The 104,752-nt window shown below is 48.8% G+C and overlaps 2 protein-coding genes across 2 annotated transcripts in view; both read left to right on the forward strand.

Moving 5' to 3' along the window:
• Positions 1–980, forward strand: part of LOC144173288 (bone morphogenetic protein 1-like) — a 93,446-nt gene extending 92,466 nt beyond the window's left edge. Inside the window, exon 12 of the mRNA XM_077701802.1 lies at positions 955–980. Coding sequence (XP_077557928.1) covers positions 955–980 — 26 coding nt within the window. The remainder of the gene's footprint in view (positions 1–954) is intronic.
• A 5,581-nt stretch (positions 981–6,561) lies between these two features.
• LOC144176516 (tolloid-like protein 2) lies at positions 6,562–79,077 on the forward strand. The gene is made up of 8 exons (XM_077705216.1): positions 6,562–6,695; positions 7,860–8,179; positions 14,783–14,915; positions 16,495–16,626; positions 22,349–22,487; positions 25,474–25,598; positions 33,431–33,550; positions 78,636–79,077. The coding sequence occupies exons 1-8, from the start codon at positions 6,563–6,565 to the stop codon at positions 78,968–78,970; spliced, it is 1,437 nt and encodes a 478-aa protein (XP_077561342.1). The 5' UTR covers position 6,562; the 3' UTR covers positions 78,971–79,077.
• The last annotated feature ends 25,675 nt before the right edge of the window (positions 79,078–104,752 follow it).

The raw sequence follows: 104,752 nt of genomic DNA on the forward strand, positions 1-104,752 counted from the left end.
TGCGGTGGACAAACCAATGATGAGTGAAAACGACCCTCTCGCACATCGCCCCTTGAATATACGAAATCGTCGTAAACACGAGACGTCGCTGGGGCACTGGCTCAAGTCACGGGTTTTCAGGGGCGCAGTCATTCTGTTCTTTCCACCATCCTACTGCTTCGCTGAACTGACATTATTTACAGACCCGGTCCTATCACAACTTGCGAACTCTTACAGCTAGCGTCTTCGATCTTGCACGAGAAGTGGCGTACAGCCAGTACAGCTACATTTCACACTCTCTTATTCATGAAATCCCGAAACACAGGCCAATATCACAAGTTTGCTCACATCGTCGGCCCTTTGCCGCGAGTTAAGAAGGCCCAAGACACTTCATTACCTCTTCCTCGTCGCCCATAACCATAAGCTCACACCCCGTCATACGAGAAACACTACCACGGCTGCAAATAAAACTTCCTGAGGACACAGATAACTCACCGCTTAACATAATTCACTTGGGAACCAGTGGTGCGAGGTTATCAGTTGCAGGGACATTGAGCACGAGTAAGTAGAAACACGAACAAGTATTGATGCGTTTCTGCAGCGTTGTGAGCTCTGACAAAGTTGTGGTGCGAGAAAGTACGAGTGAGCGCGGATTAAGTGCAAATGCACGTCACTGCGAGCCTGAGGGAGTTAAGTACAGACGAGCATTTGCACAATGAATTTGTGTGGGTGCAGTGCAAGCGGAACAAGATCAATTCATTCCGAATATTTTCCCACATCTTTTTCCTAGGTCTGCACGTAAGTACGAAGACTGCCTCAGAATATCCTTGCAACCAAAGGCCGCAAAGGTCTTGCTTCCGATTTCGAGTGTGGAAACTCTCACTTCTGATCAACTGACCAGGACTAATTATATAATACAGAAACATATGATGCTCGAAGCCGCTGGATCTGTGTCTCGTGACGTGAATCCTGCAGGCCTGGGCATTGAGTCAGCGTACTGAAGATGGGGATGCATGAAGCACTCTCCCCATTCTCAGCGTATTGAGGATGGGAAGAGCGCTGGTGCGCGGACATTAGAGCGGAAGTTCCCCATGTGCAGAAGGATGACGTCGCGTGGCGCGACAATTGTTTGTCCCCGTGTTAACGTGTTTGACGAAGGGGCATAAGAAGCAAACAGAGGTGCCTCAAAACCTCCGAATGAAGCATTCGATGGTGGCTCAGCAGAACATAAAGAAACATCATAAGCGGAAAGAGGCATATCAACAGAACTCCAGGTCCTGATACCTGGCTACGAAGCTATTACAAATCTGCAAAATATCATCCTTTATTCTTTTTAATTCCGAAGTGTCCGCGGACACTACTCTAGTGCTCTGCACCGTAGCCACATTGCATTGTTTTGGTGGAAGCAAAGTGCTTCGTTGAAAAAATAATGGCCGTGTATCTGCTCCTTTCGTTGGAAATGTCGACGAAAGACGATAAGTCTTTCGTCGAAATTCCTCAAGTAAGTTCTTCTCTTCGCTTTCCCGCTCACTTCTTATGATGTTCCTTTCCCATCGCACTTCTGCCAAGATAAACACGCTAGAGGTTTGCTCGTCAATTTAAATTTACCGCGTTCTACTGCTCCAGGCCGGGTGCCTCTGTGCCACGCTGCCGTACGGCGGAGACGCGCTTGGATCGAGGCGCGCTACTTTCATGTTTATAGAACCACGTTTCCTTACTTCACGTCCGTTTCAAGCGGAACGTGGAACCTATCTAGAGTAACCTTTCGTAGCTGTTGGCGTTTGATTTCTTAAAATGCCACCAGAAGTTATAGTGGCGCGGGCGATAGCACGTGACGGAGTGAATTTTTTTTCTCCAGTGGATTCTCCATTTCATTTGCCACCGCACAAATCAATCATCCATAAAGGAACAGTCCAAATATCCCCTGTGCTTGTGTATTGATTTTCTGCTTCATACTTGCGTAATGTTTGTTCTCGTTTAACAATGTTGGCAAGTGTGAACATTGCCTCCGGACTTAGACGTTTAGATGTGGCTGTGGGTATATAAGACTATTGTGCAGCATCTGTTTCACTTTCTCCAGCTGGCTGAATCTGGTGACAGACCGACAGACAGACAGAGTGTTGATTTTCTGCTTCATACTTGCGTAATGTCTTGTTCTCGTTCAACAATGTTGGCAAGTATGAACATTGCCTCCGGACTTAGACGTTTAGATGTGGCTGTGGGTATATAAGACTATTTTGCAGCATCTGTTTCACTTTCGCCGGCTGGCTGAATCTGGTGACAGACAGACAGACAGACAGACAGACAGACAGACAGACAGACAGACAGACAGAGGCAGAGAGACACAGACAGACACAGAAAGACGGACACAGACAGAGACAGACAGACACACACAGACAGACAGACACAGACATACACAGGCACAGACAGGCACAGACAGGCAGACAGAGGCGCAGACAAACAAAGACGCAGACAAACACAGACGCAGACATACACAGACGCAGACAGACAGACAGACAGACAGACAGACAGACAGACAGACAGACAGACAGACAGACGGATGGACAGACCAAAATTTTCCCGTTAAAGTAGCACAAGAAAGACTATCGCCTTTAATACTTCCCTAGCACTTAGAGCTCTGTCGGCTGCACGAGGTTGCAGCCATGTTTCAGACGTGATACTCTGGCGACTTCGGCAAGGGAGTCACCGAACTAATCGGCGGGACGCCTTACGACAATCAGCGGGGGTTGATTGATTGAGTCTTTTTATTGGAGCAAGGAGGGCGTTTGCCGTAGAGTGGGGAGAGGGATGGAAGGAAGGGGATTACTAATCAAGGTCCATATTCAAACAGGGGATTCGTGTTATGGGGGCCTGGAAGTCTTCAGCGGGGTCTGCCCCAGTTAGACTACTCGCGCCAGACCACTCTTAACTGCAAAAGCGGCAATTGTTCGTAATAAAGATGCGTCTAATCCAGTGTGTGCTTCATGTGGTAGGGTGTCGGGATTAATGTTTGTTAAACTTTCTGGGCGATGTTTCGCAAAGTGTGGGCATGTCCACACTAGGTGGTGATTTGATTTGACGTCAGTGTTGCAGTAGGGGCATCGTGGGTATGTGTTGGGGCATCTTGTCCATTTCTGGGTAATGTGAGGAGTGTAGGCGGCATCCGCGCATAACTTGTTAATGAATACTTCCTCGGATCTGCTTCAGGAGACAATGTTGGCAAGATACCCAGGGGGTGTAACCTGTTGGTAACGTCGTCTTTTACGTTTCTTTAGCCGGAGAAGTAGGAGGGCTGGAGGAGTGGGTGTGGATGCTGAAAGGGGAACCAGTGGAGGCGTAAAGTTCAAACACTCCTGTGCCGCCTCGCGGGCGGACTGGTTCCCTGGGCCGGTTTCCTCGTGGCCTGGAGTCCAGTCAATTCTGATGTGCACGTTGTGGCTTTTGAGGAGTTCTTTGAGTAAGATTATAGAGTTGCCGAGCGGGTTGAGGGAGAGTGGCTTGCGAAGTTCTTGAATTGCTTCGAACGAGTCCGTTAGAATCCGTATTTTGGCTGGTGGTCGGGTATTGAGGTCATAGCAGATATGATTAAGGGCACCATTGATGGCATGGAGTTCACCTTCCAGTGCAGTTGCACCATCGTTGACCTCCAAGGGATGGGTTTTCAGGACAGGTCCATGCTACGCCAATATGCGAAGTTGCCACACTGGCGTCGGTATACATGTCGATCTCATTGGGAAGTTTGGACTTCTCCAAGTGAAGGCTACGTTTAGATCTTGTTGCCGTTCTAGAGCGGAGAATAGGTTTTGTGAGATTGCCGGTGATGTTTCCCGAGATTGTCCAGGGTGCTAAAGGGATGGGAAGGTCGATGACCGGTACAGGCTTCTGCTCGTCCCATGCTGTGAGAAGGAGCCCTTGTCGGGTGAGCCCACGTTTGGTGTCTACCTGTCCACGAGTTTCTTTCATGATTACGTCTATAGGAGGGAGCGCAACCGCTCGCTCAAGAGCTTCTGTTTTTGTATGTTTTGGGAGGCCTGTGATGGTACGCAATGTGGCTCTATGGAGCACCCGAAGGTGTTTTGTGTTCGTTTTGTTGAGGTTGTATACTGGCGCTCCATATGCGAGAGTGCCGATTGCAACTGTCCGGGCCATGGAGAGGCATGCCTGTTGACTTGCGCCACCATATTTGTTAGACAGCCTCGCGAATAATTTGAGCATGGGTTTCCATTTCTGTCGTAGGTGTTTTAACCATATCTTAGCACTATTGTTACTGCCAACTGGGAGACCAAGGAGGCGTACGTGGCCACGTGTCGCTTGGATAGTTGTGTCTCCAATGTACAGCAGAGCAGGGTCCACGGGGTGCGTTTTGGTATCGCTTGATACCGTTAGAAGTTCTGTCTTTTCTGGGGCGAGTTCTAGGCCAAGTTTCGGTATGCATGCTTCGAGGCTGTTCACCGCCGCCTGCAGCTCGACCAGCATGTCGGATGTTGACGAGTAGTCTCTACCTTCCGTCCATATCGTAATATCGTCAGCGTATATTGCGAAACGGGCTGACGTTTCCTGTTCTAGAGTTTTGGCTAACTTTGCCATGACGATGTTGAAGAGTACGGGTCCGAGTATAGATCCCTGTGGAACACCTTTGTCGTTGTAGTAGGTATTGGGTGTCCATCCAGGGAGCGTGCTGCTGAGTTGAATGGGCCGGTTGTGGAGAAAGTTGCGAACCCAAACTTGTGCTTTTTTGCTGGGGAAGGCTTGGGCGAGTTCAGTCAAAATCGTCGTTTGATCTACTCTGTCGAATGCTTTCCGAAGGTCTACAGTAAGGATGTAGTCGGGAAGTCCGCGGTCGTACGGGGATCTGTTGATTACCCGTCGTAAGAGCCAGAGGCAATCGTGTGTCCCTAGGTACGGACGAAAGCCAGTTTGGGACGGGTGAAACCATGGGTTCACATATTCCAAATGGTATTGTAGCCGGTTGTTAATCAGGCGTTCGATCAGTTTGCATAACATGGGTGTAAGAGATATGGGTCTAAGGTTGGAGATGACAGAAGGGTCTTTTCCAGGCTTTGGAATGAGGTTAACCAGGGAAAGCTTCAGGGTGTCAGGAATTTCTCCTGTGTTCCAGGAATGATTTATAAGGCCAAGAAGTTGTTCTAGCTGAGGCTCGTCGAGGTTACGGATGTGTTGCCACGTGACTCCATCATGTCCTGGGGATGATTTCACCTTGCTTTGTCGGATGGCGGTGCGAAGTTCTGCCATCGTAAAAGGGGTGTCTAAAGCTGAGTCGTCCGAGTCTAGTTCGATGATAGGTAGGTACGTGCGGGGTTGCGTACTTGCTGAAGGGAAAAGCGTTGCTATAATCTCCCGCTCGACTACCTCCGGGGTGTTGTGGAGCGTGAGCGTCGCAAAGAGGGGAAGATGTTGTTTGCCCTTTCCTGTCATGCCTCTGTAGATTCTCCATAGCTTCGAGAGTTTGCGCTTTTTGCCTAAAGTTGAGCATAGCTCTTGCCAGTGCTCATGAGCCAATTGTTTCTGATATTCTTGAATCAGTTTGTATTGGTGCCTTAGTTTCACTAGGTCGACGTGGCGTTTCCCTAGTCGTCTGTATTTACGAGTTAGGTGTTTAGCTCGGTTCCACAAGTTGGCTAGGTGGCCGTCCATGGCAGGTGTGTCCTCAGAGCATGTTACGGACTCTTTAGAGGTTTGGGCAGCATTCTGAATATGCTTTATGAAAGTATGAAAGTCTGTTGCTGGGTCTGATGATTCGTTGAGAATTTCACGAAATGAGGTCCAGTTCGTCAGTTCCAAAGTTTTTGCCGTCCGGATTCGCTTACCACGAAGGGAAATTGATATTGGAAAGGGATCACTGCCCCAAGTGGTGTCGAATGTTTTCCATGTAGTTACTAGCCCCGGTGACGCAAAGGTGAGGTCTGGAGAGGTGTCTTTCTGGGAAGCATGCAATCCAATTCTCGTTGCCTCGAAGGGGTCGTTTAACAGCATAAGATTGTTCATCTCCATGGTTTCTTCCAAAAGTTTTCCTCTAACATCCGTAGCTGCGTAGCCCCACGTTGTGTTTTTGGCGTTAAAATCGCCACCAATTATTGTCTGCGTGGCAGGATATTGGTGCATGAGTTCTGCGACCCATTGAAAAGAGGTGTGTCGAGCAGATCCAGTGATCGGTTTGTAGTAAGACGAGGCGACAAGAACTGTTTTGCCATTAGGAAGTCTGCCACAGATTACTACTGTTTCGTGCTGTTGCGATGTAAGTCCAGGGAGTTTGATCTGACGACATGCAATTTCTTGTCGAACCAGTATCAGGGAGTACCCTGGTGCTTGAGGGGCAGAGTTTCGGGGGCTTGTTAGCTTGCATGTTATTACAGGGTCCGAATACGTAAAGGCGTACACTTCTACACGCTGACTGGCTTCTGTCGGCACTGCACTGCACGTTTCTTCGTTTACGCGATTTATTCCGCGTCGTCTGATCACTGCTGGGGCACTCGGCGTCTGTGCGTGTTTCCCTGAGGTGACGAGACTGGTCGGCTGCACTTGAATGTGACGCTTGCGCTGCCGCAGGTACACAGTGCGAAAAATGAGCTCGTCAGTGTGCCGCCTGGAGATGAACTTCGAGCGGTTCGACGTCGAATCGAGCACTGACTGCGAGTACGACTACCTGGACGTGGACGGACAGCGGCTGTGCGGGATATTCTCCCGGAACACTACAGGTGCTGTTTGCCGTCCAGTGTATGTTTTCGGTTATCGCTGTGTTAAGCTAACGGAGCTAACAAAACCAGGCTAAGAAACACGGGGCTGAATGCCTTAAATGCATAAAAAATATTCTGAAAAAAGCTGCATCGCATTTGAAACTAAGCGAAATCTTGTAAAGCTACACACAAGTAAAAAACAAAAACTAGCTGCCATTTATATTGGTTTCGAGGCACAGAAGTAGCAGTAGTATAAACGTTTATTGGCCACAAATGGATAAGGGTGCGGGGGGAGGGGCGGGGGGGGGTGATCTTCTGCATTGGTCTTGGGTGGTTAGCCTCCCTAGTACGGGATGACATGGCCTGCCGTAGTACGAACGTCCCGGGTAACCAGGCCACGCTGGTCCTCCAGGTCCGCGCTGGTCAGCATGGCCTCCCACTGCTCCCCAGAAACTATTTTGTGTATGTGCTACTTCCGATTTATGGTTTAAAAGACAATATAAGGATCTATTCTTCGCCACCAAAGAAACAAACAGTGACTGCGAAAGCAGTAAAACCGTCAAGAAAACTTGTGCAAAACCTACGGCAGTTTGAGATAGCCACCACGGCCTATGCGATTTACGCACTTCCCAGCACCTTGCTTCGTTTTTATGCCTTCTGTACCCACCACGTTCTTTCTACGGAACCCCTTCTGAAGACCATCCTCGTGGTCACAGGGACCGCCAAGCACAACATTCCGCTGTTACGCCGAACAACTTCTCTGCTGTAGAACGCTCATTCAAGCGTGCACAGTTTCAAACCAACGCCCTTGGGTAGCTTTTGAGTGCCTTATCCGCAGGTTGAACCGGTCAGTAGCTAAATGACTTCAGAAGTAATGGAAAAGGTGGTTGAATTTCTCGCCACTTCACTGAAAGCCTCTCGGCAAGCTTCTAGCACTTAAACTTCTCCATTTACGGCTGTAGGGGTTTTTCATTTCCGATAGAAGTACTTTCCCTTATCTCCCACTATATTTTGGGGAATACGCCGTAAAAAAGGGACAGAGTCACACCAGTTACAAGCTATGTAACCTACTTCATAGATGCGGGCCCGTTACGGAACAGCCGCGACCTCTTCGTCACGCTGTCAGCACACTTCGTGTTACTTTCGTGATGAAAAATTATACCGCGCGCTTTCTCCGGGGAGCAGGCATGTACGACTTCGAGGAGAACGAGAAGCACCTGCGGTTTCATTCGGATGCGGCCAACTCTCGGCCGGGCTTCCAAATCAGGCTGCGTCAGGTCGAGTGCCTGCCTGAGGATGACGAAGGGCTGCTCTCGCCTCAGCCGCCGCCTTTCAGGCCTCTGCAGCAGGGCGGCTTTACCGCGTCCGTCCTCGACGACGGCGGCGGACCGCAGCACGAGCACAAGTGCGACAAGATCTTGACCAACCGGCTCTTCGACATCCGCAGCCCAAACTACCCCGGAGGATACCCGCCCAACCTGGACTGCAAATACATCGTCTTTCAGGTACGCACAAGATACGCGAAACGCCACGTCCTCTTATCCGGCCGTGACTTTTGCCCTGCCCTTTTTAATCAGCATTTGATGTCCCAGCCTTCGTTCACCGGTTGCTGCTCTCGCCCAAGCACCAGAGCCACTTGACCCTTGTTATAAACACGCAAAGTGATGAATAGGGATGCGTCGATTTGTAAATTCTGAAGACCACAAGCACATAGCCCCAGATCCATGGGGATTTATATATAGCTCTTCGCCAAAACATGAGGAAAGGAGAGTAAATACCATGCGCTTACAGCTGCAACATTCAGAAATTGGCTGCTATTGGCTTTCTCAGGATATCGCTCTGACATCTCGGCCTTGGAAACAAATAGGTTTGAAGCATGAGTGCAGAAGCAACTTAAACAGTGTGCCACTGTTGCCGAAATAATTCTGTTGAGTATAGGGTAGAAGCGGAGGAAATGAGACACGGAAGAAAGTGGCACAGAATTTTGTTCAAAGAAAAAAAAAGGTCGGTGCAGGCTTTTCGTGGGGTTGTAAATTCTATACGTACGAAGACTGGAGTCATAAAACACTGGTGCTACGCCCGTGTTTCGGGAGAAGAGGCGTGAGAAAAACGGGGAGGTGTGACTTGGTTTCCGCATGGTGGCTTATATGATACCTGCTCCAATCGTCCGTTGTCACAACAGCTGCTTCCTTTTTTGGTGTAAAGCTCCGATCGGGGCGAAACTTTCACTTTCGGTACAGAACATGAACCGATCAGACAAGAAAGAAAAGTTATATGGTGGCTGCTTCGTCAGCTCAGCGGTCTACATATTGCCGCGAACCATATACGGGTTTGTTTAGTTATTGTTTCTTTTTAACGCCCAGCCGCGCCCGGATCTGTTATCTGTGTCCCATGCGAAGCGCGTGTTCCATTCTTTATTTTTATGCCGCACGGGCTATCTCATTTAGATAAGCAGAGTGTTTCGCCCTAACGCCGCTAGCCCAGAATAATCTTCTGTGGTCTACAATGTTCTGGATGTGAATCGACGGTTCCAGAAACTCTCGCGCCGATAGATAAAAGCCTGCACAGCAGACACCGCGGCCTTCGATTCTGCGACGCTCGCCGACGCAAGTCACTTTGTTGACCGCTTTGATTGTGGGGTTTTAACGCGCCGACGCAACGCAGGCGATGAGGCGCGCCGTAGTGGAGGGCTCCGGATTAATTTTGACCACCTGGGGATCTTTATCGTGCGCCGAAATCTCGTACACGCGGGCGTTTTTGCTTTTCGCCTCCATCAGAAAAGCGGCCGCCGCGGCCGGGAATCGAACCCGCGACCTCGTGCTCAGACTTTGTTGACCGCTGCTTCACCGCCTCTGTATTCTTTTGAGTTGTTAGGGGAGCACAAGTTCACTCCAATAAACTTGTTTCTCCTTCAAGACAACTGCGTCGTCCTTGGCTTCGTGACAATATAAGGTAGCAGCAGTGATCGCCGGCGTCGTGTCAACTTGTTATCCACTAGGGCGGGGAGGGCGAGACCTTCACCCCACTCCCCCTGCCCCATTTATCTACCTTCCCTTTGTTGTCTTGAAAAGTGATGTATGCGAGGATGCAAGCAAAGATTTGTCCTGACGTACGCGTATCGATACGCCTCATTGTGACAGCTCAGCACTGACAGTGGTGTCGCTCACCTGCAATACGAGACAGTGGCACACCTTTTGGTGAGAGGCCGACAGAGCAGTAAGAGCTGGGTGGTTCTGGAGCAGTGGCCCGTGAGTGAAAAGCACCAGAGCATTAGGCTTGCAACGTTTACGGCTTGGGGGAGTTGGGGCATAATTACAAAGAGGGGAACAGTGCAACACCGACGAAACACAAGAAGAAAGTGCCAACCATAAGCGCTCGGGGTTGTCACTTTCTTCTTGTGCTTCATCTGTATTGCGCTTTTCTCCTCTTTGTAAGAGCATTAGGGACACCGTTGCGCCACTGGAGTAGCGAGGTCCTTCTCCGCAAGAGCTACAATGACGTGACGTCAGCTGCTGAAGTTAGTGTAGATCGTGTTTAGCAGTAGCGTTGGGCGGGTTTACGAATGCGCAAATCGCCTGCCTTCGTATTCCATATCCCCACCGATTTCTTCGAAATGCCAACGAACCGTCTAGTCTCACATGTGTCAGGGTCACAACGGCCTAGATTGCTTATCGTGTAGCGTGATTGGTGACGCCAGGGGATCGAGAAAACACTTCTGCCCAACTTCAGGGCGGCCTCTGTAGGACGATAGACCAAGCTCGTAAAGGCAAGACCATTTTTCGGGTCAAAATCAGGGAGTGATAAAAATATCGCCGATCAAAGTTACCAGCTGTAGCCACGTGACTCGAGCTATATAAAGTCACTTCGCTCTTCCTTGTCCTCGTAATGAAGCAACCCAGGGTTTAGTTTATTGAGGCATACGTGTCCGACGTAATAAAAGAAAGGCCATTTTTGTGCAAGATCTTACTCTTAATTTATTTTGACATTGAGTGCATAACTAGTAAAAGGGTTGGTGCTGTGCGTTGGTGCGGCAGACAACGCTACACTAACTAGTATCTTGGTTAACGAAACGACGCTGTATTGGGCATGCCGACGAAAGGAAGGTTGCAAAAGTAAAACAATTTTGTACTTATATACACTTTCTTTTCATGTGTAGCCAGCGGCCACTGCGCAGTCATATATGAGAGGTTTTGGTACTAATAAGCAAACTTCATTACTACTTATTAATGCAAAAATATTCTTACGCAGCGCTAATGTGTGTGAGCGCAGTGTAACATGAGCGACGTCGGTGTGCTGCACACGGTAGCTCATTGCACAACATATTTCGGTACGCGACGTATACAAGCAAAAGGCTTCGCGATTCGCATCGCCTGGGCACCGGTGCACGCGATGGGTGCACATGGCAACCTTTTGGCCCCCGCTGCTGCCAGGGAGCAATTTCAAGCACCTCCCGCGGTTCCCTATGCACCAACCCCCTCTCTCCATTCGGATTGGCAACTTCGGCTTCCGCATCTGAAGAGACTCCGCAGGCAACGTATGCAAGATGCGACCCTGGACGGAGTCCTCGATCTTTTCAAGCCTCTTTCACGCGGGGGGAAATATTCGCGAACAAAGTCTACGCTAATGCGGCTTGCACCCCCCTACCCCCGTTATATACATATGGACAGCCCCTGAAGGGTCCGAGCCCCGCCGCTGCCCACACTGTGGTTGCGATGGCACACTAAAATTATTTAATCTCGTCTGGCTCTGTCCCGCCTTCGACAGAGGCCCTGCGCAGCTGTTAGCTGTTGGTCCGATACCTGCATCCGAACACATACGTCGTGTGTGGGAATGATTACCGAATGCGCTACCGAGAATGGTCTCTACCAACTGGTGTAACAGTCTGTCCGACTCCCGTAGAGGGCACCACACACGCTCATCAGCCCGCTTTAACTTTGTGCGAAAAGTGAAAACACGATGAATGAATAGAGAACTTCATATGAACAGCGAGCTTTTGCTTGAACAGACAACTTTGTGTGAACAGTGAACATCTTCACAACTGCTCTTTCCCCTACCTGCCTTTTTATCTCTCCCCCCAATGCCTCTGGCCTCCTTACCAAAATGAAGTGACTCTCTCTCTTTCTCTCTCTCTCTCTCTCTCTCTCTCTCTCATATTGTGAGCTCGGCCATCAAAAAAATATCTCCAAATTTTTGTGGCGCCTTTATAAATAGGGCTCCGTGTTTTGGGAGTTTATGGTCTAGCCAAGGATTTGTGTTCATCGGAGTGCATTTGTCGTAGATCCCCAATTCTCCGGAATTCGGAGTTTTCATTTCGCGGTATTCTCAATACTCCCCACTCTTAGATTAAATGATATGTGAACGCAAACACATCATAACACGCGAAGCGCATTTTAATTGCCTGAAGGTCTGATGGCAGAAGCACTTTAAAGGGACACTGAAGTGAGTTTGCCAAGCTCCCGTTTTTGCTTGAACTGCGCAGACTGGCTCAAATGAACACACTTTTCATCGTTTATTCGGGCTACAAGGCGGTATTTATTTTATAAAGCCTGAACGAACAAAAACTACCATGCGCAGTCTGCGGCAACCGCAGCAGATAAAGGCTGGAACATCGCGAGGAGGTGCACCGTGATTGGAGGATGTCCAAGATTAGCCTTCAAACTAGTTCCGGTTGCGGTTCTGTAAAACAACATGCTTCACATCCGACGGCATCGTTGGATGGGCATTCTCGATATCTCAGTAATCGTCTACCGCGCTTCTGCCATGTCTTCGGCTGTAAAATGCCTAAGATAAGCCTCCCAGGACGGCTTGGAATCGTAGCAATCACTAGCCGAGGCCTACGCAGTGGATAAACGCCCTCCGCGTCACCGCAGACGCCCAAATGCCATGCGCTTTTCCCCCTTGTTTGGAGCTTGCCTCACTCATACCTGTATCGTAAAAAGCGTGTTCCACCAGGCCAAAGGTCTGTTGATTCTGGCCTGTGGCCACTGGCCGCAAGTAGTCGGTGCTTATGGCAACAGCACGCCAACGAGAACTCGCTAGCGCATCAGTGTCAGCCTGCGCGCGTTCTGTGAACTAGTTCGTGGAGCAGTGAAAGTTACCACCCAAAAATGGTGAACTCAGTATAGAAAACATCGTCCAAAAAAAAAAACAATATACCCCCAGGGGTTCGACCTTGTGACTTGCAAAGTTACATACCTAGCGTTCCAAACCACTTGGCCACGGGCCAGCTTTTTTGTTTTCTTTTTTTTTTCTTTAATACGTGAAAATTTTAGAGAGAAGTCAGCCAAGACAATTGACACACAATATAAACACTAACAGACAGCAAAGGGTAAGCACGTCAGTCTAACAAAGGTCGGCACCAATTCAAAGCTCAGGCAAGCAAACGCACGCATCCAAAAGATGCAGCCACTCTGGTGGATCACTCAGCGCAACATAAACGCTCCGTACCAACGCCAGCGCTGCCACCTTTGGAAATGTAAGGTATATAATGTATAACCAGTTGACACTTTTTTTAAGTTTTAGCATTTCAAGCAGCTTAGGTCACTATTTGTTGTATAGCGCCCATGCAGTAAGCGTCCATCAAATTTCCACAATATCTCACGTCTAGCAATTGCATTTCTTAGACGGAAAAGCGTTCGCAGATGTGGGGTCCTGCTGCTGACCGCTGTGCTTGTTCTCCCAGCGCTTCGGGCTCCCTAGTTTTATGCTGTACGGTAAAAGTATCAGTTGATTTTATTTCCTTAGTACCTATACTGACTTCCATGACTCTTCTCCCGCCTTCAAGTGGCCTTAGATTTTCCTACTAGCGCACTAGTCAGCGAAGCATCGCATGTGCGCTTGTGCAGCGCTTGGGTGGAGCGACCTTGACTTGGAGCTTGATACAGTGTACAAACTAACAAAGTAAAGAAAGGCACAATCTTCCATTCACAAACGTGTCGTGGCTTCGTTTCAACTGAGCGAACGAGTTGCGACGACCCGTCGGCGGCCGGCGGACTAAACGCTGGGCCGACTGACTCTGCCGGAAGGTCAGCGAGCCGCGCAGTAGCTTAGTCAAGCCAAGTCATCTCCTCCATCACACAAAAACGCCACAGAAATTGGGCGAGGATGCAGAGAGGAGGACAGCATTTTCGAATTGATTTTTCTACTAAATATATTCGCGTAAACGCGCTCAGAATGGTAGAAATGGCCTATAGACTCCGGACTACAATTTGCGCTATTAATCCCGCTAGGTTTACAACTCACATCAGTGTCCCTTTAACGCCTAAGTAGAATATATATATATATATATATATATATATATATATATATATATATATATATATATATATATATATATATATATATATATATATATATATATATATATATATATATATATATATATATATATATATATATATATATATATATTTATATATATATATATATATATATACACATCTTTAGAGCTTGTTGGAGTATACGAAGATTACTGTGGGAGGTTTCTGGTTCTGATAGAAGTGATGGTTCTGATGGAAGCGGCACTATGCGTAGGCGACAAATCGAAGCCGTTAGAACGCTTAAGGCTGGAGTGGATCACGAAGCACATCGCCTCATGCGGCAATGGTTCGAAGCCCTACATAAACGCGGAGCGGATAGCAAATGCGTCTGAGATTAAATATCCACAATTTCGCCTTCACAGCCCTTAGGTGGCAGCGCATTCACAGCTTAGGTGGCTGTGGGCATATTTGACTGCGAGACTTGCTCGTCCTTCGCCACGTAGCACCAGATGCACGAGGGGTGTTTCTTACGCGGCGGGCTCAGAGAAACCAACAGCGGTGCGCGTCCTCGACAGCGCCGTTGCATCTGTCCTTGGCTTTATCAGCAAAACGCCGCATCTGTTTCCGAGATTTCGTACTGGGCAGCAACTGAGATGGGGAACTTGTGTGACATACAAATTGAGCTTTAAACGGGCTCAGAAAAACGTTTGCTGACATGAGTGCATAACGCATGAAAGGTACGGACGGTTAGCGTCTCGGAACGCCATGGAAGTCTGTGAGGAACATGTATAGTGAGAACGAGAAACAATACACGTTCATTCCTTCTCTCTGAATGACTTGTACGTGCAGGCGTCACGTGACATCTGCAGCGTGGAGTTCACCTTCATCGACTTGGACGTGGACAAGGACAATGAGTGCCTCTCCGACTTCCTGGAGATCGACGGAGAGCGTGTCTGCGGTTCCCTGCCTCCAGACTCCAAGAGTAAGTGCCCCTGACTCCAATGGGACGGTTTAAACTATTGGTACTACCAGGGCGACGTTAAATAATAGTACGCCCAATGTTCAGCTTCCCTTTACGCCACTCTGTCTACACTTCCATCGAGATGCCCGTGGCCGCTTAGAGCAGTGGTAACAAATAGGCTCGTTCATCCCTCCGTGATGGTTCGCATTAAATTATGCATTTTCGGGTCTCCTTGTGAGGATTGGTGTTAGCAGGCGGGCGTCTGTCCCGCGAAGGAGGATGACGAAACGCGTGACGCCATGGTTCGTTAAGACTTCGGAAAACAAAATATGTTCTCTCGCGGAAAACGCACTCCCACTAGTAAACTACGGTAAAAACTACCACAAGCTAAAACAAACGTTTAACGCGGAAAAGTCCGAACAAGGGTTCAGAAAGCGGACGCCCGCACAGTCCGGTCAGCTCGCTGCTCAGTAGACGTGTCGACGAGGACATACTGATGTCGTGAGGACGCACTAGGGCACACCGAAACGCGAGACGTCGGGTAGCTCGGGCGACAGCTGCTCCGCACGGCCGAGTCACGCGCTGCTGGTTCGCCAGCGTAAGCCTCGCTCCGCACAGAGGCCCCTCCGGGAACAGCCACTCGGACGGCAGCGGCGGGTCTTCCGGGACGGCACCAGGCGTGGCGCACCTCGAACCACCAACCTGGCGAACCTTGAGCGGCAGTCAGCAGCCCGGTCCAAGCACGTCTCTGAGCAAGCCAGTCTCTTGGTCGCGCACCCGCTCCGTCACCCCGAATCAGCTGACTCTTGTTGTTTGTTTTTTATCGTTTATTTTGCCACAAAGCATAGATAAGGTGTATGAGTTGATTACGAGGAAAGTTTGTTAGATGAACATGAGAATTTTTGCTTCGCGTATAAAGTCTAGGAGGGAACGATGATGGGGCCCTACATCCATGTGTTGTATGCGGATGTGTCGTCAACGTGGAGGCCCGTCGCCGCAAGATGTCGCAGTCTCAAAGGACTCAAAGCGAGGCAAGACCACAACAAGTGGTGTATGTCGGCTATTGCATCGCTGCGGTGGCAAACTGGGCAACCGGGATTTGTAAAACAATCGTTAAAGTGAGGCCAATGGCGGGTCAGGGCGGGAGTTAGGACCACCCCCACCCGGATATCCTCCTAAGCGCAACCTCATCGGCAAGGGTAAGACCCGGTGGGAGGGTGTGTTTGTTGTTCGTCTGGTTTTGGCGCATACCCACTTGGGGGATTGGCCAGGATCGTTCTAGGTCTACTGTGCCCTATTTAGAAAACTAAGATTTGCAGAAAAAAAATTGATGAGAATAATCGCACAACAAATATCGGAATTTGTAGAAGAAAAGTGCGTACTGTGCGAGAAGTTGGAAGAAAAGGCTCTTCTTCCGTGAGATGACCCATTCTCCTGTCCCACGCATCGTGTGCTCTTCTTTCTTCTTTTCTATTCCCGGCTTGCCGGTGTCGGCTGCTACGTGAGTCATCACGCTTCTCAACATGCTTATCACCGGTGCGGATAGAACGCTTCAGAGAGAGCCTGCTTCAAGCTCCGCACTGCGTCTTCTCTTATCCAGGGCTGGTGCACTTCAGCAGTTCGCAGATGGTGTTCCGCTTCCGGTCAGACCAAAGCGGGAGCCGGCCTGGCTTCCACATCAAGGCCCGCCAGGTTGAGTGCGGAACGAGGTTGCCACCTTCGACGGGGCTTGGTTGGTATTGTTTACACGCTGTTATGGTATTGACTCTAGAGAACAGTCGCCGTCAGCCGCTGCAGTGCCCCTTCGCCACTGCATGCACACAATTGAGAATGGAGCAAGGTTTAGGAGTGTTACGATCCTGTGAGCTGCTCTGAGCGGGAAGGGGGTGGGCACGCTTCAACAAGAGATTTCCCGTCCTACGGAGATGACCAATCAGAGGCGTACGACGGCATTCGTCACGCGCGTAACGCGTTGGGGCCCTCGCTTAAAGTACTAAAGTGTTGCGTTAAAAGAGTAGGCGTGCGCCAGTGAGGTGCACTACTGCACTTTGCCCGAAAGTTCTCGCGATCATAAATAAATAAATAAATAAATAAATAAATAAATAAATAAATAAATAATACAACGTAACAAGACTTTCTACTATGCTTAACGTGGTTATATCCAATTCGATGGATTGTAGAGTTTAACGCGCATACGCAACGCAGGCGATAAGGCGCGCCGTAGTGGAGGGCTCCAGACTAATTTTGACCTCCTGGGGATTTTTAACGGGCGCCGAAATCTGGTATACACGGGCGTTCTTCCTTTTCGCCTCCATCAGAAAAGCGCCCGCCGCAGCGGGGAATCGAACCCGCGTCCTCGAGCTCAGCAGTGCAACGCCTTAGCCACAGAGCCACCGCGACGTGGTGATTTTATCCAACGCCACGGTGCGCATTCAAGGGTGTTTATAGTGGCCAGCATCTATATAATACTTTCATGGTGATATGCCGGACTTTTTCATCAGTCAGGCAGCGCTAGGTTTGTTTAAAGGAGACAAAATACACCCTTGTTCGATTTGTAGGAACTTCCGTTTGGTAACCTCTCCGAAAGAAGACATTTGAAAAAATCCCGGTCCATCTTCACTAACGTGAAACCTGGGGAGGGACGAAGCATGCAGTGTATAAGCGTATTCTTGGCGCCCCGGCGTTTTCGCAATGGAGATCAAGGCGTGGTGGGGTAAAGGTGGACAGCTTTGCTGTAAAAGTCTCTTGTCTTAGAAGCCCGAAGCGCTTCAGCGCGGGGCATGAACGAGTGTCCAAGTGTTTTTGAAGTACGCGTTACGTTCTAGCGCGAGGCGTAAACGAGTTTGCTGGTGTTTTAGTACCGTGACTACATGCGATGGCGATTACGACGATGATGACAGGAGACGCAAACAGCCCAGTCGCTAAGGGGCTTCGCCTCTAGAAGAACACGACGGAAGGACATAGGTGGTTTCGCATGAACGGTTTATATGCAGTGGACTCTTCATTGACAGAACCGAAAGGGTCCGGGAACATCTCGGTTAATAGGGAAGTTCGTAAACGGGGAAAATATGCCTTTGGTGTTAAATTCCTTCCCAGATGATCTTTCAGCGTCGTTTCAGCCAACCAGAAGATCGAAGATAGAAGCTACTTAAACCTAAATAGAAGACAAAACACGTAGCGGCTACCTTTATGCGTACAAATTCACAAACAAGGGGATAAATTTATGTAAGCTATCAATGTCTGAGTGACGAAAAAGGAGTTAAGGTTTCACTGTTTGAGCTCCTGACGCCTCTTTTCTTATAATAATGTCCACGCCGACCGATACACAGCGAACGCTTTCTGAATGTTCTTGTCCGAAGAGAACTGTGTCTGCAGTGCCGGATCGACCTCTTCGATGGTCACAAACTCTTCGACTGTTCCGCTTACACGGAGTGCCGAAATCCTGGCTCCGCTGCGCGGAAGGGTACTTATATTGTATAAGCACAAAACCAAATAACTCCGAGACAGTTGTTTTGGCGAAACAGAAGGTATGTTTCGGCGCTATTCGTTTGCCGCAACACCAAAAGTTTAATAAGTTTGCACTGATCTGGGAATCTATTAGCGCACAGTAACAAGGCACACGAGCAAGCGGCAAGGTACTCCCTTCGACCTATACTCCCTTTCAACGTATGCGTCCCATATGGCCTATACATACGGACACATATCCGCATGACAACGGTGTTCTACATACTGCGATCTCACACGGAACGAAAGGCCGTGCAACACGCCGCACCAGGGCGTAGCCGGGGGATCTTCGTCATTGTGCATGATAAAGGGAATTCCACTGATGTCTTTTTTGTTACTTTTAACATAACGCCATACTTCCTTTGTATTTGTTTTGATTTTGCTATTAAGGGACGATAAATATTCGTTCTTCGCCAGCTTTATCTGTGTCTTCAGGCTAGAGCCTAATGCTTTAACCTTTCTAAATAAATCAGCTTTCCACGTGCGACAATAATATTTGTACACCCTAGCTTTCCGTGTAATTGACGCACGTATATCTTTAGTAATCCAAGGTTTATCACCACGACGATTGGCAGTTACAATTTTCGATGCGACATAAACGTTTACCAAAGACAAGAGTTTTTCTTGAAACAACAATATTTCAATGTCATTGGACTGACAGCATTGAATAAACATCGGAAGATATGTATCAATTTCAGAATTGATCGCATCAAACCTGCGTGTATCGTATGCGAAAACTTTTCGTGAACGAGGTCTACTGATTTCTATCTTTTTCCACTCTATGTTAGCCGCAACGACATCGTGATCACTTATGCCTGGAGTTAAAACAACCGACTTCATTAAAGTATTACGATTCATAAAAAGCAGGTCAAGGACGCTATCACTTGCCGAACACAGTCGTGTTGGAAAGTTAACAAACTGTAAACGGTCATAAACTCTGGCAAGATCGCAAAAAGCAGAATGAAGTTTTGACCGACTATTTTCAACTGGACGACAATTGCACCATTCAACATTAGGCATGTTAAAATCACCTGCAAGAATAATTGGTTCGGAGGAAAGAGCCGAAAGGGGTTTAGACACGCTGACAAAAGGCTACAAACAACTAGAGTTACCAGGAGGCTGATAAAAGGACCCCAAAACTAAACTGTTCCCTTGAGAAAACGTTATTCAACACCAAACCGATGCGGAGTTGTTGTCAGCGCTCTGTATTGGTACGGTTGGTATGCCGTCTCGAATCAGAATGAACACACCCCCACCGTGCGTATTACGGTCTTTGCGGTAAGCTGTGTAACCTGTTGGAAAAACTTCATTATCTGAAATATGTTCGTCCAGCCAAGATTCAGTTCCAAAAACAACACCGGGTTGTGAAATTCGAATCAGGGTATCAAACTGCTTAACCTTACTCTTTACACTTCGGCAATTGACAACAATAACTGATAGGGTCTCGGGAAGTCCCTTCCTGCGCGGCGCTATAGTGCCCACCAACCGCTATTCTATTGAGCGCATTCTTTCACTGAGTCACTTGCACTGCCGTACACGAACAATTTACTTCCGATTTTGGCCTCCATTCTGCCCCTGTTGTATTTGATTGTAACCTTCGCATCAGTTTGCTTCCCATATTCCAGTAACTTTTGCCTTTGCTGGCGAGCGATTTTGGAATAATCCTCACCAATAGAAAAATCCGTTCCCTTTAGTTTTGAAGCAGCAGATATAACTCTTTGTTTGTCCTTGAAAAACGCAAATTTCACAATAACTGGTTCAGGTTTCTCACCCCCGACCTTGCCGATTTGGTGGGCACGCTCGATTGCGGAGGAGGACACTGTTACACGTAACTTTTGTACACACAAATCGATCACCTTCTTTTTCGATTCATCCCACGTTTCCTTACCCCCATCAGACAGACCAAGTACCCCCATCAGACAGACCAAGAAACAAAAGATTGTTTCTACGCGACCGGTATTCTGTCATTCTGATTCAATAAAGCGTTTCTCATGCTGTCAACAAGCTGCCTGTGTTGAGTGTATAGCTCTGTTTTTTCCTCGCTTGATGATGCAGTAGGCAAATCTCCTGCCAACCTTTCGAGTTTGCATTCGAGGGTTTGAAGTTTTTCCTTCTGTTCTTGCTGCCCGGTCTCTAATTTCTCGAGTTATTTCATAAGCTTGTCCTGTGCCTCGAGTATCTGCGGTAAACAACGCAGAGCCTTTACAAGTTCTTGCTCTGGTTCCTCATTTATTGGCCCTGCGTTTTCCTCCACATCAACTGACAAAAGCAGCCTTGCCCACACCGCAGCCAGAGCAATAAACTCATCAATGCTAAACATAGCACAAACCAAGATTCGCACAAAGGTCCCGGGGGGCTCCGGTACCGACTTTCGAACAGTGGCCCCACTCTTATAACGATAAAATTCACTAACCTGCAAAAAGAGCAGCCGTAAGTGTGCGGTGCGCATGTCGGCACCGGAACCCTAAGGGCCCATTTGCAGCAGCAGCTTAAGAAGCCTTTCGGCGTATGACGAGCACGCCTGGTGGTGGTTGACGCCTCTGTCACTCACATGAGGCACCCATGCCGCATCGAGATGCAGCTGCAGGCACGTGTCGATCACAGCAGCGGGCCAAGCTTTCACACCTATCCTAGTGCTGCTGCAAATAGCCTCCGTACACTGCGGAGTCGTGCTGAGCAACTCTTGATTCGTCGTCCACCACAGGAACTCGTTGAAACCTTCACCGATGCTGGTGGCTGAACACATTTCCTTAATATCGCTGTTGTGTCCCTGTGGCCATGACTCAAAACCGGCGCCGAACACCGCTACCACAGCCTGCAAAAAGAGCAGCCGTAAGTGTGCGGTTCGCATGTCGGCACCGGAACCCGTGTGAAAGCCTCGTGCGGCATATTCAGGACAAGAAAGAGAATGTGACGTAAGGGCTTGTGAAGAAATAAGCGGTGAATCCGTATGTCCACAAAACGTCCCGTTGCTTGTAGAACATGAAGTTTCATTGCGGGCTTAGCCTGTTGTTTTCTGAGGAGACTAAACTGGGCGAACTGTGTCTATTTAAAGAACGCCGGAGGCAGGGTAAGTGCACGTTCTTCGTGACCCATGCTCGGCCTTTCGTTCGATGCGGGATGGGCGCGGTATATATATAGTTCATTTCACAAGCTGCCTGCAGCACTGTGGAGGCTACATTGTTGTCAACAGTCCACCCACTGAGGGCGCCTAACTCACCGTGAAGGGGGCCTTGAAAGGACATTTCCGTCTCCCATCTCGGCAGGTATAGAACCGCGAGGCCCCGCGCCTATTCTCGCTTTCCTTCACGGAGAGTTAGGCGCCCTCAGTGGGCGGACTGTTGACAACAACGTGGCCTCCACAGTGCTGCATGCCGCTTCTGCAATGAATAATAGTATACCGTTGGCATCCGGGTGTGTGTACGTGTGCAACGCGGCGTATCCTTTGAATATATCTTTAAGAGCCAACCGTCGCATTCACTGCAAGAAATAGGCTTGTCAAGCGATGTAAAAGGATGCCGCAGTGCTGTAACAACACAAAGACCAGACTGTTAGAAAGCTAGGGGAGGAATATTATATCAATCGAAAGATGAGACTCATCTCAGCAAAACCTATTTCCCTTCGTAATTAAAAGGGTGTGGCTAATCAGTTCTATAATTGTGTAACCTTTGTGGTTTCTTGTATAAATTTCGAGTGCGTCAAGAAATCCTCCAGCTAAGGGTCTGCGCTTGCTTCGTATTCCTTGCTCTCGTCCCGCGTTGCTGTTAAGTATCTCTACATCCGTTTACCGGTATACTAGGCGCTTCAGTGGGACGTTGTTATGATCATCTTGCTACTCAGCGTCGTCAGTGGAGTAGCCTTGCGAATTCTTTTGTTGGTTAACGTACCCGCTCGAACGAAGAAAGAAAACAATTTCCTTCTTGTCCTCTTGCTTGTTCCAATCACCGCAGACAAAGCGCTGGGCATGCCGTGCACGTACGAGTTCTGCGACCAGAGCGGGGTGTTCTACAGCCAGGGCTTCCCCGGACCCTACCCGAACCAGATGTCGTGCACCTACCGCGTCATCGCCGCAGCGCCCGACAGGTGCAGGTGAGCGTCGAACACGCACTGAAGTCCCGTCCTCACGCCCAAATGAGAAGTGATGGGATCTCCACGCTCTCATTGCCGGCACTTTGAGGCATTGCACAACAGCAAGAATACAAAGCGGGGGAAGGAAAAGGAAACTGACCGAAACCTGGATATTGAATTTAAAGGAGACGCGTGCCAAGTTTTGAAGTTATGAATGTGCCGATCTGGGGTCAATAAACACTAGCTGTCAATAAAACTTTCCTTCCAGTGTAGGTGGGAAAATCCAGATTCCGGCCCTTTTTTTTTTTGCGCCGCTAAATGTCGCGCTTGCTGCTATCTCCAATGAATCTGCAGTGGGAGCACGGGATAGTTCCTTCCGAAAAGGAAAACTGGAAATAGGAAAAAGGAAGTCTGCATTCGTGGCGTAAACCAAGTAGAAGCACAGTATGCCACAGCTGTCTTGTTCGCGAGGACCAACGACAGTGTTTAGGACTGAAGCACGTCAACCTTTATGACTGACGGCAAACGTTTAGGCTGGAACGAGTGAACGCTGTTAAGTGCTTGTTAGAGGAGGAGAACAGCTGGCCGAGAATACCGGACCCCGACGCAAAAACAACAAATGCAGGAAGTGCAAAAATGACTTAAATGCAGCTTGGCGAATAATCCACAGATACGTGCAAATCAGCCACAAGAGTGAGAACACATTATCTGTAGTCGGCCGAGCACTGTTGCAATAGGCACTCAAACGATCCCTATATGTAAAAACAGATCAAACATGTACTAAAATACTGCACGCTATTTTACAGGCGCTGCTTTACACAGTTTATTTACACGGTTCTTGTAAAATATGGCAGGGGGCTGTAACCCTTCTGGTCACTACTTCTGGTTCCGCTATTGCCTCTTAAACTGCACTCCTGCATGCGCAAACGGAGCAGTTGCGCTTGGCATGCAAGTGCTCGGCCATCACGCGCTTTCCGGTGATGGCGCGCACGTAGCCGCCTTGCCATCTTATGCATATCCTACGTCCGGTCACCGTTTACTTGGCACCGAATCGGGTTTCAGCCCAGGCGCCGATGGGTGTGGCTGAATGCTAATACGCCAATGTAAATCCGTCTTGCCAGAGTCCAATCATTGCTATCAGCCTCTGTTGTTCAGGGACAGCCGATGCTGTGAAGGTAGTCCGTAGAATTTCATTGCCGCATTCGAGGTCACAACGCACCATACAAAAAAATTGGTGTAGTAAGAGCTGAGTTGAGGCGGCCGAGAGTTCTTATGGTGAGCTCCTAAGGAACCATGAAGACGAACAAAAGTTTGGTTGGACTTCCTTGTCTTGACAGCAGCGTTACCAATTTTTTCGCAAACTTGAAATCAGTAATCGAACCCGCCGCTGTGGCTCAGTGGCTAAGGCGTTGCGCTGCTGAGCACCAGGTCGCGGGTTCGATTCCCGGCCGCGGCGGCCGCTTTTCTGATGGAGGCGAAAAGCGAAAACGCCCGTGTGTACGAGACTTCGGCGCACGATAAAGATCCCCAGGTGGTCAAAATTAATCCGGAGCCCTCCACTACGGCGCGCCTCATCGCCTGCGTTGCGTCGGCGCGTTAAACCCCAGAATCAATCAATCAATCAATCAGTAATCGAGATATCAGAGAAAGCACATGAAACAGTGGCGACCCCACCAGCCACTGTCCGGTAGTTTCTCTGTGGCGTGACAGAACCATGTTTGTGCGATTGGCGGCAGGGTTCAGCTTAGTCGTGTCACTTCAATGCTGGGCTGCAGTGATAACTGTTTTTAGTGCTGGGAAATATTACGTCACCCCTGCCCATATTACGCCAGCGCAGAGCGAGATTTCAAAGTTTTTCTATTTTCCTCGTGCTGGAAAATTGCGAGAAAACGCCACCGGACGCCACCGGTGAACGCCACCGGACCAAGCTTGAGCTTGGTTCGGCTGCGTTCGCAAAATGTGCTCGCAAGAAAATACCAATAAAAAATACCGAGCGCACGTGCGCGTGCGCCACGTGAGGAGCTCGGAAAAAATACCAAGAAAACAGTTTACGTCCCTCCGCACCTCAAACGGGGAGCACAGTACAGTTCGCGCTACAGACGCCGAGTTCGCCGGTTTAGCGCGGGCTAACGGGGTGCACTTTGAGAGAAATGTGAAAGCCTGCGGACAAAAACGACCCGGGCCTGCCACTCATGTAGAGCTTTCAGGGACAAGTTCGGAAATCCTCGTGAGGGGCAACAGCAGGGTCTCCGAAGAAGCAAGAGAGGCCGCAAGCCTGCTGTGTCTCCAGCCATGACAATTTTTTTTCGGTAAAAAATTCTTTTATTCGGCTTACACACCGGACATTATTTCTAAATGAACAAGAAATCAGGCTTCGGCATCTAAATGTACCTTCTGTGCAGCACATACTATCCCCAATCTCTTTCATCTAATTTGGTCTTGTTCAGCATTCTCAAGGGGCAGAGCGCAACTCGTAGATTTTCAGGCAGCCCCGCATACACTAATAGCGCACTTGCACCTTATTAGAGGCAACCACACACCTTTGAAAGGGTAGCAGACTTTGCTGTACAAAGTGGTCTGTACAGAGTGGTATAGTGTCGTAGTGATTTCCACCTTTTTTTTCAACTGGTCGTGCACCTGACTGTACTCTGCTCCACACCCCAACTACCAGTACCTATCAAACCTTGCCTGCAGCTAACCGGAACATGAACTCTAAACAACGTCATTATTTGTCATCCCCTTTTCTCCCCCCCCCCCCCCAGGGCCTCAGGCCTCTTCCTAAATGAAGATTATTCATTCATTCATTTTCGGTAAAGAAACAACAGGGCCACCAGAGCCCTGCTGTTTCTCCACCACTGCCTGGGTAAAAACCACCTTTCGTGGCTGGAGCGAGTTAGCTCAGCTTGTGGATTGAAATTTATTGGAAGATTATTGGAGCAGAAAAGGAATCTGTATTGGCAAGACGCTAACCTTAAGCGAACCGCGTCCCTTTCTCTCTCCGGTGCAGGGTAGAGCTATCGTTCATCCAGTTCAATCTGCACTCGAACAACCGGCCCGACGGGCAATGCGGCGCCGACTTTATGGAGATCAACGGGGTCCGTTACTGCAACCGCCAGCTCGAGGGACAGATTCGTGAGTATCCACCCCGTTGAGGGGTTTGCGTCGTATTTATTCTTTTGTGTGTTGCGAGGATCAAGGAATAACACGCTTTTGTAAGGTATCCTCAAAAATTGTTGACGACGTCACGAAAAAGCGGTACTTGAATGAGGCAGGCATCGGGAAGAGATAAGTTTTATGAAAATGCTCTGCTGAAAACATTGAGAAGGCGTAAACAAGTAAACAAATGAAATAAGTACCTTTCCAAATACAAGGTGGCTGACGGTGCAATATCGATGCTGAGTTGATGGAAAGCGAGTTAGAGGAACGAAGCTCCAAGTAGGGATCGTGCAGGAGGCACGAGAGCGGTCTCGCACACGTTAAAGGAAAAGCATTAAAGCTTTAAATTAATTAATTAAAACTGAAATAAAAGCGAGTGCCACTGATCACTAAGTAATGCTTTCTAGAAGACGATTTACACTGAATCCTACCTTTGTCTGAATGACGAAACACAAAGGAACCAAAGTTTGATGCAGTAAAGTATTTGTATTGCCTATTTATTATTACCAGCACAATACCAATTCCATACCAATACCAATTTCAGTTGAGCTTGTGAATGGGTTCGGCCTAGGCGCACGGAGGAAGGGCGGCCGCATTGTACTTTGACAAATCATGTCGAAAACACCAGGAAACATCCTCATAGCCGAATGGCAACGCTTCCTATGTGTAGTCTAAACGCGCAAGGAGGAGGTGTCACTTTATCTAGCCTTAAGCGCGCGACAAATGTACGACTGGTGCACGCGATTCGCGTGCGACTGATCGTTACGATCGATCGTTAGGACCTGTTTAGGCGTCGTTCGCTGGTTAGAGGAGGCTCACGACGCACGACTGGCAAGCCAGATGCAGTCGTGCCATCGTTGCGATGGTCGTGAAGCCACAGCCAATGAGAACCCGCTGATCCCACAACCGGCTTGCGTTGATCGGGTCGGCTCGGGTGATGGGAACTTTAGGCTTAGCATCCTGGCGGATATTTGATCGCCGCTATCTGTGCAGCTGCGAATGACAATCATTAACACAACTTTTCGCCACACTATCATCCCCTTTCTCTCATGTTGAACTTTATTTAAACTATAACTGCCGTTTGAGCGATCGGTGACCAAGACATTTGCGTAGCCTGTTTCGATGCTTCCGCGCAGGTATCGCCATCTCTCGGCCGCTCAGCGCACCACGTGCCGCGGCGATCAGTCAGCGTAGGCTGGCATCGTGGCAGATATCTGATCGCCGCTTTTAAAATAAGCCCTGACAACAATCCCTAGCACAATTTTTCACCACACTAACACCTACTTTCCCACAATAACACCTGCTTTTTAGCGATGAGATTGATTCAGAAGAACAGCGACAAGCGGTTGCTACCGTGGTCTGCGCCGGTTCGAGCCGCTGAGTGTGCCGAGCTGGCAGGCGTGGCCGGCGTGTGCGCGGACTGTTTCCGAAGGCAGAAAACGCTTCACGATTGGCTGCTTTATCCATTTCTGCGAACAAACGCGCGGAATCTACAAATTCAGCTCAGTGATCGTGTCGTAGTTTACCATGGAGCAAAAACAGTGGGCGGAGCGACGCCGACGACGCATCGCTTGCGCGCATCGGGTCATGTGTCTCAAATTCACGCGTTCGACTAGTCGTGGCGACAGTCGTAACGATCAGTCGCATGCAAATCGCGTGTACCAATCGTACACGCTGGACACATGTACGATTGGTACACGCGATTTGCATTCGACTGATCCGGCGATCTAAATCGGCCGGAGTGCGCCTAAACAGGGAGACAACCATGGAGCAAAAACAGTGGGCGGCGAGACGCCGATGACGCACCGCTATGGTGTCTGGAAGGGGAAGTGTGACGGGCGGAAGCGAATAGCTGCACAGATCAGCTATTACGGCTCCTAGGTTGCGCCACAATGGAGGAGGGGAGCTAGCGCTAGCGCCGATACGCTGCCGCCGAAAGTACGCAGTGCCAGCGGTTGGCATTGCGTTTCTTCCGAAATCGCCCTTGATAGGCGGAAATTTGATTTGTGTCCGTAAATATGCTACGCAAAAAGGGTGCAAGCAGTTCCTCAATTGAAGAAACGACTAAAAGGACGATGTAATTTGGAACTGGCGCTGACACATGTTGCGTGCAGACGGCTTCGTTGCTACGCTGGTTCTTTCGCGTCTTTCGGCACCTAAGCAGACGAGCTCCTTTCATTGTCCAGAGCTAGAAAGGCTGTCTGTTCGATGCAGTCATTCACTAACAATGCTATGGCTAGATATTGATCCAGGTGCATTGGTAACTTCCGCCAGTATTTTATTGCCATATCGCGGCAAAGGCAGTTTTCGTGCGCATGCGGGCGAGCTTGGAACATGAACGCATACTGAATGATGAAAATAGCGCAAAAAGAAGACGGGCCCCATAACTTAGACGAGAGCTATCTTGTCTGCGTCGTGAGAATGCCTCGGAGGCATTGGCGGAGGCATTGGTCGTGCTGTCGGTCTTCCTTCCGCGCTTTTTTTCATCGTGAACGGACACCAACTTCCCCAACTGAGTACTGCACTTTCAAACGTGAATAAGACAATAGAAATGTACACAAAGAAACGCAAACATAGTAGCTTCTGGAGGAGGAATACAAGCAATGTTGAATAACACTTTTAAAGGGCAGTCTTTGCGCCTTCAAAGCGAAATAACCTGGGATAGTATCAACCTTTCCCGGCCTATGATGGAACTTTGCTTTTCGTGTTTCAGCTCTTGATCGCGGTTCATTTGTTACTGATGTACAATTATTTAAAACGAATTGTCTGACATCCAAGAAAACAATTGCAATGTTTACAATAGCAAATGTCGGGGAAATAATTGCAAGTTCGCTGGGAATCAGTATACACCTGCAAAATAAGTACACACAAGCACAATTTGAAGGGCATGTTCCAGTTTATTTCTTGCATACACTTCAATAAAGCATGTAGAGTGCATAAATTTGAAAGCGCAACATCTCCGAAGCTTTAAATGATTTTTCCTCCCGGCCGCGGCGGCCGCTTTTTTGACGGAGGCGCGCAAAGCAAAAAAGCCCGCGCGTTCGAGATATCGGCGCACGTTAAGGATCCCTAGAAGGTCAAAATTAATCCGGAGCCCTCTACTAAGGCGCGCGTGATCGCCTGTGTAGCGTCGGCGTTTAAACCCCGCAATCAATCAATCAAATGCTTTTGCCGGCCGGCGGCTCAACTCTTTCCTTATTCAGGGCCTTACAGTGAGCCTGACAACAGGCTTGGTTGAATTTTAGGCAGCTTAAAGAAGCGATGAATTCATGCACGCTGAACGCATGAAGTTTTATCCTATGAGAAAAACATTGTAAACGCCTCCTATAGCACCAATACAAGCTTGCCGTCCGTGGCTTCGGCGGAATGATGTGCTTGAAGGTTTCGCTACATTCCTGCCAATTTTGATCGAGAAGGAAAACGCACAACGTATATTCAAGACGATAAATACGGTACGCGTACAAAACAGGCAACATTCACATCACAACACCACAGGACAACACGCTCGGCTGAAAGGTGAACACAACGCCGGCGACGCATGCGACGACCCTTCCAAGGCCGCTCCCCTCCCTCGTGCAGCGCCGCTAGCGGACTGCAAGGTTTTCATCGCGTTTCGTGCCGCAGCCAAGCAAGGCGCGCATGTAGCGCCCGTCACACTTCCCCTTCCAGACACCTATAGCACCGCCATGGTGGCTTATCCACCATAGCACCGCACGCTCACTTTGGAGCATGTGTCTCAAATTCACGCGCACGACTAGTCGTGGCGACTGTCGTAACGATCAGTCGCATGCGACTTATTGTTACGACGGTCGCACAGTGGTGGTTTTGGCGCCGTGCGCTCGCCGGGGGAGGCTCACCGCTCACTACGTGCGACTGGAAAGCCAAATGCGACCGTCCTGTGGCCGCAGCAATGAGAGAATGAAGGTGTCGCCTAAATGACGTCGGTGTGAAAGCTTCTTTCAAAGCCCCGAGGAGGCGCTGGTAGCAGCACTTCCAGTTCCGAGAAATTTGAAGGGCACAGCGCGGGGCCTGCTCCCGCATTTCCGCTGATCCGTTCCTGCGAAAGAAGCAGGGGCTCCCGACACAAGTCCCTACCTACAGCGCATTTTAAAGCAAAGCTTAGCACCACGACCAGCCAATGGTTTCGTCGTGGCGTGCGCCACAAGAAACTTCCAACCAGGCTGAATAAAACTACTAGCACTGCCAGGGATCGAACCTGGGACCGAAGAGAAGCGGAGCGAGATCCCGTCGTCTTAGCGTCTAAGCTGCGCAAACACACGCCGCGGCGGGGAGACCGACGCTGGTGTTTATTCAGCGGCTGTGGAGGGGAAGGGCGCTTTTTGGAGGTGACCACGGAGTAAGATAAATAGGAGCGCCGACTTCGCTCTTTCCGACGGGTCCTTAATGTCCCTTACTCAAGGAGCATAGAGTAGATGACGTGGCGAATGGGCGCGCCATCTACCCCGCGTTCCCCGCGCACCGGAGCCTGCTGACCTTGGCTGGTTCGACGGCGGGACTCCTTCCGTCGGCTTTGTCGTCTGCTTTAGCGGTGGCTCTTTTGGGCCTGTTTTGGCTCAGCTTCGCCTCCATTGCGCGCTTCCTTCGCACGGCTTGGTTAACCTATTCGACAGCACCTCCTGGGTAACCCGGACCTGACAGAATTAAGTGGCCGTACGTCAAAGATATGTTAAGGATTGGTTTGAACGGCGGAAAAAAAATGTACAGACCACTTACAGACATCTTGCCGCTAGAGAAACGCTACCTTTATCCCACTCGTTGCCACGAATGGGACTCCGTTTTCTAAATTGGTGAATACCAATTCGTTTGTGTTTTAACGGGTATTATAAAAGGCGAAAGGAGCAAGTGCTTCTGATAAATTGCGATTATAAAAGTTCCCTCAGGTTTCTCGCAATTCTCAAACTTACTGAACTGATTTCTTTAAATCGGTATAAATGGGAATCACTAAGCTCACATGCCGAATTGTTTCGGTGTCATCGCTTGTGTTGCGCGGTGGTGTTGCCCCGAGCTAGCACATCAGAATGGCTAGATTCCGCTGTCTCACCCTTCGAAAGACGCTCCTCTCCGTTTTGTACAGCGGCGGCGTCCGCCGCTCTAGCCCGGCCGTGGCCTACACTGCTACGTTCGGGACGCTGCCCCCGCGAAACCCAGGTAACGACTGGCAGAGTTTCAGGTTTTACCCTGTGTAGAGCCACGTGTGTTAATTCAAGTGACGTCGCATGGGCAATTGTTGGGGGTGTTGTTTACAGCTTTGCTTTCCAACCACCTTCACAGCGCAGACTAGAGCCAATTTTCCCCTTTTTGTTTGCAGACTGGCATTCTTTATGGATTGAAAAGATGGTGTTGTTTTACCCTCTATGAGTCCAGAAACGCGACAGTGTCCCAATTTCTCCCCTTCCCTTGTTCGCCATTATATTTTCCCACAATCCATTCTTGCTTCAAGATTATAAGGGGATACATGCCTGCCTGCTCTGTCGAGTGAAACCTTGCTTGCCTTCCTCATAACACTAGCCGATTCGTACATTCACGTGAACAAGAGGGTGTGATGTATACTGCGAATGCAGTAAGGCGTTAGACTACGTAAATCATGGTCTCTGCTTCCAAAGCTGTCTTCGTGTGATCTGTCTCTTTTTCGTGAGAATTTGGCTAACTACCTGAAAGGTAGGACAAACATATTTTCAGTGCGCTGGCCCCATGTCCCACGGCTTCGCCGGATCATCTGTGGTTCCCCAGGGCTCTATTCTGCATCTTCTACTCTTTAACATATTGGTAATTGCATTGACATTAGCAACGAATATCTGTCTTTTTTCGAAGTTCACAGATGATATAAACTGTATGTGCACCGTGCTATCGCAAGCAGTCTATGCGTAGCTATGAGGCGACAGTGCAATTTCGTCTTGGTGCAAACGTAACTGTCTGAACCTCAACCGTTCAAAGAGTGCCAGTGTTACATATACTCCGAAGAATCCCCCTTTAACTGATGCGTACTACTTTTATTCTCCCCTGATTAAAAGTGTGCGCACAATATGTGATTTCACTGTAATGTTACATTCCAAACTTGAGCTCACAGCACATTCTCTAGCACTGCAATTTTTAGCGAAATATGGGACTTTTTAGGAGAGGATCATACTGTCTAGTGCTATATAATGCCTTATTATTCCCAAGGCGGATGTCCAATTGCATGAGCGCCTCACTTCTGAGTTTGGACAGGGTTCAGAGAATGTTTCCTTGTACGTTCTCTCACCGTTATATCCCGCCAGAAAAATGCGCTTACGATTACGTCCCCCAAGCTACCTAAGCTGGGAGAATTACAATCCCGGTGCAGAAGGCCTGCCTGTTTTTTTTCTATTCAAACGCATTCATACCAAAATCGATAGCCCCGATTTAGTGAGCTCTGGGGCCAAATCCTCGAAAATGACGGCCGTGATTGTAAAATGGTCCGGTATTGGCGTGAGAAAGGCATGTTTTCGTTCGTTTTTGGGCCACTGCGGCGCTGCTGGGGCTGTTGCTGAGAAAAACGACGGCTCGAAACGACGCGACGGTGTGTGGCCTATGGTGGGTTCCTCCAAAAAAGTAAATAAAACAGCTTGTCGCATACAAAAATTGTTGAAGTATCTTACTATACTATAAAACAAGTTTTACAGAGGCATCCACAACAGGGTCAAAGTTAAATGAACTTCAGCATGTTTTGACAGCCATGAGCATAGTATGTACGTACACATGTCAATAAAGACACTGCCTAATACTGCATGCAAAAACAGCATTATAAGACAATAAACGATAGAAATGCAGCTAACCTAACAAAGGTATTTGCATGTGTCAATGCGAGAAAGGTTGTGGTGCGTGTTTGCATATACAGCATGTCCCATCAATGCGTCTTGAGTCGAAGGGCAAACGTTTGGCTCAGACTGCTTGAAGTCACGCATGACCAAACGGAAAGGATACAAACAGCCACCCAACAACGAGCTTACTTTCAGAAAACACCAGAAAAAAATGCTTTCAGAAAACGTAAAAGTAGCAAGAACCAGGTAGCAAGAAAAGTAGCAAGAAAAGTAGCAGGAACCAGCACTTTGCTGGAACAAATTATATGATATGACCTGTGTCCGTAATTTTAATACGCACGTGACCAGGTGACGCAGGTCATTTTTCTGGGTGTTCTTGGTGTTTTTTCCGGTGTGTTCTACAAGTAGAAAAAATGCCTAAGCACACCCACTAGAGTCAAATGAAATGTTAAGTCTGTCAAAATTTTCTCGGCTAAGCTGGAAACGTGCAGGCAGCGAAAAATTCAATGTACAAGCTTACGTCCCGAGCGAGGCTGAAACTTTTTATGAAAGAAAGCTAGGAAAAACACCTTTATTTCTCACTGCCTTAAAATATTTTTTTAAAATTAAAGGTAAAGCCGATTCTTTGAATTCTTTGTGGTCGAGAAGGCTTAGGATTGGCCCTGAAGAATTTGACAGAGTGTACCCGCCTATAAAATACAAAAAATGTGGATTATGCTGTCTCAATTAAAGTGGCTCATTTTTAATATATACAGTTTTGTGGTATACACGTCTGGTCGTTTCCGCCCTAGCCCTTGCTTCAATCGCAGATTTGGACGCGTTCGAGATTTTTGTATTATGTTTTCTTGCTGTTCCCATAATCCAAAACTGCGAATACTCGTCTCCCATTTATGTTTCGGGATGTTCCGAAAGCTGTAGAAAGTTTTCACATCCCCTAAGCATCCTTGAGAGTGGTTTGTCGCCAATCAATGTATACTTTATGCCACACTATTCCCTCCTGGCCCGCAGGCATCCTGGACTTCAGTGGTCCCCGACGCAGCGTGACCATGCACTTCATATCGAACGACCATGACGCGGGTAAAGGATTCCTTGGCTTCTACAAGCAGCTGGGCTGTCCGGTTGAAGACGGTGAGTGGAGGACCATGCAAACGAATACTCTCATAGTAGTGGAATACGTGCCGTGTTTTTCGTATTCTTGTTGTTTGTCCCTACAACCATCAGTACGCATGCGCGTGCCCGGTGCTCTAAGCATTTGCACTTAAAACGAAAGTTCACTGATTTTACGTGATGCAAAGAAAAATGCAGCAGCGCAAGTTCCTTACTTGGCTCGACGAAAAACTTATCAGTGGCTTAACTCGGCCATGCCAGGATATACGTAGCGTGAGCTAAGGTGGAGCTGGTTATTCTTAGCTTTCCTGGTTGTCTAGGGTTAGCTTTATTATAATGCTTACTGCTGCTTCAATGACAACCACACGGTATACGCATTATGTGACACATGTAATTTATCAAGCGGCTCCGCCGCAGCGTCACCAATCGCCCCAGAGATAAGCTGGTTCCACAGGCGCTCGCTGGTGTTGCTGCGACGCACGAGCCATCGGTTCCACACCCGGCCACCCCTCGCATCATCAAGTGGACCAGGCCGCCACGTGCGGAAGGAAGGTCGGCGAAGACGCTGGGTGCGTGGGGTGTGTGAGATACGCCGGGCAGCGAGCAACCTTCTGTGCGCCGTGTGACATCAATGCTCCTCGCGCATGCGCAGCACGGCTCTCCAGGAGCCACGCGAAACTGCTCAGCCTCGGCCAGTGTAGATCACGCTGCAAAATTAAACGTGATTAGAATTGGGGAGCGGCCATGAAGGTGCAACACATATGAGTAGGTGGCTGTTTTGCTTCTACATTTGCTCTCGACGTTGGCTTCGTTGATGTAGCTTCCGCTATCCGGTCGACTTCTGCAATACCGACTCAACCGGGATGTCTACGAGCAACAGGATTCCCTGCTCGGCCTCCTCGTCTTTACTATCCTTGGTCAAATTTAGTCTCCCTCCAGCCAAATTTTTTAACTGAACGTCTGTAGGAAAGTGCGGCAGTTCCATTGTACAGTGCATCGATTTGGCGATGTAGCACACGACATATTGTAGGCTTATTGCTTTTTCTTGGGCTTCATTTCACTTGTTGAGTGTTTAAGTTTAGAGTTTAGAGTTTACGCATTTGCTCCAGCATCTGGCCGCGGCCTCCGCGATCTGCTGCCGGCGGCGCGCCGTTGGTAGCCGATCGCGGTAGTAGCCGACGCCGCGCCGGCGGTAGCCGATCGCGGAGGCCACGATCTGGCTATGTTCTCCCGTGGGAGAGGTCACCTGCTCTTGCAGGGCGATACTGTGAATAGAGGCTTTTGAAGCGTGGGGTGAGCGTTGCGCTGAGCTAGCACGTGTTCTATGACCTAGGTCGGAGTATAGGAATACCTGCTGCTGACGTGTGCCCTGCTGGAGGTGGGCGCTCTTGCGCGAAAGGCTGCGACGCGTAGAAGTTAAGCGAGTTGGTGCTGGCGAGACCGACTGGAGGCGTGTCACGGCATTGTGCATTGTCGCCATTTCTTCCCCCAGGTAGGGATGGCTGTGGCGAAGTTGAGCATTCTCGACAACCACCGGCCGGTTGTTGGGCTATTTAGAAAGGGTACCGGTTACAGTGGATGCCCATGTGGCTCCTTGTGTGGTATGTTGATGTAAAAACTGCTTGGAGGAGTACCTTTTATTTTGCCCTTCCTTCTTCGGCGTGTGGCTTCGGCAGACCTAGCTAATATTGAGGTGGGGTGTATCGTTACAGGCAAAAGAGTGCGTCGTAGAACCACACTCGATATTCTCGCTGTGAGGACGACCGCATTCACTGCACACGTTCTGGGAGGGGCTTAATTTCGCCACGTCGCCGAGGCTGTGGCAGCAATCGGAGCAAACAAGCCTCTTGGGACGGTATTTGTCTGCACGGAGAAGTTTTATACAGTAATTCATGGTTCTGGCAAGAACCGGAGAATTCAAGGTCTGACATGGTCTGCTGGTGTGACTTTGCAATCTTTGGCACTTTTACGATCCCGGCTTGTTCATAACGCTGCCAGCTAAGGACGGTCTCATTGCAATCACACGCGTCGATCTGTATGGCGCCGCGTACAGCATTTTCGTCGCAGGGGATTATATTCATCACTACTTGTATTTTTTTAACTTTTTTCATTCCGGCGGAGGAAGAAATTGTTGGTTTTGGTCAACCTGTGTGCATGCACCTTGACATAGACAGCAATATACGCAACATCGCAAAAGGGACAGCGGCTATATCTGCGAGCGCCGCACTTGGAGCAGTTCGTCCTATTATGGAAGTGGTTGTGTGTCGAGCAATCTGTCTAACGCCAATTTTGGCCAATGGTCGCAGCTGCGAGGTGCCTCTGAACCGACTGACCCTGTCTTCTTGTGTTGATCTTCTCTTCTTCAGCGGCCGGGGACGCTGCCAGCAAGCAATCTCCAGCCTCGCCTATTTCAGTAACGTCCGAATCTTGCCTAGAGTCAGCAGTGAGATCGGCGTCCATGTTGTCGTCCTTGTTCGTAAGGCTCTGATGGAGAGGCGGTTGGTAGGAAGTCCGATCGATTGCCGCTGATTTTGAATGCCACAAATTCCAAAAGGTACCTGCTGTGAAGTGGACACATTTCATTGGCTGTAGCCGGTGCATCCTCGTTGGGGGGCAGAACTGGTTTGTCATCCGCACCGGCCGCCGGGAGGACGGTAGCTGCTGCCGGTGGCGAGCTGGTGGACGTGAAACCCGCAGTTCTAGGCTAAGGAGCGTCTTCGTTGGTATCCAGGTCGATTTGGACGGTTTCGGCCGCCGTTTTTTAATAGATAGCGACACAGATGAGTTAGTCAGGAGGCAGAACTTGTGGAAATAACAGGTGTTGTCCAGAATAGTACGTCGCGTCAAATATCGATGACGCCAGGACGACCACCATCATCATTATGACAGAAGGCTAGCAAAGCAAGCTTCTCTGTGGAGCTGGGCGGTGTGCACACTGCTGGAAGCCTACGGTGCGCGCCATCTCTCAGGGCCGTGAGCTCTGATAAACGGTCCTTCGGCGTACCCCCTCGGGCATCCTCAACATAGTGTTAGAAGTGGCCGTATTTCAACGGTTTCACGAGCGCCGGTAGTTTCACCCAATACGCCAGTCACGAAACAACCGCAGCAGCTGCTCACTCAGCTACGCCCACCATCACCGCTGGACCTCGACAACCGCGCCTCTTGGACTTTGTGGCTGCTCCAGTAGGAAAATGACGCTTTCCCCACTGCCCACTACATAGCAACGCCGATGGTTCATATGCGTTTCACTTTAGTGTATTCGTCCGCAAGAACATGTCGCACTGGCCGAGCTTAAGGACAATGCCACCGTCAGGAAGGCATTCATTCACCGCCTAAGGAGCTGTACGAAAGGGCCCGGTTTCGCCGCCGTGCCTAACAGCGGAGTGAAACTGCCGACCATCTTCATGGCTCTTCAATGGTAAAACGCTGTAATTACGCGTCGCAGGAAGCCGGGTCTGCGACTGCTTTGTCCTCAGCTTGCTCTGCCGCAACCTCTCTGATAAACTTTGCCGAAGTCCGAAGTTTTGCCGATGTCCGAAGCTCACCTTGAAAGAAGCCCTTAGTAAGCTCGTCAACACGAAGACGCAGAAAACGAGCGCCGGGCAAGGGACTCGGCAGATTCGCCTCAGCTGGCCGTCGACGCCGCACGATTTTGTAAGGGAAAAGCAGGTCGCTGGACAGACCCAACCGGTGGTTATTTCTGCGGGCGTTCTTCGCACGTGCGTGCAGACTGTCCGGTCTGACATGTTCCCTGCAATTTCTACAGCAATAAGGGTCATTTTGAAATTGTCTGCATGATGAAAAAATGCAACTCCAAGCGCATACAATCTTCAGCAAGCTCCGTTGAGCCTCATGCCTTGGCAGAGAATCATCTGAACGCAAAGTTCGTCCAAGCACTCGCGATAGGCTGCCCACTGTTGTTCGTGGGCTCGGGCGCCAAAGTTCCCATCCAAAGATCATTTTCCTGCGTTCCCCGAAACCTTCATGCCCTAAAGGCGAGCTCAAAGGTCCCGGTAACAATACGTTGCCTGTCCTGGGTACATAACAAGCCACTTTCACGTGTAAAGGCAAGTCCGTGGTGCAGAAACTGTTCTGGCGGCCAAAACGGTTCCCTTGCTAGGCTTCCCTACAATTCAGGCCCTCGGTGTATTCAAGTTCTTTTAACATGTCTCAGGCTCACAGGAGCCGTCCGGAGAGCTGCTCTTAGACCCCGGCCTCTTCGAGAGCCTGTCAACGTTGCCGAAGCCTAGACGATCCGTATGACACCCGTGGCGACGCCATTTTCGCTAAGTGCACCTAGACGTCTTCCTTAACCTCTTCATTAGCCCATAAAGAAAAAGTCAATAGGGTGGAATCATAGGGGCTTCTCCGCCTCATTTACACTCCGAGAGAGTGAAGGGCTGAACTGGTAGTTGTACCGAAAGGCAATGGAAATTACAGATTGCAGGATCTGCGTAGATCCCTTTCAGATTGGGGAAGCAGTTCTTCAGGACCGCCACACCCTACTGTCTATAGAACAATGCCTAGATTTGCTTGGAGATGCAAAGTTTTTTCTAAGCTGGATGCTAAGTAAAGTTTGAACTACGTCAAGCTGTCCCCACAGTCGCAGTTGTACACAACGTTCATTAGCCTTCTGGTCGCTTCTGCTTTCTCTCGCTGCAATGCGGCCTTGCATCTGCATCTGAATATTTCCAGAAACCAATGTCCCGGATACTCGAGGGCCAGGCCGGCATATTATGATCGACGACGTCCTTGTTTTCGGCAAGATTCGTAAAGATCATCAACACCTCCAGCATGTCCTCGCACGGTTCTACAAAGGGGGCATCACGCTCAACCATGATAAATGTTCCTTCGGAAGCAAGTGTTAAGCTATAGAGTCGTAGTAAGCGCTAAAGCGATTTCACCCCACCCCAATAAACCAGCAGCCATCAAGCGTATGCCATATTCTGAAGGTCTCTCTTGCGTTCGTCGTCTACTCTTACTTGTTAATCATGTCGGACGTTTATTGCCTAATATCTTTGACGCCGCTTCTGCTATTCGAATCCAGCTGCTAAAAGGCCATAAATGGCCGTGTGACCCCGCGCAGTTGACTGCTTTCGTGAAGCCTGAAGAACAGCTTTACTTTGAAAGGTGCGTCGCGATATACAGCACCCAGTACAAGACGATGGTTTCGGCTGATGCAAACTATTTTGACCTAGGAGCCGTGCTTCTGCAAAAGAAACCAACAGGAGAGCGTCGAGAAGTTGCCTTCACTCCAAGATCGCTCACGTCGGGGCAAACCCGATATAGTCAAACTGAAAAGGAAGCGTTGGCAGCTAGCTTGGCAGTGCAGAGGTTATACCAGTATGCCCGTGGTCTGACCTTCGCCCTAGAGACGCACCATCAGGCTCTCGTTACGCTTTTAGGCAACATAGAAATCGACCTCTTGCCACCACAAATTCAGCGCTTCCGCCTGAGGCTAATAAGCTACCAGTAGCAGCTACTCCGTGCACCCGGAGAACTCTTAGTTACAGCAGACACATTCTCTCGAGCACATGTCGTCCCTCCTTTGTTGCAGCAAGCCGACCAGATGGAACTCTATGCGCAATAAATCGTCGACCCCTTGCCAGGCCTAGTCGTCACACGACTTGATGATCTGCGCCAGGCCCAAGTAGCTGATGGCGAGGGCGACCTTCTCAAGGGGTACTGCACCAAGGATTGTCCCAGACAGTCTCGGTTGGATCTTCATCTGAAAAAGTACTGGCAACGTAGAGGGGACATCTGTAAGTGACGGTTTGCTTCTGAAGCATCGTCGTACACACCTGTCAGCAGCGGAATATGTTGTGACCACTCTATAAAGCACATCAAGTGCTCAAGGGAACAACCATTTCAAAGCTGTGGCACCAGAGTCAGTATGATGGCCCACCATCAACAGCCAAATCGAAAACACGGTCTCCTGTTGCTTCAAATGTTCTGAGACACGTGTACACCTGTCAAAACCCATGATGGCTTCCGTCATGCCAAGTGTTCTTTGGGCCGACCTCTTGGGGCCGACCTCTGCCATCTGAAGGCCAAGGACTATATTTTTCTTGTTCACTACAGGTCCAGATTCCCAGAGGTCATCAGCCTTGATCAACATCATCAGCAGCAACAGTAATCACAGCCATAAAAAGGAGTTTTAGCGCTCCATGGTATGCCCAACCTACTGCGTACTGACAATGGTACACAATTTGCGGCCATGGAATTCACGAACTTTGCACTGTCCTACGGCTTACATCACGTCACCAGTAGTAATCGGTTCCCGCAGTCAAATGGGGAGGGGGAGTGAATGGTCCGAACCGTCAACCTTCTAGGCAAGCCCAAAGACCCGTACCCGGCCCTGGCCTATCGAGACACACGGAGCGTCAATGAAGCTAGCCCTGCCCAGCTGTTAGTGGTGTTGCGGATCTGGTAGCGTAACCGGTGATGGCGTACGTTGGTCCGGAGTTTGGGCAAACATTAGGGCCGAGTAGGGCGAAGAAAGAAGCTTTATGTACACATTTTTACATAGCGTTTGACTCAGTGAACAGGGTTCTGCGCTTCTGCGCGCGCGCGAGATTAATTAACCAGTTTGAGTCCGCCCCCTTTCATCCTTTATCCCGCTGCTTTCAGGAACGCACCAATGGCACCAATCACGAAAATTCGTGGCACTGAAATTGACGTTCACACACTCACAAAGAGAAGACACTTTTCCTCTCGCACAGGTCAGCGTCCGGTTGACTTCGGTGGTGCAATGGTTTAAGTGACAGGAGGACGCCTGGGCCCGCGGTCGGTAATCCGGCGTCGGGTGCTCGTTGAATAGCTGCGTCTCGGACCCACAACAAAGGGGCCCCACGATGCGCCGCTCACAGCTGAAGATTGCCGCCGAAACAGCAATGCTGCACTACGCCTGTGTCAATCCCTCCCTGCAACATTCTCACTCATTGTGACTTGCCTCCCCGGGCGGGCGCTTGGGCTTTCGTGAGGCCGCCGAAAACAGCTTGTGTCCAGCAGCAGCGTCAGTCGCCCCCGCGTCCTTGCGCACAAAGCCCGGTCGCTCCCCGTCGATGAGTGGGGGGGGGGCGACCGGCAACAACCACACGACGGGAGCAGTGGGTGATTGAACCAGATAATATTTCAGACGGTCGTCGCAATGTCAATACGCCGATCATAACAGTGGGTAGACGCCTGCAAACTCGCACACCCAAGGCAAGTAACCAGTTGAAGCCAAGTTGGCGGTTATCGGGGCAAGTGACCAGCGTGATCGTGCTAACAGGCAATGACAGGTGGAGGACTTAAACAGAAGGCATGCTGCTCGCGAACTTCGTCTACTACGCGCAAGGAATTAGTTAGGTAAGTTAGCTGGGGAGTTGTTTTCTTGCTGGAAGCCTACAGTACGCGTGCCATCTCTCAGAGCTGTGGGCTCTGCATGTGCTGTCCCTCGGAGTACCCGCTGAGCCAGCCTTAACACAAACCATCGGTAAGCATTCTGACACCATCAAGCACAGAACGTTCTGCGTCATAGCCGATTCCCACGTTGCCTTTCGAGAATTGAATCATGCGTTCTCGCCGAATAACACGGCCGAAAACAACCTTCATTGATCCGAGATCTGGAAACGGAAAGCTGCGCAATATGCATTTTCTGTACAACTGGGCATACCATAGCAGTGGAAGGTAACGGCTCCCACACGCCACTGCCGAGAAGAGGCTCCACACATCTCACACGGCTGCGAGCGCCCCACCGTTCCTCCCGGCCCAACAAGACTGGCAGTTTAAACTACAAAAGTCGAAGACTCGAAGTCGCCAGCGCCTGAGGAATACCTCTCCAGTCTGCATTCTTAGTCGCTTAAAAGCCCTCACACGTCAGGCGGAAATCATGGCTAATAAAGTTTATGCCAACTCTTCCCTGACCCCACATGTGTGCATAAATTGACAGCGCCCGCTCTTTCCGTCTTTCAACGTTGCCCCTACTGCAACACCAATTGCACCCAAAACTTGTTGCATTTTCTTTGGAAGGGTGGTAAAATTTACCATGGCAGTGCGCGACTACTAAGCGATGGCTCCCTACCCGCGCCAGCAGCAACATATCTGCAGCGAGTACAAATAGACCCTTCCTTTTTTGAGCAGATACAGATAACCAAATACGCCTTAGCCAACGGTGTACACGAACAGGTGTAATAAACTGAGCCGGTTTGCCTCATGGTTGCTGCAGAGACTGGCCAAGAAACCATGTGAACCTCCCAGCGATGAGTGAACTTGAATATGAGCACTGCTCGTTTATGTTAACTTGCGAATTTGTTATGTCCTTTACCTTCCGCTACACCCTTAATTTCCCCCACGCCATCCAGGGCGCTTGTGCCCCCTTTGAATAATAAAGTTATCACTACTACAAGTCAAGGCAGAAAACTAATTAAGGTTGTTTCTGCCACTGCCAGCCCCTATGACAAGCCCACTATAGGGCTCCTGCGCTGCCCAGGGGGCGCTGCACGACAGACGTCTGGGTAGTACAAAGCTGTGGGGGTCGCATATGATGCCGTGTTGACAGGAGCAAAATGAGCCCGATGCTCCCGATTATTTTCGACATGGCCTCCACCCCATCTTCGACGCATGTGACCTCTTCCGGCGATCAACTTGCCATTAGGGAAAAAAAGCTTTGAAGCCCTACATACATTTACAGCGTCGACGAAAGTCCTGGTACGGTGACGGCTCTCTGCCACTCGAAGGTTCACCGATCGATGATCATATGAAGTGGAATTTGGAGTGAGAGCTTCGCATTGAAACTAATACACTTGCTGACAAGGATTTCTCCACAACAGCCGATCAAAAAAAAAAAAAAAGAGTAACGCAATCACCGATTATCGTGCATAAAAATAAGAGAGTTCGGCGGACTGCAGGCTCGTCGGCTGCGGTGCGCCGCGCTTTTGCGCACCTGCGCACTTATGCGTGCACTTTCATTAAACACTGCTGGTTTGTATCGCCGTTAGGAATACGTGGTGCAGCGCTACCTTGCCGTTTTATTGCGTGGCTCAGTGACAAAATGCAGCGAGCGTTAGAAGCGTGAAATCTGTTAGGTGATTCCTGAAGTAGTGGCCGTAAAACAAAGTGGTCGGGCAAACTGACTGGCCGTTCAGTTTTCTTGTTCTCTCACTTTATTTAATTACGCTCTTGCGTAATACATTGCCAGTTCGCACTTAATAGACTAGAACAGGAGGCGGCCCCCTTTGGAGGTGGAGGGCTGAGTTGCATGAAGCCGACACGGTGGAGGTCTGGACGGCAAAGCGGGTGGGAGTGGGAGGGCTTTGAAGGCAAGAGAAAAAAAGAATTGCCGATAATATTTCACTATTATTGACAATTATATATATCCGAATAGCCAATAATATTTCACTATTATTGACAATTGTCTCAGTATGAAGATGGGGGACAATGCAATTTGAAGCGATCAACTCTCTGTCCTCCTCTCCCCGTCTAACCCCATTTGAGGTCAAAACTGGCGGGTCGGCGTTCAGATTGTTAGTGACAGGTAGAGGGGTACAGGTCCTGACGACATGCTGGGGCCACATAATACCTCCGCGCGGGCCACATTCTGCCCGCCGGTCGTAGGTTGCCGACCCCTGCACTAGAAGATAACCAACACAGTCAGTGGCGATCGTATGTAAGTATCTATAGTTCATCTCATAAGCTACATGCAGCACTGTGGAGGCTACATTGTTATCAATAGTGCGCCCACTGAGGGCGCCTAATCCGCCGTGAAGGGGGTCCTGAAAGGACGCTCCCTTCTCCCCTCTCGGCAAGTGGCACCGCACAGCCCCGGCGCCTTTTGTCGCTTCCTTCGCGGTGAGTTAGGCGGCCTGAGGGGGACAACAATGTAGCCTCCACAGTGCTGCATGTAGCTTGTGAGATGAACTATAGGCCGCGCAACGCGTGTATGCGGCTGTGTTGTGTTATGTAAATATAGAAGTACACATCTCTGCAGGCAGCGGGCCTGTGATTTGGTGCTCGCTTCGTGTCCTTTAATTATGCTTCATTTGTAAAATGTTAAAATTTTAAGCAAGAATCACTTAGTTTGCGAAAATATGAATCAAAATTTCGTTTTCAACCCGCTGCTGTGCCGGGGGCGTCAGCTGTGCCTGCTGCGCTTCTGGCGTTCACTGGCATGCTCCCGCTGAAGCACCTCTTGCAGTTACCTGAGGCTATAGGAGGGCAACATTCTGTCTTTATGCTACTTGTGAACTTTCCTTTGTCGACCGTACGCAAGAATAAAGAACGATAATAATCGCCAGGAATTTAGACCACCTGACGTGGCGATACTGACCCACGTCGCGACAATCGCGATAGCTTGCTCAAAAGAAAGTCGATAAATCCGCTTGTTTGCTGTACCGGATAATATTTTCTTAAGCTTCTGCAACTGCTCCAAGGACTATTCAGTGTGCAGTCGCTTAAACTCTCCACAACACGAATAAATTAAGTACAACCACATTTCGCTCTGGCTTGTGATTGAAAATACATGAAAGCGACGAAGGTCGTCTGCTTTCGTACTTACCAGACGCGTCGGGCACGAGAAGGGCGCTGCATGTCACCAAAACACTAGCGCAAGAGCCCTATGAGTTCCGAGGCACGCCGCCACTGTCCTCGGGAAATGCTGAGCAAACGCAGTCTTCGAAACTGCGCTTGAGAAGCGTGGGCACAGGGAGAGGACGCGCCTTGGAATGGGCGCGAGCATAATGCGATCGCTTCGGGACCAACCGCGAGGTCCGTAATGGTAACTCTCCTTGAAAGGATCGTATGCTCGCGGTGTGGCGCTTTTGCCACTTGTATTGTACAGCGGCCGCATCTTAGCCCGCAGGCGCCCGTAGACGTAGTATGCAGCGTATGCATCAATTCACGCCGCTGCAGATGAAAAATTAAAGCCGTTCCACTCAATGCGAAAGCTGTCGGAAGTGCAGAGCAGTGATTCGCCATAATGGGCTGTACCGCTGTTACCCGCTTACTGCTACCACCCCATGCAGTTCAAATTTCCCGCCTTCGCAGTGCTCGCGCGTCCCCTGCCTCAATCGGCGCCAGCGAGAGTTCTGTCCGTTTTGTGCTTGCTTTTCCTCCCGCACGTGCGGGCGTTGCACTGCCACATTTTGCGTTTAACAACCAACCCAACGGGCGTCCTTAACTGAAGGAACGTGGGCGCTGCCAGTTTATGACGTATATTTTTCCTCAAATGTACCGATAGTTTACTTCGCGCTAAACAACGGGAAGATGTATGACAAGCGCCAGCGTTTCACGAGTTTCGAACGCTTATGACTAGATAAACCGCTTGGTTTTCGAAGCCTCTGGGGTATGCCGCAAACAGCGTTACTTGGAGTGGATTTGATTGTATTGGCTATACTGGCCGAGGTTGACCAGTTTCCCGTAGCTCCTGGAGAGCCGTGCTGCGCAAGCGCGAGGATTCGACTGGATTGGTTTTGGATTGGATTGGATTGGATTGGACTGGATTTGGATTGGATGATAAGCAGCAGTGAGCATGATAATCAGCTAATCCTAGACAACCAGGAAATCTCAGAATAATCAGCTGAACCTTAGCTCACGCTACGTATATCCTGGCGTAGCCGCTTGGCTTTTGAAGCCTCGGGGTAACGCCGCGGCGAAGGGACCATGACAGGCTACACCGTAACACCGTGGCGATATGCTTGTTTTCAGCCTTGGTTTCAGCGAGCGAACTAGGACGACAAGGCGAGCGCCTAAAGTGCTCTGCACTTAAAAATGTTTAGGCGTCTGTAAAAGCCATCTCTGTGGCTGAAGCACTGTCTCTTAGAATGCAGCCCTTTGTCATCATTGCGTTCGTGAGGTAGAGGCTAGAGCCAGCAGTAATGAATAACACACGTTGCAGCAAGTTCTTCGAGCTGTCAAGCACCAAAACAAACGCCTCTCACTGCGCCGTGCCTTCCACATTTGATTTGTTTAGCGGAAGGAATCACGCACACCCAGAAGTGATTTCGTGTAATCGATGTGCTTTGTAGTCCCCATAGCACCCTCACAACAGCCATAATACCACAATGGGAGTTTTCATAACTATTCATGACAACGTATGACCTGCACACGAATAGAGACGAAGCCGAACAGGCTTATAAGCCTGTTCGGGTCGACTTATGGTGCATCGAGGTGAACGTACACAGCATGAGAAATTCTATGATGAGCGCGCATCTATAGTGGCGATTACGGTGCTGCCCCAACCATGGTGAATTTAATTGTATGGTGAGCGGGGAAATGATAGGCCTAAAACTGAAAATTGCACTTACTTAGCTAGGCCAAGCGCTATTTGCCATCCTCTCCATCTATAGGGGGAGCCGGTAGCAATCACCAATTTACTTATTTTATTTGTTCAGACAATAAAGTCTCAGGTGAGTAGGCCATATGAACACTGCCTGACTAAGGCCCATTCACGCGTACATGAGCATTGTTAACAGAGGTGGCAGCATACATAGGCAAACTGCAGGAGGCAAAACAAAAGAAGATCAATACCGACGAACTTAACACAAAGACCTATTCGTGAAAACAAATACACAGAAGTGGAAGACACCGACCATTCAGTGTATACAACAATTTCAATTCAGTAAGGTTCATTTGCATGAATGAGTGAAAAGATACTCCTCAACATTGTGTTTAAAGTCGTGTGTCGAACGGGATTCAGGTACCATTTTCGGACTATCGGATGCTTGTTCAGGAAAATGGGTATTCAATAACCAAATGCATGGGTCCCATAATGTGACCTAATTGTTGAAACTTTCTCTGACGACAAAGATGAAGCTGGCACCCAGATCAAAGGACGTGTACGGCGAAGAAGGCGATTAGGCAAGGCATCAAGATGGCTGTTTTCAAGACGGTTCTCTGTAAATAGCGTAAATATAAGCCGCCCAGACGACGGGTTTCTCCCTTGCCTACGTGGACGTTCTTCCACATAATGCCGAAACCTGGGACGTCGCGGCCCTTGGTTTCCCGTCTCCTATCATAATTTGGTGCCCAAAAATTACGCCCATCTTCCCGCGAGGAAACCCTGGTGTGATGCGGCGCATCGGGGGGTTCAATTGGCGTTTCCATTGGGTTGATTCTCTAAATGGGGTGAAACGTGTTGTGAACGCGTATGATGCATTCCATCACATGCGGGTGTTCTCATACGCGGGAAGATGGGCGTAATTAAACTTTTCATGAAGGGACCGTCGCTTCCATCACATCTTCATCGGAAGAATCAAGTCAAGCACGCAGTCGTCAAGCAAAGTGACGCGAAGTCGAACGAGAGCGAGCGCTGACTGCGCAGCGCGATACCCGCTTTATATTCACAGCGCCTTAAGGAGAGGAGACAACGAAGGAGAGTCCCGCATGCGCACGCTTGCGCGACGGGAGAGGAGCGAAGCGAGCGTTGCGCGCACAGCTGTCGGAGAGAAGACGGGAGGAGAGTCCCGCATGCGCAGCTGGCGTGCGGACGCCGGACAACGCCGACGCAGGAGGGACATGCCTCAGAACAAGAGATGCGTCGCATCTAAAAAGCCGTCGTGAAGGCCCTCCTGCCATTCGGAGTCTTCCGAACTTTGGCCTTTTGAAGGAGAAAGCGGTGGTGCTGCCCAAACCCGACCGACGCAACGGGCGGACGAGATGACGATGACTCCTCACCTGCGACAATTTTCCCGGATGGGCCCAACCAATCATTGAGCAGAACGCCGCAGCTCAACACAAAATGGAAGAGTCAGTACCTTTGGTGCATGAACGGAGTATTCCCCAGTCTACGGTGCGCATTTATGAACTCAAGAGGGAAAGAGAAAAGGCGCGGTTAATCGCTCAAACGCTATGCAGAGACGCAAGAGCAGCCTTACAATTCTACGTAACCACTACTGATTCGTGCGACGTGTTGAAGCGTTGTCTGCGCGAGCTAGGAAAAACATAATTTTCATTGAGATTCCTGAACGAGGAATTGAACTGCTTACCGACATGGAGCATTTAGACCACGAATTTGCCACCAACATCGAATACCCAGACGAAATTATTCATGTTATCTGCCGAGTAATTGAAATACAAAAAACCTAACACCCCACATCTGTGCCTAATCACCGACACATTGAATTCATCAAGAAGTTTCAAGCAGCTTTTAACCCTGACAGAACAGCACTGCGACCCAAGTTATTTGAAATCCTTTGATGAGCAAGCCGTCTTGACCTAAAAGTCGCCTCCATCAGATATATCATCGCAAACAGGACGAGAAAATATGCCACATTCATTAGCTACAATTAACCTCAAAGCTGTAGATTCCTTACTTTTGTGTGCAGTTCAAGTATTCACTGAGATGATCGCGAGTGAGATATACTGCTCACCGATTCTCACAACGTTGGTACAAGCTACGTATAGTGAACATCTCCAGCATGAGATCGTGAATGTGCCACCTGCAATTCTGAAAGGGCAAAATAAGACAAATGTATTCGTATCTAACAAACAAGCGCCGAACTGCACTGAACACCAGGGTACTCAGAGTACAAATGTCATTAAAAAAGAAGGCACACAGAAACTATTTTCATGTGGGGTATCCACGTCAGAAGAACTCGCACTCGAGTACAAGACGGTTGAAGACGGAATACGAACTTTCACCTGCAGCTGCGTCGACTGCGCCGACATTATCTGCGTGTTTTCAAAAGACGCCACCTGTGGCAGTTTTGCCTCGCGATTGCTTCAGCCAATATTACAGGAATGAACTTAAATGCCAACTGCAACGAAAATTTACGTGCCCCAAATTCTGTTTCAACGTGTGGTATATTCCACTAAAGTATCTTGTTAACTGATTTTAAGCTCCACACACGCGCAGTATTATAATTAAAACCGTTTGAAAACACGCCACTTCAGCCGATGCTCCACCTAGCGGAGCGTCGCCTCAACTGCTCGCCACTGCGGCGAACTTCAGTCAGGGCAGGGCTCGCAAGCTTGGACGTTCCCTGTCTTCCCTATAGGCGGCGTAAAAATCGACGCCCCACGTGACCAACCTTGACCAACCTAAAGCGCTGTTTTCGACCATCAAGCCCACCAGACGGCGCAGGCAAAATGTTACTTTTGGTATAGAATACAAAACATTCATTCCGTGACTCAAAGAGCCCACACAGTTCGCTTACAATGTGTTATTTAAAAATACTATTAACAAGTTCCGCATCAAACATCTGTTGAGCAAAAATGTACGCAACTTTTTACGAACAGCCGACTGGTGCACCACCTTGTTTCTGAATTCGCAACCACAAAGCCGCCAATTCAAATTGAAACCGCTGCAACGGCCGACCGTTTCAATGTGCGCGGAGCACCGGTTTCGTGACTGTTATTGCTGTTATGTGCTTTTGCGTCCATCAGTTGTTGAGAGGACTGGCAAAACACGAGAATTGAGTGCTTGTGGAATGACAAATGTGGGAAATTCCGCATCGGAAGGCAGCTGTCGAGGCCAGAATATTCGATTCTTCAAACAGAAGGTGAGTGTTATGCACTCCGCTAGAAAGACGGTGCAAAGGAAACCGTTGTCGCCGTCAATACTTCATTTGTGCCCTTCGTTCGAAATCTTAGCGCAAGTGAACGAGTTGTTATGGCAAAAAAAAATGTTGTCACGAAAGCGACGTACAATTGCAGCGATCGAAATGAAATGATGTCCTGGCCTCTGTAAACTTGCGGATGTCAATAAACGATTTGTTCTCACTTGCTGCTCACTGTGGTCTGTGCCAGTCGAGGCCATCTGGTCACCTGGCGTAACATCACTTCACTAGCGCGGCGCAAGTAAACACGCGACCAGCGTGCCAGCCAGGAGCCAGCAGGAGCAGCCACGGCCGGACTCGACGCCCCTTTCGCGCGCGGGAGGAGGAGAGTCGAGTCCGGCCGTGGAGCAACGAACCGGCGGCCGCCGTGCGAGGGCAGCCATGTTATTAAGGAGCTCAAGCGGCCTGTGCAAAAAGCATCCGCCATGTTTACAAAGCCGTGTTTACAGCGCCATCAAGCGGGCGTACTGGGTAGTTCACGACGCCGCCACTACGCTTTTTCTGGCACTACAGGCAAAGCTAGACCTTTGCTTCTCTAAAATCCTCCCTGTTCTGTGGTCAGGGCTTCCGAGCGGCCGTCGGCTCTCCTCAGCATCCCTTTCACGCGCCGCCTTTCAAGAGTGAGCAGCGTGATTTGTGCACCTTGCAGTTTCCGTAGCTGAAGAAGGGCTCGATTTCCAAGACATAAAGAGCAAATTCGAAGAGTGCCGGGGCCGGTCGACACGAGGCAATACACCGTCGGCGAGCGAGTAGTAGCATAACGGCTGATTTCGTGGTCGCGACGGCGGCAGCAGGCTCTCGGTCGACTCTACGAGCACGCAAAACGCGTGTACGGCCTACGCGAGGCGATATGCTGTTGGCGCGGCTGGTCGGTGCGCCGGCGCGCTAACTACTACGGCAGCTGTGCGGCGCACTGCAAGCTCGCGGCATGGCGTATCTACGAGTGCGCAGAACGGCCGAGTACGGCCGAGTACGCAGACCGGCCGACGCGAGACAACACGCTGTTGTGGCGGCCGCGTCGGGGCGCGAACGAGCACGGCAGATAGCTGTGCGGCTCACTGCACGATCGCGGCCGGTCGACTCTTCGAGAGCGCGAGTGGCGTGAGTACAGCCGACGCGAGGCGCTGTTGTCACTATTATCGCGCCGGTCGGGGAGCGAACAAGTACAGAACGCGGCGCACTGCTCGGAATCGACTCAGTTCAAAAAACTTCGAGTCAGTTTAAACAACTTCGCCAAAAAAAAAAAAAAAAAAAAAAACAGCTGCTGTTTGCTTGCAACATTTTGCTCAACGGTTAGAAAAAAAATATAAACGTGGCACATTTGGCAGCGAGTTACACTCTTAGCCAAAAAGGACTAACGGGGCATCGGCGTTAGTCCTTTTGGGGACTAACTGCGTTGCCACTAGAATTAGTCCTTTTTGGGACTAACGGCAAGGGTACCAACTGTTAGTCCCTCTACACTTAGTCCCTTGATGGTTCAACTGTTGGTCCGCCATAAAGACTAACTGTTGGTCCCTTGCAGATCAACTGTTAGTCACCCCTGTTAGTCGACTGGAGACCAACCGTTGGTCCTCTGAGTATCAATCGTTAATCTTTCCCATTACTCCCCCTAGACCAATTGATGCTTTCAAGACTAAATGTTCATCCCTGAAAATGCTCCCCTCTGGATTAACCGTGCATACTAAACGACGATGTGCTGGCTCGTGCAAGTACTCCATGAGTGACTGTCGTTCCATTAGACCGACAATACAGAAGGCAGGAGTAAACACAAGAGACCAGAAGCAGTATTTCTTGGCCACTTGTTCACAACAAAGTACTCACGACAAAGAAAATGTTACTTTCAAGGTTTTTATTGCAACACTGTGTGAGCAACATACACAACAAAAGTAAACCGTACTCTACTCTTGACGTTGGAGTCTCTATTTCGAAGGCCTGTACGGCACACCTTGTTGAGGCGATGCGCCCAGTATTGGGCTATTCCGGGTATACATGGCTGCTGTCCTTGGCTCAAGCGTGCTCCACTTGTCTTGAGGTACTTGTCCGTTGAGAGGAGACAGCCATCCTCCGTGATAATGTCGGCAATGGGCGTATGTCGTCACGCTCCTGCAGGAAATAAATAGGGCAACAAAACAAGTGTTATTCATGGTAGGACGCAAAATTGAGAAAAACGCAGTTTCCAGCAGCCCTAACAAGCACCCGTAAAAAATACCTCAAAAAGCAAAAAGAAGCAAAATCAACGCTTTATGTAGTGCAGCCAAATGTGGCCTGTGAATTGCACTGAGTATAAGACTACGGATTAATTAAGACTATGGCCACGGTAGTTAACAAGCGAAACTCAGACATCGTTGTTTTTCCGACTCCAGCAGAAAAGACGCCACTCAAACCAGCAATAGAACCTGGGGACTCATGCTCCCTCACTCAACGCATTGAACCACTGTATAAGGGCAACAGAAAATAGAAAGATTGCTCATTTCTCGCATGCAGGTTCGCTATCATTCTCAGAGGCTTACGTAGCACGAAACAAGGGCCTCTTCCCTCTCTTTCACAAGACATGTAGGGAAAGAGACGCTTCCTGTCAGCACCAGCTCTAAATCAAAGTGGTTTGACTGCAATCAAAAATAAAACGAAAACAAGAAGACATATTTAATTATTGGAAGAAAACCTACTTTCCTGCGCTGATGGTGCGGGTTTGTATAGAAGAAGGTCATTATTGATTTCTGGCTGTGATGTCTGGGTCGAAGAATGCGTTTTTATTTCAAAAATGTGTTAAGAGCCAAATTTTCTCAATGTTTAATAAATTTAACAAGGTTTAAGAAATAGCCTCGGGCGAAACAAACAAAACGGCGTCCTCTCAGCTTTCTGCATGGGGAGTGGCTATGGCTGCATGTTTTTATTACCTCTTTGCGGACAGTTCACAGTGAGTTCGTACGTGCACACAAAAAAGGCTTTCAAAGAAAGGGGGAAAAGTGTTTGAGGCTGACCACGCTGCGAGCGCTTGGCTACCAGTGAGGGAGCAACGAAAATGAAAAAAAGTGAAGGAAGCTTTCGGCCACGCTAGATGAGTCACGCGAGCGTGAGCCTGCTACTGTGAAATTCATGTGAAAGGCGTGGGTGACGGGTGGGTGCGGGAAGGACTGCAGGACGAGAATGTTTCGTGAACGAGTTCTCCGAAAGCCAAACAATTTTGGGGGGGCGCGTTACTGCCAGTTAGGTTCGCCGTGGCGGCCACAAGGCGGGCCGGTACTGGAAAAGGGGCCATTAGATGACACTGTATTCTCAAAAAAAAAAAAAAAAAAAACTTGCCGTGAGATACATAAATATTCTACGATTTTGTTAGAGGATTTTTATTACGGCGGTCAGACCGCGCCTGCAAGGAAGACTTCATTTTGCCGTTCTACTGTGGTCCGGCAGATTACAAGTTCGGGTTCCGCAAAATATGGAAAAAAATGCCTTACTCAGCCAATGTACATCAGATTTTAACCGTTTTTGTCTAGTTTTATTCTGGACGTAGTTGCGGTTACGAGGGTGCAACTATTTTTGCCCTACTCAGCCTCAGAGTGTACGCGTCCGTTGCAGTTCCGGCGTTCTGCCAGACTTCTTGTAATTTTCCTGCTTAAAATATCACGTTTTCATTTAAAATTTAATATGTCTGCGAGTAATTCTTGTGTCCTAACAGCACCATGTTGTTATTTTAGTGTTCATATGTTTGCCTAAAAAGTTAGAGCCCTTCAAGATTCTCGGCCACGTGTTAACCACGCTTTGACATTTCTGGCTATAAATGTATTAAAACTGCAATTTCAACAGAAAAGAAGTTAGCGGTTAGCTTCCTTTTTGTACGCTGCTCCTGCTGGGACGGTTATTTATGCGGTTGGGACACTTGTTTAAAGAGAAATTGCATTTTTACTATTTTAGGGTTAAGCAAAAAATTGGGTAAATATTGACCGAAACAAATAAAAATTAGGTCGCCGTCGGCAGTAACGCACAGCAAATCGACTGGTGTTGGTTTTAAAAAATAGCTGGCACTCTGGCGCTAAGATGCAAGCTCACGAACTTCAAAAAAAGGGCGAATGGGGAAAAGCCGTCGCCGCCGCAGCTCACCTTTCGCACGTCCGTCCCCGCTGGCCGCCGAAGAAGTAGCAACAGGTCGGAGGGCCCCCGCCAGAGGGAGCAACAGCAACGTTGCGGGAGCAAAGGGCGCTGTTAGTCTTTCCGTTGGTCTCATTCGCGTCGAGGGACCAACGTTTGGTCCCTTCATTTTGCACACGGCCCTAATCTTGGCGCGTTTGGTCTTTTGGGGACTAAATGTTCCTCGCGAGGCGTAATTGCTGCAGTTAGTCTTATTTTCTCCCATTTTGGCTAAGAGTGTAGTCTCAGAAAAGGTAACTGCTTCACGATGCCAGCGAAGACACTACAGTGCTTTCGTCGCTGCATGGCAGTATTATGTAAGATTTGGCGCGGTCACCCTGCTAACAGGAACAAGCTGCCCGTGTAAACAAAAATAACAAAATTCTGGATTTGAACTTTGAAAACATATGCGCTGAAACCCAACTTTACACACTAGTCGCCATGTTTCAACGCTTTCCCAACACGGTAGCTTTTTTTTTTTTTTTTTTTTTCACAAACACAGGAGGTTTCAATCGCCACAGGGCACATTCGCTGTGCCGATGTTCATCTGGCTCTAAACACTGCCTTTTGTGTACCTATTTTCCTGCTCCCAGCTTCGCCACGACGCCTCGCGACGCCTGTGTTTTCGTTTCACGGGACGATTATAGGCGCCTCTCAGCAGCACACAGCGAAGCAATAGCGAGTTTTAGCTGACCGTTTTCACGGCCCGCTGCGCTCCGATAGCATGCGGGAGGGCCGATGCGCATGCGTGGCGCGCTTGGCAGCGAACGGCATTGGCTCCGGTTGCGCTGAGCGAGCCGCCGGCACCGGAGCGGACCGTCGAAAACAGTCGGCTAAAACTTTCTATTAATGGCTGCACGTAATTCCAAACCCCCTATCATGCATGTTTTAAGTGTTTGAAAAAAAGGACGACCCGAAGCACATGGCATGCGCGCCGTCTTCTCGCAGGCAGCCGTGGGAGAATCCGCCGGCTGCGCCCACTCTATTCCTGAGTGCAACCTCACTTCCGGCGGACCGTAATGGCCGCCCTTTTTTTTTTCCTGTTAAGGTTTGAAAATAGCCTTTTAGGGGCGAAGCTCCTTTTTCTCGGGCCCTGTCCCGGCCGTACACGGCATAATGATGATGATTGTGGCAGGATACATCTAGGGATTGGCCAACCAAAGACTGGCCGAAGAGGTCAAAACGTTCAACGCGTTCGTTGCTACCCAACAAGGAGGAGAGGAAGAAGAAGAGGTTGTCGTTCGTCGCTTGCGAGCTCAAGACGCGTACCGGGGGCACGCGACACAAGACGCTCTGCAGAAGGCGACGGCCAAGGTGGCTAAAATGTCACACACCGAATTCACCAACTTACCCATGGATTCTCATCGTCCCAAACAAGCCCTACATAATCACCATAAACATCGACATCGTCGACGGGCTTGCCAAAGAAGCGGTGGAAAGCTTGACGTGTCGTGTCTTTATATGATATGTGGGCGAATGTTTCATGGTTTTACCGATAAGCATTTTAGCTCCGCCCCTCTCATCATCATTCACCTCGTGGAGATGGCGGGATTTTTTTTTTTGCTTTCCATCCCCTGTGTCCATAATAACTAGACAAAAATGCCTGTATTTACCCGTTTCGTCCCCAAAGACGCCGTCCATTGCCCGGAGTGCGGGTTTCTATATTAATGGGGCAGAATTGCATGGCGACAGACCAGTCGCCAAAAATTTCGTCCATATTGCGGGGTTTCCGTATTAACGGGGTCCATATTAACGAGACATGACCTACATCACTCGAACTCACGGTTTGGTAGAACAATCGGGCCCAACGTACTGGCGGCGTTATCGTTAAAAGTATTACTAATGAGAGGTCATGTGCATAGCAAAATAAATTGCAGAAAGTTCAGGAGCATTTCAACGAATGACGTTTACTCAAGAAAACATATACAGCAGACAGTGAATCAGTAAAGGTCACGGAAGTACATTTAGAGTAGGAAAAGTCCGCAGACTATGACAAGTCAATATATTCACATTATTTATACAGAACTGTGGTGCGCAAGCATCTTTTTCTGGATGCAACTTGGTGAATGGCACATACCCCATCACAGGATAGGCAAAGTATACCGGTAAAAAATTATCTGGCTGGGCTTCGCCTAGTCGTGTTCCCTGACTTATCTTCGTTTCCCCTTTTCTCCCTTCGCCCTTCCTGTGCAATAAAAGCTCTAACTTCATCCTTTTTGTCTTCGCTTAAAATCCTCAAACTGTGTCACGTATTCCCAGTTTATGCCCTGAATGACAATTCATGTTTTTCTACGAACGGTTTAACTAAAATTTAGAAATATCAACCTACATTACAGTTACTGGTGTACCAAACGCATTGTTCACACAGAAATTAAAGGTTAGCGCAGGGTTTCGGTGAATTACAAATCAGTTCTCATACACATGTTAAAAGTTCTCTATTCGCAGTGCTACTCGCTTAACATATTGGCCTGACATTTTTAGAACTAAAAATTAGTATAATTTCTGGGGCGGGTCTCAACCCCGACCGGCTTTATTGATAGCAACTTGACAATGCGCGCCTATTCCTCCTGCCGAATATGTTATTGCTTGTTTGGGGTTTTTTCTTTCGTTCTTTCCGACGCCACTCCACCGGCTGGCGCTGCATTTAATCCTCATTTATCCGCTGTATGCGCGTTTTTTCGGCCTGCCATCGTTGTTATTTTGTCTTTCCCTCGGCCCGTTGTAGTCAGTCCTAGCCGATTCACACTGAGGGAAGTGTCCGCCTTCCACTACTGATTGATTGATTGTAGCGTATAACGCGCCGACGCAACGCAGGCGATGAGGCACGCCGTAGTGGAGGGCTCCGGATTAATTTTGACCACCTGGGGATCTTAACGTGCGCCGAAATCTCGTACACACGGGCGTTTTTGCTTTTCGCCTCCATCAGAAAAGCGGCCGCCGCGGCCGGGAATCGAACCCGCGACCTCGTGCTCAGCAGCGCAACGCCTTAGCCACTGAGCCACCGCGGCGGGTCCGCCTTCCACTACTATTACTACACTCTCTAATTACTACACTCCCTAATAATTACCACACTCCCTAATAATAAATTTGTGCGCAGCGCGAGCTGCAGTCTTCTCGGTCGCGGCGCATTTGTGATGCGTCTCGGGAGGTGTTCGCCTGATCAGCGAACATAAGGCGGCGTGCGCTACTCTGCTGCTACTTCGCAGTGCGCCGCCGCCGCCGGCTAGCGTGTTGCAAAGCGTATTCGAACCTCCCGCGCAAATGACACGTGGTTAGGATTAGCCCCGCACAAGGGAGCAGCGAGCATGTTGTTGCATATCGTGGTTGAACCTCTGGCGCCAACGTTACGTGGTTTGGATTCGCGGATAATGGAACAGCGTCTGGGGAAAGTGTCAGGGGGAGGGCGCTCCTTGGTGGGGACACGTGAAACATGTGAGAAGGAAAGGCAGTGAAAGAGATGGCGCCGTAGCCGCACGTGTCGTACTCCACTTCAGCCTTCGCTAGACGCTCCTCTCCATTTTCTTTCTTTCGTCGCTGCCGCGTTCGCTCACTCGATTACGCGGATAAAAACAAACGCCGCTCCTGCGAAGCCCAAGTAACGGCTGCCAAATGGCTCCCCCTCAAACGACCGAATCCTGCCGTCACCGTTTCCACTCAAATTTACTTCTCCGAGTAGCTGCGAATCTCTGCCGGTAGAAGAGAGAGAGAGAGAGAGAGAGAGAGAGAAAACTTTATTTTGTACATTCTGGGTTACTGAGGTGTGGTGACCGACAGCTGCATCTTGCCGGTCACCTCGGCCGCTCATTCCGTTAGATTCTTCTGAACCTGCAGGTCTGAGCTGCCCAGTGCCTCCTCCCAGTGCTCGCCAGTGGGTATTAAAGGCCAACTGCACTCAAATTTCACCTCGGCCAAATTTATTTTTAATGCGTAGTAAGTACCCCCAAATAAGCTGGGACACAAGTGGTAGCCCCGTGAAACGCCTCGTTAATCAGTCAGAAGCGTTTAAAAAAGCTCCGCCGCAGACCACTCTGCACCTGCCGGCGGATCGCGTAAACAGGCATGACGCGCCTCGGACGTTCCAGCCGACGGTGGCTTTTTCCTCTGGCCAGCCACGCACCGGGAGAACCGGTCGAGCTCTGCTGCCCCGTGCGCGCGTAGAGCTTGCGCGCAGACATTCTCCCGAACTGGTGACCGTCCGGCCGCTCGCTGGACGGCTGCAACGTCACTGCAATGGCCGCGCTCTCCTCGGTTTCGGTTTCAAAATCGCCGATTTTTGCTGGCCGCTTGCGGCGTCCACGTGCGTATTTCAGCTGTTGTATTTTGCATGTTGCTTTCTTTTTAAGCAGACTGTACGGAAATAGGGTTTTCAAGAAGTCGAAATTTTGAGTGCAGTTGGCCTTTAAGGGAAAAGGGTCTTTGGGGCAATTCCACCTAAGATGTGTGATGGTCTCGTGTGCACCACATGCAGGGCAATTGGGTGAGGGGTACACAGTAGGGTAAATTAAATTCAGCCTGGGTCGACATGACAAAGTGTTAGTTTGCATGAGGCGCCAGAGTCGCTCCTCGGCGTTAGTTAGTTCCGGGTGAGCAGGCGGGTATCGACGGCGGGTGAGGCGGTAATGCGCAGTGACATCGTGGAAGCTCAATAGGCTGTCGCGAGCCGACTGGGCTCCATGGAGGGGGACAAGAGTAGGTCCTGCTCGGATGGTAAGCTCTCGAGCTGCTGTGTGGACCGCTTCATTGCCCCCCAGCCCTGTGTGGGCAGGAGTCCAGATCAGCTCCACCTGGGAGGTTGGAGGATTTTGAAGGATAATTTTGAGCGCCAGGGGAGAAATATTCCCCTTGGCAAAATTTTTGATGGCCGTTTTCGAATCAGAAATTATAATTGCCGGGGTTGGCCGATGTGATATAGCCAGCGCAATAGCCGCCTCTTCCGCCGATGACGCGTGGCGCGTACGTATGGTGAGATAATTGAGGGGGGGTGCCATGGGGTCATATATAGCCGTCACTGCATATGCTTCGTGATGTCTGTAACTAGCAGCGTCTACATATACCGTATTTGGCCTGATGGGGTACTTTTTAGCCAATGCACGCTGTTCTCTTCGCTTCTGATTGTGCACTGGGTGCATATTGCGCGGGAGTGGGCGCACACGTAGAAATCCATGAATTTCTTGGGGAATGGGGACACGCGCGTCACTTATTATTGGGACTTTGATGCCTATCCTGTTCATAATGTGTCGGCCGGTAGGTGTTTCCGACAGGCGAGAGTACTGGCTAAGCAGGTGAGCTTCGATTAGCTCTTCCGCGGTATTATAGACGCCGAGCTGTTGTTCCAGTCGGGCAGGGGAAGTACTTTGAGGTATCTGGAGAGCAGTTTTGTAAATTTTCCGAATCAGACAATTGATTTTAGATAATTCACATGGAGAGGGATTAAGATAAGGCAAGGAGTAAGTAATGCGGCTAATTACAAAAGCTTGAATTAGCTGTATTCGCTCGGCCTCTTTTAGCCCCTTGTTGCGGACAGTAATGCGGCGTATGAGGCCTATCGTTTGGTTGACCTGAGAAGTTAGTTGTGCTATGTAACGAGTGTTGGCTCGGTTACTTTGTATAGTGAGCCCTAGTATTTTTATGCTCGGTACTGACGGTACGTTTGTGTGGCTCATATGGATTTTTATTGAGGTGTTTGACGGAGAAGTTCGTTTCGCTGGAAGTACAAGAAGTTCGGACTTTTCTGGGGAGCATTCAAGGCCTGCCTTAGTGGCTTCTGCAATTACTATGTCAGCCCTGGTTTGAAGAACATCTTCTATTTGTGTGTCGCTGCCTCCCGACGTCCAAAGGGTTATGTCATCAGCATAAATACTATGCTGAAGATGAGGAATCCGAGCAAGCTGCTGAGGAAGATTGAGCAGGGCCAAGTTAAAAAGCAGGGGGGAGAGTACAGCCCCTTGAGGAGTGCCTATTGAAGGAAGGGGTATGGTGTCGGTTACAATATCCCCAATTTGTAGCACTGCAGTGCGGGCGGTTAAGAAGTTCTTTACATAGTTGTACGTGCGTTGGCCTGGAGCTATTGATTCTAAATTTTGGAGTATGGTTGTATGGGATACTCGGTCGAAAGCTTTTTTGAGATCAAGTGCAAGAATGGCTGCCGCGTCCACTTTGGAGGGAGGTGTGATGACCTCGTGTTGTAGTTGTAGAAGTATGTCTTGGGTAGATAACCCATGCCGGAATCCTATCATAGTGTGCGGAAGTACCCCGGTTCGATCAAAATATTTTACCAGACGCGCGTGGACAACGTGCTCCATGACTTTTCCCATACATGACGTAATAGAAATTGGACGAAGGTGTTCAAGGCTGAGCGGTTTTCCAGGCTTAGGTATTAGGGAAATTTTGGCGTGTTTCCACATAGGAGGTATTGGGTCAATACTGTGATGGAGTTGTCATCAAGGTTGCGGAGCAGTTTGTTTGTTACGCCATCCAGACCTGGTGCTGACCCAGGCCGGATGGTAAGGAGTGCCGCTCTGACCTCGGCTTCGGTTATATCTTGATCGAGCTCCTCGTTGTCCGTTCCTTGATAAGGCGGAAGCGATATCGTGCTCCCCTGGGCTATGTATAGTGCTTGGAGGCGTTCTAGAAGTTCTTGGTTAGTTCCAGGGAATGTCTGGATTATTTTTGTGAGACGATGGTTGTTGGCTGTTCGGGAGTGACCGGGATCGAGCATATGGCGCAATATGGCCCAAGTGCGACGCATACCAAGGTTGCCTTTCATCTGGTCACAAAACTGCCCCCATTGCGCGCGGGTCAACTCGGGTGTGTATGCTTCTATTGCTTTACCAACGTTTGCTAGCCTAAGGCGAAGGCGTCTATTATGTTTCTGGTGCCTCCATCTGCGCTGTAAGCTTTTGTACGCGTCCCACAGGTGCTGTAGGCGAGTGTCCACCGTTTCAGCGGGAATATCTGGGTCTATTAGCTGATCGTACTGCCGTTTTGTGTCTATCAGTTCGTTAACCCACTCCTGAAGTGTAGCGGCATTGACCTCGGGGGGAGAGTTCTGCTCGCAAGCACGTCTGAAGGCGTCCCAATCGGTGAGATATTGTTGTCGAAGGCGTGGTGTTAACGTGGAAGCAAACTGAATGTCAAGTTGAATGATAAAGTGGTCGCTGCCCAAAGTGTGGGTCGTGCAGCTCCATTTTGCCACATCTATCCGGCGTGTAAAAGAGAGGTCTGGCGAAGTGTCCTTTTGTGCACTATTACCTATCCGCGTGGGGATTGAAGGATCTGACTCAACAGTGAGCCGTTGAGATTGTACCAATTCCCATAAGAGGCGGCCTTTTCGTGTGGATTGGCTGTAGCCCCACGCCGTGTGAGGGGCATTGAAATCACCTGGCACAACTAGTGGGTGCTGTTGCGCGGCTCGTGAGGCAAGAGCGAATAGTTGAGTAAAGCTGTGGGCGTGTTCTCGAGGGCTGCTATACACATTCAGTATATAAAGTCGGGAGGCAGCGCGTTTTGGAGGATATAATACGACAAAATCATGAGGTATGTCGATGCTATCGAATTGCTGACTTTCCGCGGGGATGTTTCGTTGCACTAGCGTAGCTGTATACGGATTATTGCTAGACTGAAATGTTTGGAACCCTGTGAGTTTTACCTTGAGGCCAGGTTCCTGTAAGGCTATAATTGAATTTGTTTCTGATTCCGTTGAAAGAAGCATCTCCAGGTTGGGGCGTTTTCGGATAAAGCCCCTGCAATTCCACTGCCAGACTTTAATTGCCTTATGACGCTTGTCCATTGGCGGGATTGAAAGGTGGGATGGGAATATTTTGCGCAAGGATTGGGGCAGTATTGCTGTCTACCAGGCCTTGTATGAAGTTATGCATTTCAGCACGTAGCGCTTCAATGTTTGCTTGCATAGTGGATTGGTTAGTTAAGAGGATTTGATGAAGATTAATATATTCCTCTTTTTGTTCAGCCAGTGCATTTCTGCATGCATTTTCGATGGATGTAAGTCGTTCTTCCGAAATGGGGGAAATAGTTGTAGGAGTGGCGTCGGCCGAGACTGCTTTTCGTTTTGGCGGTGGTTCGAGGGGAGTTCCGTTATCATTTTCAGTATCAGGGCTATTTTGTGAAGGTTCCACAGGTCGAGAGTTCATCTGCTGTCTTAAGGCATTATTTTCGCGTTTCAACGCCGCGTTCTCCTGACGTAACATAGTGATTTCAGCACAGATAGCTTGTAGTTCTTTAAAAACATCAAGGTGAGGGGTAGATGTCAAAGAAGGGTGGTTCGGGGATTGAGGCGAGCTACTGGATGGCGCGCTTGGGCAGCTCACCTGGTTTCCGACTGGGTCTTCTTTTCTGGGCTTGCCGCGTTGTGGCATGCTCTTGGAAGGAATATTCTTGTTGGGGGGTGAGTTTGAGGGCTCTTGCTGCTCGTTGCCCGGCAAAGGAGGGAAGTCTTCTTTTGTCGGTGTCGTGTTCTGGGTCGCCGCCTGCGCGTATGACTTCGGGTGGCGGCGTGGTTGGTACCGTTTAGGGCATTCCACAGTTCCGGTAAGATGGGGACCTCCACAGACAATGCACTTTGGTACACACGGGTGGTCCTCGGGAGCAGTCACCAGTCCGCAGGTGGGGCATCTTGGAGGTGCTTGTGCGTTGGGGCAAACGTCCCGGCGATGTCCAGGTTTCCAGCATGCCGTACATGCTTCAGATTTCCTGCGGAAAGGCTTACAACGGTAAGTTGCAGCCCGGTATCGGATCCAATAGGGAACTTTGGTTCCATCAAAAAGGATTTGTGCAATATTAGAGGAATTGAGCCGCTTGGCGTCCAGTATTCGGAGGCCAGGGTTGTATTGACAAACACTGTTGAGGATTTGTTCTGGTGTGTCATCCTCGGGAATGTTAAAAATCACTCCCGTCACAGTGTTTGCTGGGGCCGACACGTGCGTGGAGATTTCGTATTGATGGCCTTTCAGCACAAGAGAAGTGATTTTTTCATATTGTCGAGCGCGAGCTTCCGAGGGTGTGCTCACGACAATGAAATTCGATGTAGCTTGAATACGGACCTGATCGGCGCTGTAGGGATCAAGACCCGCTTGTTTTTGAACAGTGTCTGCTAGTGTGGCTAGAGAGATGGCCGTGAGTGCCAGGCCACCATGCGGGCGCAGGATTATCTTAATATCATCTTCTGGTAGAGGCTCAGCGGGAGGCTTGCGCTTTGCAGTGCGACGCGCACTCTTGTGTGGGAGATTATTGGTGTGGTGTTTCCACTTGCCTGAAGGGCAGCTTGTTCCGCTGCCTTGAGAGCTTGTTGCTTTCGGCGGACTTCGGCCCAACCTGGGCGGGCGAGCTCCGCCGGGTCGATGTCTTCACCTTCGACGATAGTTTCCATCGGGCTTACGTGGCAGTTCCGACGAACCGCAGCTGGCGGGCCGGCGGTGCCGGCGTCGGGGTGGGTCGGTGGCGTGCTATGCCTGGTTAGGCCTAGCTCACCGGGAAACGTGGCACAGTCTTTGTGAAGCGATGTTTGGGCATCCGATCGTCGAAGAACTCTGCAGCTGGTGTCTGGAGAGTCCTTGCACCTTGCCGAGTCTTTTGGTACCACTCACATAGGTGTAGGAGGCGAACTTCCGCTCTTACAAACAAAAAAAACACAGAGCCGGCTTGAAGCGCATATGCACGTCTCGGCCCCCTAGCGGTCTCCGGTAGAAGAGAAACTCCCTAAGTTGGAACGCCGGCTTGCGCACATATTTCCTTTTCAGTTTGGAAGGCCTTCCGAGCGACATTTTCGCCGGTGTCTTTCACGCCCAAGCATGCGCCATCACCGGTTGCCGGTTTATGCGGGCGGGGTTTAGGGGCAGAAAAACGGGTCTGCACGCACAGCTAGGCCTCATGCCACTAACGATGAAATGCCGGTTGTGCTGGTGGGAGATTTAGATGTCGAAATTACATTGATTTAATGCGGTTAGTCGGCTGCCCTCCTTAATCGAGTGGTTCTGGTGTGGGTTGATGTTTTACACAGACATCTTACGCACATAGTAAGATGCATACGAGGAGGAAGGAAAATGGACAGCCACATGTTTGTACACGAGAACAGAGCTCAATCGCTTCCAGGTTTTAAATCGTTATGGGACAGATGCATGCCGTTTGTTTGGAGGACGAAGAGCAAGAATTGAAGCGCTGGCCCGAACAGAAGCGCGAATAGGTGCAAAAACAACGGAAAGCTCATCGAGTAGCGGCGAATTCCTCCCGGATGAAAAGCAAATTGCCCGCTTGGAGCGCCGGCGTGAGCCAGTGTCACTTCTTCAGGGGCTTTCAGGGGATATTTTCCATGGCGTCTGTCCCTTCTAAGCACGCGCAAGTGAACGGCGGCCGGATTATGCGTGCGAAAGTTTGTAGTGGAGAATAGTGGGAGGGAGAAGGGGAAGGTTACACTCGAAGCTATAGGTTTCATGCGCGTATTGGTGGGTGGCAAGTCCGCTGTGCTGGTGCGAGGTTTAAACGCAGACGTCAACCAGCCCAATGGGGCCTGTCCGGAACCATTATTAGTAGAGTGGATTGGGTTTTTGTGTTGGGCTATGTTCAGATTACCGACGCAAAACCCGTATTGTAATATGAGGAAGTAAAAAAATGCCATGTCACACAATTCGGTTGGCTGGGACGTAAAATGGCGTCCTTCTTAAAAGTTATTAGGACAGTTGTGGCAAAAGTCTGAACTCTGCCTTACACAAAGAGTAAGATGCTTGCTACACGGGAGGGACACAGGCAGTTCCATGTTTATCTGCAAGAACAAGCTTGGATCCGTGAGAGGTTCATTAAGCTAATTGGCTAGGAAATATGCTCCATCAAAAATTATGAGAAACGTGTTTTGTTTTGTGCATTCCGTGGACTGCGTCCAGCTTGGCAGGTCATCCTTCTTCACAGAGTAGAAGGGCAATAAATTTATTTATTTATTTATTTATTTATTTATTTATTTATTTATTTATTTATTTATTTATTTATTTATTTATTTATTTATTTGATATTAAAACTGGTGAGGGCATTACATAAGCGGCAATATAGAAACTAGGTACAACAGTGTCAACAATAGATTTGGTGAGTAAATTATAACAAAGATCTGAGTCAGCAACAACATGTAACAGATTTTAACAGAAGCGAGCCCGCACTGTCAACGCGCATAGTACACTTGGCATGAAAAGAGTGGCTACAAATCATCACCGGCTTCTAAATAAGATAATATAATATTTGATAACATAATATTTGAACATAAGATATAACATACCATAATAAAATTTGATACGTGATCTGTCAGTGAAGAAGACGATATTTGAGGATAGCGTTCCATTCATTTATACACAAAGAAAGAGGTGAAAACTGCTATTTTTATTGCGCGAAAATATTGGTGTAATCTTATGCGCATGGTCGATACAAGCTGTTATGGTGAAAATACCGCAGTCGTTGTAAAGGTTGCCGCTGATTAGTGCTCCTTTGGTGCAAACACATTGTTTTCCCGCAAGAATGACGGCACTTCCACACACAAAACAACCCTGGTGGGGCGTTTATAAAAATTCCAGCCTTGCCTGCTAAATTTGCCCGTGCATAGACGAGCTTCACGTCAAAGCAAAGCTTCTCCATGTGAAGCGAAAGTCGACAAAATTTCCGCATGTTTAAATCAACGAAAATGATCGAGAATGAACGAAAATAAAAAAAAAGCCAGCCGAGCAGGCGAATATGGTAGCAGTGTGGTTTACTTTTTGTACGTTGACGTTTGCATAACGCAGAAATGGTTCCTGACTTAAACGCGAATTCTCAATGGTGGCCGGTGATATAGGAAGTGACCGTTACAATCGGCATATTTTGGTATGACCGCTATTTTTTATGCCAGAAGTGGAAGGCCCCAATGCGAACGAAGCGAACCTGCGACTTTGCGGATTAAACTTTGCCACCCCCCCCCCCCCCCCTCTGACGGAGGGCGCGGTCTCTACACGGCGATTTTAATGCGCGCCATTCTTTGCCGAGTACCCCTACGGCCAGGACCACGTAACGCCCTGCATTTCCACGAAAATTCAGTATCGCCGAAGTTCCACCTGTAATCGCTATAATAGCGTAAATCCAGATAACTTATCTCACAAAATTTTGAAAAAGTAAAACCAAAAAATATATAAGGAAATTAAGGAAAACGGCGAACCATGTAACGCCCTGCATTTACAAAATAATGGAGATTTCGTGAAATATCCACGTGTAATCATTATCATAACGTAAATGGTGATAATTGGTCAAACAATATTTTGAATAAATAAAAAATAATAAAAATAATAAAAACATGCCGAAAATGGCAAATCGTATAACGCCCTGCATTTCCACAATGATGTAGATCTTGCGAGATTTCAACTGGTAATCGTTGTATTAGCGTAAATGGAGATAACTGGCCGAACGACATTATGAAAAACTAGAAAAAAAGAAAATTATTAAAAACGTATGGAAAATGACGACCCGGTAACACCCTGCATTCCTGCAATAATGCACATTTCGCGGAAGTTCCACCTGTAATCGTTATAATAGCGGAAACGGAGATAAATGGTCGGAGGACACATTTCGACAAATCCGATGCCGCCATGGCGCAAATAGAAGCTTTCCTTATCTCGGACGCCCGGCGATCTTTCCAAGCTGCGCCATTTTGGGTGAAAGTACTCGACGTGGTCGAACGCATGTTGTTGTGAAAGGCCGCTTCTCGTGGGACGGTGTCGCGTTAGCTGTCCTTTCCAGATATACTCTGGTTCCAATGAACAGTTTTTTGCATGAGCTGTGCCAACCAGGCAGGATGGCTGTGCCGTCTGCTCTGCGGCGGCGAGCGAATGACCCAAAGGGCGGCGCCAGCGTACGTTTCTTTACCCCGAGCAGCGGGAGCACATCGAGACACCCTGACACGCCTCAGGTGTCCCTAGAGCTCCCATTGAAAGCGGTTAACGCGGCAGGCGGCGTTGCTTAGACATATACAGCTTCGCTGTAAAACGACTTTCCTGCTCGGCTAAAGGAACCTCGGGCTGCCATGGTACAGGCCAAAGGGGGAATGGAAATATTTGCTGCTAAACTTCGTGAGCATTCGGCTGTGCACTTAAGTAGCACCCGAAACGCGCCTTCTGATCTAAAAAGTTAGCGCACCATCCTGACCCTGTGAAAGGGGATGCACTGCAAAGCTGCAAAACCACTACAACTACCGAGGTGGACATTGACTGCTTTATTGCCTTTGAGTAACAGTCAATCACTTCGCTGGTAATACCAAATTTAAATACCACAAGTACCGTGTAGTTGGTAGATTGGGGCCGTTTTAGCATGCGAGTTCGAAGTTGTCCAAAAGAAATCGTGTTTCCTGACGCCGAAATTAAAGGCGGATGTCTGTTCTAGATTTCCCAGGGGTGTCGCCGAATCTGGACATTACCATTCCCTCCGTGGTGTTTTTTCGACAGACATCCACACAGTCGGTGGCATCGGACTCTGAAGTCCTGCAGCGCCAGCGAGTATATGCGCGAAGTGATTTGTTGGTCACATTGCGTGAGCTTTGGGACACACACTACACAGAAAATCCCGGGCGATGAGTTGATCGTGCGTGTGCTGCACTGTGCGCAACGTAACACTGCGAGTCGCGAGCCTCGCACGAGATGTACGGTGCAAGCGTTGGGCAATACACATCCGCTGGTGTGTGGTGAACTTCGACTATGCGACACAGCGTAAGTTTTGTTTATTGCGCCATTGCTAGGACATATAAAAATATATTTATACAGATTGGTATGGTTAACTGCTTAACTTCAATTGTTTTCCGACTGAAAACTTTTAATCGCTGTTGTCTTGCATGGCATTCAATCACAAGGCCTCACCCTAAATGTGCTCCAACGTTTGGCCAAAACAAATTTTTTACTCAAAGCTTACTCCAAAGATCACATTCAATGCTCTATTCATTACAACACCCCAATAAGTGACTCGATTTAACTGCTTATTTACCACTCAAACAAAGGCTACATTTCATCTTTGCTATGTGTATAGATGTTGTTTTTTGCACGGACTGGTACACATGGAAGAGGTCCCTGTAGAGCGTCTTCCCCACAACGTTCAGAATTACCAATCGAAGTTGCCTAGTGTGCAAGCTCGGCCAATGAAGACGCCTCGCGTTCAATTTGATCCAAATTGCTGCTGCCATTGCACATTGCGCGATGCAAAAAGCCATGCGCGCCTTGCGTGTTCTCCCTGCAGCACATGCACTTGTTTTAGCCCAGTTGTATGGTAGGCTTCGCATACGCCGCCGAATTTGCACAATCGGTTACTTCGATTCATCATTCTGGAACGTTGTGGGGAAGACAACTAATGGAGTCTCCTTAGAGTGTAGATACTCCGAAGGAGCGAAATTGAAACGCACTACGCGGACAGACAGGCTCAGAGTGAAACGTTGCATAGAAACATTCGTTTAATAGGTCACTTGTAACTGTTCCAGTTTCATGCAGGCTTTAAACGACATTTCTTAATTCCATCATGCAACTAAACGCAAGTCACATTGTGGTCTGCTGTCATGAATGCCCGAGTTTTTTTGTTCGTAGCATAGTCTATTTATTTATTTATTTATTTATTTATTTATTTATTTATTTATTTATTTATTTATTTATTTATTTATTTATTTATTTATTTATTTATTTATTTATTTATTTATTTATTTATTTATTTATTTATTTATTTATTTATTTATTTATTTATTTATTTATTTATTTATTTATTTATTTATTTATTTATTTATTTATTTATTACCCACAGCGCCACGAATGCATTACAGCGTGGGGTTACAAACCTAAAAAAACAAAGAATTAAAAATACAGCAGATACCCATTCGCAACAAAAGAAGGCAATCCCTCAACTGGAATATGGCACTGCGAAAATTGAAAAGAATATAAGTATGTACATATAATTCAATACTACATACGTTGAAAACGGAACAAACTGCGCATTTCCCTGCGCAGTTTTATACCACAAAACAGCGTGAAAACCCATTTTCGCTTACTAAGGTCAACAGTGAACAACAAAGAAAAAAATTAGCGCCAATCCACCCTGTGAATGTAGTTGGAACGCAAAGCTTAAACGGCACCCCAAAACGATTACCCATGCGACGTCACTTAACTGGACGCGCGTCGCTCTAGAAAAAGTCAAACCAGAGAGAAGTGAAATGCACTTAACCACACCCTCTATTACTTCAAAGAGATATTCTTGGTAAGATTAAATTATTGCATGATGCATGAACGGTGGTTGGTTGAGTTCTGTTGGTGTAGCACATCAGTAGAAACTCTTTTTTTATAAAATTAAAGCTCAAACCCGGTGTTAGACGATCTCACTTCTCCGTTCTGCCTTCACGGACGGAGGCGACGAGATCGGCGGCAGAGACGGCGGACGAGGAGAAGGTAATACTTCTATTCAGATTTCTGAACGGCCCAAAGTGCGGCCCAGGGGAGTGGTTCCTCCTTCACTGTAGCCCATATTCAGTCCCCGCCGCCTGTGCTCTGTCTACCTGCTGAAGCTGGGTAGGCAGTATCTCCCATTGCTCTGGTTCCACAGTTGAAGGAAAGACAGGAGGGTGCTCAGTGCTTAAGTCGCACACCCCGATTATGTGGCGGAGTGTTGCTACTTCTGAGCAAAATTTACATTCAGCGTCGTAGCGAATCGGGTGCATTAAGTGCTTACGCGTCGGGTGTGGGAAGGAGCCGGATTATATGAGCTGAACGGTAGTTTGTAGGGTCTGTCTCAGATGGTAATAATGATGTGTTATGTCCCTGAACGAGACAAGCGGGTGACTTTCCTCGTGCAGCTCCATAGCACGGGCAATAAAAGTGCAGGTTTGGTAGGCCTATTCGTTGCCCTTCATAGAAGCGTGAGCGGGTGTCCAGATGAGCTGAATGGAACCATTTGGTGAGTGGATTCTTTAGCACACGCAGTGCAGGTCGGTACACCGAACCCGTCTGGTAATTCCCGTGGGCTTGTTGGGAATCGGTGACTACCTTACGAATCCCTGGTTGAGTGAGAGCCAAGGCGATGGCTGCCACTTCCGCTGCCGTCATGTCTTCGGTCTTGAGTGAGGCACAAGCAAGGAGGTTGGTTCTGGGGGTAGCCACGATGATGGCGTACTGCTGCCCACGGTGTTGGGAGGTGTCTGTGTAGATAACTGCATGATCCCCAACGAGGATGGTGTTGAGCGCTTGAGCCCGTGGTTGTTGCGACCCTCGTCGTGTGAGGGGTTCATACTTCTAAGCAAAGGGAGCGTCTTTAGTTTTTGTCGCCAAAAGTCGAGGAATACATCAAGCGGAATGACATTCTGTACTGTCCAGCCAATCTGGTGAAGGATGCGGCGACCCGCCGCAGTTATGCTCATTCGGAGCTTCTGGACAGAAAGATGGCCCTCTATCAGCTCTTTCACCGTGTTATAGAGCCCCGTGCTAAGAAGCCTGTCTGTGGCCGCACTCACTGGAAGACCAATGGCTTCCTCAACCGCCTTTCTAATCATCATATAAAGCATCTTTATGTCCTCCTTGCCGAGAAGACACGGGGTTGACATAAGTGATTCTCGAGAGTACAAAAGGTTGAACTAATCGAAAGGTATGGGATTCCTTGAGGCCTCGCTTCTTGGTGACATCTCGCCTGATCATGTGTTGATTTTATTAATGCTTTGTTTGAGGCGCTGCAAGGATACGTCAGTCTTGGTGTTGGCCTGAAGATGTAGGCCCAGGATCTTGATGCTAAGGCTTGGAGTGATGGCCTGGCCATCAAGACGTATTTGAATGTGTTCCTTGGGTGTCGTTTGGATTGAGGGCGGACGACAAGGAGCTGGAATTTTTCACGTGAATACTGGAAGCCACAGGCTTCAGCACATTGGCGTACTAGAAGTGAGATGCCATGGGTTGATGTGAGCTTCCTTGAATCGTTATCGCGAGGCATTCAGTGAGAATGCAGGGGTTTAACCCGCAGATGTGCTTGGTGAGAGCACCACTTGTCTTCCCCGTGTTAGCGTGGGCTCGTAGCTAAATCGGTAAGACAACAGGCTGTGGCATTGTTACTATATTAGTTCCAGGTTCGATTCCTGGTGGTGCCAGTAAATTATTTTATTTGTTCGTGGAGTTTTCTGTTGACACCAACGGTCGCGAAAGAACCCTTGGGGGATTAGAGGTAGAAAGCTTTGCTTCGCCGCACACACACAAATGCCCTGTCCCACTCCACAGTTCTTCTTGGTTGATAGCACAGTTTCGGACAAAGCATCGTAAAAAGAGTTGCTTCCAATGCGCGACACGACTGCTGACGATAACCGATTCCACTGCCTGATAGTTTCGGGAAAAAAAACAACTTGCAAGGAATGCAGTGTTGAATTTATACTCTCGCACTTTGTAGGCATGGTCCACCCGCGCTGATGTATAACGCGGTACTGCAATGTACTCTTCTCGCGGAACACCCGTTTTAGAAAAGTATATTTCATGAAATAATTTCAGGAAGAGCTTGCTTCGGCAGTGTTCTAATATTTCCCATTGTTATGTTTGTTTTGAAAATGTTGCACTGTATTATTTATTTCTCGCATGTTTGCCTAATACATATCGCACCGCGAGGCTCTGAACCCTTTCTAGTTTTTGTTTGTCAATCACAGTCGAAGGGTCCCATACTGAACATGCATATTCCAACACAGAGCGCACATTTGATTTATACAACAGTGCTTTTACAGCCTGCGGAAAGTCACGGGTATTTCGACGCAGGAATCCCAGAGCTCGGCTAGCCTTAGCTATAGTGTAGTCTATCTGCCGATGCTAACACAAAGACGGTGTGAAATACACTCCTAAGTACTTGTACTGTGTAACAGGTGAAAGGGTAATATTATTGATAGTATAAGAGAGACGTCTCGTTATTTTTTCCTGGTAAGCTTTATACACACAGTTTTGTTCAGGTTCAGCTTCATTTCCCACTTTTCGCACCATGCTTGAATTTTGTCTAAATCATTCTGAAATTGAAGGACGTCATTTTCATCGGTTATTTCTCTATAAATTATACAATCGTCTGCAAACATTCTCATAGACGAACTAACACACTCACTGACATCGTTTATATCAAGCAAACAAAGTGAAGGCCCCAACACTGGCCCTTGAGGAACCCCCGATGTCACCTCAACAAAACCAGACTCTTTACCGTTCATAAGAACGTACTGTCGTCTTGACCTCAGGTACTCGGAAACTCAGTTGATGATTTGAACATTGATATTATAATGAGGCAGTTTTTGTACCAGCGAATCGTGAGGTACCAAATGGAAGGCTTTTTTAAAATAAAAAACAAATGCAGTCAACTCCCCTTCGATTATCTAATTCCTTCGCAACATCATGAAAAAACTCGGTTAACTCCGTAACGGTTGAGTAGCCGCTGCGGGATTCGTGTTGGTGCGGGTTCAACTGGGAATGGTCATTGATATGTTTAATTATGGCTGTGTACAGAACGTGCTCAAGAATTTTGCAACAGACACTGGTCAATGAAACTGGCCGGTAATTTGAGACGACGCTTCGGGGCCCAGATTTGTGAATTCGTACCACAGATGCTATTTTCCAGTCCTCGGGTAGTTAGCATTGCTCAAGTGATTTTTCGAAAATTAGTTTTAAGTATTTCGACAATATATGCGCGCATGGTTTTAATGAACCATTTGGCAAACCATCTGGTCCAGTAGCTTTAAAAGTGCTCAGACCCTGAAGTAAGGGTTTTATAACATTTGTATTGAAAATAACGTCGTTCATGTCAGGCGCCTCACCCACTAACTGCCACTCTTCTGTATCTAGTCGTGTTTGTACAGTCGAAAACGCAGACTTAAAATAAGAGTTAAAGGATTCGGCCTTTTCGTTATCTTCGTTAACAACAGAATTAGTCACAACATGAGCAGGTATTGAAGCCGTGTCCTTTAGATTCATCTTTGCGTATTTCGAAATCTCCTTAGGACTTTGCTTATTGTGTTATGAAAAGAATCGAAGTAGGCCGATTTGGCAAGCGCTATTGCACTTTTCACATCACTTGTTATTTTCTTTAGGTTACCAAGATTTGCTGATGTAGGAGCACGCTTGAAAACTTTCTGTAAACTTTATTTTTCTTATTCTTCATGCCGCTCAGTTTTTTTGTAAACCATGGTCTGCTTTTATTTTTTCTTTTGGTTAGCCACCAAGATGGAACATAACGGAGGCGAAGATCCGGAATTTTTTCTTTTAAAGTCGATCAAAGCTCCTTTACAGAACAACATTCAGCAAGTGTATCAAAACAACAAAGAATGACTCAAGGGCGCAATTTATTTCAGTAACATTCGCTTTTTCATAAGTCTAGACACGTCGTTTTCCAGTATTGTTAATTTTTACGTAACCTAAGTTCATATCACCAATAACTGCTTGGTGGTCGCTAATTCCCGGCATTACCCGTGTGGACTACATTAGATCCTGGTGCATTTGTAAAAAACAAGTCAAGAACATGGTTCCCTCTAGTTGGTTCGATAACTGTCTGAGTAAGCGTAAACAGGTTAACGACATTTACCATTTCAATATTTATTCCACCGCTTACTCCAGGAAAGGAGGGCTGCTGGCTCAAGTTTAGGGCGGGAAGATTAAAATCACCAGCTATAGCAATGTAGTCTCTTTGAATGGTTTCAATCTAGTGGGCTAGTTCTTGCAATACATCGGCAAAGCCTGAAGGGGGACGGTAAAATGAACACACAGATAAGGTTTTACCGTTTTGAAGTCGGAGTTGGCACCATACCGCCTCGCAGGAATTGTGGCTATCAATTTCGAAAGATGCGATGCTTTCATCCACAAATATGAACACGCCCCCTCCGTGTTTATTCCTATCTTTTCGATAACATGTAAAGTGTTCTGGGAACACTTCCCTGCTTGAAATATTTTCATCTTGCCACGACTCTGTACCTATAACTACTGATGGCTGTGTCGTGTCTACAAGGGTGTTAAATTCGCCAATTGTATTCTTGATACTCCGGCAATTTACCACGAGGAAGGAAATGATAGCAGGTGAACTCTCAGTATGTCAATTGCTTTGCACTACTTGGTTTGTGCCGTCATCATAGACATACTTTACCGTGTCTAAGTAAAGAGTGACTTTCCTTAAGTTAACCCTGGTATCATAATTTTAATGGGATTTAGCAAACTGCCAAAGGTGGCGCCGTTTACTGCACACTTCCTGCGAAAAATCTTCAGATAGGCTAATATCAGCCCCTTTTAACTTCTTGGGATTCAGTAAAATGTCCTGTTTTTCTTTTGATTGATTGATTGGTTGATTGATTGATTGATTGATTGATTGATTGATTGATTGATTGATTGATTGATTGATTGATTGATTGATTGATTGATTGATTGATTGATTGATTGATTGATTGATTGATTGATTGATTGATTGATTGATTGTAGGGTTTAACGCGCCGACGCAACGCAGGCGATGAGGCGTGCCGTAGTGGAGGGCTCCGAATTAATTTTGACCACCTGGGGATCTTTACCGTGCGCCGAAATATCGTACACACGGGCGTTTTTGCTTTTCGCCTCCATCAGAAAAGCGGCCGCCGCGGCCGGGAATCGAACCCGCGACCCCTGTTTTTCTTTTAAGAACGCAAAGTTGGCAATAATTAGGCGAATTTTACCGGGCCTAAACTTCCCGATTCTGTGCGCTCTTTGTATAGTCATTGGCGTAATACCAACTTTACCAGTACATATGTCAACAATGTGCTGTTCCGACACTGACGAAGATGCAGGACCCTTAGGTTCTGACCCATTAACTGGGTGGCTTTCAGATACGACTTCTGGTACACTATAAAAAATCAGGTTGCAACGCCTGCTGCGGTTTTGATTGATTGTACGGTTTAAAGGGACACTGAAGTGATATGTAAACATTGCGGGATTACTAGCGCAAATTGTAGTCCGGAGTCCCCAGGCCATGTTTCAATCACTGTAGGCGCGTTTGCGCGATTTTATTTAGTAGAAAAACTAATTCGAAAATGCTGTCCTCCTCTCTTTACGCTCGCCCATTTTCTGTGGCGTTTTCGTGTGACGTCAGGAGGGGATGAGCTGGCAGTTGGCTGCGCCACGGCCACCACGGCTGCGCTACTGCACGGCTCCCCGGCCGACAGAGTCAGTCGGCCCAGCGTTTCGTCCGCCGGCCGCCGGCGGGTCGTCGCAATCAAGGAGGTTAAAAAAAAAATTGCTTGGTCGCAATTCGTTCGCTTAGTTGAAACGAAGCCAGGACACGTTTGTGAATGGAGGAATGTGCCTTTCTTTACTTGGTTTGTTTGTACACTGCATCTAGCTCCAAGTCAAGGTCGCTTCTCACAAGCGCTGCACAAGCGCACATGCGATGTTTCGCTGACTGGTACGCCAGTAGGAAAATATAAGGCCTCTTGAAGGCGGGAGAAGAGTCAGCGAAGTCAATATAGGTACTAAAGAAATAAAATCAACTGATATTTTTACCGTACAGCGTAAAACTAGGGCGCGGGAAGCACTTTTTTGCGCTGGGCGAACAAGCACAGCGGTCAGCAGCACGACTACGCATCTGCGAACGCTTTTCCGTCTATGAAATGCAATTGCTAGATGTGAGCTACTGTGGAAACTCGGGTGACGCTTACTGCACGATCGCAGTACAACAAATAGTCACCTAAGTTCCTTGAAATGCCAAAACTGAATAAAAGTGTAAACCGGTTGTACAATATATACCCTATATTAGCATGGCCTCCGCGTCCCGCTTCGTGGCTCAGTGGTCTGGGACGCTAGGTATGTCACCGCAAATGTTTTGCAAGTCACGAGTTCGAATCCCCGCGGGTATGTGCTTTTTTTTTTGTAAGTTGACTTTTTTGTTTTCCGCCGATGTTTTATATATTGAGTTCACCTTTTTTTGGGCCGCAACGTTCATGGCTACACGAACTAGTTCACAAAACGCGCGCAGGCTGGCACTGGCGCGCTAGCGAGTTCTCGTTGGCGTGCTGTTGCCATAAGCACCGACTGCTTGCAGGCAGTGGGCACAGGCCAGAATGAACAGACCCTTGGCCTGGTGCGAACACGCTTTTTACGATACAGGCATGAGGGAGGCAAGCTCCAAATATGGGGGAAAAGCGCATGACATTTGGGCGTCTGCGGGTACGCGGAGGGCGTTCATACACTGCGTAGGTCTCGGCTAGTGAATGCTACGACTACAAGCCGTCCTGGGAGGCTTATCTTGTGCATTTTACAGCCGACAACATGGCAGAAGCGCGGTACGATGATTACTGAGATATTGAGAATACCCATCCAACAACGCCATTGGTTATGTTTTACAGAACCGAAACCGAAACTTGTGTGATTGCTAACCTTGGGCATCGTCCAATCACGGCGCCCCTCCTCCCAACGTCACAGCCTTAGTTGGTGCGGCCGCCGCAAACCGCGCATGGTAGTTTTTCTTCTTTCGCGCTTTGTAAAATAATTACCGATTTGTCAACCGGATAAACGATGAAAAGTGTGCTAATTTGAGCCAGTCTACGCAGTGCAAGCAAAAACGGGAGCTTGACAAATTCACTTCAGTGTCCCTTTAACGCGCCGACGCAACGCAGGCGATGAGGCGCGCCGTAGTGGAGGGCTCCGGATTAATTTTGACCACCTGGGGATCTTTAACGTGCGCCGAAATCTCGGCGGCCGCTTTTCGGCTCCATCAGAAAAGCGGCCGCCGCGGCCGGGAATCGAACCCGCGACCTCGTGCTCAGCAGCGCAACGCCTTAGCCAGTGAGCCACCGCGGCGGGTCTGCTGCGGTTTTCGAGGTCGTCAACTTTCTCCAGAAGGGTCTGCACGCTGTTTCTTTCTGCTCATCACATGCTACATTACACTCAACTACAAACGATTCCAGATTAGCAAAAGTAGTAACCCTGTTCTCGAACGAAGAAATGCGATTGGAGAGTTGCTCAAGAGCGGCTTTTTGAGCTGCCTGATTGTCTCGATGCTGTCGAGCTTAACCTTGATAACCTCGTGCCCATGCAAAATCTTTTGCAGCGTTGGTGCGTCCATTCCTGGATTCAACTCTTCGTCGCCATGCAACATGAGCAATAAAAAATAAAACGCGAACCGCCTCATCAAGCGAAAATTACGCTGTCTACAAGACCGGCTCACAGAGTGCGACTTTATACAGAAAAACGATAACAAACTTTTTTTTTTCGCAGCACATGGCGTTACTAACCTGCGTAAACAGTAGAAAATGCGTGAACGGCCGCGCCATAGCGTCGCCGGTTCCACGACCCAACTGGCCATTACCGCCGTACGCCGTTTGTAAAGTGTAGGCGCCGAGTGATGCCGCTGGATCACATCACTGTCCGCAGACTGGAAGCGAGCATCGGTCGAAATCAGCTGCTGGGCATGTCGCGCTGCATCCGTCTGATAGTCTCCGTCTTCTTGAGTGCTTTGGAAGATCCCGTCGTCGCCTTTTTGGATGGGTGACTGCGTTGAAGTTACAATCCAGCAAATAGCCTGCGTAAAGAGTAGAAAATTCGTGAAGCGCTGCTCCATAGCGTCACCGGTTTCACGCCCCCATTCGCGGTTCACTTATTCGCGGCGAGGCTGATACACCTAAACATTCCACCTTCAAACCTTCCAGAGGATTATCAGCAAACCCTTTTAGGTTTTAAGCGAAATCCATTCGTGTGGGACAGAAACCGTACGCTCGACAAAACTCGGTTGGCGGTTCTTTTAAAGGGACACTAAAGGGAGGAAACAAGCTGGCCTGTATCGGTAGACTACGATGTCGACAATATAAATGCACCATACACCCAAATAGCAGCTGTTTAACAAGGCGGAAAATGCCAGAAACGTGAAAACAGCTGTCGATGCCCCGTACGCGCTTAGGTACTATGGTTTGTGACGTCATGTAAGTCGTGAATGGCGAGAGAGCATTCGAGAAGCATCTTTATATGTTTTCCTAAAGTAAACAGTGGATGAAAACAGAAAATAAATGTAAATCAAAACTTTCAAAACACTGACTACAGCTTTTATACATGCAAGACAGGCTGCCTCCCTCACTCTTAAGTCAACCATCATGCTTTCAGTTTATTTTGGAAAAGCATTCCCGCACACCTGGCGAAGTCAGTTACCAACGGCGGTGAACGCTCGAGCATCTGCAAGCAATCACCCCGGCAGAAAGCGGCAAAAGGAACAAGCTGTGGTTAAGCGACCCCACCGAGTTTCTAATATGCCGTTCTTTGCGCGCGGATGCCATCGGTAAAGCTTGCCCGCGCCTGGTTTGAACCTAAGCCCGCGTAAAAGGTACCGGGTACTTGCTGCAGGTCGTTAGCCAACCGATCCAACCTTGTGCTCTTGCGTTCACCGCGAGCCGCTGTTGATAAACAATCCGTAAAGGAACGAGACCTCCTGGACCAAGGAATATCCTCACCCCACCCCCTTCCCCATCCCCGTTTCTCCAACAAATGTTCAACGCTACCGTAAAGGCGTTCGTTATTTATCTCTACCCTTGTTACGTTTGGGCCCGGGAGAATCCGGCCCTCGACGACTACTCAACTCAGATGCCGAGAAGAGAGGGTTTATTTTACACGAAGTTCGCGCCAGAGAAGTGAAAATTAGATGACCATGATCGCCAGACAAGCTTAAGGTGAAGTGAACGGCCCGCCTAAACGGCGTGCCGGGCAGCTGCGCTTGCAAGATATTTGAAAATTTTGAGTTGGCGCTTGCCGCTTCAGAATGGTCCTCGATCGCCACCGCCTCAATGGGATATGGGTGGCTGGTGTAGGCGGGCACACCGGCCGTTCGAGCCATTAAAAGCTTTTTTTGTTGCATCTGTGACAAATCATAAAAGTCAAAGACAGCCTCCGCGGCAAGAGAACCGTTGCCGGAGGCGGCCACGACTTGGACACGTAAAAGCTATCGTTGCCAGCGTAAATACGCGTAGCGCCAACCATTTACTCTCTAGACCGCACCGATGCCGCGATCCTACTTTGTGACGCAAGGGCTACGTCACGAAAAAGTACAAGGGAAGCGGGAGACAGAAAACCAAGATTTATTTACTTATTTCTCAGCGAATAAAGCATCGTTGCTAGTCGAACAAAAGCCAAGAGAGCTATGAGACATATGATCTATCAGGCTAAACAATATTTCATTCAGCCTTTAGTGTCCCTTTAGGGTCGTTAGAGCTCAAAGCGTAATGTGAAGGATAACGCCAGACCGTAAGCCAATACACCACTTTAGACACGCGCTGTTCTGTGGGTATGTAACACTGCATAGTTTTTGTTTGCACACACGACGCGGGGACCCCACTGTAGCAGATGCGCTGCAACTATCCTCTAGCACAGCCGACGGCTCAGGCATCGGGGTGTCCCATTATTGTAGCGCAATAACCTATGTTATGCGTCTCAGCTACAACGCCAATAACACAAGCCGTGGAATGCGCCCAGGCCGGCCTCCCCAGCTGGCCGGTGGTGGGCCTCCGCATCCAGACGTGGCCACCAGGCGCCAGCAGCACCAGCAGCCCAGCTGCGACCGGCTGTACGCACTCGAGGAGTTCGAGATCGAGAGCCCGGGCTACCCGGGGGCGTACAGGCCGGGCCTCGACTGCCGCTACTTCATCCGGAGGCACAACGACGCCGTCTGTGGCCTCCTGGTCACCTTCGATGCCTTCGAGCTGGAGTACAGCCCGGGCTGTCACAACGACTACCTCGAGCTGGGAGGACACAAGATATGCGGCCAGGTGCCCGCTGGGAAAACCAGTGAGCGCATTTGTATACTATAACAGCACACGCGTCATTTATCGGTGACACGGGCCATTTTGCCGGAACATATCGCCGGCAGCCAGCGCGGATGAAGGGTAGTTAGAGACAGAATGACAGTAGATGTAGAATTTCCCCCTTTCTCTCCGTAGGTGGCCGTGACTGTCCCACGCTGACGTTTGTTGGACATGTGCCAGCCCTGGTGACGAAGGAACGCAGCACTTGCAAATTGGGCGTTGCCAGATCGTTTGACCAGCGTCGACTGGCGTATTCTGCTTCCCAAACAACAGAAAACGTACATGACTATACATGACTATTCAACCTCATTCGATAGTATATGGGTGTGAACGAAAGGGACCAGACTTTAAAATGGCAAACCTCTTTGTCATTATTCTTTTTGAGTCCTTATAAAAGGCAATACAGAGTAGCAGCTAGTGCTAGTCGATTTTCATCATTTCTCCTAGTGCGCCTGCGAACTTGCTGTCGTGGCGCAATATGTTCTCGAGGTTTCCTGTTATTTAAATTCCACCTTGTTCAACACACGCACACACACAGCACATGCACACGCAAACCCCCTTCAAAACCTCACTCGTATCATAACCGTTACATTTGAAAGGAGCGGTTCATTATGGTAACGCTGGCTACGATAGAAGTTCGGGGCACAAAAGCCGCCTCCGGGTATTCTAGACAATGTTGCCTGCTTCGTTTCGCAGTGGCGTAGTACAAACCTTTTTGGTGTATTTACATATGAATAAATTAACGCACTTTGCTGAGATGGTCCTCCTTGCACTCAGACATAATGAAATCCGGTAATAAGGAACGGAATTCTATGCTGTATACAGCCTGAAGCAAATATCCGTAACAAGTTCCTGTGATCCTCTGAAACATCTTTAACCTTCAAAATAAGACATTTATGCGGGGAAGAAAATTAAAGCGTACAGACAACGAAAAAAAACTGCGGGGCGCTTTATGGCGCTCGCAACAGCCTAAGCGGCTGTTGAGTCTTGTGGCCATTTTAAAAATACTTTAAGTGTGGTTTAGGCTGCATGATTACTTATGGAGGAGCTGTGAGCATGTGAATGCGCAAATAAGCTAGCTGAAATGAATTAGTTTCATGTGCTGCATTTAGCAGCACTTGAAACTAACTCATACTGCTTGGCATACTGACATACTGCTTGAAAATACTCAGACGCGTGACAAGCTCAAATAGAACTGCGTTACGTAAAGTAATGATGCTTTCACGTACACTCAAGAACCAAGACAAGCGGGTTTGGGTACAGAAACTGCAGCCCCGCACAAGCAGAGTGTAGCATTCGAGAACGCTGAGTCCGAAGCTGGAGTCAGACGCCGCGGGGCGCAACTGAAGCATCTGCGAGGAGGCGCTGAGCTTAGCGATTGCTGCCTTGCGTGTGGTCGCTGTTCCACCGATACCGCTGCGTTGTTGACAGGCGATAGTGCGCTGTTTCGGCTTTCTCTCGTTTCCTTTGTCTGTCGGTGCTGTAAATAAAACTTGCTATGGTCACGTTGAAAACAACTGAGGCCCGGCAAGGTGCTTAGCGGCAACAGAAGGTACCGAGGGACGCGGTTACGCGGATTGCGCCCTCACCAAATTAAGCAGATGACCACCCTTCGGCATGAGCCGCCAGCACGTTTCTTGCACCGCTGTTTAGACGTGATAATTTGTGTGACTAACGGCTCCTTTATCTTTTCAGCAAGTTTATGCAGCGGTCGTTTGTAGCGGCACGCCTTGTTATGGACATAAACGCGGTAAAAGTTATAGAGACGTCACGCGAACTTTGGCGTCGGGGTGCGTATACAAGATTACGTGGCTAGCAGCTCGCTAGTCACGCAACCAAGATGCGAGCCGATATCGGGAACCATTTGGCAATAAAAAACTGGCCGGAGCAACCCACGGCTGCTTTTGAAACGTACCGCCGGAGGTTTTTTAATGGAGCCCCTACAGGCAGCTCTCATGGTCTATTGCACTCAGAAATGGGGCGACTTCACTTGAACAACTGTTCATCCCGTGCAAGTATTTTACTCGAGGTGGAGAAAAAAAAATCACGCCATATCCACGGAATGAATGATGATAAGTGGGGCGAAGCTCGAGAGGGGGAGATCATCGGTAACCGTAACTCTCCCGTGAAAGTTCACCCATTACATCATTAAGAAAGACGTAAGACTGTGTGCGTACATTGTACAAATCAACTTTTATTTTCGGAGTCGATACTCCCAGGCCCAGACCTGGTGAAAGACCCCGCGCCATCGAGGACTACCCCGCACCTCCACCACAATTTGTCACGTAGGATGGGACACAACGGTAAAGAAAGAACTTTTATTTAGGGCGAACTTGTGCCCGAACAAGACGAGAGGAAACGAGCAAAGCTCCTTGCGTCTCGTTCGATCTCCGAGAACGACTGCCTGCGTTCGTGGCGTGATCTCTTGCGTGATCTCCCCCTCGCAGTGCACGTGCGCTCGCGCCTCCGTTGGCGAACACAGACAAGCTCGCGCTCCCGGTGCCGAGTTTGCGCTGCCGGTTGCAGCCGGTTCTTGCGCGTGCAACGCGGCCCACTTTGCGACATCTCTGAAAGCATGCGGCGGTCACGTACCACGAGACACAAGGGAGGGACAGAACCATGGCTTTAGGAGCTTCGCCCCTAAAAAAAAAATTGGCTCCAATCCACGCTGTGAAGGTGGTAGGACTGCGAAGCTGTACATGACACCCACAACGATTACCCATGCAACGTCACTTGAATTCACCCACGTGGCTCTACAAAGAGTGAAACCAGAGACTCTGCCAGCCGTTACCTGGGATTCGCCGGGGCGGAGTCGCGAACGCAGTAGCGTTGGAAGAAACAAAACAGAAAGGAGCGTCTTTCGAAGGGTGAGGAAGAGGGCGGCACGTGCGGCTATAGCGTCATCTCTATCACTGCCTCCACCTCACTCTTGTTTCATGTGTCGCCTCTAAAAAGCGCCTTTCCTCTCCCCAGACGCTGGATACAAACCACCGCCTATCTCCACGTCTCCACGTGTGGGCGTAGCTTAGTTTTCGCTCCGCTTCTCCATTCGGGCCAAGGCTCGATCCCTGGCGGTGCCAGTAGATTGTGTAGCCTCGGTGTAGCCAGTAGCCTAGTAGCCTGGGATGTTTGTGTAGCCACAAATAAGTTCTCTGCTGACGTGGACAAGAAAATTTGTTTGGTTAATTAGAGGTATACTTTCGTAGTAAAATATAATTGAATATCTATTGACGGATCATTAAGAGCGCGTGAGCATCTGGTCCCTCTCCCTCGCGAACTTGGGGCTCGGCCCAATGCGCCCGCGCGGCTCCGGCTTCCTGCTTTGCCGCCCTGCACTGGCTGCACACTCCGTTCCAAAGGTAGCGGCAGTCACGAGACCCTTCGAGGCTCCTCGAAACCGAACCACTGCGTAAGCAGCTGCAGGTACTGAGCCGCGCTTTGACTTCACGTCTGCCTAGCCCCGTTGTCACCGTTGCGAAGGCAGCCCTCTTCGCCCGCTCCCTCCACTCTGTCGTTCTGTGCTCTCCTATCGCTCTCTGTGTTCACAGAGTGGCGCGGCTCATCAGACACAAAAATATAGCCGACATGCCCCATCGATTGCTAACGTGATAATAGTGACCCCTGGGTTGTCGTTTCCTTAAGTAAATCATCGAAAGCAGTTTTCGTTACGTAAAGTAAAACATTCAAAACTCGCCATGCATGTACAGTCGAATCCACTTATAACGATACCGCTTATAACAATATATCGGATATAACGATGGACAACGATTGCACCGTCCAATTTTGTATGCTTTCTATCGTAAAATAACCCGCTTATTACGATGCTCCCGAGCCGCGATATCGGATATAGCGATTGAATCCGCTTACCGCGCGCGCCGCAAATGCGAGCTGCCGCCGGCGCTGGCGCCGGCACTCGGCGCCGACAGCACGCGACGCGCCTTGCATCCCGTCCACCCCTCAGAAAACGAGTCGACTGCGCCAAGCGAGAGGAGGAGCAGCTTTTCTTCCCGACTCCCCTCCCGGAGCCGCTGCTTTGGCCTCGTCCGCGCGTCCGGCCGAACCAACGTTCGGCTGGTTCGGCCAGTTCGGCTCGCGGGCTCGCACTGCTCGCAGCTCGGAAGTTTCCCTCGCCTTTTCTGCGCGCCGAACTGAGTGATTTTTTCTCTCCGCATCTGCCTCCGTTCAACGTTTCACCAGTTTCACTGCGGAGTCGGAATGAACGTTCGGACGCCATGGCCGATTCGCCTGCGGCGCTGCGGCGAGCATCTAATTGCCTGGAGCAATTAGATGCTCTCGAAAAAGATGTGCGTGAGCTTCGCGTGAAGCAGTCAAAGCTGACTGACTATGGCTTTTCTGCAAACGAGCAGTTGCACTACCTCACTTGCATGCTAATAAAATGTTTTGATCTCTCTTGTGGCTTTTTTTTTCTCGACCCGCTTATAACGATTATCGGTTATAACGATGGTATTTTCTTGGCACTTGGATATCGTTATAAGTGGACTAGACTGTAGTCCTCTTTTACTCCGTAAAAAGGGACAACCACATGATCGCATATAGGCACAGCTAAAATATCTGGGCGCTGCAAACACCTTGCAGGACGGGCGGGGGCAAAGTTTCGGTAGCACACTGAGTGTAATTGCTCCCATTTCGGGCAAGAACCTTCTCATTCTTGCCCTCAATTATTTCTGTGACGCCAGTCTTACACAAGTACAGGTAATCTTACGGGTAAAAGGTTGGAAGCTCAATCGTGCGCTAAGCTTTCAAGCGCTTGGAGCTCCACGTTTTGGATAACGCCGCTACGAGAAATTAGCACCTGCGGCAACAAAACGTGAAAACTGTGTCTCTGCTGCGTAGCTGGTGCACGTTTAACGAGTCATTTTGGATAAGTCTTGGCAAAGTTAAAAAAAAAAGATTGGCGCAGCTTACACTAGGGGTGAAGGCTGGAGAAACAGCAGAGCGGGCGGCTCGTCGGAGACCCGGCTGTTGCACCTCACATAGATTTCCGATCTTGCCGCTGAGAGTTGCGCATGACTGCCAGACCCGATTGTTTTAAAAAGTCCGCAATCCTTCACATCTCTACCAAAGTGGACCGCGTTTAACACGCGCTAGAACCCGCGGCAACCAGCTTCGCAAACTCGGCGTCTGTGCTCCCTACTTCAGGCGTGAGGGCACGTGAACTGGCCAGGAGAACAGCATGTCAGAGATCAGGTGATGAAGAGTGTTCTTGAAGGTCGATCTGGCCTACGCCGGGCAGTCCTCGCGAGGCGCACGCTCACGTGCGCTCGGTATTTTTTTTTGCGAGTTCCTCTCGGGGCACAAGCCCACGCGCATGGCTGGACGACCTCGTTGTACCTTTTATACAGGACTTCCAGAGCGGCGGCCTGGGAACAGCCATGTTGGACAATGTGACGGCACTCGGCATTGTCGTGGTCTTCAATGGGCCGGGGCGAATCGGCGAGCGCTGGAGCGGCTTTGTGGGAAAATTATGCAATAATTTTGGAGTGTCTCTCTGAATGAGGACTTATCGGACGCGTAGATATTTTGTTCCAACCTCCACAGATTACTTAGTCCCAAAAAATGGCCCATAAAGCTTCTTAAAGCATGGGCAGATTCTGGGCAAGTTGGGTCATAATTGATTGAAATACTGATCAGCCTAAATTTAACTCAGGACACAGACAACGACAAAAGACGAAAAAAAAAAAACGCTGAGCGCCGACTAAGCACAAATCCAAAGCTAAAACGCTGACGAAGACCGAACGTCAGCGCAGTATAATTTAGGCTGATCAGTTTTTCAATCTTTTTAAAGCGCTGTTCTGACTGGCGCCCATTGCAAAACTCCTGTTCACGCGTTTCATAGGTGTTTGGCGGCAATTTTTTCTACTTCTGCGTACACAGCAACCACGTATATTACACACAGAACACAAATAAGCCGGAATGGGAGTAAATGGCTTGTTGCATAACTCAGTACCAATTCGGAGTTTTCAAAACTCCTTCCAATGGCAGTTTCGCCTTACTCCCAATATTTCCGCAGTTTTTTTGAGTAGCATATGAGAGTTTCATGTTACTGCCACTACGATGGGAGTTTTCAGGGGTACCATTGGGAGTGTATTGTTTCCTCCAACTGGGAGTTTTCAGGGGGCGGGTTGGGAGCAGTGTTGACCTGCATTAGAGGTTTTTTTTTTTTTTTGCGCTTGATATAAGCGCTGCAGAGGAATTTATTACTGTATTTGGGAGTTCTTAATGAGCGCACAGGCCGCATTTTCCTTTTTCGTTTAGGATTACGTAAATTCTAGTATTTTTCCGCTTCAAACGTTAAATAGCGAAACGTGAAAAGTTCGTTTTCTGCACAGTCAATTTATTGCATTAAAATGGCATAAATACGATATACGTGTGAACACGTCAGTAAGACAACAAAAAAACGGAATCAACAAAACACCTACATCGAGAACACAAGGTATCTTGGTAAGAACTTTATCTACTACAACACTCCTCAACGAAAAATATTTAAGCTATTTGCAAACAATGAGGTCAGCATGTCGTCGGTGCGCTGTTTGCTTGCACCTGCCTCCCAAACGCTGTCGTTGCCGCACCTCCTGACACGTTCCCCTGGAAGCCAAAGCAGCACATGCATTAGAGGGATAGCAAAATGCTTTAAATCTGTGGCCACAAATAAAGAAGCATATTAGGCATCTGACCTAAAAAAAAAAGAAACGGCACTGTGAAGACGCTGAACTTGTCACTCAATGTGTCCAACTTTCCGTAATGTCTGAATGTTTGTTTAAAGCTACACAAAATTGCACTTCTGACCGAGACACCTGCGCTCACTAGTTCGTCAAAACGAAGTGTTCTGCTGTTCAAAAGGGTGCGCGACCCTTGTGGAGACCAACTTCTCAAAATGCTTCCTTTCCCTCTATTCCTTGCGTGTAGTGTTCTGGGAGCGAGCTTCAGGTTTTACCACCCGCACTGCCCCTCTCTCCCCTCACCCAAAGTTAAGGAAAAATTTCGGTTGGTTATGACGCCTGCTAAGCAGTCGTTCGTAGACTAAGTTCGTAGCAGTCGTTCGTAAAATAAGCAGTCGTTCGTAGACTCTACAGAATGCTCCCTCGAATGGCGTTTGCTGGTTATAGTTACACGCGCCTAGCGTATGGAGAACTCCCACGGGGCCCCGACCTTCTCCCTTTCCAATGAAAGCCGGCGGCACGCGGCAGTCACCCTCCTCGTAGCAGGCGCGGCTGGAACCACACGTACTTCTCAAGAAAAGCGGCCGCCCTGAGACGTTTGATCGGCCAACTTCACCTTCGCCTGCCAGTAAGCCACAGACACAGCCTAACAAAAACACCTAACAGCCGTTCAGAGTTCGGGCAGTTTTCATTCTGCTCGTGAGTGTAAACGAGTGAGTGTTTTGCTCGAGACCCGCGCGAATACGCATTGCTTTCACACAGTTCGGCCTCCCCAATGACGTTCCGGCCATGGCGCCGTCTTTCACGCACAACGCTCACCTCCAATGGCGGAGAATCGCCCGTGCAGTGACGCGGGAAACACGCTGAGTTTATTTGACGCTAGAAGGGGCACAAGTCTCCCAAAATGTTGGGTACAAAAAAAAAAAACGTAAAAATCTTACCTTCAACCACCTCGCAGAGGCACAACCGCGTTGTTTTTAACGAGCCACTCTTAGCGATCACTGCATTATAGGCCTCGCGTCGGCTCGCTGGCATATTCCGTCAGCTCGAAGGTCGGTGACACGAGGCGACGTTGCAATCCGTCGCACGTCAGTCCAGGCTGGTTGATTGATTGATTGTAGGGTTTAACGCGCCGACGCAACGCAGGCGATGAGGCGCGCCGTAGTGGAGGGCTCCGGATTAATTTTGACCACCTGGGGATCTTTAACGTGCGCCGAAATCTCGTACACACGGGCGTTTTTGCTTTTCGGCTCCATCAGAAAAAGCGGCCGCCGCGGCCGGGAATCGAACCCGCGACCTCGTGCTCAGCAGCGCAACGCCTTAGCCACTGAGCCACCGCGGCGGGTAGTCCAGGCTGGTTCCACAATGTTCGCAACGAGCTTCGGTTGTTGGGAAGCACTTCACATCCGTTCGTGCGGCCGCAAGTTCACACCGGCAATAAATTTTCGGGGACGCTGGAGCTCACACAACACACGACACCAACTGGCAGCCATATTGTAAGGAGGCGTAGATGAGGAAGGAGGGAAGGAGGAGGAGAAGGAAATGGAGGAGGCGTGGGAGTTTTTAATACTCCCATTGGGACAAACGCAGTAATCACAGCTAGATACTGCGTTTTGTGAAGATGTACAATCGTGGTAAATGTGCCTATTTACGACGGCTTGTGGCCCCCGGTGTAAACTGGCAGTTTTTCCACCACCATACTACCACATGTGGGAGCAGGCAGCCTGCCGTGAGGAGTTTAAAAGACGCATTCCAGCCAACAAACTCCCATTCAGGCTAACTTGTGTTTTGTGTGTAGGTGTGACAACCTGCGGCCGGCGGGGAAGTATTATGCGGCACCCGGCAGGACGTAACTTTATCCCCTCCCCTTGTACTCACTTCCTATCTGAAGGCTGACATAGCAATTTTAACCTGGAATTGAAATAGACAGGGACAAAGCAAGGTCGCTTCTAGTTGGCATTGCTTCCCATCTTCACACTTAGCCAGATAACGTCTTTCCTTCCTTTCTTTGCGCCGGTCTAAAAAAGATAACGTTCAGCTTAAACAGCTCAGCCTTTGAAAGTTGAAGAGTCCTGTAACGCTGAGGAAGATAGTAAGTGCTACTTGGGCGCAAAACAACTACATTCGGCAATATTCATGTTTCTTGTTGATACCTGTTTAAAGCTAGAAAGCCCCCAAAATCATTTTGCAATTGATGGAACACTAGCTCAGTGCAAATTTGAAGCAGTATTAAAGCGTCCTACATTGGAGGCTTCCCGCCCCTGCGGTCGTCCGCCTGTTTCCAAGCGAGGCAGCCACTACCCTGAAATTGCCTCTTGGAAAATTGTGCTGCCACCATGCTACAAGTGGCACATGGTCGGTATAAAGGGTTATACAGGCATAAATTTGCCGCAGTTTTTAGTTTAACCAACGTCATTTGTTAGTTGACTCTTTAGCCTAAGTCCGAAGGATCACATGTAAAAGTCGTCGGAGAAGAAAACTCCACGCAATGCTTACGACCGCCGCGCCAACTGTAATGACGCCGCATCGGTTTGCAATGCCTTAATTTTCATGCATCCTCAGCCTAAAATTTTATTTTCGCCGATTTCATTGTTAACACGGACGTTTTCTTTTTTTTTTTTTGTATGTACACGTGCAGGTTGTAGGGGTTAAAGGTGCTAGTAATCAGCTAAATTTAGCCGTGCTGACCTGCCAAAGTCTCACCGCAGCCGCCGTCCGCAAGCAGGCGGGGAGGATGTTGCGAGAGAAGCGGCACTTCCACACACAGTTTTTTTTTCGCTGAAGAATGCGTCTAAATCGCCCGAAAAAAACGTGGTCCTGAACGTAAACTACACGCATTTCAGACTTTAAATTTTTTACAACTGCCATTAACGTCCTCTTTAAGCGTGCGTCAGTCAGAATTAGTGCATTGTAATCGCATTGTAATAAGCGAACGCTCATTTAAATGCGTTTCGTGAGAGAACCAGCGCAAATCCCAATCTTTGTGGGAGCTGTCGTATTATCTGGCGGAGGTTTCAACAAAAACACAAGCCGTTGAACAAATAAACAATTTCTCAGGTTTAACACTTGCTAACCTATAGTTAATCACGAAGAAAAGCAACGGCAATGCTCACAGTGATCCATGAAAGTTTGCCTTTTCTTGAAATTTCGCAGCCTGCAGTCTAGCGATATCTACTGGATGATTGGATTACTCGCCGCGGGGGCTCAGCGGCTAAGGCACTGTGCTGCTGAGCACAAACACGTAGGTTGGATTCCCGACCACGGCGGCTGCTTTTCTGATGAAGGTAAAAAGCGAATACGCCCCCGTTTTCGACATTTCGGCGCACGTTAAAGATCTGCAAGTGTTCAAAGTTAATCAAGAGCCATCCACTACGGCGCGCCTCATTCTCCTGTGTGGCATCGGCGCGTTAAACCCCACAGTCAAATGATCAATAAATCAATGGATCATTGCATTCATCATTTCGCTTGCACTGGAGCGCATGCACAGACAGCGCAGCCGGTTCGCCATCGAGGGCGAAACCGAGGGACCAATCGGTTCCGAAGCAGCCGTAAAACTCTCGCCTAGTCACGTGGTACTGCAGCAGTGATTCTCCGATCGAGCGAAGAGCTAAGAAAGACGCAACTTCCACAACGGCGGCTGGAGGTCACTTGCGATGCGGTGAATGACATCGAAAAATTAGCGTAGTGTATATTTCGCTCTGAAAGCAAATTCCTGTGACGGGAATTTCTTCGGAGCCTTCCCAAAATTTTATTCTCACAACCATACTGCATGACCACTTTAGGCAACCTGGCCGAAGTCGTCGTCTTCGGGCATGCTATCTCCTATCAGCAGCTGCTTAAAAATCATGTGATATTCGCATCCAAGGGCGGCAAAAGACCTGAGGCACCGCACTCTAATTCTCAGCGATATTTTAGATCAAAATTGCGACAGCGGGAAACGTGCACTTTACATTCTGCTTCATATGCCTCCAACCCACCGCACTAGTGTCCCAACAGTGGCACATGCAGTGTGGGGCGGCGCGATGAAATTGTGGCCATATTTTTGCCCTTTGTAAGCTGCAATAACGATAATTTCGGAGATAAGTGGTCACTCGAGGCAAGATTTTTAGGCATTTTCTTTAAAAAGCATAGCCGTCCCAGCTGGACTAATAACGATCGTTGACCGAATTCAAAACGCGCACTGGTCACATTCGTGATTTTTATTGACCATGTCGTTTGCTATGGTGTCGCATATAGTGAAACAGGCATGAAAAAGAATACCTGAAAGGTATAAATACTGATGAAAAAAGCGCTGCTTTATGTCTGCCTGACGCAACTTAATTATGACACAACAAAACCAGACACATGGTATGTCGTTGATATTACTATAAAGGGCTAGAAGAGCTTCACCAACTGCGACTAACATGGTGTCGCCTGTGTGCATCAAACTTACATAAAATAAATTTAGTTGGAAGGTAATTTCTGTAAACAGAAAATAAAAAAAAATGAGGGACGCTTGTACTTATGCGCGAGACTTGAATGGCGAAGTGGTTGTAAGTGAGCACTGTCGGTATCATTGTTCGCATGGTTGCGGTGCTAGTAATCGTCGTCATAAGCATCGAAGTCGTCGTTTTCTTCGCAGTGAGTGGCGGAAACAAAGTCACCCCAGCATTGTAGACTTCCACCAGCTCTTTGTCATCGACTCGATGCAGCGGTGGCGGAACCTGCAAGTCGTCTCGTGAAGGGTTGGCACACTCCTAGCCATGTCGCCAATTATCCATAAAGCCCTAGACACATGTACGATTGGTACACGCGATTCGCATGCGACTGATCGTTACGATTGATCGTTAGAACCTGTTTTGGCGTCGTTCGCTGGTCGGAGGAGGCTCACGACGTGCGACTCGCAACCCAGATGCAGTGGTGCTATCGTTGCGATCCTCGTGAGGCCACAGCCAATGAGAGCCCGCTGAGCCCGCAACCGGCTTGCGTTGCTCGGGTCGGCTCGGGTGATGGGAACTTTAGGCTTAGCATCCTTGCGGATATTTGATCACCGCTGTCTGTGCAACTGCGAATGACAATCCGTAACACAACTTTTCACCGCACTATCACCCCCTTTCTCGCATGTGGAACTTTGTTTCAGCTATAAATGCCGTTTGAGCGATCGGTGACCAAGACATCTGCGTAGCCTGTTTGGATGCTTCCGCGCAGGTAGCGCCATCTCTCGGCTGCTCACCGCGCGCCGCGGCGAGCGGATCTCCGCGTCCGGTCAGCGTAGGCTTTGCATCGCGGCAGATATCTGATCGCCGCTTTTAAAATAAGGCCTGATAACAATCCCTAGCAAAATTTTGCAACACAATAACACCTACTTTCTCGCATGTGGAACTTCTTTTTAGCGATCAGATTGATTCGGGAGAGCAGCGACCAGCGGTTGCTACCGTGGTCTGCGCCGGTTCGAGCCGCTGAGTGTGCCCAGCTGGCAGGCGCGCCGGCATGTGCGCGGGCTGTTGCCGAAAGCAGAAAACGCTTCACGGACGCCTCCATTTTTTGCAAACGAAACGCGGAATCTACAAATTCAGCTCAGCGATCGTCGTAGTTGACCATGGAGCAAAGACAGTGGGCGGAGCGGTGCCGAAGACGCATCGCACGCGCGCATCGGGCCATGTGTCTCAAATTCACGCGTACGACTAGTCGCGGCGACAGTCGTAACGATCAGTCGCATACGATTCGCATGCACCAATCGACCATGTGTCTCGCGCTTAATCGGTTCTAGTGAATGTGGCGGCCGCGGTGGCCTCTTTTAAGAAATGTGTCTTTTCAACTTTAGCATTAACCCTGAAGTGTTTGTTTACATGCGCGGCAGCGCTTGACTAGAAAGCTGAAGTTTTTAAAGCAAAGCTTTTTACCTCTACCCCCAAGGGTTCTTTCGCGACCGTTGGTGTCATCAGAAAACTCCCGCGAACAAATAAAAGAATTTACTGGCACCCCCAGGAATCGAACCTGGAACTAGTAGAATAACAAAGCGAGAGCCCGTTGTATTACCTATTTAATACGAGCCCATGCGGAGACTAAAAAGACAGGTGGTGCATTCACCAAGCACATCTGCGGCTTTACCCCCTGCATTATCGCTCAATGCCGCGTGATAGCGTCACGCGACCTCTCGCGCCAGTTTGCGCTAAGCCAACGGCACGTGTAGCGGCCGTGTGCGCGCCTTACGCATGCGCTGGAGATATAAAAGTTAAGAAAACTCACACCAACGCATGGCATCTCACTTCTAGTACGCGAACGTGCTAAAGCCTGTGAGCTGCAGTGTTCACGTAAAAATCACAGCTCCTTGTCGTCCACCCTCACGCCAAACGACACATCAAGGAACACAATCAAATACGCCTTGATGGCCAGGCCATCACTCCAAGCCCCAGCATCAAGATCCTGGGCCTACATCTCCAGGCCAACACTAAGAGTGACTTATTCTTGCAGCGCCTCAAAAGCAGCATCAATCAAATCATACACATGATCAAGCGAGTTGCCACCAAGAAGGGAGGCCTCAAGGAATCTAATGCCATTAGATAATTTCAAGTCTTTGTCTTCTCGAGAATCACTTACGTCAACCCCCTGTCTTCTTCTCGGCAAGGAGGACATAAAGCTGCTTTATATAATGATTAAAAAGGCGCTTCAGCAGGCCATTGCTCTTTCCATGAGGGCGTCCACAAAGAGGCTGCTTACCACGGGGCTCCGCTACACGGTAAAACTGCTGATAGGGGGCGATATTTCTAACCAGAAGCTCCGATTGAGAAGAACTGCGGCGCATCGCCGCATCGTTCACCAGATTGGCTGGGCTTGATGTACTCCCGGTGAAGTCCGCTTGATGTACTGCTGCTTGATTAAGTCCGCTTGATGTACTCCTGGACTTTTGGCGACAAGAAATAAAGATGGTCCCTTTTCTTAGAAAATGAACCCCTCACACGACGAGGGTCGCCCACCAGCACGGGCTCAATAGCGCTCAACACTACCCTCGATGGGGATCATGCAGTTATCTACACAGACCCCTTCCAACATCGAGGGAAGCAGAACGCAATCATCATGGCTACCTCCAGAACCAACCTCATTGCGTGTGCCTTACTCAAGACTCGAGACATGACGGCAACAGAAGAGGTAGCCATCGCTTTGGCTGCCTCTCACCGGTAGTCACCGATACCCAACAAGCCTACCGAAATTACCAGTCGGGTTGGATGTCTCGACCTGCACTGCGTGTGCTAAAAAACCACTCCAAAATGGTTCCGTTCAGCTCGTCTGGACAACCGCTCGCGCTTCTTTGGGGGTCAACGAATAGGCCCGCCAACAAGCCTGCGCTTTTACCCTCCGTGCTATGGAGCTGCACGAGGACGGTAACCCGCTTGTCCCGTTCAGGGAGATAACCCAGCATTATCGCCTTCAGAGACAGACCCTACCTTCGCCTTACCCTGACATTTCTAGAGAACAACAAACTACCCTACGGCTCATGCAATCTGGTTCCTTCCCAGTCCCGACGCGTCTTCACTTAATGCACCCCTATCGCTACGACGCTGAATGTGAATTTTGCTCAGAAGTAGGAACACTCCGCCACATAATCGGGGCGTGCGATTTTAGCCCTCAGCACCCTCCTCTTTTCCCGTCAACTACTCAAACAGAGCAATGGGAGATGCTGCTGTCGAGCCCCTCTCGGCTTACCCAGCTTCAGCTAGTGGGCACAGTACAGGCGGGCCGGACTGCATATGGGCTCCAGTGAAGAAGGAACCACTCCCTTGGGCCTGCACTCTGGGCCGTTCAAAAATGTGAAGCATTTCCTCCTGCCCCGCCTCCTCCTTCTCCTCCTCCTCCTTATCCTCTTTCCGTTTCTGCCGCCCATTTCGCCGTCTCCGTCCGCGGTGGCACAGACGGAGATCTGAGATCGTTTGACACCGGGTTTGAGCTTCCTTTATATTTATAAAAAAAGAGTTTCCACTCAACTCAAACTGATGGAGGCGAAAAGCAAAAACGCCCGTGTGAACGAGATTTCGGCGCACGTTAAAGATCCCCACGTGGTCAAAATTAATCCGGTGCCCTCCACTACGTCGCGCCTCATCACCTGCGTTGCGTCGGCGTGTTAAACCCTACAATAAATCAATCAATCAAACTCAGAGTTTCCAACGCAACTCAATGAACCAACGTTCATGCATCACGCATTGACTTAACCTTACCAAGAATATCTTCTTTAAGTAATAAAAGTTGTGGTTCAGTGCATTTCACTTTTCTCTGGTTTCACTATTTGTAGAGCGACGTGAGTGAATTTAAGTTACGTCGCGTGGGTATCGTTGTGGGTGCCGTTTACAGCTTTGCTTTCCAACCGCATTCACAGGGTGGATTGGCGCGAAATTTTTTGTTGTTGTTGTTATTCGTTTTTTTGCAAAAGCCACTGCGTGAGCCGGGGACTAGGCGGTCGCCGGGAGCGCTTTCCATTTTCTCACTCCCCTGGGTCTTTGTCAGCTCTTTTTTTTTTTTTTTGCTATCGCCACTGCGCGTGCCTAGGACGCTCGGCGGTCGCAAAGAGGCACGCGCTAGGGGCGCTCGGCATTTTCTTGGTATTTGTCCTGAAACGGCGAGCTTACGGCTTGTACAACAGTTCCACTGTTAACATGAAGTCAAGAGACGATGATTTATCAAGCAATTAACGTGCTCTTACATGAGGACAGTTCAGTACAACTTTGGCTTTTAAAGCGAGAGCTTTCGTAGTTGGACCGATGGCATAAGTGCTGTTAGGTGCAACTCTAGCAATTTGCTCATATACATTGATATTGTCCCGATTGTTCAGGCAAGATGTCCCAACATGGCCAAGTTCACTTGCACACATTTAAAGAGCATTTTAGAAAAAGTCTTTAGCAGCCGAACAGTGGTTGGATGGAAATAGAGCCCGTCGGCAGTGTGAATTTTAATTAAGGCGCAAGGAGATGCAGCTGCCCAGTAATATTTCGCCGTTGGCTTTTCAATATAAAAAAGATCTGTTAACAAAGGCGCCTTCAATATTCAACCGTTGCATTTAATAAACGGTCCCTGAAAGAGGTTCTGCCGGCACATGCGTGTTCACATTTTCAAATATTTCATTGTCCTAGTAATCACCTTACGCTTCCACACCACGCCGACAGATCGCGCGAAAAGAGGACGACCCTGTCACCACGTGACACGGCCATGGGAGTCTAAAATGTGTGAGAGAATGACTAAAGAATCGCCTCAAAATTGACCCGAGTGAGCCTAAGCGACCTCGCTTTATATATTGCTAATTTGGCCTTTCGTTCGCGTCGATGTCGAGGTTTTGGGGACGACTTTCACGCGCGTATACACAGGAAGTAGTAGTATTCCTATCCCAATCGGTTCTAGACATTTATAACCGCAACAAAAAACAGCCCAACGGTTGCACAGTACGGGACTTTTCTTAAGGGGCGTCATACATTCCATCCCCCCCTCCCCACCCCTCCCCCCCCCCCCAACTGCTTTCCGGTAAACTTCTAAGCGACACTCAGTTTATCAACAACACAAGTATACCTTAACCGATATTGGGGGGTGGAAGAGTGTGAGCTTTGGGAAGGCGCCTGCACCTTTGCACGACCCTGCAGTTGATTGCACAAAACAAATATTCCATGCACGCTTTTTTTCTTGATTGCCTGGAGCCCCTTTTCTCTCTATAAAGGCTCTTCGTTCTGTTTTCACGTGCTCAGTGCTGCCCGTTGCGATATGTGGAGGGTCGGGTCCTGCCGCGGCCTTATATCCCCTCATCCCCCCCTCCTCAGCCCACCTGTTCTCTTGTTTAAGGGGTTGGAGGGAAACCCTATTTATTCTATATAAAGACATGCCAATTTCGCAAAACGGACACTTCAGTATTTCTTCCTCTGAAAGTATAATTGCCGTTTTCTATATAGAAAGCACGCGTTTCAAATGAACAAATCGTGCCAATGGCCACGGGCGTCCGGAAGGGGGGGCAAGGGGGGGCAACTGCCCCTCCCTGGAGATTCAGATATTTGTATGCACTACAAAAAAGCTGCACAGCTTGGTTGGCCCATAATTAAAATAACTTTGCCCTGTAGGACGGAAGAGAGGAGAGTACGACACCGACATTCCCTCCTTTGTCCCGCCCTTTAGCGCAATGTTTTTTTAATTATGCACACGAACCAACTAGCCCAACAACGCTACTCAAATGATTAGCACACTCAGGTCCTGCGTATCCGTATGGAACGTCCTTCAGGACTGCAGTCAACATTGCACTTTAGACACTGACTGACATAGTCGGTCATATGACGGCAGTGAAACAGACTGCCTGTGCTGGCTATTGATGATAGCGAACAATTCTGAAAGGTTTGAGGTTTTTTTTTTTTTTTCTAAACTCTACATTTATACAGTCTTACCCCAAGAACTTCAGTTTTCGGACAAATTTGCAGCTATATCTAGCGAAAATCTTCACCGCTACACTTAGTAGGGAGAGTGTAACATCCTCCCGTGCCGTCCCATCACCTTGTACACCCTTTCCTTTGCAATTGCGAGATGTCGGCACCACCCAAGCCCCGAAACAAAATCTATAAATCAGCCCCTCAAAACGCTTGTATGCCTGTACTGCATTGAAAGTCAGGGAGTCCAGTAGTATATTTATTGTATGAGCCATTTCAAGACTTCATCACACATGTCACCTCGCAATTTGCCCAGAAAAACCCGAGGCGTCTGCACCTGCTATCCAAGGAAGATTGACGGAGAGCAGTTGTGTGTATGTGAACGTATTGGGCTGTGTGCTGGTGATCATTTGGCGTGAGTCGACAACCGTCACGCAGCGAGACTTACAAGTGACAAAGTGACAGTAACTTTTGGCATTTTCTTTATTAACTTTATTTCTTTGTTCGGTAATAAAATCCATTGTATATTCTCCAAGTCTGGTTCTAATTCGCTGTTTGTAATTTTTGTAACCACAAATAACGCCTTTTTGGTGCTATCCAACCGTACCCCCCCCCCCCCCTCCCCCGCTGATGGATGCCCCCCCTTGCAAAAAGTTCTGCGGACGCCCTTGCCAATGGCTTAAACGATGCATTGACGTTTGATATGGTATATAGTTCTACAGTTGAACAAAAGAGTTTTATTTTAGATTCCCGAATACGATACGCAAACCATGTCACTTAAACAACCGCGCAAAAAACGAAAAAGTACCATGCTGCCGAGATTTGAACCCGCGACGTTGCTTGATTGCGCGCGATGCGCTAGCCTACTGCGCCACGACACAACGGGCGGTAGCGCCGAAATAACCTCTATACTAGATCGATACCCACCCTTTTGAGTCACATCAATGTTTCCTGCTTGATTTAAAGGATTCCTGGCTGGTTAACTGAACATTTCTTGAATAACAGTTGCGCAGTAAGGTTCCATTAGGCCCCCACCCACCATAGCTGGCCCTTAGCAACAGCACTGTTTCGGCTGCGACTGCGATTTCGCCCTGCGGTAATAGTGCTCGCGGTGATTTTGTTTTACGCTTTACGCTAAAAACTTTGGTCGATACTGATCCCTTGTAACCAGGGTGTCGAACCGGAACCGAACCAAACCGAAAACCGGAACTGAACCGGTATTTCTGCCGGAACTGAACCCGAACCCGAACCGTTATTTTTTGAGTACGCTGAACCCGATCCGGAACTGAATCGAAAAAAGAAATAACGGTTACCGGTTCATGCCGAAACGGTTCGACCCTCCGTTGCTGATATTGCCTAGTCAATGCAATTCAGGCCTTTTTTTCTTTCACGTACCATCAACTTTGTGCCCGGTCGCGCACTTTCCCCTCCAGACAATTGAACACCATCACGCTGTATGTAACAGCAGCGTAAATGAATGAGAACCGCTGTAGCAATGGTCTGTTGCTGCTGGAAGCGCGAGCGTAGTGCAAGCTGACCAAACGAAATGTCATTCTCGGCAGCTAGCAGGGGATATAAAACGACTTTGCCCTTCCCTAGCTGCGACTTTATTGGAGCGATCAGGCTGCAGGAGTGCTCCACTGTGCAACAGCGATAGCCCACACCCGATATGTGCAAACGTTTTGCATTTCATAACTTGTTTAAAAGGTCCGACACCTGCAAATTGTTAATACTTGACAAGTGTGACCGCACCAGCTGCTCAGTGGCTAAGTCGTTTGCTGCTGACCACAAGTGCCCTCGATCTCCCTTCCCCACGACCGTTTTTCTGAAGTAGGTGGAAATCAACAACGTCCGTGTATCAAGATTTTGATCCGCGTTTAATATCACCAGCTGGTTAAAGTAAGTCTGCCGGCCTGCAACATAAGCTGCGCCTCGGAGCAGAGATATAGCATGGGGCATCAAATATGCCAGTTTTTTTTAATGTGTTTACACGGAAAACAACAAAAAAGAAAAGTCGAATCACGTTGTTTTAAAATATTACCAAAAAGTAAGCAAAACCGAATAAGTAAATAAAAGCAGCAAAACGTGGATATTGCTCTATACTTTTCTTTGCCCTGCCTTTCACAACCAAACGTGTCATCAATGCGAAGGAAATGAGTTCTGTGGTCACAGTTTGAGGACAGTACAGTGGGCAAGTTCCGTTTTTTTTACAGATACAAATAGCAACAGATATGTCAGGGAAAACTGTTAATGTGCGCACTTAATATCTTGGCAAGAAACTGCAGCCCTCGACCTTGTCCTGGAAGCAGAAACAGTAATAAAGCAGATGACATGGGCAGAAAGGCACGCCGGTACCTCGCACTGTCTCATTCGCCCAGCAATAATCTTTTCTGCTTGTACTGCAGTTTTGTCTCTTTCAAATCTGCTTTTTTTTCGAAAGTGCACTTGTACTGACTGCCCAACTCGCTACATTACTTCTACTACTACTCGTTCCGGGGGGAGTACTGCTGTGGACGAATTAAAGAGCGTCTACGCAAAAAAGTCCCATCTCATGCTCCCCGCGTCAAATTTCCCTTTCATTTTGTAACAGCATAATCTGTTATAAGATTCCGCAATGTAGCACACGGAATGATGCCCGGGGGTCAGGCGGTACGATGACATACTGATTGTAATGCACACATCCGGTACAGCTATCGCAAAAGGAATTGCAGTGGCCAGAGCACTAAACCAGAAACTGAGCGTTAACTAAAGCTTACTTTTATTAAAAGTGTGGCTAACACAGTCGATAAGGTGACAGCTAACAAATTATTCAGGGTGACCAAATAATCAAATTCATTGGTAGTATTTATGCGCCTGTTGAAGTATTTTTCTGTTTTGTTACAAATATAAAAAATGTGCACCATTTGTATTAAGCGCTGGTATTCGAACGCGCCAGTACGCAGGCCTAAATTTAAGGCTTCAAGGTTAGCGTGATGGGCGATTACATATTGACGATTGCGATTTAAACAAAAATGTAAAGGGCAGAAAATATATCCAGCCGTAATATCTGTTGCCGGTGGCTTTATGAATAGTCGGTAGGACAACATAAAGTCTGGGCCAGAAAGTAGGGGGTAAATCGTCGCCACTTCATCTGTTTTTCTAATATCTCGTAATTGTTTGAAGTTTGCTTTGCAATTGTACCACTGCCCTTGGGGAACAGCAGCATTTTGAATTTTTGTTTGTATTTTAGTTTTACAGTCGTTTTAAACCACTAAATGTTTTTTTTTCTAATTTCAGTGATAATTCAACTCATCGAACCGGTTCGGTACGTGATTTTGTCGAACCGGAACTGAACCGGAATGAAATGATTTCGCCTGAACCAAAACCCTAACCCAACCGGTATTTTTGTTCGGTTCGACGTACTGCTTGTGGCCTAATTAACCTTCTGTAACTCCTTCTCTGCCCTTAACTGAGCCTATATTTTTAAAAAGCGTTACTGCTCGCCCACGAATATGCAGTTCCCAACCTCCAGGAAACTAATCGTCGCCAAAGCGAACGGCCGAAGCGTCGTAAGTCGAAATACGGACCGCATTAGCACTAGTTTTGAGTTGTATAAGCTCCATAAACCTTACTGTTTTATTACACCCTAGGAACTAACAGAACAGGGCCACATTCATTATGGCACGAATGTTGTCTGGGCGCAGTTTCCGCTTCACGATCGATTCCCGCGGACCGTTCGGCCGATCGGTAATGTCGGCGTCTTCGGTGACCCAGCAACATAGCTTGGCAAAACTGAATGCCCCTCACTCACACTCACTCAAAAAAATGTTTATCTTAACGCACTCACTCTCACTCGCACTCACCACACCGCCCTCACCACGCGCACTCACGCTCGCCATTCCGCCCTTACTACTCACACTCACTCGCGCTCACGCTGGCCACTCGTTCCCACCACTCGCACTCACTCACGTTCACGCTCACCACTCCGCTCTCACAACTTGCACTCACTTGCGCTCACGCTGACCCCTCCACCCTGACCACTCGCACTCACTCCCGCTCACGCTCTCCACTCGTCCCCACCACTCGCACTTACTCGCGTTCACGCTCGCCACTCAGGCCTCACTACTCGCACTCACTCCCATTCACGCTCACCACTCGTCTTCACCATTCGCACTAACTCGCACTCACGCTCGCCACTCCGCCCTCAGCACTCTTACTCCCGCTCACGCTCGCCACTCGTCCTCACCACTCGCACTCACTCGCTCTCACGCTTATCACTCATCGTCACAACTCGCACTCACTCACGCTCACCACTCATCCCCACCACTCACACTCACTCGCGCTCACGTTCACCGCTCATCGTCATCACTCGCACTCATCCGCGCTCACGCTCACCACTCGAATTCGCCGCTTACACTCCCTCGCACTCGCACTCACCACTTGCAATGGCCACTCACACTCACTCGCAATCACCACTCGCTTTCTCCACTCACGCGCACTTCCCACTATAATCCCCCACTCACGCTCATGCAACCACCGCTAATTGACATTCCAACTGACTTTGTTTTTTTACAGCACGGGAGTTTTAACTTTGCCCTTATTGTAAACCACATGAATCGTTCCATTTTGCGAAGACCTTCAATGCGGCCCTATTGACACCGACCCCACTATGTTACGTGAAGCGAGAAAAAAATTGGGTGTTTTAAGAGATAAGCTTTACATTGGCTATGAGGCATGCGCTAAAACAATCATTAACTCCTACCAACTTGATCCAACTGACAAAAAAGCCTGTATTGCGAGAATTAAAGCTCGAAGCTTTCTCCCGTGCAACCTGAGTCAAAGTCACAGTTTAAATTAGAAACTGACTCAACAGTGTTATGATGGCGCAATTGGATAGACGTCGGCTTCATATCGCGGGAAACCCAGGTTCAATCCTCACCAAGGGAGAGGTTTTTCTTGAGGCGCTTGATGTGCCTTCGCTTAACGTCATCATCGTTTCCTGAAATCCACTGTGTAAATTCGGCTTTCCTACAGGGCTTTTACTCAGGCTCCCACACCATCAGCGAGGAATAAAAAGCTTCACATAAAAAAATGGCGAAGTTTTCACTAAGCTGCGCAAGGCTTACACCACAACGAAGCTGGATGATTTCTTTCTCTGTGGGCACTCTCTTTCGACGTAAGCACCACGACGCATTGCATTAGGTTTGAAATTGTTTATTTACATGTTGCATAGTCGCTTTCACGGCGGTAGCAGTAGTCATTGTCATATTCATCTATACCGTTGCTCATGCATGACTGGCGGGTTCGTGTCGTTTTGTCCGCAGGTGAAACCGAATTCACGAACTGGGCGTCTGTAGCGCGAGCTGCCTTGTGCTCCCCCTTTGAGGCGCCGACATACGTGAACTGTTGTCTTGGTTTTTTTTTTGCGAGCGCCATGCGCAAGCCAGGACGACGCCGGGCGCTCCTCGTGAGACGCTTGCTAGGGCGCTCGGTAAACAGCCGGAGTAACTATGACGAAGTATTTTGATGACGCCGCACACCACACACATTACGGTCAGCAACAACAGCCTCACTGTTAAAAGCACACACAGAAAAAGGAGTAACACGTACCCTCCCAAAGCGGCAATGCAGCTGCTAAGCGCAGCAGCTAAACAATATTTCTCTATGGCGACAGTCTTTCAGCTTTAACGGCAGACTCCAGGCAGTGGCGTCTGCTACTTTGCTAGGCCGATTATTGCGCCCTCAATACATAAAAATGAATTTCACCTCCGTTTTGTAGAGTGTGCTTTAGGTTGCATGGTGAAAAAAATTCAGACACACGAAGTGGACAGTGTGAGCGCTACTGTAAATTGATTTATTACGAGTACATTATTTACTTGGAGACCAAACAAGTCGGAAGGGTTACAAGATACGAATAGAAGGGGTGGAGGGGCAAGTGTAGGAAAACTTTTCACTGTAACTCACAGGTGACAGGCGGCAAAGCATCATAAGCTGGTAAAAGGCACTTTTCCTTTGTTTTAATTATTAAGTAGCAGTGTATTCTCTGCAGGACGCTTTTGAATTATATGTTGTTTAACACGCCGAAACTACGCAGGTTATGAGGCGCGCCGTAGTGGAGGGCTCCGAATTAATTTTTACCACTTGGGGATCTTTAACGTCCTCCTAATCTCGAAAAAACAGGCGTTCTTGCTTTTCGCCTTCACCAAAAAAAGCGGCCGTCTGGGCCGGGAATCGATCCCGCGGACCTGGCGCCTTTTCTTTCCATGTGTCAACTCTGTAAGCTGCCTTTCATTAGGTCTATTTCAGGCGCGGTCAGAATAACTGAGCATGATTTCATGTATGCGCTCTGCTCGCTTCATATGTGATAGACTTCCGAAGTTTCGGGTGTGGTTGACCTGTTAATCTTCAAAACAAGAATTTTCAAACATTGGGCTGCACTCACAATATTCCAGTGCAGCTGCAGATTGCCTGAGGGGGCTGTTTGCTGGCATGTGTAGCGGTGTTCTTGAAGCTTCTTATTGAGGCATCTTGCTGTCCCTCATGATGTCCATGCAAATATTGTACATGTAATAAATAAGTTGATAGCTGCGTTTCTGCTGTCCCCCTGGTTCGTGTGATCTCGCTTATTTTGTGCACCATGAAACCTAAAACGCAGCCCACAATAATACGAACCCACTGCTGACACCTCTTTAACAACTGTTATTCCCCTCGCCACCACCGATTTCTCTTTCACATGTTTCGCAATCAGCTGATAGCGGCGGTAGCGCCCTTATCAGGCGTTACCAGAGCAACTTGCCGGCTTTGAACGCCAACGTGAGCCGATAATTTTTCAGCATGAGAGGCTTTCCGCGCGCTTTTTCGCCCGTGTATTTTACGCCTAAGCACGTGGACATCATCACCGATTGCGGGGTGATGCGTGCACTGGTTGGTGTGAAAGGTGTGAAAGAAAGGGGGCGTGCATGCAAAGCTAGTCTTCATGCCGCTACCGATGACATGCGCATTGTGCTCGCGGGAAATTTAAACGTGGAATTCTCGCGGCTCATTTCGACCTGTCAGCTGCACTGAATGCGCTATTCGTCACACCCCACAGGGGTCACAGTACCCCTCCGCTAGTCTGCACGCGATCCGCACGCGGACGACGATCTACATACGGGGTACAAAATATGAGGAACACTAGACTGCGAAGCCTTTTTCAGCGAATCATAGCAAGCATGACGGGGACTACAGTGTTTGGGCTGACCACATAGATAAACAGGAAAATAAAGCAGCAGAAGAAATTCTGCCTTCATAACTAGCTGGTTGGCGACCGTGAACGGACAGAATGAAAAAGGCGAAATGCGGGAGCCCAGGTCCCAATTTCAACTTGGGCAGGCAAATTCACAAGCGTAATGGTAAATGACGGTTGATGACAACAGAGCAGCGCGAACAGCGAGTAATTTAATTTTCGCGATCTGAAGATATGAAATATATATTTCACAAAATACACAACAGTTACGATTCGAACTCGGCGATTCGGTAAGGCGAATGAGGAGTCAGACATTACGTACGATTCTTGTGAATCTGCACGAACGGATACACAAACTTCAGAGGGAGACAGGGAACTAATGGAAGGGATGCAATCGGCGAGTCGTCATGGCAAATACTATGTGAGGTGATGCCAAGGCGAGCTTACTTCGTTCTTGCGAAAGGTACGCACATTGGCGTATATGAGTCAATGCAACATTCACGCAACATAATAACGAAACGTGAGCATTTTGGTGAAGTGAAGTTTGCAATAAATCAGCAGCGGTAAAGTTTTCAAATGTGTCAAACACCCGGACAGCAGCAAATCACATGCCTCAAGGCACACACCGTAACTGCCGTAGAAGGATGAGTAATGCCAAGTCCGCGTGAAAGCGAGTATCATAACAGCGCGCCGTAACAAGTAATGGCAAACACTGATACGTTTAATACGCAAAGGCCTCGAAAATGAGCTACTGCTTCCACAACACGCAACTCGGCCATCAGAACCGTTTCGCCATCGTGATACGCGAATCAGTGAAAATCTGCTATGCCTTTTCAAACGAATACGGGCACTGACAATTTGCGCTTCAGAACAGCCGGCCAATTTACAGCTGCAGCAAGCCGGCCAATTATGTACACCAAGTACTACGGCAGTAGACCACGGCGCTTCCTTATCCCTCCATCGCAGCGCTCAGCGGTCGTGAAGTGCAATCGTTTTTTGTGACGACGTTACCGACACTAATTCCAACACATAACGCTGCGAGCCAGAAACATAATTCGGCGAGAGTGCGCGAAACAGCTCCTCAATGAGTCATGACAGTGAAAGTATCAGCGCATTATGGCATCACACGTCCATCGAAATCTTATTCCTAAATCAACAGGTCACTGGAGAGTTGATTCCACGGTGCCTTAATTATAAAGGGGAGTAGCCACATATTCCCGAAGCTAAAGGCAGTCGTTCCATTCACTATGCGTACGACTGGATGTCGCCAGCAGCATTTACCACAGCAAGCGGCTCCTGCGACGAATGCCAACAGCGAGTGATGCTCACCGCGGTAAGCCCCGCACATCGCGCAAAAGCGCGCGTTCACTCACCACTCACGCATGAGTGGTTGGTAAGCGGGGCTCGCCGCGAGTGGAAGTCGCACTCGCGAGTGGTGAGTGGGATTCACCGCGAGTGGCTTTCGCGCTCACCAGTGCTGAGCGGGGCTCGCCGCGAGTGTAACTCGCACACACGAGTGGCGAGTGAGCTCACCGCG

The sequence above is a fragment of the Haemaphysalis longicornis genome, unplaced genomic scaffold (genome assembly GCF_048455015.1).
Source record: "Haemaphysalis longicornis isolate Haplotype H1 unplaced genomic scaffold, Haemaphysalis longicornis Haplotype H1 scaffold_1, whole genome shotgun sequence".
NCBI lineage: Eukaryota > Metazoa > Arthropoda > Arachnida > Ixodida > Ixodidae > Haemaphysalis > Haemaphysalis longicornis.

Coding starts and splice junctions, on each gene's coding strand:
- LOC144176516 (XM_077705216.1), top strand. CDS start 6,563: ATGAGCTCGTCAGTGTGCCGCCTGGAGATGAACTTCGAGCGGTTCGAC. Junction 14,916..16,494: donor CCTGCCTCCAGACTCCAAGA/GTAAGTGCCCCT, acceptor TCTCTTATCCAG/GGCTGGTGCACTTCAGCAGT. Junction 22,488..25,473: donor GCAGCGCCCGACAGGTGCAG/GTGAGCGTCGAA, acceptor TCTCCGGTGCAG/GGTAGAGCTATCGTTCATCC.